General features: G+C 40.7%; 1 protein-coding gene across 2 annotated transcripts; it reads right to left on the bottom strand.

The window, feature by feature from the left end:
* Nucleotides 1–71,456: 71,456 nt before the first annotated feature.
* SLC26A7 (solute carrier family 26 member 7) lies at nucleotides 71,457–114,656 on the bottom strand. 2 transcript variants are annotated; one of them, XM_081111548.1, is made up of 18 exons: nucleotides 114,038–114,656; nucleotides 105,966–106,076; nucleotides 104,319–104,491; nucleotides 102,965–103,129; nucleotides 101,156–101,308; nucleotides 98,947–99,029; nucleotides 96,158–96,305; nucleotides 93,916–94,029; nucleotides 86,850–86,927; nucleotides 85,642–85,737; nucleotides 84,414–84,520; nucleotides 84,010–84,076; nucleotides 81,092–81,229; nucleotides 78,858–78,906; nucleotides 75,445–75,548; nucleotides 73,548–73,602; nucleotides 73,341–73,453; nucleotides 71,457–71,993 (listed from the first exon to the last, which is right to left on the bottom strand). In XM_081111548.1, exons 1-18 carry the CDS (start codon nucleotides 114,228–114,230, stop codon nucleotides 71,958–71,960), a joined length of 1,983 nt encoding a protein of 660 aa, XP_080967674.1. In that variant the 5' UTR covers nucleotides 114,231–114,656; the 3' UTR covers nucleotides 71,457–71,957. The 2 variants fall into 2 exon arrangements, with proteins under 2 accessions (XP_080967674.1, XP_080967675.1); XM_081111549.1 differs by lacking the exons at nucleotides 93,916–94,029; nucleotides 105,966–106,076; nucleotides 114,038–114,656 and having other exon boundaries at nucleotides 104,319–104,963.
* Between the last annotated feature and the right edge of the window lie 2,601 nt (nucleotides 114,657–117,257).

The raw sequence follows: 117,257 nt of genomic DNA, 5'->3' as shown, positions 1-117,257 counted from the left end.
AATCAGTTGAATTCAGGGCATTATATTTCTTTACCTCAACTGTGAATATTTAGCTTGTATAGAGATAAAAGAGGTTAAGGGAGGTGACCTGGAGTGTTCTCCATATACTCAGTTGTCCAACATTTAAAAAAATATATTAGTGAAATGATGACTTAGACATGGCATCAATAATACATTTCTCAAATTTAGATTCTGTTGCACTGGAATGGGCCATTGTAAATCATAATATCATTTGATTTACAAAATGACAGAAGCCAGTCATGGCTTAATTAATTCAGGGTCCTTTTCATTTTGGTTCTATGGGAAGATCTCTTAATAGAAACAATGTATAAATAAAAAAAGATCAAGAAAATGATGTTACACATTGATGGTGATAAGGGGGAAAGCTGTCAAGAACTAAGGTCTAAAAAATATCATCTTTCCACGAGAGACAAGACTTGGCTGCAGACAGATGCTTATAAGATCCCAGCTTTGTTGAAGAGGACGGCTTTATAAATAGATGCACAATAACAGAAGACAGCTGTTCAAAATAATTGTCAGGTGATATTTGGTGATGACAACCTGAAGAAAGTCATCAATGCAATTATTTCACACCAGATCAGTCCAGCAAAACTGTTGAACCCTCTCGCCTGTTGTGAGTGAAATACTCGTTATTCTTGAAATGCCAGTGTGGCTTGCTCACTTTTTTCTCTAATAAGCAATGACTTCAACGACAATTAGTAACTTAATCAGAGAAAATTAACTCATTGTATTAAAGTTTCAATCATGTGAGGCGAAGGTTCAACAAACTTATGTCTATGGGATATGCTATGTCCCATCATTAATGACTATGTAAATAACACTAGTTATTTACTTCAGAAAAGCATGCCAGTTGATGATAAATCAGGAAAATGTCCTATTAATAATGTCTTGATTACTTTATCAGGACGTACATAGAATTTCCAAATATTTCTCTAGAATCAATCAGTAGTTCCCCAGGTGCATTTATTTTATAACTACTGAGTTTCATCATCATTCACCCATTTCCTCCCATGACCTCTCCAGTGCCCTGGGTTTCTGCTTTATCACTTCTCCAATCCATTCAGTTGAAAGACCCAGTTTAGTTATATAACTGCCAATAGTTTCATGAACTTTTTAGATCGTCATTGGACTTCTGTGTTAGAAGTTATGTCATTTGATTAACCCACCAGGAACACTTTTCCTGAGACCTTTGCAATATAGTGTCTCATGTGAGGTTTAAACAAGTGTTTGTAGCAGATTTATTGACTCCGTGAAAAAAATTAGATTTTCATGACACCACACGATGGGACAGGTATTCAAGGGTAAGTTGTGTTGATTCAACAAATATTAATTCAGTGAGAATTATATGTGGAGTCAAGAGAAGGTATGAGAGTTCAGTGGGGAGCTTTGCTAAGCAAAATAAAGTGTTCTTTCAAACTTTACATTGTGCAAAAACAATGTACCTTTAAACTTGAAAATGAGGCTGGTGGGAGGTAGAGTGCAAACATGTTTAACGTGACTCAGGGTATTAGATAAAACCAAAATAACCGGAGGGACGTGCAATGCTGGTGGCTTAGAAGACAAAATGGTGAAGGTGTCAATTCTACTCAATTTGCCTACAGATTTGAAGAATTTTCATCAAAATGCCAGCAGGCTTTTTGGTAGAAATTGACAAGTTGATTCTAAAATTTATATGGAAGTGCACATGATCTAGGACATACTTATTCTAGATCCTTTGTGTGTGTCTATGTATTTTACATGCAAATGTAAATAATTAAGAGCTATGTCTAGAGTTAAAAATATTAAGAAGTTAAGAGACAATTTTAATTATATTTTAACTGTCAAAAACATTTACTTCTACTCAGCATAGTTGAGAAAATAATTAGATACTTATATTACCTCTCCAACCTCCAAATTTTGTTACTAACACTTTTTACATGGTCAAAACTTATAACATTTTCATTCTGTTCTATAATCCATCATAAGTTCATTTTATTTCTTTAACATTTATTATTCTGTTGCTATTCTGGTTCTTAATTTGACCAGTGAATTTTTGCACAAAAATTTATTGTACAAAGTTTCCCTTTTTAAAAATTTATTTTATTAATTTTTAGCGTTATTTATTTAGTTATTTAAATTGTTATTGTCTGTGTCCATGGGTTATGCATATATGCATACAAGGTCTTTGGTTGTTTACCTCCCACCCACCCACCCTACCTCGCCTTCCCTTCAAGACTCTGCACTCTGTTCCATGCTTCCATGTCTTTGGATCCACTCCGTTCAGAAGTTTTGTTACTTAGGTTCCACATATGAGTGCGATCATGTGATACTTGTCTTTCTCTGACTGAATTATTTCACTTAGCATGATATTCACCAGGTCCCTCCATGCTGTCTCAAAGGGTATGAGATTCTTCTTTTTTACTGCTGCATAGAATTCCATGGTATAAATGTACCACAGCTTTTTTTATCCACTCATCTACTTATGGGTACTTGGGCTGTTTCCAGATCTTAGCTATTGTACATTGTGCTGCTATGAAAATAGGGGTACATATATTCTTTCTGATTGGTGTTTCAGTTTTCTTAGGATATATTCCTAGAAGTGGGAGCACTGGGTCAAATGAAAGTTCTATATTTAATTTTTTCAGGAAACTCTATACTGTTTCCCACGATGACTGCATCAGTCTGCATTCCCACCAGCGGTGCACTAGGGTTCCCTTTTCTCCACATCTAAACGTAGCCAGCACTTGTTTGTTGATTTGTTGATGATAGCCATTCTGACAGGTGTGAGGTGATATCTCATTGTGGTTTTAATTTGCATTTACCTGATGAATAGTGACATTGTGCATTCTTCATATGTCTCTTGGCCCTCTGTATGTGCACTTTGGAGAAGTGTCCATTTAGGTCCTTTGCCCATTTTTAAATTGGATTGTTTGTCTTCCTTTTGTCGAGTTTTATGTTTTCTTTTTATATTTTGGAAATTAATTCCTTAATCAGATGTATCATAGGCAAATATTTTCTCCCATACAGTGGGTCTCTTTTTATTTTGATGATGGTTTCTTTGGCTGTGCAGAAGCTTCTTAGTTTGATGTAGTCCCATTTGTTTACATTTTCCTTTGTTTCTCTTGCCCTAGGAGATGTAGCAGCAGAAATTCCTCTATGTGAGATGTCCCAGATTTTGCTGCCTATGTTTTCTTCTCAGACCTGGAGATTATTATGCTAAGTGAAATAAGCCAGTCAGAGAAAGACAAACGTCACATGATCCTACTTATTTGTGGAATCTGAAGGACAAAATAAGTTGACCAACAAAATAACTCCAGAGGCATGGAGGCATGGGACAGACTGGCATATCTTGGGGGCAGGAGGGGAGATGGGAAGAAATAAACCAAAGAATTTACAGACATATGCATAGCCCATGGACACAGACCATAGTGTGGTAAATTCCTTAAGTGGGGTAGGGGCTGGGTGAAGGGGGGCAAAGTGGGGGAAATTAGGGGACATCTATAATACTGTCAACAATAAAATATACATATATATTTAAAAAAATAAATAAAAATAATAAAAAGAGAACTGGCAACAAGATGATGGTGAGTTTGCTGCAAAACAATTTTATCACACTAATGTCCTAGAGCAGTGATGGCGAACCTATGACACGCGTGTCAGAGGTGACACGCGAACTCATTTTTTTGGTTGATTTTTCTTTGTTAAATGGCACTTAAATATATAAAATAAATATCAAAAGTGTAAGTCTTTGTTTTACTATGGTTGCAAATATCAAAAAATTTCTATATGTGACACGGCACCAGAGTTAAGTTAGGGTTTTTCAAAATGCTGACACGCCGAGCTCAAAAGGTTCACCATCACTGTCCTAGAGGATAAGATTAAATAAAATATATTTCTAGTTTCTAAACAAAACAAACAAATAAATAATATTGGCAGAAAAATTTATTGGGGAGACGTTGGTTTATAAGATTATACAGGTTTCAAGTGTACATTTCTAGGATACATGATCTGTATATTACATTGTGTGCCCAACACCCAGAGTCAATTTTGCCTTTTATTGTCTCAATACATTCTGTAGCTAGACATGCATCTTAAATGCCTTATGTAAAACATGGTCCTTAACTTCATGGCAAAACTTAGATGTTGTGACAAGTGCATGTGCTCATTTTAATAGGGGAAAACCTCTTTCCCCCTAGGTGAGGAATGGAAGCCTTTAAACTCCCAAGGAGCTACTTCCACTGAAGTGATTGCTGTTTCAGAGAAGATGACAACCGACAAATATGTTTCCCTGATATTCATTTAAAAATTTGCATGGGACAAGGTGTCTATCCATAAGAGAATAAATCTGTATGGAAATGTGGTAGATACTGTCATCTGCCCACTTTCTGGAGGTAAGAAAAAAAAAAGTAGCACAGTTTTAGTTAACCTATCAGTGTATTTTACAACAAAGTCATAGTGTTCACTGACTCAAATATTCCTGGTCTGTCCCTGAAAAAGAAACTGCCATACTTCCTTTTCTACATTGTCCTTATTAACATCTATTTAGAGTTGCCTGAGCTTTGCTTCTCTGCTGATAGCTATTATATCTTTTTAATGACTGTGTATAGACAAGCGGTGGGCTTACTTAACTGAGAGTCATTCCAGTTTCTGGAGTTTATGTCAAATTCTGGAATTCTGACTATCGTTTAGTTGTAGAGAATGCTTACTTTCAATGCACTGGTCTGGTATCCTATATAATAAAACCCTAATATGCAAATTGACCGAATGGCAGAACGACTGGTCACTATGACACACACGGATCACCAGGGGGCAGATGCTAAATGCAGGAGCTGCCTCCTGGTGGTCAGTGTGTTCCCACAGGGGGAGTGCCACTTAGCCAGAATCCAGGCTCATGGCTGGCAAGTGCAGTGGCGGTGGCGGGAGCCTCTCCCGCCTCTGCGGCAGCGCTAAGGACCCCTCGGGGGATATCCACCTACTGGCTTAGGCCTGCTCCCTGCCAGCGGGCGGACATCCCCCAAGGGGTCCCAGACTGCGAGAGCGTGCAGGCTGGGCTAAGGGATCCCTCTCCAGTGCACTAATGTCATGCACCGGGCCTCTAGTTTACTTACAATATTAGATATTTTAGAATTCTATCTCAACTTAGTTCAGCATATTAGATTATTATTTTATTAGAGGTCCAGTGCACAAAAAGTTGTGTATGGGAGGGGGTGTCCCTCAGCCCAGCCTGTGTCCTCTCGCAGTCTGGGACCCCTCAGAGGATGACCACCTGCTGGTTTAGGCCCACTCCCTGGGGGATTGGGCCTAAGCTGGCAATCAGACATCCCTCTGGCAGCCCGGGAGCCCTTGGGGGGGGGGGTGTCCATTTGCCAGTGGAGAGCAGGCCTAAGCTGCAGTCTGACATCCCTAGCACTGCTGAGGAGGCAGGAGAGGCTCCCACCACCACCGCTGTACTGGCAGCCGGCAGCCTGACTTGTGGCTGAGCAGAGCTCCCCCTCTGAGAGCGCACTGACCACCAGGGGGCAGCTCCTGCATTGAGCGTCTGCCCCCTGGTGGTCAGTGTGTGTCATAGTGACCAGCCATTCCTAGTCTTTCTGCTGTTACGGTCAGTTTGCATATTACCCTTTTATTATATAGGATAGAGGCCTGGTGCATGGGTGGGGGCCGGCTGGTTTGCCCTTCAGGGTGGGGGTCCCCACTGGGGTGCCACTGGGATGCCTGGCCAGCCTGGGTGAGGAGTTGATGGCTGTTTTCAGGCTGGCCACTCCACTTTTAGGGTGGGGGGTCCCCACTGGAGTGCCTGGCCAGTCTGGGTGAAGGGCTGGTGGCCATTTTCAGGCTAGCCAAGCCTCCCCAGTGACAGAAGCTCCCAGCCTCTCCTTTTATTCTTTCTTCTTTTTTCCGGGATTTATTTACCTTCTATAATTGAAACTTTGTAGCCTGGAGTGGATCTCAGAGCCAGCCAGGGCAGGCGGGAGGGAAAGCCTCCTGCACTCCAGCTCCGTGGCCACAGCTGGCTGAAAGCAGGTATCTGGGGTTTGTTTAGCTTCTATAATTGAAACTTTGTTGCTTTGAGTGTAGCTTAGAGCCGGGCCGTGGCAGGAGGGGAACCTTGGCTTCCTCGATCATTGGAGCAAGCAAGCCTCCTGCTCGTTCCAGCTCCTTGGCTTCCGGCCGCCATCTTTGTTGGCAGTTAATTTGCATATCTCACTGATTAGCCAATGGGAGCCGTAGCGAAGGTATGGTCAATTACCATGTTTGTCTATTATTAGGTAAGATTGCTTCCTTGTGATTTTGGCCACCAACAAACACTAATAAGCTAGTACTACTACTATATCCCTTAAATATTAATAAGTTACAGCATTTTGATAAATATGAAAAGGTCTCTTTTTCATACATTTTGTAGTCTATCTTATAAATATGTTAACATGACATTTAACATGTTTTTGTAATTTGAGCTTTTATTTATAACACTGCTAATATTTCTCTACTCTTGCTCTGGTCATTTGTACAAACCAGTACATCACGGGTGTGAACTGAACCATGTAAGTTCTCTTTCTGTCTCCTTTGTGTGCTTCTTTATCACCCATAGAGTGAAATACTGAGTTAGGCTATGGCTCTGAAAATCTTTCTTTTGCTGCTAATACCTAATTTCTGAAACAAAGTATTTGCATTGCATAAAGCATATTTTTGGAACAACCCACTACACATTAGGACACAGTATTCTTTTTCATCTAAACATAAAAAAATTTGTAAATTTCCTGGATAAAGTAGTCCTGGGTGGGGGGGAATACAAGGGAATTCTGAATGTGCTAGAAAACAAGGAATGTTCAATTTTAATGCAAATGAAAGAAAACATAAGCTATCTCCTAGGGCAGTGGTCAGCAAACTCATTAGTCAACAGAGCCAAATAGCAACAGTACTTCTTCAAAATAGACTTGCCCAGGCCGAAAACTGACCTCTGCGCATGGGCCACGAAGTTTCAATTGCACTGTACGTGCACGCCTGCACGTGGTATTTTGTGGAAGAGCCACACTCAAGGGGCCAAAGAGCCGCATGTGGCTCACGAGCCACAGTTTGCTGACCACGGTCCTAGGGGTTCCACTGGCCAAATTTGGGACAATTTGAACATGAATAAAAATCATAACTTTAACATGCATAAAAAATAGAACAAATAAAATTCAATGAATCTCAAAGAAGACAAAGTGGGAGAGGGGGGAGAGGGCTCATTGCTTTCATTGGAGATGATAATTATAATAATTCTTCACTTTGAAATTGGTAATAAAAGGAAAAGGATGAATATTTGCCCTGTCTTTTTCAGAGGAAAGAAAATTTATCCTAATTGATGAGAAAATGTTGTCCTTTATAGAAGAACTAGAGGCCTGGTGCATGAAATGCATGCACGGGGGTGGGGGGCCTTCAGCCTGGCCTGCACCCTCTCCAATCTGGGACTCCTCGGGGGATGTCTGACTGCCTCTCACAATCCAGGACTGCTGGCTCCTAACCACTCGCCTGCCTGCCTGATCACCTCTAACTGCTCCCCTGCTGGCCCGATCGCCCCTAACTGCCTCTGCCCTGCCCCACACCTGGAACCCAGGATTCCTTCCTCCAGCCAGCCACAGGCACCCAGGATCCAGGCTGGCTTCACCCAGGCCAGCCTCAGCCGCAGGCACTCAGGACCGTGGGGCGGACGGCTTGTTCCTCTCCCAGGCCGCAGGCCCAGTCACTGGCACCCAGGACTGCGGGGTGTGCGGCGTGTCCCTCTCCTGGGCCTCAGGCACAGGTGCAGCTGCTGGCACCTGGGACCATGGGACAGGCGGCTTGTCCCTCTCCTGGGCCGCAGCCTGGCTGGTCCCCATTCCTCTCTCACGAGCTCATTTGTGCCTGGCTGTCCCCATTCCTCTCTCACGAGCTCATTTGTGCCTGGCTGTCCCCATTCCTTTCTCAGTGTTGAGTGTCTGAGCCGTTATAGCGATCGGGCGTGACGGTGTGACCTTGTGACGACCATTTGCATATTAGCTCTTTATTATATAGGATTCCAAGTAATAATTCTATCTCGAAGAAATGACAAAATTAGAAAAATCAACACTTTGTAACTCCCAATACAGTAATTACTTCGGGCACAGATCATAAGTGGATGCTAAAATCATTGTAGGAAATGCAGTTGAGGGGGGAATAGGTCATTTACACTCTCTACCCAAAGGTCAGGGGAGCTACTTGACAATTGCAATGGGGACAAGGCACCTTTACCAGTACAATGTCAAGACATCTGAGTTTTTCCAGCCTAATCAGTGATCAAATATGGGACAAACCTGATATTATATGTGCCAACCAAAGAACATTTTAGAGTGTAATAAAGAGTAGAAAGCATTTATCTGAGCAAGAAAAAAGAGCTGTAGCCCAGGAGACACAGATTCAGGTAGCAATCTAAATTGTGTTCCACCAAGACAGAGCGGAAGTTCCTGCCCAAGTTCTCAATTAGATCTGTTTTATATGAATGAGGCCTCCAAGTTGTGCACTTCTGACTGGATGGGGGCAGGTCTTGGCCCACAGGTAGAAAGCTGAAACTGGAGTTTCCCTGCAGTTTGGCTCATGCTGCATAAGCAAGCAGGCATAGTGGAGGAAGCCTAAGAGTTCAGCCTGGGCCTCTTCTGGATACAGAACCTGAGAAGCCCCATTCAGAAAATGGCCACTAAGCTGTTATTATTTCTGAAATTTGGGCCTTGGTTGACCATGTGGAGTCCATCATAACAGATAAGTAACTTCTTAGGGTCAACATTAAATAAATCTTCCCTCCTGGGGTCCACATCTGCCTCCTGTTGTGAGGTGAAGTACATCATGATCCAAGAGACATTCTTTCAAACATGTTTGACTTGAACCTCATCAGTGATTTAAACATAGCTTATACTTCTATAAATTATAAATAAAAGAATAAGGAAGAAATTAAATGACAGCACAAGAAAATAACTCAGATGAATCCAAAATTTGACACATTCTACATGACAATGAAACTGGTTTTGTCATTCATGAACATACAAAATAGGCAGCAGGACTGTTGTTATAAATGAAAAAAGACTAAAGATACAAAATACCTAAATGTGTGATAGGAAACTTCATTGATCCTGGATTTTTAAAAATATATATATTTTATATTTTATTGATTTTTTACAGAGAGGAAGGAAGAGGGATAGTTATAAACATTGATGAGAGAGAAACATTGATCAGCTGTCTCCTGCACACCCCCAACTGGGGATGTGCCCGCAACCAAGGTACATGCCCCTTGACTGGAATCGAACCTGGGACCCTTCAGTCCACAGGCCGACACTCTATCCACTGAGCCAAACCAGTTAGGGCGATCCTGGATTTTTCTTGAAGCCAGAGAATACATTTTAGGAACACATGGAAAAACCTTGAGTATGGACATCTATTTAGATGACACTATAACAGTTTTTTTTTTTTTAACTCACTCCTTGGGCATTTATTTTTTATTTATTTATTTTTATTTTATTCTTTATTGATTAAAGTATTACATATGTGTCCTTATCCCTCATTGCCCCTCCACTCCCCCACTCATGCCCTCACCCACTAGTGTCTGTGTCCATTGGTTATGCTTATATGCATGCATACAAGTCCTTTTGTTTTTATTCATTTCTTAGGTATGATAATGACATAGCTATAAATAAAAACTTACTCAACCTTTGGAGATACATACCAGATCATCATAATGTCTTTCACTGACTTTCCCATTGTTCCCATTGTGCATATTTTAAAAAAGAAATAAATATACACACATTTATAGCTACATTAACCAAACGTGGCAGAAGTGAACAGTTATCCAATTTAGATGTTGAGTATGTGGATATCCACTTTTCATTTAAATATTATAAATTATATAACATGAATTTGGAAACAAAAGAATAGTGCTTCTTGTGTTTTGTATGTGAAATTTTCCTTGTATAGACACATGTCATTTAATCTCTAGAAAGTCAATAAAAACCCTTTGTCTCGGGATTCTCTGTATGTTCATATGAAGCCACTTTGTAGAGGATGGCTTCTCAAATCAGCTTTGTGAAACAGTGTCCGCTCATTTTGGACGGAAGAGTCCTCCCTTCCCCTAAAACCTGTAATGTATGCACAAACTTTATGTGGTGTCAGCAGCGTGATGGATGTCCCTAACACTAGGAAGAAATTACAGGCATATGCTGCAATGTTAAATGTGTAGACTGCCATGAAGTCAGAAAGAAGAGGGCACAGCAGTGAGACCTGGGATGAAAGTGGAGATCAGAAATCTAAGAGCAGAGAAAAATCGTCCAAGTGGAGAGAGGGGGATTAAGGAAATGGTGAGCATAAGGAGGCAGGATGTATGGGAGCCATGTGGCATCAGAATGTGCCAGATGGTGTTGAAAGATGGCAAGGAAGGGGCAAGTGCCCTGAAGAGACAACGGAGTTAAAGTGACGTTTACGAAGACCAGACGGGGGTCAGCATAGCATCAGTGGGTGGCATACCTATCACAGTGCGATGGGAAGCCTAGAAGCAATTCAAAGCAGGGTAGCGAAAATCAGAGGACCAACTTCAGCTGGTGAGTAGGGGATTTTGAGATCACGAAAAGGCAAGTGATTCGAAGCCAAGTCAGCTTAGAAGAGTCAAAACAGTATGAGCTTTGGTATCAGGTAAATCTAATTTTAAATTCAGGCTTTGTTATTTACTACCTGTGTGACCTTCAACAAATCGCCTCTGGAAGTGTTTTAAACACCTAGCCAGGTGGTTTTGAGGTGGGTGAGGAGCAGGTCACTTGGAATCATTGAAAACACCAGGGTGCAGGAAGGCTGGAGTGGGAGGTGGAGGATTAGGGCTAGGGCTAGGGTTAGGGCTAAGGCTAGGGCTAGGGCTAGGGCTAAGACTAGGGCTAGGGCTAGGGTTAGGGTTAGGGCTAGGGTTAGGGATGGGGATGGGGATGGGGATAGGGTTAGGGTTAGGGGTAGGGCTAGGGCTAGGGTTAGGGATAGGGATAGGGTTAGGGTTAGGGTTAGGGTTAGGGATAGGGATAGGGATAGGGTTAGGGTTAGGGTTAGGGTTAGGGCTAGGGCTAGGGCTAAGGCTAGGGCTAGGGTTAGGGTTAGGGTTAGGGCTAGGGCTAGGGCTAGGGCTAAGGCTAGGGCTAGGGCTAGGGCTAGGGCTAGGGCTAGGGCTAAGGCTAGGGATAGGGCTAAGGCTAGGGCTAGGGCTAGGGCTAGGGCTAGGGCTAGGGCTAGGGCTAGCGCTAGGGCTAGGGCTAGGGCTAGGGCTAGGGCTAGGGATAGGGATAGGGCTAGGGCTAGGGCTAGGGCTAAGGCTAGGGATAGGGCTAAGGCTAGGGCTAGGGCTAGGGCTAGGGCTAAGGCTAGCGCTAGGTCTAGGGCTAGGGCTAGGGCTAGGGCTAAGGCTAGGGCTAGGGCTAGGGCTAGGGCTAAGGCTAGGTCTAGGGCTAAGGCTAGGGCTAGGGCTAGGGGTAGGGCTAGGGCTAGGGCTAAGGCTAGGGCTAGGGCTAAGGCTAGGGCCAGGGTTAGGGTTAGGGATAGGGATAGGTTTAGGAATGGGGATAGGGATAGGGTTAGGGATAGGGTTAGCGTTAGGGCTAGGGCCAGGGTTAGGGTTAGGGATAGGGATAGGGATAGGGATAGGGATAGGGATAGGGATAGGGTTAGTGATAGGGATAGTAATGGGGATAGGGATAGGTTTAGGGATAGGGCTAGGGTTAAGGCTAGGGCTAGGGCTAGGGTTAGGGTTAGGGCTAGGGGTAGGGATAGGGATAGGGTTAGGGTTAGGGTTAGGGATAGGGATAGGGTTAGGGTTAGGGTTAGGGCTAGGGCTAGGGCCAGGGTTAGGGTTAGGGATAGGGATAGGGTTAAGGATGGGGATAGGGATAGGGTTAGGGATAGGGTTAGGCATAGGGATAGGGATAGGGATAGGGATAGGGATAGGGATAGGTTTAGGGATATGGCTAGGTTTAGGGCTAGGGCTAGGGCTAGGGCTAGGGCTAGGGCTAGGGATAGGGTTAGGGTTAGGGTTAGGGATAGGGATAGGGATAGGGATAGGGTTAGGGTTAGGGCTAGGGCTAGGGTTAGGGTTAGGGATGGGATAGGGTTAGGGATAGGGATAGGGATAGGGATAGGGTTAGGGTTAGGGTTAGGGATAGGGCTAGGGCCAGGGTTAGGGTTAGGGATAGGGATAGGGATAGGGATAGGGATAGGGATAGGGTTAGTGATAGGGATAGTAATGGGGATAGGGATAGGTTTAGGGATAGGGCTAGGGTTAAGGCTAGGGCTAGGGCTAGGGTTAGGGTTAGGGCTAGGGTTAGGGATAGGGATAGGGTTAGGGTTAGGGTTAGGGATAGGGATAGGGTTAGGGTTAGGGTTAGGGCTAGGGCTAGGGCCAGGGTTAGGGTTAGGGATAGGGATAGGGTTAAGGATGGGGATAGGGATAGGGTTAGGGATAGGGTTAGGCATAGGGATAGGGATAGGGATAGGGATAGGGTTAGGGATAGGTTTAGGGATATGGCTAGGTTTAGGGCTAGGGCTAGGGCTAGGGCTAGGGCTAGGGGTAGGGATAGGGTTAGGGTTAGGGTTAGGGATAGGGATAGGGATAGGGATAGGGTTAGGGTTAGGGCTAGGGCTAGGGTTAGGGTTAGGGATGGGATAGGGTTAGGGATAGGGATAGGGATAGGGATAGGGTTAGGGTTAGGGTTAGGGATAGGGCTAGGGCCAGGGTTAGGGTTAGGGATAGGGATAGGTTTAGGAATGGGGATAGGTATAGGGTTAGGGATAGGGATTGGGATAGGGATAGGTTTAGGGATAGGGCTAGGGTTAGGGCTAGGGCTAGGTCTAGGGATAGGGATAGGGTTAGGGTTAGGGTTAGGGTTAGGGCTAGGGCTAGGGTTAGGGTTAGGGATAGGGTTAGGGACAGGGCTAGGGTTAGGGTTAGATATAGGGATATTGTTTTAAATTACTGTCTGAACAGGGTTGGTGGATTTAGTAAAGAAAAAATATTGTTTATCCAAAATTCAAAGTTATTGGGTATCTGTATTTTATCTGGCCATCCTATGTCTGATCCATTGCCCATCAATGTCTGCAGTGTCTTTGCTGTGGCACAATTATTTGCCACATAAATTATAACTGTAGTTAAAAACACACACAAATATCAGGCTTTAGAGCAGGGCATTAAGTTCAAATTCTAACATCCCGCTAACTTCCCAACACTTAGTGTCTTTTTTTTTTAATTAAAAAATTTTATTGATTTCAGAGAGAAGGGAGAGAAAGAGAGAGAGATAGAAACGTCAATCATGAGAGAGAATCATTGGTGGGCTGCCTCCTGCATGCCCCACACTGGGGATCAAGCCCACAACCTGGGTATATACCCTGAATGGGAATTGAACTGGTAACCCCTGGGTCGATGTTTGGTCACTGAGCCATACCCAGCCCGGCTGTCTTTCTTAATCTGTAAACCATTGGTACATTTCTTGTCAAACCTGACAAAAAATGGGAAGACTTAATCCCATCTATAACAATAAAAGTATAATATGCTAATTAGACCGGACAGCCAAATGATCTTCCAGACGAAGTCGTGCAGCAGGGCCTGAAGCAGAGGTGGTTGGGGCGATCAGACAGGGAGGCGAGCAGTTAGGGGTGATCAGGCAGGCAGGTGAGCAGTTAGGGGTGATCAGGCAGGCAGGTGAGTGGTTAGGGGCTATAAGGCTGGCAGGTGAGAAGTTAGGGGTAATCAGGCAGGCGACCAGTTAGCAGCCAGTGGTCCCAGATTGTGAGAGGGTGCAGGCCAGGCTGAGGAACACACCCCCCTCCCATGCATGAATTTCATGCACTGGGCCTCTAGTCTATACTAACAAAAGGGTAATATGCTACTTAGACTGGATAGACCAGATGTCTTCTAGACGTCCTTCCTGATAAAGCCGGGATGTGGCCAGCCTGCAAACCACCCGCAGCCCCTCACCCAGGCTGGCCTCGCCCCCCAGCAGGGACCCCAACCCCGATCAGGAATGTGGCTGGCCTACAAACCCCCAGCGGCCCCTCACCCAGGCCGGACCCACCTCCAGTGGGGACCCCCACCCCGATGGGGGTGTGGATGGCCTGCAAACTGCCCAAGGCCCCTCGCCCAGGCCAGCCCCGCCCCCTAGCGGGGACCTCAACCCCAATCAGGGGCATGGCTGGCCTGCAAACCCCCCATGGCCCCTCGCCCAGGCCAGCCCCGCCCCCTAGCGGGGACCCCAACACCTATCGGGGGTGTGGCTGACCTGCAAACACCCAGCGGCCTCTCACCCAGGCCGGACCTCCCTCCAGTGGGTACCCCCACCCCGATTGGGGGCATGGCTGGCCTGCAAACCCCCCATGGCCCCTCACCCAGGCCAGCTCTGCCCCCCAGTGGGGACCCCCATCCCCATCAGTGTTGTGGCCAGCCTGCAAACCCCTGGCGGCCCCTCGCCCAGGCTTGCCCTGCCCCCCAGCAGGGACCCATACCCCAATCGGGGGCATGGCCTGCCTGCAAACTGCGAGTGGCCCCTCGCCCCAGCTGGCTCTGCACCCCCAGCAGAGACCCCCCAACCCCGATACAGGGCCCCCTTCTGTGCAGGCCAGCCAGCCTCCATCTGTGCACCAGGCCTCTGTCCTATATAATAAAAGGGTAATACGCAAATTGACCCTAAGGGCAGAATGACCAGAATGACCGCTGGACCAGTCACTATGAGGCACACTGACCACCTCTTGGTCCCTTCTCCCGGCCATGAGGCACCTATCACCAGATGGCGAATGGAGAACTGGGGGTGGGTGGTGGCGGGGGGTGTGGCCAGCTGCGGGCAGCTGGGGAAGATGGCCCTGATCGCAGGCCAGGCCTAGGGACCATACCCAGGCAGGAATTTTGTGTGCAGGGCCTCTAGTTCCATTTATATCTGTCCTGCCAGCTCCTCTAAATTGTTGGTCACTTTATTATTTTTCAAATCCTTCATCATGCTTCCTCCAACCAGAACCAAAGCAATGTCAAAGTTCTGGCTTTGCCACCGTGGCCCTCCCCACCTCTGCCACCCAATGCTAAGAAGCCCTTTTCCCATTCATTCCTTTGGGATCAACCACGGGAAACATGTCCACACGCCATTGACAAACTCCTCCCCAAATGAGTCTTTCGGAAAAAAAGAATTTCAGTTGTGTACCAACTTCATGAAGTTCTTCTGTAAATAAACCAGTTTACGCTTCGCTTGTGATCTGCTTTTGTATTTAAAGAGCAGAATCAATAGTATGTCTTGTTCCTGTGCTTAAAGGAAGACACAGTTAAGACGTTTAACAGAGACCTCATAGGCCATACAGCCATTGCCTTGGGCTCAGTAGATGTCAATTAACTCCTCAATGTTCCCTTTTAGACAGATGTTCTCCAGGAAAGTTGCCAAAACACATGCATATTCTGTTAGCAGCAAAGAAGTGAAATAGAAAGCCACTTCCTCCTTCCCCTGAGTGCGTGCTTGAAAATCAGAAACCATAATTAAAAGCATATGTGACATTTTTCACAATATGTTAGGGTGGTGGTTCTAATCATTATCATACGTACCATATTTGATATGGTAGAACATGTGAAAATGTTTATATACTTTTACATGATGGTTTAACAACATGTATAAACATTTAGGTACAAAGGGATTATAAATTTTGGTAAAGGCATTGCGTTACCATCAAAAAGAGATAAATGTTACCAACGACCCCTGTCTTTTTGGCAAACCTGTTGTCACAGGACAAAGACTGGTTCAAAAGCAAAACGGTAAGGAGAACCCAAATCGTGGAAGGCAGGCTGAAATGGGTCCAATAAACAGCATATATTTTTGCCGGCGCATCTTCGAGGGCTTTGCAAGGACCTGAGACGCTGGCGAGCAGGGCCGGTCCTGAGCTCATCTCTCTCTTCTCGCGCTGCACGTGGAAGGTGAAGACACAGGAACGGAGGTGGTGTGAACCGCCCGGTGTCACAGAGCAGATGTCTCCCTGCAAATGATCATCACCTACTAGGTCTGAGGCACCTCTCCTACACGAATTGCAATCCTTGCAGCAAACCGTTACATGACAAACAAGAAAAGCGAGTCGAAAGTTTTATTGTTATTGAGCTGACTCAAGGCAGAACCTGGAGTGACAGCCATACCCAGGCCTGAGGTTTTGTCAAAGCCTTTATTTTCCAGGTTTGTCCTGGGGGGAGAAGGGTGGGCTTAGTCTGAGCTTCCTTCCAAAGTGTTAGGGGTTTTAAGTTAGTTAAACTGAGGTGGCACTACTGCCAGGGCTGCCCACGTAAGCAAACAAAAATAACCTGTGAAGGTCTCAGGGGACCGAAATGGAAACCCAAGGCAAGCCACTCACCAGCAGCCAACTGGGCCGGAGGCCACAGCCAATCAGTAAGTTTCGGACTTTCTGCCTCTTCTCTGTAAAGGTCCCTCCCCGGGTCCTGTTGGCAGAGGGCTACCCACCGCTTCTGTGTGGCACTGCCCGATCCCAACGATACACCCTCAAAGAAACTCTTAAAATGTCTAATATGCCCCCGTTTAGCTTTTAACGGGATGAAGGGATTTTGTAATTTTTATATCGGTGACTTGTCATAGCTTGGTACGGCTTGCCGGAAAGATGGCAAGTGGTACGCGAGAGATGCTCGAGCACATATGTATGTCAGCAGTTCATAAAATGCCAAAGCTGGGAAGCCTTAGCAGGACATCTGGTCCATCCCCTTCGTTTCAAAGGCGAGGAATCGCAGGTCAGCTAGCTGTGCGTGACACGGGATCGGCAGCCGTGAGAGACGGTGTGGTGTGAACGCCGCCCTCTGACAACCTCCTCGCTCCGATTCTGTTGGTCGCCGCTAAATGCCAATGTGCCTCCTTAGGCTGTGACGTCGGTGGGACTGCTCTGGCGATGCAGCCCAGTGACCGCTGCAGGGATGGAGAAATCGTTCCCGGCGTGGTGAAGCATGTATATCAGCACCAATTAGCAAAGTTCCTCCTAATGTTTCCTTTTGTTTTTTCTTCATGTAGAGGATCCGTTAATCAAACTCAAACTGCTCCAGCTCTTGTAGGCTATCTCCTCCCTAATGGACAGGGCTGGGTGCCCACAGGAGGGAGCCTCTGACATCCCCAGCTGTGGCAGGAACATGAACTTTGTGGCTGAAGGGAAGAGAAGAGGCCTTGAAGTCTAGACACAGAGGCTCATTTTTAAATGTGGAATAAGAAGCCACAGAGCGGGACAGTATGAAAGCACAGCTCAGGGGCCTGCTGGACGAGTAGGGACTAGATGCCCCCACCCTAGTGCTCCCTTCTGACTTAAGTTATTTGTGGGAACCACTTTGATGTATCGAGAGATGGGAGTAGAGTTCAGCTTTCTTCCTTCCGCCCTCCTGCTCCTCTAAATTCTAACTTGGGTTCTCATATACACACAAGAAGTCATCAAATCAAACAAAATTCAGAATCTATACTAATAGAAGGATAATACGCTAACTAGACTGGACATCTTCCAGACGCCTTCCTGACAAAGCCAGGCACTTGGCCGGCCTACAAACTGCCCCTGGCCCCTCGCCCAGGATGGCCCCGCCCCCAGCAGGGACCTCCATCCCAATGGGGACGTGGCCGGTCTGCAAACCACCTCGTCTCAGCGGGACCGCCCCCCCACCCCCCGATCGGGGGTGGGACTGGCCTGCAAACCCCAGCAGCCCCACCCTCCAGTGGGCTCCCCCCACCCTGATCTGGGACTCCTTCAGGGCAGGCCAGCCAGCCTCTCACCCATGCACCAGGCTTCTATCCTATATAATAAAAGGGCAATATGCAAATTGACCCTAACAGCAAAACGACCAGAATGACTACTGGACCAGTCACTATGAGGCTCACTGACCACCTCTTGGTCCCTTTCCCTGGCCAGCAGGCTCCCACCACCTGATGGCCACCTGCTGTGGGGCTGGGGTCAGTGATTGGGCGGGAACAGCCGACCTCTCAGTCCCTTTCCCCAGCCATCAAGCACCGATCACCGGAGGCCAATGGGGAACTAGGGATTGGGGGGTGATGGGAGGCGGGGCTGGCTGCGAATAGCTGGGGAAGATGGCCCTGATTGCATGCCAGGCCTAGGTACCATACCCACGCACGAATTTCGTGCACCAGGCCTCTAGTAAGTTATAAAGAGAAAAGGCTTCTGGATAAGATTTTGTTCAATATGAAAGATATAATTTTGCAATTAAAATTATAGTGTAGTCTTTCCATATGCTGAATACAACAAAAGTGAATTTAGTAAAGAAAAGATTTAATTTTTTAAAAATATATTTTATTGATTTTTTACAGAAAAGAAGGGAGAGAGATAGAGAGTTAGAAACATCGATGAGAGAAACACCGATCAGCTGCCCCCTGCACACCTCCTACTGGGGATGTGCCCGCAACCAAGGTACATGCCCTTGACCAGAATCAAACCTGGGGCCTTTCAGTCCACAGGCCGACGCTCTATCCACTGAGCCAAACCGGTTAGGGCAAGATTTAATATTTTAATATAGACTTAAGAGGAACAAGGTTAAGAGATCCATATTTTGATGAGAGATAAGAACAGTTTTAGTGGTTATGTAGAATATATACTTAGGATTTTCATTTCTATGTACAGACACCTCATATTTGAGACATCCAAAAGGGTTGCAAACTATAACATTTAAGTAGTTCCTGAAAACAATTTAATTATGTGCTCTAAAATATTCTGACACGAATCAAAATAAAAATTTAAACAGTGCCGATGTTTAATAATATTACAATGTAATACACTTAAAGTTTTGTTAAGAGGGAGATCTTAAGTGTTATTAGTAAAAGAAATAAATAAACAGGGTAGTTCACACTTGTTAGACTGTTTATCATCAAAAAAGTAGCAAGCGATAATAAACGCTGTCGATTATGTGGATAAAAGAGAACCCTGAGACACTGCTGGTGGGAATGGAAACTGGCACAGCCGCTATGGGAACCAGTGTGAAGGTTCAAGAAATTATAAAAGGGACAGCATAGGATTCAACACTTCCACCTCAGGATCTCCATCCAAAGGAAAGAAATAATTACCTTGGAAAGATAGCTCTACTTCACTGTTTACCGCAGCATGGTTCACAATAGCCAAGGCACATAGACAACCTAAATGTCTGTCCACAGATGAATAGATAAGGAAAGTGTGGTGTATGTATATTAATAGAATATTATTCAACTCAAAAAAAAAAAGGAAAAAAATTCTGTCATTTGCAATAAAACGGATAAACCTGGAGGGCAGTACACTAAGTGAAATAAGGCAGATGGAGGAAAATAAATATCTCATGGTATCATTTAAATGTGAAATTAAAAAAAAAAAAGTTGAACTCATAGAAACAGAGTAGAAAGTGGTTACCAGTGGTTGTAGGGCAGGATAAATAGGAAGAAGTTGGTAAAGGGTACAAACTTTCAGTTACAAAATGAATAAAACCTGAGAATATCCTATATAATAAAGAGGTAATATACAAATTAACCCTCACGCCCTCACAAGATGGCTGCCTACGACCAGGCCGGCAGGGGGGTTAGTGAGGGACGACCAAACAACCGAACAACAGGCTGCATGGGGCGACCAGGCCAGCAGGGGGCCTAAACCGGCAGTTGGACATCCCCCGAAGGGTCCTGGATTGGAGAGGGTGCAGGCTGGGCTGAGGGGAACACCCCTGTGCACAAATTTCGTGCATTGGGCCTCTAGTATGGTTATAAAATTTAATGCAAATGTGAAAATGATCTTTGAAGACTAGATGCATAATGTAATTAATAGTAGTAATATTTAACTAAAATCTAATTTATGTGTTAGATATACAAGTATGTGTTTTTAGATATGTACATATTTATACACTAAAAAATCTATATCAAACACTTTGAATCTTAGTTTTATCATTTATCATTTAGTTTTGTGGGATCTTGGGTGAGTATCTTTACAGTATCCACATACATATGCTCACACACTTACACACCCATATAACACACATGTAATAGTATATATTTCAACAAAATGTTCAAAACAACTATCTCTAGTTAAAAGAATTATTTGACTTTTTTATTTTCTCAATACATTTTATGTCTTACACAAATTGGTAAAGTAAGCATGTATCACTTTAGTAATCATAAAATATCACTGTAAGAAAAGAGATACTAAAAATAAAGCTATAATTCTAGCTAAGTATCTTTTCCTTCTGCATGCCTGAGTTGAATTTTAGATGAACCTGTATCGGTAAGCTGATTAATCACACATGCCATTCTATCCATCTTGGAATGTCAATATAATATTTTGGTGTAGTTTTATGTTTAACTGTCACCAAACCAATGGTTCAATTAATTTTTAGGTCAACAAACTCCTAGGAACTACCAAACCAGAATAGAACGGAGAAAGACATGTCAATTATTCTGACATCAGGAACTGGAAAATGCTATGATTGATCTTTCTCATTGAAAAAGGGGAACACAGGCCCACATTTCAAAAGCATTGTATATCAGGGGCCTCGCTGATCAATTACCAATATGCTCTCTTCTGAGAAGCATGAAAACCTTAGAACACGACTCACAAAATGTGTTCGTGACATTCTATCAATGCTTCTGAAAAATGGCGAAATTGTCGATCAGCAACTAAAATATCTTCAAAGACACTCTGACAATAGGAGCACCGTATTTTCAAACCTGAACCAGATGTGCGAGTACTGGAGGCTCAGTTCCCTGAGGCCCCTTTGGAACTGGGACGTATTACCCAGATGTTGCTACTTGGAAGGCCTTCAACAACCTGCATACTTTGTCTAACATAATAGGACAGTGACCGGGCTCCTGAGTTCAGAGGTAGAGTACAACGCAGCAAAAAGCACGCAATCGCACAGCATGGCAGCGGCCAATGGCCCCTTCCCTCACCTTGGTAATAAACTGAATCGTCTGACTAAAGATTGAACTTTTGTCTTCCATTTATTTTAGTCATGCTTCAAGGACATATGGTTAGTCAAACGGACAGACGTTAACCTCAACATTTCCAGCCCCCAGAAACATTTAAGTCTGTTTCATCTGATTTAACCTCGGCACATATGTGCCTTCCAAATCTTTGTTAAAGACCACCAGTCTTAATGTTCAGAAAAGGCCACCGCTGAATCTGATGAATTTAAAACATGGAAGGGTGAAAACCAAGAATTTCACAAGATTGCTTGGGTTAAAAAAAAAAATGTTTTACTGGTCAGGACTGCCACATGGGTAATGTATCAAAGATAATGCTACTACAAAGAGGAAAGCGCTGGTCTTTCCTAACACATGGCTTGCAGCTGAGTCCTGCGCTCCGCTCTGAGTCTTGTTTCATGTGGTGCCCTGATTCTCTTCCTTGGCCCAAAGCCCAAGCATCTCTGATGATTCCTTCCCTATCTCCCCAGACTTTAGACTCAGACATTGAAACGTTAAACCGAACAGAGAGTAAAGGATTAACATGCAATCGAATCTCCATTTGAATCAAGAGTTCAAATGACATGTTTGCCCAAAGGAAAAAGTACAACAAAAGTCTTTTTTTTTTTTTTTTTTTTTTGCTATTCGGAAAAGCTGCACGTTTATTTTTCTATAAATATTCCTTCCTGTTAATTTCAAAAAGTGAGTGAGGTGAGGAAGGAAATACAAAAAAAAAAAAAAAAGGAAGAGGACAGACAATTTTTGAAAATTGGCAGGACGAAATGTAAAATTTCAAAAATGGTGTTGATGACTAGAGGAAGGAATGTCACCGCGAAAGGGAGAGTGGGGAGCGCTCACAGACATTGGAAAGGTACATATGCATTAATGCTAATTCCACTGAGAAAGATGTAACTGTTTCTGAAGCATAAAAAGGTGAAGGTTCGCGCCTCTGTGTCCTGCTCGCCATGTGTCCGTGATTTATGGCTGAAATGATTGCTTCAGTGCTTCCTCCTCTCGGAATGAAAGGAACCGGAGAGAGAAACAAAGAGCACATTTGCTTGCAGGAGGCTTTACGATCCCTTAGCAAGCCTGACCCAAGCGTTGATGACTTCAAAGCTCATATTTTTGCTAGTTTCTTCTCAATGTTCCTGACTCCACTCGGTTGCTGAGGAGACTGACCTGACCATTTCAGACCCAAATGTTCTCAGGCCGTATTATGCTTTGAGGAACAAATGAGATCACACAAACATGTGTACGGAAATGTCATGAATTCACCACCCCTATCTCCTTAAAAGACCCTTTCAGCTCCTCCAGATCCTCCCCTGGGCCACCACCACTCTAGTTGTTTATGGGAGGTCTTACAAGTTCATGAACAAGACTGCTCAGGGGGTCCCTGTGGCACTTTATGACTGTCTCCCCCGCTTCATCAAAAACAGCAGGCTCTCCATACTCCTGTGGACACAGGAGACACGCTGCCTGTGAAAACCACTAATCTGCCGGGACATACAGGCGCAAACCTACTCCTCCCACCCCTCTCGCCCCCCTCTCTCTCCCTCCCGCCCTAAGCACAGAAACATTTTGCCTTGGTCTCTCCCTAGTCCCTAATATGTCACGGTGCACATTGAGCCAAGGGTCCTACTCAGCTTCTCTTCACCTCATTGGTGAGGGAGAGAGTCCAACCCCAGGGTGAGGGAGATGGCGGAATAGACAACAGCCAACAATGGTCAAGGAGATTGAAAGCAATCGAATGGTCACATGCACTCACAGCCTGAAGGAAACTCCCCGTGCCACACAAGGCCCCGTGGGGCTTGCGACTGGGAACAGAGTAAACAGCAGGGGCTGGGAGGGGGGGGTTTTGTAGTTTTAAGGCTGCAGAGTGTCCCCTGGCTCTATGGGAGCATGTGATTGGCATGTTGGGGGGAATTCCATAAGCCAACAGGGAACTGGAACCTACTGCTCAGGGATAAGCAGGAAGAACACCTGTTCCCTTTGGTCAGGAGGGCTGTTTGCTAGGGTACGTATTCTCTGGAGCAGAGTGGGGAGGAAACTTGTAGTTAGGCCAGGTGAGGTAGCCAGTTTCACCAGGTGTCCAGGCAGGACATAACGTTGAGTCTTCATTTTAGCTCTTACACCATACCACGTTAAATGCATGAAACACCTCATTTTGTATGTGTATATACCCAGATAAGCGAATCAACAATCCTTTGCAAATTATCTGTTTAGCCTCCCCAGTGCCTTCATGTACAATCACAGTATGTGTCCGTTATATACATTGGAGAGGAAAACACTACAAAATTAATTACCAACAAGTCTTCTGTCAGATGTGCTATATTCTTGGGAAGAAAAGCACTACCCTTAGCATGGTTTTCCATATCATAGATCCCATAGCCAACATAGGGAAGCGAGGTAGGTATTGTGTCTGGCTACTGTGTCTCCACTGGGCAGCCTGGACGCCTCTCTCATCCTATGATCCTATTGCTGGCTTATGCTCCTTCAGGATGAAGCCGTGTCATATTTGTCATGGTGCCTCCAGAGCTGAGTCTGATGTCTCACAGAATACAGGCAATGATACCAACCAGTTAGTGAGAATTTACCACCCACCAATGTCCTAAGCAATATGTACACATCATCCGATTTAATTGTCACAATCATCTCCCGAGGTCAGTCCTATCATTTTAGTTTACTAGATTGGGGGACGGCCAAGTTTTCCTGTGAAGAGCCAGACGGTAAATATTTGGGGCTTTGTGGGCTGTGTCGTGTGTGTTGAGAGAGTTACTTTGCTATTGTGGTATAAAAGCCGCCAGAAAAAAATATGTAAATAAGTGGGCATGGCCCCATTCCAATAAAAGTTCATTAACATAAGCAGGGAGTAGGCTGAATTTGGCCCAGGGGCTGTCGATTGCCAACACCTGTTTTTGATGACACTAATGGTTGGCTTAATTGAGCAATTAAGCCCCCGTCACAGAGTTCACAAGAGGCAGAGCAAGATTTTTAAACCCAAATGTGTCTGATACCCAAACTCCTATTCTGTACCACACCTCACTACTGTACTAGGCCATGGGGCTCCGTACATATGTGTTGAATAAATTAAAATGTCTATTTTTATATTCATTTTACAAGAGCAAAAATGGAGTCAGATTACATAGTCAGGGCTTCTGACTCCTCACTGAGTTTAAAATATAATGGGAATCAGCCCTGGCCGGTGTGGCTTTAGTTGGTTGAATGTCGTCCCATACACTGAAAGGCTGGGGGTTTAATTGCCGGTAGAAGCACATGGCTAGGCTGAGGGTCCCATCCCAGGTCAAAGCGTGGGTGGGAAGCAGCCCATCGATGTTTCTCTCTCACATCATGTTTTTCTCTCTATCTCTCTGTCCGATCCCCTATGTCTAAAGTCAATGGACATGTTCGCAGCTGAGGATGAGAAAAAAATTAAAAACTTATTATACAATTTTAAAAAAAATATGTAATGAAGAATCAATCAGTCAGGGACCAGTATCCCTCTGTCTACCGGTTGAGTGGTATATTAAGGCCATGTCCAGGAGAAATGACCAGTTGTTAACAGAAGAGAAGCAGACTTCAAATATGGGCTCTATTTTCCATTATTTGGATTTTCATCTATAGCGGCCTCATTTAATTCACTTCCATTTCCCTCAGGCTTTGCCTAAACCTATTCACATTCCCATATGTCAGAAGAAATTCAAATACCCCAGCAACTAGCTCTTTTAATCTCTCACACTAGTTATATAATACTAACAATGTTTTTACACACTTTGTTGAAAAAAATTGCTTCCTAACTGGGAAGCAATTTTTAACCCAAAATAGAAAGGATAAGGAATAAAAAATTGCTGACACCACTTTAATTGACTGTGTCTAGAATAATGAATTTCTAAGAAAGTTCAAGTATTATTTTTCATAATCTGGAGGAATAGTGTTGTTACTTATAACTCAGAGATGGTTGGTATTAAAAAACAAAACAAACATGAGGCATCCAGAAAATGTAATTAATTTAAGGAGATAAGCCTTAAGAAATTCTCAAGTATTCCCAGGAGCAGCTATGAGAAACTTAGAGAGGATATGAGCTGCCTTGAAATTGCTTTCTTTGCTCACAACCAAAATTATTTTAAGGTAGTTGAGCTGCTGTTGGTATTAAAAGATGTCTGAAGTATTATTACCATTCACGGCCGACTCCACCTTTAAATAAGGTCATAGAAATTTGGAGTCAATACACAAGCCAGCATCGGCCTCCGGAGGCTGCCATTTTTCTCGCTAATAAAAAAGCTCACAGTAATGAATTATGGGGGAAAGATTGCTGCTACCCCTACCAGGAATGAAGTATCCAGATTCCAAATCAAGTGTTGCCGAGAGGAAGTACAAGGGCTCCACCTCCAAAAGCTGGGCTCACCGTGTGCTCATTTCGCCAGAAACAAGCAGCATGCTTGGCTGCAGTGGGAGGAGAATGACGAGGGGAGGAGTTGTAATTTCACCATGAGCATAAAAAGCAATCCCAGGAAGACAGAACAATTGGGTGGCCAGAACCATGCCCAGGGCCAGAGTGGTGGGTTTGGGCCAGGGGCTCTGGCTGACCATGAGTGTACCTTTGAATATCTACACGCCAGATTCTGCGGTGGGCTTTCTGGGTTGAATTCCAGTTTTGTCACTTGCTACCTATATACCCTGGGGCAAGTGCTCTACCATTTCTTTTTCTCAGTTTCCTTAACTGTAAAGTAGGGAAGGTAATATCTACCGCATGGAGGTTGTTTTTGTTTTTATTTTGGTTTTTAACCATAAGTAAATGACAGTGCCTGGCACAAGCTAGCACTAAAAAAAAATGTTGGACTTATTATCAAAGAAGAATGGAGTTCGACTGATTCTATAAGTATTGAGCCAGAGGGAGATTAAAGGCAGAGCAGAGTCAGATTTAGTGAGTTCAAAAGGCGTATTATCCACTTGTTTCAGAGCGGGAAGGAACATGCCACGTGCTGAATGCTGATTTTGCCTCAGGTACCAAATATTACTGCCTTTTGTTTTCTTAAAAGCCCAGTGGGATGGTATTGTCATCTCCATGCTATAGGTTAGGAAACCAAAGCACACACGTTAAGTGGGCGGCCAGTGGCCTCATGGGTACAAATATGGCAGATCCAAGATTTGCATTCGACTTGCTTCACTCTAAAACATGCATGCGGCCACGGAGTTTGAGCCCTGTGGTGTGAGAAAGCAGATGTGGGTTAGGCTAAGTAGATATCGTCAAGGCTACCAGGGCCATATCTGGTCACCCTCCTAGTTCCCCACAAGTAATCAGACATTAATGATTGGTCAGCCAACACTTCAAAACCTATGGGACAGATGCAGTTCTCTCACACCCAAAGCAAGTCTTTTTCTGTTCTAGGTGTTAGAGAAGGAAAAATGAATGGAGGCCCTTTCCCCCTAGCACCTCAGGGTTTTTCTTGGCTCGCTCTCTCTCTCTCCTCTCTTTTTATCTTCCGCTAAAGAACTATCACCATCATGTCCCCACATCCCCATATCAGCCTTTGTTCTTGCCTGAGCCTGTGTGGTTACAGGATTTATGCCCTGTCTAGGTCGCCATAAATAACAAGGTTTCTCAAAAGGATTAGCGGACAAATTAGAATTTACCGATGATTTCACAGGGGAGATGAAAGAGAAGATTCATGCTGGAAAAACCTCAGCAAACTGCTTCAAATCGTCCTCCCACAATTTCCCCTCCTACGCTGGAAACGGGGGTCCTCGGCGTCCATTTCTTACCTCATGGTCGCACTCACGGTTGTGGGTCTGCTTCTCCCTGCAAAGGTCCTTAGAGTTCTCCTGCTTCTCGGAAACAATGCCACCCAGAGGCCTCCTTCCTCAGGCTGGCACATTTGCATCCGACCCGAAGCAAACCGCGGCCCTTTGACGACCAGGACCTACGTTTCTTAGAAAGCAGTCAAGTGCCGAAACCGGTTTGGCTCAGTGGATGGAGCGTCGGCCTGCGGACTGAAGGGTCCCAGGTTCGATTCCGGTCAAGGGCATGTACCTGGGTTGCGGGCACATCCCCAGTAGGAGATGTGCAGGAGGCAGCTGATCGTTGTTTCTAACTCTCTATCTCCCTTCCTCTCTGTAAAAAATCAATAAAATATATTAAAAAAAAGAAAAGAAAGCAGTCAAGTCCCGGAAGCAGGACGTGCACTGGCCAGTCACAAAGTTCACAGGTAGCACCCCTGTGTGCCAAAAAGGAATAACACTCAACAGGAGGCTGGTTGTTGGAAAAAACAACCGTTGACCCCCTGACGCCAGGCTGCGGGAGTTAGAAAAAGAAGACGGGCCCTGGTCGGTTTGGTTGAGTGGATGGAGCATCGGCCTGTGGACTGAAGGGTCCCGAGTTCGATTCCAGTGAAGGGCACATGCCCGGGTTGCGGGCTCGGTCCTCTGTAGGGGGCGTGCAGGAGGCAGCCAATCGGTGATTCTCTCTCCTCATTGATATTTCTATCTCTCTCTCCCTCTCTGAAACCAATAAAAATATTTTAGAAAAAAAAAGAAGGCTAAACAGTATTCTAAGGGAGAGTGCTTGTCAGGAAGAACTTCCAGAGGGAGGGATGTATCAGCTGAAAACTAAATAACAGGATTGTAATGCTGTGCCTTAAATTAAAAAAAAAAAATCTCAATTTATAGGCCTTTCTCTTTACGTCTCACATGTTATTAAATAAAAATAGCTGCAGGGCTTTATTCATTTTCACATGTATATATAAATATGCATATAGTCATGTCTACCTGGTACTATAATCACTTTATATCGCACTTGTCTCTCTCCTTTTATTGAATAGAAACTCCTTGAGAGTGGCTATTTCTGATTCACTTCTGATTCATCCTATTACCTAGAACAATGGCTGAAACACCACGGATAACAAATGCTGGTTGAATACTATGTGTGAGAGAACAAAAGTGAGATAGAGTTCAGACCGTCTGTAAACTAGGTTCACCTTTTCTCATTAGGCAGCTAGCACAACCAGCCTAAAACGGGACGGCTGTAAGTTATTCTATATCTCACTCAGGAGCACTCCAGAGCTACGAAAGACTTTCGTTCTGATGGCTCAATAGTAGTCGCTTAGATTCCCAGATGGCAGGAGAGCAAAACGAGAGAAGTGACCTAACTCCCTCTCCACTATTATCTCTCCAGAAGCATGGCGGCTCCCTGGGACGGCAGGTGGCACACACATTCTACTGCTCAGCAAGAGGTGGTGTCTTGATGCTTAAGACCTGTGCGATGCTGGCAGGTGCAGCGGAAGTGGAGCCGGTTTCCCCTGCACAGGCTCGACTGATTACACTCCAGTCCTCATGGTGCCTGGTGCCAGGGGGGCCCTGGGATCGACTGCAGCCGACATTCTCATGTATAGGTTTCTCTTTCTGTGATGCCGGGCATTTTTAAGCCTGAGCTGGAAAGCAACTATAGTGACAGCCTTCAGAGAAGGGACTCATATTATTAAATAACTATAGTAGCTTGTGTTCTGAGCACTTAGCAAGTTCTCTCATTTCATCCTCTCTCTGTTCCTTTCCCATAAAAAAGCAAAAGTGATTTCCATTCATGTTTCGGCTAAAGAAACAAAAGCACATGACGACCAAATGTGCTTCTGACTAAGTAAGATTAAAAACCTAGGTAGCTGCCTCCTTAGCGCAGTAGGCAGCGCATCAGTCTCATAAAAACCTAGGTGTTCTGTTTTCTACTTGGAGATGTTCACTCTAAGACTCAGAAATACAAGGGGACTTTTTGAAAGCACAATGATATCATTTTTTTGAAAGAAATCCATATATATAAAAGCCTAAGTGACCAAATGACCAAACAACTGGTCGACCAATCGCTATGACACACACTGACCACCAGGGGGCAGACGTTCAACACAGGAGCTGCCCCCTGGTGGTCAGTGCACTCCCACAGCCAACCTCCCCCTGGCCAGCTGGCCCTGATCAGCCCCAATCAGGACTGGGTGAGAAACCCCCAATTGCCCCAATTGCAGGCCAGGCCAAGGGACCCCCACCCTATGCATGAATTCGTGCACCAGGCATCTAGTCAAATATAAATGAAAATGCAAAGAATCAATAACCATCCCCTACTTTATTTAAATTTAAAACTCAGACTTCTTATATCTGATATGGCTCTTTCCTGAATTCTTGTTCTTGCCTATTAAACATTTTAATTTAAAAGGTTATGTTCCTATGCCAGGCTATAAAAGGTTTGGGATTGGTCCTAAAGCTATTTGTACTCTCCCAAAAAAGGAACTTAACTATTGGCCTGCAGGGAATTTTTTAAAAATCTAGATGTTATAGAAAAGTCAAAATTACACACACCATTCATTTACAGTGTTTCTTCTTAAATTTATTACAGTATTTTTTAATTTTTAAAAAGTAGTCTCAGTACAAGAAATTGGAATGAAGGGGATAATAATATCCTTATATATAAAAGAAAATTTATCAATGCACTACAACAAAAAACAAACAAAACTAAATAATGGTGGTACCTCTTTGTATTTTTGTATTTTGTTGTTTTACATAGTCAATGCTTTATAAGTATAAATTTAAAAATAGTCAAGTCCTGGCCAGTGTTCTAGTGGTTAGAGCATCAGCCCACACACTGAAGATTCATGTTCCATTGATCTATATGCCTCTTCTTGTGCCAATACCAATCTGTTTTGATTATAGTGGCCTTGTAGTATAGTTTGATATCTGGTATTGTTATTCCTCCAACTTTGTTCTGCTTTCTGAACAGTGCTGCGGCTATTCGGGGTCTCTTTTGGTTCCATATAAATTTTTGGAATGCTTGTTCTAGATCTGTGAAATATACCATCGGTATTTTAATGGGGATTGCATTGAGTCTAAAGATTGTCTTGTCCCTTTGGTTTTTCTTCAAAGCATCTGTCAAACATGAAGCAATTCACTTCCCCTTTTTCTTCTCATTCGTTTTCATTGCCAAGTTATCTTTAGTCATTTATCCATTTTGCCTGATCAAGCCAGCTTCACTAGCATAGCTAAACTTTAGAAGAGAGCAGGAATAGATGTAAAAAAAAAAAAAAAGAAAGAATTTATTTTCTCTTTTTTTGTCACATGGCAGGCAAAGGATGGCACCATTCTGTTTGTCTTCTCCTTTTATTGGTGAGTAGTGTAAAAGGGTTTACACAGCATCTGCTTTTTAAAGACCTGCAGGCATTGCCCAAGTGTGTCCAGGTGTCATTAGCACAGCCGAATAACTGTAGAACTAAAATGAAGCACATTCTCCAGAATTTCCAAATCTAGTGTTGTTTTTGCCTTGGAAAACGACAAACGAACAGTAGCATTCACTGGAAAAGAGATCTAGTCTTCTTCTGATTCTATTTGCAGGAGATTTTTTTCCCCATAAAAATTTACTGCCATCTTAATGACATAGCCATGAATTTTAAAATGCAAATTAAACCACTTAACTATGCCCTTGACATTGAGAAAGTATTACAGTTGTCACCTTTTGGGGCTCACTCAACGTAAATCTATTTTCTCACAGGTCTGGACGCTAGAAGTCCAAGATCAAGTCACCTTTGGGATAGGTTTCTCATGAGACCACTATTCCTGGCTTAGATGGCATCTCTTCCCTGTGCCCTTACGTGTGCACTTACAGAGAGAGAGATCTCTGCCATAACTGCCTCTTTTTCAGTAAAGTACAGTTGGCATACAGTATTGTATTTGTTTCAGTTGTATATAATAGTGATTCAATAGCACTAAGTCTAGTAACCGTCTGTCATAGTGCTAAGATATCGCACTGTTGTTGACTATATTCACCTTTCTCAACCATCCCTCTACCCACTCCCCTCTGGTAACTATCAGTTTGTTCTTTGTTTCTATGAGTCTGGTTTTTGTTGTTTGCTTGTTCATTTATTTTTTTATTTTTTTTAAATTTCACATAGAAGTGAAATCATGTGGTATTTATCTTTCTTTGTCTAATTTATTTCCCTTAGCATAATACCATATATATATATATATATATATATATATATATATATATATATAATCTTTTAATGCAGTCATCTGTTAATGGCCACTTCAGTTGCTTCCATGCATTGGTTATTATAAATTGCTTAGATATACACATGGATGCATATATTTTTTTAAATAAGTGTTATCATTTTCTTTAGATAAATACCCAGAAATAGAATTATTAGGTCATATAGTAGTTCTATTTGTCTGCTTTTGAGACATCTCCATACAGTTTTCCACAGTAGGCGCACCATTTTGCAGTCACACCAACAGTGCACGAGGGTCCCCTTTTCTCCACATCCTCACTAACTCTTGCTTCTTGTTGACTTTTTGATGGTAGAAATTCTGACAGGTGTGCGGTGGTGTCTCACTGTGGTTTTGACTTGCATTTTCCTGGTGATTAGTGATGTTGAGCATCTTTCAACATGACTATTGGCCATCTGTATCTCTCCCTGTTGCTTTAATTGTCTGTTGACTAAGCTGGATCTGTGTGTGCAGGCCATGTCACTCCACTAGTCCTGCACTTTCTCTGGGTGGGGCAGAGCTGTGTGTGGGTATCCCACACAACTGCCTACTAGTTCCACACTTTCTCTGGGCAGCGGAGCCCGTGTGTTTCCACAGCCCAGTAGGTGCGTGCAGTAGCGCCTTATGGTACCTGCTGTATCCATTTCTGGATGGAGGGCCCCTGTGTGTCCTCTGGTGCCCCCTTGTTCTTGTAGAGCTAGCTGTGGAAGGCGTGGTTGAAGACGCATTACCATGGCCCTGCAGGTCATCCACAGCACCTGATAGCACTCCTGCCTTCTAGCCAAGAACAGAGGAAATGCAGACAATGGCCCTTACCAGTTTCTCAGCTCCTGGAGAGTTTTAGCTACACCCCAACTTTCTCTATGTGGTCTCTCTGTTGTTTGTTGTGCAGAAGCTGTTCAATTGGCCCTCAGTTGTCTTTCAAGAAGGAATTTCTCTAAATATAGGGAAACACTCGGTGTGTTCTCGGTGGGGGCAGGCTCCGTGTTCTTTTACACCGCCATCCCGGGCCTGCCTCCCCAGCCCTCTTTCTAAATGAGTGTTTAAAGCAAAGTGCTGGAGCAATGGAAAGAGAACTTCTCAACGCCCCAGCAGAGACACACTTGCAAACTGAAAGAGAATTCATCTAGCGTTAAACCTTAATTTGGGATTGAAAATTCTCTATCACATGTTTTCCCCCCTGTTTTGTAATCCCATAAGAGCTTTTGATTATGCTCTTGTTTTTTACTACAAGTGCATATAGCAAATTACTAGTTGACATGGAAAAAAAATGAAGAAAATGTATAATAAACCACTCTTTTAAAAAATCATTTTCTGAGTGTAATGCTGTTTATGGCCTAATGATATATATCTGACCTGATAGTTCCATTTTTGGGTATTTATCTAAAGAAAACAATAACACTTATTTGAAAAGATCTATGTACCCATGAGCAATCTGGCAGAGGATGAGGGCAGAGTAGGGAGTAGAATTCTTGCTTTTGTAAGTTCTGAGATTCCACCTACCTTTTAGTTTTTCTCTAACGCCAGTAGGAAACACTTCAGTAACACTCCCTAGTCTCCTGAAATAACACCTGAGATAAATAGAGAAGAATGAAGCACAGCTGTAAATGTTCCGCAAGGTCACATTTTTCAATTTGAATAGTATTAGAAAAGAAATCAAATATAAGTGGGATCAGTGTGTATAAGGGTGCTCAGTATTTCCTTCTCTATTGTATTTCCACTGCTTCTTTCTAATAGCAGCCTGGTAAGTGAATCAGGTGTTCAGTCTTTATTTTTTGAATTTGATGTCATAATATACACAAAAATCCTAAGGAACGAGGGCAAAAGAAAATCTAAGCCAGATGAACTTGTGAATGACTTTAAATTCCAAAAGAGAGATTGTTTCAACACCATGGTGATCTGAAAATATTTTATTTATTCTAAAAGCCATGGAAGCATCTTCCTCATGAACATGCACTTTTCCAACAGAGACATGTGTTCAAGATCTGTAGGTGAATCTGAGAGAAAACAGTTATTATTGAAGGCCAACTCTAAATTTCATCAGTTATTTGGGAACTTTTCTTTTTAATATAAAAAGTGGAAAGGTCCAGCTGGGGTGGCTCAGTGGTTGAGCATTGTTCCATGCACCAAAAGGTTGCTGATTCGATTCTCACTCAGGGCACATACCTGGATTTTGGGTTTGATTCCCAGTTGGGTAGCATTCAGAAGACAACCAGTCAATGTTTCTCTCTCACACTGATGTTTCTCTCTCTCTCTCTCTCTTTTCTCTCTCTCTCTCTCTCTCTCTCTCTCTCTCTCTCTCTCTCTCTCTCCATGTCCTCAGGTGAGGATTAAAAGAAAATAGTGGACAGAGGTTGGGGTTACACTTTACAGTTTGCTGGTTCTGTGTCGTTAGTCAAATCCTTTTATCTACTCTGAAATTCTATCACTCAAATACTTGTGTCAGGGATCAACTACTGAGAAACAAATCACCCCAACCATTAATATTGATCAGAAATTGGCCATTTAGATAGGGCCCAACAGAGACAGCTTATTTCTTATCCTTGAAACATAACTGGGGTGAAAGAAAGGTTGGGGGTAACTTGTCAGCTAGAGGGTGAAATCAGCTGGAGGTCAGCCACTCATGTCTGATGGTCACTCACCAATGGCTCAGATATCAGCTTGGAATGTAAAGTGTGCTGTGCTTCTTCTCCACATGAGCACTCCACGTGGTGCTTGAGCTTCCTTGTGTCATGGAGGCTGTGTTCCAAGAGTCAGCTCTCTAGCAAAACGATATTGAATTTGGGAGCCGTATAGTCTTTTACCACTAGTTTTGAAAGTGACATAACTTCTGCCCCAGTAAGTAGTCTACTCAGATACAAGGGGAGGGAATGCAGACCTCAATCTAATTGGGAGGAATGGGACAGTTTTATGGCGAGAAGACATATGCCGCATGGGAGATATTGCGGTGGCCATTTTTGGAGTATCAACCCTCAGCAATAGTAAAATCTACTATTTAACATACATTCCTACTCCACTTATTTATTTTTTTCAGAAAAGCCTTTGCACATATTTTAACAATTTTAGTAATTCCTCAAAATAAGAAAGACATTTAAAACTTAATACTGAATTTCATTTCTTCTCTTAATTTTCTGCCCCTTTGGTAATGGCTACTTGGGTAAAGATTCACAGTAGCTTTAATGTGCTGTAAGACAGGAAGTAGAGGGACAGAGAAAACATCCCTTTTGTTGTTGTTGCCTTGAATTGTGAGATCAAGCTTTCGGTAAACTTTGCTAGTGGGACAAACTACTGCAATGTCTTCAAGACTATGTTTGCTTGATAACAAAATCCTATACATTTAATAACCACTTTTGAAACATATCTCTTTGTTAGGCTCTTTTATTTCTCATGAAGGGCGTCAAGCAAGGGCTAGCAGCGGTTCTCAACCTGTGGGTCGCGAACAATGAAAATACATCCTGCATATCAGATATTTACATTATGATTCATAACAGTAGCAAAATTACAGTTATGAAGTAGCAACGAAAATAATTTTATGGTTTGGGGGTCACCACAACATGAGGAACTGTATTAAAGGGTCACGGCATTAGGAAGGTTGAGAACCACTAAGGTATCTACTGTTTTGGATAAGTATTGCTGTAGACATTACATGTGGAAATGTATATGAGATTTCTAACCACTGGTTGAATAAGCAGCTCTCGTGACAAATAAAATCCAAATCTTATGCAATTATCACAAGAATAAAATTTATTGATTGGAAAATTAGTAGTGTATTATTAACCTTGAGTCCTAGCATCCTCGGCTCTTATCAAGAGAATTTTATTTAGGCCAATTGGAAGAAATGAAAAGCTCTGGAAAAAACATTTCCCCAAATGTCTCTAAATATTTCCTAAATGCTGTAAATAACCCAGCAGGGGAACTCCATCGATGTTTGTCTTTCCATCAGAAAGCTGTGATACTTAATGCCAAATATTCAAATAAAATAAGCCCCCCAAATTATTTATCATTCTCCAAATTCCCAGATATTTAACCTCACAAAGATTCAATTAAAAACTGTTTACTTCCAAGTTTTATTTTGGCAGTGATTGATTAACCAGAAACTGCGAAAGTTGCTGAGAATAATAGCAAACAGAAATGGATTGTTGAACTGTCAGCAAAACTGCCAGGCATATTTTCTAATTTGTGAGAAAAGACAAAAAACAATGTAATAGACAGAGTTTTTACTAGTTGCATCGAACTGTTGTCCTCGTTGCCAAATCCTACTGTCTGGATGCAGCGCCTCCAAGGAGGAGTCCACCCTGAAAATCCACATTAGCAGCCAAGGCGTCACTTCAGGTGTTTTCCGCCCTCTTCTGTTCAGTTACTGCGTCTTTAATAGGCATTTTTCCAGCGGTAAGATCAGTGGTGGATATTCTTTTGCTGTCAACAGGAACAGCCCTGGTTTAGGTAGGACCCTGGACATCAATGTTGGCTTTGAAAAAGTGCATTTTAAACTATGAAGAAAAAGGTTAGTTACATCCTATAAATACGTTGTCTTTGTTCAGTTCACATAGCGGGGTGCCTTTTATCAGTATAAACATAGCCATTGGGTTTCCCTAGCAGATTCTATTGTTTTCTTATCTCACAGACTTCAATGAAGCAAGTTACCATGTGGAGAGGCCCATAGCATGAAAGGAGGATGGCCTCTTTCCAACAGCCAGGGAGGAACTAAGGCCCTCAGTCTGACAGCCGGCAAAGAACTGAGCTCTGCAGTCCAACAGCCTTGAGGACTGAATACGGCCAACGCTCACTGAACTGGGAAACAGGTCCTTCCTCTGTTGAGCCTTCAGATGAAAGCGCAGCCCTGGCTGACACGTTGCTTGCAGCCTTGTGGGAAGCCCTGAAACAGAGGACCCAGAAAAGCTGTGTCCTCGTTAAGGTCATTCGTTAGTTAATCTTTGTGAACAACTTAAATCACTACATTGAAGATCCACTTAAATGAAAAGACCCTTTATGCAGAGAGAAAATGACAAAATGAAGTAGCCTTGCTTGAGAGGTGCAGTAGCTGAACTTTTATGCAATTTCTTTACCCTGTGCCTGAAGCTTTTAAATCTGTGACTGACGCGCTGGTACAAATGAAAGATGCCAGACAGTTGCTTGAGTTAACTCTGAGATGGGAAAGGACAGGTAATGGAAACCCACAGGTAACCCAGAAACACCTTCCGCAGTCCTGCCTCTGGAGAAGAACGGGGTGGGTTTTTATTAAGTCTCAGCTTGAGCTTGAACTTGGCAAATGGGTGAGTGAGGCTGTCAGGACTTGATTCGCCTGCAGAACAGGGATTTTGGAAGCACCCTCTTGGGAGGTGTGCTCGTTACCTATTGCTGTAACAACCCATCACAAATGGAGTGGCTTAAAAAGATAAATATTTATTATCTCACCGTTTCTGTAGGTCAGACATTGGGCACAGCTTTTCTGGGTCCTCTGTTTCAGGGCTTCCCACAAGGCTGCAAGCAACGTGTCAGCCAGGGCTGCGCTTTCATCTGAAGGCTCAACAGAGGAAGGACCTGTTTCCCAGTTCAGTGAGCGTTGGCCGTATTCAGTCCTCAAGGCTGTTGGACTGCGGAGCTCAGTTCTTTGCCGGCTGTCAGACTGAGGGCCTTAGTTCCTCCCTGGCTGTTGGAAAGAGGCCATCCTCCTTTCATGCTATGGGCCTCTCCACATGGTAACTTGCTTCATTGAAGTCTGTGAGATAAGAAAACAATAGAATCTGCTAGCAAGACAGAAATCACATTAGTAGCCTCATCATGGGACATTTCATTACCCTTATTTTATTATATGGTGATAGGGAACATATATGGGGATGGGCCATATATGATCCTAGAAATCATTTAGTTTGGTTCTGCCAAGGCATTAAGGGTGATTTCATTAAATGCTTGACCAAATATAGTGGGCTAGTTTTTTTTTTTAAAAAACAAACAAACTATATTTTTATTGATTTCAGAGAGGAAGGGAGAGGGAGAGGAAGATAGAAACATCAATGATGAGAGAGAATCATTGATTGACTGCCTCCTGCATACCCCCTACTAGGGATTGAGCCTGCAACCCAGACATGTGCCCTTGACCGGAATCGAACCTGGGACCCTTCAGTCCACTGAGCTGACGCTCTATCCACTGAGCAAAACCGGCTAGGGCAAGCAGGCTAGTTTTTAAGTTGATAATTTTGTATGGCCCACAAATGATGTTATAAATATCCAAATGGCCCTTGGCAGAGAAAAGGTTCCCACCCTTGATTATGCCTAGCCCTCACACAGGTGGGGAGGGGCCAGTGAATATTGTTACACTTGGGCATGGTCAGCAGGAGGCAGGAATGATTGGGGGCCATCTTAGTATCTACCTGCTCAGGAGAGTTGAGCAGAGAAGAACTGGGATGGGAGAAGAGCTGGGTATCTGCCCAGGAGAGTGATTGCTGGACCTGACCCCAAGTTCCATGGTGAGAGGCCTTCAGCAGGCTGAAGTGGAAGGAGCTGATGTGGCTTTCTCTGCTCTGAGACCATGTGACCCTGGGTGGGGATAAAGGAAGGGCTCTTTCTTTCTTCATACGACGCAGCATTGCTCCGTTCTCACAAAACCTGTGTTCTTTGCAAAATGGCCTGAGATAGTGGAGCTCTGCTGTTTCAAGAGTTGAATTGTGAGGAATGCTGGGAGGTTGTAACCTTGGGTTTTTATGGAACTATAAAAGAGAATAATAAATGCTATAGAAATGGATGGCTCTTGTCTGTTTGAGCAGGTGTGCATACTGGATACATAGATGAACACAATTACTGTAAGAAATGCATAGGCTCTGTTTAGCAGTTCTATTTCTGGTGCCCGAACAGGGACCCCTAGGTAAGCGCCCTGCACTCGGGACGGATAGGACTCCACCGTAGGAAGAGGGTGGATAGTCTTCGCCGACTCCGTCCACACCTTTGGGAACCCCTGGAACAGGATTCCCCTAGGTAAGGCGCCCCCCCCCCCCCATTGAGAACTCCACACTCAGGACGGATAGGACTCCACCAGGGTACTGCAGACCCCCCTATAGAAGATAAGTAGGGTAAGAAGGTGGATTGTACAGAACTTAGATTGAGAAGATGTGCCATACTGAGTCCAAAAAGAAGACTCTGTATTGATCTTTAGATTAAGAAGATGTGCCATAGTGAGTCTAAAGAAATAAGACTCTGTATTGATCTTTTAACACATATGCTTGCTAGCAGAGGAATTAAGGTTACTCCCAGTCAGATGGAACATTTTATACAAGAAGTATGTCCATGCTTTTCTGAGGAAGGAAAGGTAAATGTAAAGGCATGGGAGGAGGTAGGCCCAAGGAGCCTTATCCTTAACCCCACTGCAACCTTTCCACCCCAGGAAAGTGCAGGATTGGCAAGCTCTCCCTGGGGTGATAGATCAGGACTCAGGTAATAGCAGAAAGTGCCAATCCTACTCTTAAAATGGATACAAGAGAGCATTTCAGATTTTTCTTTTTAATGCCTCCTTTTGAAAAATAAAAAGGGGGGAATTTGCCGGGAGCCGGTCCATCCTTGCTGTTTCAAAGGACCTGGCATATATGGCATACTGTTCTTAATATGTTTGCTCACCTTCTTGGCACTATGTGTTTTAACCAAGGTCTCTGAGAAAGGTTGTTTCCCCAGGTAGGGATTTTCCCCTGAAGTTAGGTAGGGAATAAAACCTCTTAACTAAGTGCCAGGTGGGTAATTAATCACTTTAACTACGAACAATCATGCTTAAGCTACATAATCTTTACTCCCTGGAATGGGGATAAGAAACGCCCTAACCTTTATAATAGAGATTGATAGGATTGAATCAACTGGTATAAATACGGATGTAACAAGAGAGACAGAGAGAGACAGAACCTAGGCACAGAACCTACACAGAACGTTCTCTAGGGACAGAAGAACTTCGCTGGAGAGAACATGGCAAAAGATCCTGGACAGAAACTGGCCTCAGAACCTAGAGACAGAACCTAGCGAGAGAACATGGCAAAAGATCCTGGACTGAACCTGACTACAGAAATTGGCAAGAGAACCTGACTAGAACCTGGACAGAACCTGACTGGAGAACCTAGCGAGGGAACATGGCTACAGAGCCTGGCTGGAGAACCTGGAGAACCTAACAAGAGAACATGGACACAGAACCTGGCTAGAGATCCTAACCAGAACTTCGCTGGAGATCCTGACCAGAACTTGGCTAGAGATCCTGGTTAGGCTGCTGATCAACTGAACGCTGCCTCCGTGTCATTCCTTCTTTGCCGACTCCGTCCACACCTTTGGGGACCCCTGGACCCGCTGGGGTTGGACCCCGGCATATTTCCTTAACTTCCATTCTTTGACTCAGTGGCCAAGTTGATGGAGGGCTTAAGCATTCTAGTTTCTATGTAAAAACAATAAGGAAGCCAAATAAAATTAATTCTCTTAAGTTTCACAGAAGTCTGGGGAAGCAGTAGTAGGTGGCTGCTACTCTGACCTCTAACATATCTCCAGAGATATATTTTGAATAATGTTCATCATATTCTTCTAGTACTTTGGATGGATACGTGGATATCAGCACATCAATAGCAAATTTTGTGAGCAATTTTCTGTCCATGAAAGTGTGTCTAGTTATTCACACATACTAGATGCACAAAGAGGATGTGTCAATGTCATCAAGCAATAATAGACTAAGGAAGAAGAATATATTAAAGAAAAAGGAAGAGGGAGAAGCAAAGGAAGTGAAATGTCAAGGTAGTATTTTTTTCTTTGATAACCCTTATTGGATCTTTTCTGAAAGATCTCTAGGGACCATGGTAAATGGTCATACCTTTTTTTTTTTTTTTTTTTTTTTTTTTTTAACAAAGCCCCTCAGACATCATGGAACAAAGGAAAGGGCAATAGGAGATCCAAATGTCAGATTTGTCTATTGAATTGGCACAACAATTTTTAAATATAAATAGTTTTATAATGAGCTTATGGTGGGCTATTTTCTTTGAAAACAGAGATTTCAGGATGATATTTCAGTACCACCTTATGTCTAATATTTTTCAAAACAGTAGAGAATGAAAGATTAAAGTGTCTAAACTTAATCACACATTTGTTTCTGCTGGCAAGACTAACAATTGTTAATATTGAAAATGAGATGAAAGATGTTCTAAATTTATCTTATCAGCACTGTCTTTCAATGTAATAATAGTAACCTGACACTATCCCATTGTTTTCCAGCCAGTGGAAACCAGGCCTGTAAAGACACAAATTCATTCAAAGTCATGGCTCAGAAATAGAGTGGTGTCAAAGGAAACAGGTACGTTTTCATTCACCTGGGAACCATATTTTGACTGCATTATGATGCACGGTGGAAAAAAAATCAATGTTCACATCAATTTAAAAACTCATACTTGAAAGCCCTCAGATGGAAACCATATAGTTTTCCAAAATCCATTTATAAACTGTTATGTACCATCTGGGTTACATCTGGTGACATAACAATGCTGTCTTATGGACAACAAAGGTGTTAGAACCATCACACGGCTCCATCGTGGATTTGGCACATTTGTTCAAAACGGAGGCAGTTTGGTATGTGGTAAGATTTAACCTAGAAAGTCACTGCGAGGTTAAGAGCTCATTCCAGCACACAGTTTAATCAAATATATGGAGATGGATCACATTAATATTGATGAGATAAGCAGAGTGCAGTCTGTATTAGATGATAAAGAAGAGTGGGGTTTGGAAAATGAGGCTGCATTCGGACCTTTTCATCGGTGCTGTTTTGCACCCATTTCAGAAATGTAGTATTGTGTGCAGCAATGGTGATGCAACTAAATAGGGAGCCCGAGAATTAGCCTGCAGCCTCTCCGCCTGCAGGTCTGTGCTCAACGCTGTGTAAAAGTTCCATGTGTGGCATATGCTGGCCATAACACAGAAAGCCTCCGATTCAACTCTTATCTGTATATTCTAATGTCAACATGAAGGAAAGTGTTTAGCAGGCTGCCTACTCTTTATTGTTGCTTGGAAACATCACTTACAAAGAGGTTACAAAAATGAAACCCAATTATTTCCAAATTAGCACACTGTTCCCATCTATCAGGAGTTATCCAGGCTCAAATCTAGTGTGCATAAAAAAGAGCTTTTATTCAATATGAACATAAAATCAGGGACATGCAGGTCTATTCTTTGGTATTCAAAAGATGGTATTAAGTAGTCCTGATTATTTCATAGATGCTGAAATGATGAATGGGAATATACTAGATTTCAGGCGAAAAAATAACAACTGTGATCATATTTATAACTGGAAAAATGTATCCCATAGAATTGGCAAAGTTGTGAGAAAAGCAACACAATCAAGTCATAGAATATGCTCATGTTCCTCAGTCTTTAGGCGGGAAGACTCTCTACCTGTCAGTACATGCCTTAGTCTCTGCCCTGAAACATAACCCTCTGGATGACTAAATGTAACCGTTGTCTGGGGGTAGGGCGGTAAAGGGAGGGGTGGAGAGAGCCAGAAGCGAAAGGCTGCTGGGAAGGGCTGAGAACACAGCCTCCAGGTGTCCCTGAACTGGGTCTGGCTACATTTCTGGGACCCCCAGAGGACGCTCACGCTGAGCCAGGCTTTAGGATGAGCTCACAAATCATCCCAAGTCCTCCCTGTATCTTCCAGTATATTCATGCGGGTTCAATAGGAATCAAGGGAAACACCGAAGGGAAAAGAAGTGTGGACGGAAAAAAAGGCCACCTGCTAACCTGACCAGCTCAGGGGAGGCCTGCATGGCGGTTCTGCAAACTCAAAGACCTAAGGTAACCACAGAGGGTGGTCTGAAAGTAAAACTTCAGCTAAAAACAGTTTTTACTGGGTGGTCTTGTCCTGGGCCAGTCTCTTCCCTGACAAAGGTCAATCTTGGCCTTAACTGAGCCTATTGTCTTTTTGCATCTAAGATAACATCCTTGTGAAATGTCAGGGTCACTTGTAACTTCCCTTTTTCCGGACCCCTCGGGGCGCAACCAAATGCACCTGGGCGCCAGGACAGAGACATTAAGTCCTTCATTGTTACTGTTACCTTGTTAACTGTTGCCGGTTAACTCTCCTGCCCCCACCTGAGTAAAAGAAGTGTGCGTCCATCATTTTACTTCTTATCCAATCCCAGAGGTTTCCCCGGCTTTGTTTTCTCCCGCCTCCCTAATCTATCACCAATGGAGTTCAGGTAAACCACTTACGGCTCCTCCTTTGATTGTAGTGAGGAAAACAAGGTGAAGAACTGCTTCCCGGCAATTGTCGACAGTTTGTTCGGCTCAAATAAACTCACAAACAAATTCTTTACAGGTTTGAATGTTTTTACCTTAACAGAAGTATGAAAAGGTCTGACGGGACTATCACAAGGTCACGGACACTGGGCCCCCTCCAGAGGGGTGAGCTGGCTGGCCCTTGGGGAGGCCTGCGCTGGGCAGAGTGCTCCTGCAGGAGGAGGAGCCAGTAATGGATTTCCTTGGCAACGCAGCAGCCAGAAGGCTCCCAGGCCCTCACCAGATGGTAGCATCGGGCAACCATCACCAGGATAAAACACCTGCCACTGCCGCACAGACTTAGAAACCCAATTTGGGCGGCACCTGGAGAAGGTGGTCTTCTGAGGCCAGTGTGCATCCGCTAAATGTATGAGCCGGAGGCCTGCAATACCAAGGCCATTTCATTCTCTTCAACCGTCAGCAAGGTTTTGCCTCTCTGCCCTCCTTCACACAGCTCTCCTGAGCTCATCCACTGCCCTATGCCTTCCTGACAGTGCCAGGCTGCCCTGCCCGCCGGGGTCTTCCCCACACAGGCTCCCTTCTCCCAGGACCCTTTCCTCACGTTGCTTCCCAACTTGTTACCTCGGGTCCTCGCAGTCATTTTGCTGTGGACACCCCGGACTTTTGCAGGCTCTCGGGATAGAAATCAAGAGATCACCAGAAACCAGATACAAACGAAGGCTTATTTAGCTTGTGCACAAAGAAGCCAGCATCACAGAGGGAAAGGAAACGGGTTGCTCCCAGAACAGAGGCTAGGGGGAAGTTTCCAGAGGCTTGAGCAGGAAAGGTGTAGAGGCCAGGGCTTTTAGGGCGCTTGCATCATGTGACTACATGTTTCTTCATGTGTCACGTGTCTCATTAGCATGTGACATCTCCACCTAGGGGTGTGCTTTCTAGTATTTAATGAAGAAAGTTCACCCACAGGACAGTCTCTCTTGCTAGCATCGTGCATGAAGGGGAAGACCATAAACCCCTGAAGTAAGTCCTGTAGTTAGTGATGTCCTTTATGTCAGAGAGACCCCCAGGAGAAGACGCGGCCTGAGAGCAGCTGTGCCTGACAGTCGTCCATAAGGACGATAAAAAGTCTGCCGCCACAATGTCCTCGCTGACCCCAAAGAGCCATGGCGTGCAAAGGGGCAGCCATCAGGCAAATACAGTGGGAACCTGAAAAGTACCTTTGGAAACACAGGCGATCCGCTCCTGCTTTCTTTCGTTAGTGGGATATGCTCAGCTCGGTGAATGGTGACGGGCTCCAGGGCAGGGCTCAGAGGAAAAGCTGGCTGAGCAGAACAAAGGCTTCCCGACCTTGCTTTTGTTACCGGGAAACCCCTGGTTGGGCTCGGGCTGCCTGTCGCTGTGTCCAAGAACGAAGGCAGGGTTGATCATCGAAGGCAGGGGTTCTCAACCTTCTGGCCCTTTAAATACAGTTCCTCATGTTGTGACCCAACCATGAAATTATTTTCGTTGCTACTTCATAACTGTAATGTTGCTACTGTTATGAATCGTCATGTAAATATCTGAAATGCAGGATGGTCTTAGGCGACCCCTGTGAAAGGGTCGTTCGACCGCCAAAGGGGTCGAGACCCACAGGTTGTGAACCGCTGATAAGGCATTTACTGAGAAGGCCAGCCAACCAAGAAGACAGAGCGCTGATGAGCATTCAAATCCTGTCTTACAGCAAGGAGCGGGGGGCAGGGTTATACAGGGGAAAGGGTTTAGGGGGGCCTTGGAAAGGAAACTTAAGAAATAGTTAAACCCCTATTCACATATAAGAAACTTAACCCCCTCCTCATAAGTATACGTGTTCTAAGATTTAAAATAACATGATTATTTTTCAGATTAATTCAGATGCTCTATCAGGTTATAAGCCCCCCTATCACTTCCATACAATCATCTTTAGAGTCCTTCTCAGCTAATGTCTTTCATTCTCAATCAGCATCTTGTTTTCTCGATGGTGGTCAGTGAAGATGAAAAAAACTAGAAAATACCACCGTTTCATTCCGATGTGCGGTGTGTGTAGGTAGAGTACGGGTCGGGCGCCAGGCCCAGAACCAAGTCCCGGAACACAAAGAAGAACCAGGTGAGGCTGCCGCACTCATGGAGCAGAGCTTCCTGTTTGGTGGTATTTTGTGCTCTTTTTCTTATCTGCATCCCGTTAACTGAGGATTATCAAACTAATTCTATTCATAAACCTGGGTAGCTAATTCTGTGAAAGCAATAGCAGCTTTGGGATTCCAAATCAGACACAGAGGACACCCGAACTTATCAAAATAAATGTCCTAGCTCTACCACATTCACATAGCAAGGGTCACAAACTAGCCCTGGCTGGATTTGGTCAATGGTTAGAGTGTCAGCCCGAGCACCCAAGGTTCGATTCCTGGTTAAGAGCTTGTACCTCGGTTGCAAGTTTGATCCCCAGCCATGGTCAGAACACCGGGGGGTGGAGGGTGGGAGCAGGGAGGCAACCAATAGATGTGTCTCTCTCACATAAATGTTTCTCTCTCTCCCCCTCCCTTCCTTCCACTCTCTCTCTCTCTCTTTCTCTCTCTCTCTCTCTCTCAAAAAAAAAAAAATCAATAGAAAAAATATCCTCTGGTGAGGATTAACACACTAACAAACAAAAAGAACCACAAACTAATAACCAAGAACACATTTCTCCACACACAATAAACGTCTGCATGGTGTGGAATATAGTTCCAAAGACAAAAGACAGACCTTTATCATGATTACACATGTGTCCAGAGACTATTTCAGACAAGTAAACACTCCCAGTTTAATTTGGTTTCTCGACTCATCATCAGCTTTAATGATACCTATGGACAAAGTGGATAGTGTCCTCATTAAAATATCTTTGTTAGAAAACAAGGCATCCCTTCAAGATCGACCCAGCTTCCTTCTCTGCCTGAGCCCTGTAGCTTTTGACTCCAGCCCACATCCGACTTCCCTGTCACCACGAAATAGAGTCTCGGCGTGTACGACTGTCACAACAACGTGCTCATGTGGAATCCAGCCACCCGACTTCGCTCTGAGCACGGCTACTGCAGCATCCAATCTACTTTAGCACTCTGTCTGCGTGCTGGGTTTAGCAGCTCCATAATTTTCACCTCTGTCAATGAGAGCCTCATTATGCGAGATTCTAAACATTTTAACGTGGGGGAAAGAATAAACAACACACTTAGTCCTAATGAGGTGAGATATTGCCTTTTTATTTGCGTTGCTGTTTAATGATTGTGCTATCTCCAGCGCGTTGCTCTCTGGCTGCTGTATTGATTGATGCAGTTTCCCTGCACGCAGCCCTTGCCGACAGCCAGCCCCTGGCACAGTGCGGTTTGTCACATGTTCCGGGTGTGTGGCTTCGGAATGACAGCAAGACGGAGCCCCCATCTCCCACTCCCCATGCTTGCTGGACAGGTAATTTGGTTTTCGTTTCAGCATAAACATTTGAAATGAGTGTTCACCAGCCAAAGAAAATGAATCATCACATTTCTCTGGATGTTTCCACTCCCTCCCTTCGCTATACAATGGTTGTGACAATGCCAACAATTTAAAATATTTCTCCGATCTTCACTCATCCTAATTCTTTCCGCCTCCATGTGACTTGACAGATCATTTACTTAAACAAATATTCAGTGCCATCTTGTAACATACAGGGAAATAATCCGTCCTCCAAAGTAGGCATGACTGGCAGCAGCAAGTAGTTGGTCTCTGAAGGGGGAGAGTTGGAGGAATGGAATAATTACAGAACCACCTTCAGGACCGGCCAGCTGCAAAGGCACCTGGAAATAACCTTCATGGCCAAGCAGTGCTGGGTTTGAACCCCAGCTGTGCTATTTCGGAGCTCTGCGAACTTGTGCTAGTTATTCCAGTGACTTCATACATTTCTGGCTCAGGTACTTTATCAATAAATGGAGATTTTAAAATGTCAACATCCTTTATTCCTAAGAATCTGTGAGATAATGTATGTAAAATGCCATTGCATAGAGGCCTGGTACATAGCAGGCCTTCGATACATGTGTGCTTAGATTATTATAGTGGAAATAAACCAGGTACATAGATAACCCAGAACCAAACAGAGGAAAGTAGAAGTGGGGCTAGAGCTGAGAGGTCACGGGAGACTCAGTAGAGCAGCTTTTCTTTCTGTGTTTAATCCCTGAACTTTGACAGCAAAGGCTTCCACTCACACACACTCACCCTTGAGTTTGCCTAAGCCCTAAGGGATATTGTTACCGGGAAGCACCCGGTTGGGCTGGGCTGCCTGTCGCTGTGTCCAATACGAAGGCAGGGTTGATCATACAGGGCATTTATTGAGAAGGCCAGCCAACCAAGAAGACAGGGTGCTTACAAGCATTCAAATCCTGTCTTACAGCGAGGTGCAGGGGACAGGGTTTTACAGGGGAAGGAGCTAGGGTGAGGCGGGGGACGGAATGCAGCTACGAGCAGACGTCAGCTGTTGCCCTTAGTCACCAGGCGATGAGATGGTATTGATGAGATGACATTTTGACTCCTGGTGGGTCAGTCTGACCATGCTTAACGGTTCTGTTTGCTGAGTTCACAGATGAGTTACCTCCTCAATCACTTCTCACAGGCCTTAGAAAGGAAACTTAAGAAAAACTTAGCCCCCTATTCACGTAAGTATATGCGTTCTAAGATTTAAAATAATACGATTATTTTTCAGGTTAATTCAGGTGCTCTATCAATCAGGTTATAGGTCCCCCTATCAATATTAGAGCTTCCAGATGATTCCTCACCAGAAGGAAAAGGAGAGACAACCCTCAGCAAACTAGACAGTTGGTGCCTTGCAACCTGTGAGGTCAGATCATAACTTCAAATGTGTCTACGGAAACACATGGAGCAATAATGTACCGAGAAACATAGTGGGATTTCATGTTAAATTTGGCATTGGAAACCATTATTCTGCAGTGCAATGCAGATTCTTTAAAAAAAATAGTTTCTTGATTGGGGGCTGATTTTGAAAAAATCCCAAGTATAGTTTAGGTTCTGTCTCTGTTTAATGGTGGCCTCATTTAGTCCCACATGTTAAATAAATTCTGTGTTTCAGCCACTGTGCTAGGGCTGCTATGACATGAGCCACACACAGTGCTGCTTTTGGACACAGCGTGGCCTGGTTAGCACTGCCATCATCCCAGAATGTGGCGTAAAGGGGAAGCAGAAAGTGTAAGCTTAAAGCTTTGAGAACAGGTAGGAGGGAGTGTGATAGAAAGAGTGGGACTGATGCCCTAACCGGTTTGGCTCAGTGGATAGAGCGTCGGCCTGCAGACTGAAAGGTCCCAGGTTTGATTCTGGTCAGGGGCATGTACCTCAGTTGCGGGCACATCCCCAGTAGGGGGTGTGCAGGAGGCAGCTGATCGATGTTCCTAACTCTCTATCCCTCTCCCTTCCTCTCTGTAAAAAATCAATAAAATATATATTTTTTTAAAAAAGAGTGGGACTGAGTAAGGGAGGAGAAACAGGAGAGTTTTGAGATTTTTAGCCGCCGCATTCCATAAATAACTGTTTATGAGTGAGTTTTAAATTTTTATAGTTCCAAAGAAATGCCAAGTTTAATATTTCGTATTATTGAATACATATTGAACTGCTGAATTAAAATAAGAATTGGTCAGAGATTTGAAATAGTTAGGAGTGGTTTTTTTCCTCCCATGTGAAATAACAGGTTTGTTTTTTTTATTTAATCTTATTTTTAAATTAAATTTATTGGAGTGACATTGGTTAATAAGATTACAACAGGTGTGAGGTGCTATCTTATTTTAGTGTTGTTATTTTTAGAGAGAGAGAGATTGATCAATTTGTTGTTTCACTTACTGTGCATTCACTGGTTGATTACTGTAGGTTCCCTAACCAGGGATTGAACCCCACAAACTTGGTGTATTGGGGCCATGCTCTAACCAACTGAGCCACCCAGCCAGTGATACCAGAAGGGACGAGTAGGAATTCTTCCCGGGATCCTGTCTCTCGGAATCAAAGAATGAAGCCACGGGCCAGAGGCGTTCAAACAGGGCAGGAGTTTATTGCAAGCAGCAAACACAGGCTCCCCCTGCTCGGGGAGGGACCCAAATGGGTTGCTGCTCAAGCATTCTACTCTTCCCCTTATACCTTCTAAAGGCCCGCTCTTTGTCTATCTGTGTCGCTCTCTGATTGGTTCCTGGCCTTTTTGCAACATTTTATTTTGCACTTGCAAGAAAAACATCCTTGTTTCAAAACACCCTGTTTTCCAGCAAAACATCTTGTGGTTTCAGCTAGCTCCTTCCTCCTTCTTCCACCCCTTACCCTGTCTCCCTAATTCTGCTTTAACTCCTTTCACCAGGGCTTATTGCAGGTTTGATTTGCATTTCCCTAACAACTAGTGAAGTTGAGCCTCTACTCATATATCTATTGGCAACTTATTAAGTCTTCTTGGGAGAAATGTCTGTCCAGTTCTTCTGCCCATTGTTTGTTTGTTTGGTGTTGAGTTGTATGAGTTCTTTATATATTTTATATATTAAACCCTTGTCAGAGCTGTTGTTTGCAAATGTTTTCTCCCATTAAGTTGGTTTCCTTTTTTGTTTTGTTGGTGATTTATTTTGCTGTGCGGAAGATTTTATTAGAAGTTTATGGTTTCTAATAGTGTGGTGTTGTTTTTCTGGTGGAGTATTTAGGGTTTTTGATGTAAAGAATTGTGTCATCTAATAAAAATGGCACTTATACTTTTTCATTCCCAAATTGAAAGCATTTTACTTATTCCTCTTACCTGATTGCTCCAGCCAGCACTTCTAGTACAATGTTGAATAAGATTTTTTAGTTTGATATAGTCCCATTCATTTATTTTTGCCTCTACTGAGGTGTCAAATTCATAAAATCTTCTCTAAGACCAAGGTCCATAAGTTTAGGATCTATGTCCTCTTTTAAGTAATTTACTGTTTCAGATCTTATATTTAGGTCTTTTATCAAATTCGAATTAATTGTTGTACATGGGAACAAATTGCAGTCTGATTTCTTACTTTCACATGTGGGTTTATAATTTTCCCAGCACCATTTATTGAAGAGACTTTCTTTTCTCTATTGTATGTTTTTGGCTCCTTTGTCAAAAGTTATTTGCCAATACACATGTCGTTTTATTTCTGGGCTCTCAATTCTGTTCCATTGGTCTATGTGTCTGTTTTCCTGCCAGTACCATGCTGTTTTCATTATCATTGCTCTGTAGTATACTTTGAAGTCAGGTAGTGTCGTAGAGAGATGGTGACACTCTCATACTGAGAATAGAGTAACTGCTGTTAGGCGGGATATTTTTCAACTCATACATGAATCTTGGCAAATGTAGCTACTTATTAGTCTAGTGTCTCTTCATTGCCAACCTGCTGCCTATTTTTCTTTGATGTTTACAGTTATCCAATTTATATCCTTTCACCCAGCAACGAATACTGGCATTTACTTCAATATGCCGGAATTTGAAGTTTGCCAAGTGTGAGATGCAAGTTTCCATCAATCCAATGTTCTCTGTGATTCTCTGAATACCTTGGCAGAATGTATTACATTTTGCATTTTGGAGAAAATAAGCAAATGGTAAAAGTCTCATACAGAAATTACAGGCTCTCATAGAAATTAATACAGAGGCTGTTTTCTGTAGACAAGTGGAGCTTCGTACTATAAGTGGCGAGGAAACAGATTTGTCTGAGAGCCAATAGTAATTTTAAAGGCACCGAATGTACCATGAATGTGTTTCTACAAGTCAATGTTGTGAAGGCAAACCCCTATTCTGTAAAACTACTGTTTGGAATTCTCTGCTATTCTTTAGACAGCCTTTTATTCTGAAAAAAATAAGTTTGCTTTCTAGTCCCGTTTAACCTGCTTGAATAATGAGGACGATAAACTTAGCTGTCTGACCTTGTAGGCCAGAGACTAGATACACCCAATGCCATGCCAGGTGCATTTTTTAATTGGATAGAACTGTGTAGTTTTCAAGGCCGCCAGCAAGATAACCACTAAGCACACAAAGAGCTGGCTCTTCCATAAAAAGGGAAGTTCTGCTTGTAGCTTTGCTTAGAATTTGGATTCATTTCCCTAAGCCCACCGCGGTGAACAAAGTGTAACTCCAAGTTCTCAGAGCGTTGCTTGGTTCTTCTTCGGTTTTTCTGTAACAATGTGATGTAATATGATTAAGTGGACAGCGCAATGCACACTATGGTTCAGTTTAAAAAAAAAAAATCATTTTCCCCAGGAACACACAAACCATCACAAGTAAACCATTAAAGAAGAAAAGAAAGGAGGGGAGGATTGGGAAAGGGAAAGGAGGGGGGGGGGAAGGAGAGAGATCCTTTTATTTGTCCTAATTATGATAGACAAGGGTATCAGATAGTTATATCATAAAATTCCATCTTCCTGCCCTAACCGGTTTGGCTCAGTGGATAGAGCGTCAGCCTGCGGACTGAAGGGTCCCAGGTTCGATTCCGGTCAAGGGCATGTACCTGGGTTGCGGGCACATCCCCAGTAGGGGGTGTGCAGGAGGCAGCTGATCGGTGTTTCTCTCTCATCGATGTTTCAAACTCTCTATCCCTCTCCCTTCCTCTCTGTACCAAATCAATAAAATATATATTTAAAAAAAAAATTCAATCTTCCATCTTCTCACAATTTCCCAACTCAGGTGTCAATGCTTATTCACAGATTTCTTCCATTATTAGCCACAGAAGCAAGTATTTAGAGTTGACATTTATTTCCTGCAGATTTGGGGGGTTTAGAAAAGGTGTCTGTACAGCAAATGTTTCTAAAAGTTGAATGTGAATTTTGGTTGTATTTTTTTTATTATTATTAATGTACATCAGTAGATTCAATTCTTTTTTATTTTTAATTTCAAGAATTTACATTCAGCTCAGTAGGCAATAATTATCAGCATTCTATGCTGTTTTCTAGTGGCCTGGCTCATCTCCCATGTTATTCTCATCTTTTCTTGGTGGGTAAGGATGGGGAGATGAGGAGGTTTCCTAGCCCTGGGTCTGTAATCATTACCAGCCAGAGGTGGGACTGAATTAAAATAAAGTATTCTTACTTTAGGCAACATCAATTGCTAAGAGTCAGTCATAAATAAGATCCACTGGGAACTTCCAACATTTAAATATTAACATGACAAAGTCCAAATGCTAGCAGACACAAGAATCATAAAAATTCAGTTGGTTATTACTGAACCAAGAGTTTATTATACCTGGGGAAGCAGGTTCAAATCATGAATAAAACAGGTCTAAATACAAGCTGTTCCCAAGTAATTGGCCCTAACACTTGTGAGTATTAATAATTTATCTTTAAGTATCAGGAGATAAGTGGGCCAGAGATGCAAAAATTATTAAGACCGAGTGAACATCCCTATTGGGCATATGCTGATACATCTGACATCTCTTAGCAGCTTAAACTATGAGTATTTCCCCCTCAACTCATTTTTATTTTGTTTTCAAATATAACCAATATAGCAGTCAAAATTAAAAGAATCATTGAAATAACCTAGCTTTGGTTAGATTGGGATGAAGGCCGATTAGAAAAAAAGAGTTTTAAGAATAACTATGAAAATCTAATTCCCTGTATGCATTACATTCATGTGGAGAGCTGTTTTTGTTTTTGCTTTGTTATTGGTGGTGGTTTGTTTTAGTTTGATTTGGTTTGCCTTTTAAATATTTTAATGACTTGGCTCAATACTAACCAATTTAATAGAATATCTGGAGGTTGGCCTTAGATATTAATATCCACTTTCTAGGTGATTCAAACTCACAGGTAAAGTTGAGAGCAACTAGCCTAATTCTATGAGTCTTGGAAGTCAAGGTCAGCCTTGTAGGAACAGTTACCCTAAGAGACCAAGGAGGGATATGCCAAGTTATTCTTATCAAAATGGAATCTTAGCTTTATTAAGAAGTAGGCAAATTTATCTTCAGAATTTCAGGCTGTTCTTTCTGGATCTTTTTTTTAAAAAATTTTCCCTTATTTGATTAAAATATTACAAATGTGTCCTTATCCCCCCAATGTTCTCTCATCCCCCCAATCCACTCACATTTAACATACTCTTTTCCACCAACTTGCTTCACAACCCTGGAGCTTATCCCTTTGAAATGTACCTTTAGATCCCTCAAATTCACATAAAGAAATAAATAGCTAACACTACATAAATATGCTGTCAGTAATAAAGATAAATTACCAGTGATAGTGAGAATAATTTACCTTTGCTTATATTTTATAGTTTGCAATACATTTTTTCCTTTACTTTATAATTTGCTTCTCACAAAAGTTCTGTGAAGTAGTCATGCAGGTATCACCGTCCACATTGTTCAAGTGGTGAAAGGAGTTTTAAAAAGATGAGTTTTAAGAATAACTATGATTATGTTATTTATCAGCCACACAATGAGCAAGCGCCATTACCATTACTCAAACCCCAAGTCGTCTGACTCTAAATTCATTGCCAAACACACAGACAATGGTGAAAAGTTTGGGCACCCTTTTTGTTCTGCGGCAGATATTTGGAAAGCTTTTCAGTCCTTGAGACATCAGGTCGTAAAGACAGACATTTGTTTTGCTATATTTGACCAGCCCTGGTGATATTACAAAGGACACATAAACTTTCTGATAATTTTCCCTTTCTCCATTAATTTAAGCTTATTGTTTGTCAGAGTGAATTAAACTAGGGAAATAAAAAAAAACACTTCACAGGAAATCAACATTTAAAATTCAAGACTAGAGCATAATTTGGACAAATTAAAGATGTCAAGTGGTCTACTGGTACTATAGCTGTCACTCAATAGCTCTCTTAGGGTTTTCATCCAGCCACAAAATAAAGTGTCTAAGCTTAGCCAAAATAGGACCAATAATCATACAGAATGACAGAGCTTTCATTTCACTGGAGACAGTTCAGCTAGTTGTTGCATTGGGCTCCCGAGAGATGCATATGGAACACTTAGTCTATGAATGAAGCATGTGTGCTCTTCGGGGAGAGCTGGCCAAAGTGCTCAAGTGCATGGATTTTAGATAAGTCAGCGTGAACATGTGGTGTTGTGTGAATAAAACGTGATAGTGCCTATCGGAATGAGCCTGTATCATATTCTTTACTTGACATGTTAAGCAGAGCTTTCAGTTCTGGGCATACCAGTGTTCCAATTTTGTTCACAATTGTTTGTTCTGAGACTTTAAAACCAACGACTCTAACTTTTATCATCAAGAAATACTTAAAGAAGTGTCATACACTTAGCCCTAGCTGGTTTGGCTCAGTGAATAGAGTGTTGGCCTACAGACTGAAAGGTCTCAGGTTCGATTCCAGTCGCTGGCACATGCCAGGGTTGCGGATCCCCAGTGAGGGGCATGTGGGAGGCAGCCAATCAATGATTCTCTCTCATCAATGTTTCTCTCTCTCCCTCTCCCTTCCTCTCTTAAATCTATAAAATATATATATATATATATATATATATATATATATATATATATACACACATATATATAGATAGATATAGATATAGATATATAGCTGTATAGCTATATATATCACACTTAAATAGTATATTCTGTACCTCCAGGGTTGAGAACTCGTTTGTTCTCATCTTCATCCCCAAAAGCTCAGCCTGTTGAAAACTCCAGCCAATATTATACTTTTCATAGAGCATTCTACTGAGAATTACATATGTGAATTGAAATACCGCATTCTTGAATTATAATTCTCTTATCAGATAAAAAATATAGGGGAGAAGTGTGTGTGTGTGTGTGTGTATGTGTGTGTGTGTGTGTTCTCTAGTACATTTGTTCACATATAATGAACTAAATAAATGGGAATAATATCTATGTTCTTGTTTGTTTGTTGGCACCTTATTTTAAAACCTCTAATTGACACCAATATAATTCCTTGCTATATTATTCATGGATCATTTTAAGGTATCTTGGACTGGGTTCCCCAGAAATCAGGACCTATAATAAAGTAGAAGTGCTTTATTTGGAAATGAGATTCACAAAGTAGAAATGAGAGCTGACAAAAAGGGAAGACGGGAGGACCAATTCAAAGAGGCCTCCCCGAGCTGACTGTTGTTACGGTGCACATGGTTGCTCAATCCCATGAGACCTCTTGAAGAGCTTTGTGAGCACATTTAAGGGTGTTCTCTAGAGTAAGAAAGGAGGAAACCTCCATCCATGGGCTCCTGCTTTCCTTCCGTCAAAGGTCTGTTTTTCAGAGCACATCCAGATTCCACTCGAGTGAGTGTTCAGAGATTTAGCTCACTCCAGCAGCTGTATCAACAGAGGCCTTCTGGGAGGGCCATAAATGCTGTCGGGAAATGCAGGCATGAAAGCGGCTTGAGCCAAAGCAGAGCTGGTTGTTCCTGCGGCTACAATAAGGAAGAATAGGTTGTGGTACCTAAGAGGTGTCTGATGTATGAGGGGTCCCTGATTAATGAATAGGCTGGATTCCAAAAGTGTACACATAATCTGTCATATGAATGGTTAATTCTTCACATGAACTATCTAAAGCTCTAGATCCATCTCTTTCTATAAACATATATGAAGAAAATCTCCAGGTAATCCACAGAGACCCACTTAACCCATACGGATAAAAATATTAACTTTTTTCCCCAATGAAAATTGTGTTGACCGATACTATTCCAACTGTGTCATGCACTGTGTCAGCTGAACATGCTATTTGTCGTTTAGTAGCTCTTGGACCAGGGGTCCTCAAACTTTTTAAACAGGGGGCCAGTTCACTGTCCCTCAGACTGCTGGAGGGCCGGACTATAGTTTAAAAAAAACTATGAACAAATTCCTATGCACACCGCACATATCTTATTTTGAAGTAAAAAAACAAAATGGGAACAAATACAATATTTGTATTTGCATGTGGCCCGCGGGCCGTAGTTTGAGGACCCCTGTCTTGGACAATGGCTGCCACAGCCTCAGTCAAACCAGGCTTACCTCTGAGATCTCTGTTCTGTCCCATGGATCCCTGTGCCTGCTCTTGTGCTACCAGGCTCTTTTGACTTCAATGGCTCTGTGGTATACTTTGACATCCAATATTCTGATCCCTCCAATTTTGTTTTTCTTTCTCAAGATTGCTTCCACTCTTCAGGGTCTTTTTTGGTTCCATATACATTTGGGGAATATTTGTTCTAGAGCCGTGAAATATCCATTGGTTTTTTAATAGGAATTGCATTGAATATATAGATTGCTTTTGGTAATATGGACATTTTAATGAGGTTAATTCTTCCATGAGCACGGTACATGCTTCGTTTGTTTCTCTTTTCAATGCCATGTAGTTTTCTGAGAACAGGTCTTGTACCTCCTTGGTTAAGTTTATGTCAAGGTACCTTACTTTTTTGGATGCAATGACACATGGAATTTTTTTTCAGTTTTTCTTTCTGAGAGTTCATTATTAGAGTATAAATATGCCATCAATTCCTAGATGTTGTTTCTGCATCCTGCTACTTTGATGAATTCATTTATCAAACCTATTAGTGTTTTCGTGGAGTCTTTAGGTTTTTCTATGTACAATAATGACAAATTCACTTCCTCCTTTCCAATTTTGATGTCTTTGATTTTTTTTCTTCTTGTCTGATCACTGTGGCTAGGACTTCCAGTACTGTGTTGAGTAAGAGTGGTGAAAGTGGACCTCCCTGTCTTGCCCCTGATATTAAGGGAAACACTTTTAGTTTTTCCCACTCAGTATGATGGCGGTGCCCCATGGCCCTGGCCGGGGGCAATGGGTCTCGGCCACTGCCCACCGTCTCCTCCCAACGAGGACACTGCAGATCCTCCAATATGGCCCGCTCTCCCATCCCAAGTGGCTAGAAGCTCTGCTGAGCAGAGAGTGCTGGCTACAGGTGGCTCCCATGCCAGGAGAGCCAGACCCGCCCGCCTCAAGTCCCTGCACCCACAGACACCCACCCCCATGCACAGGCATGCACGCTCTCCCTCACCAATGCTCACCCACCCCACTCACCCACCACACTCTCACCCTCACTCGGTCCTGCCCTCTGCCATGGTGGAATCCCCTCACTCAAATCTTCTGATAAATCATCCTCTACCAGATTATTCTGTTTTACTTTTTCTAAAATTATAAAACCTTGAATGCCTATAATATCATCTGATTGCAAAAAAATTATTTCTTGGCATATCTCATATATCCAGCGTACACATGCATGGGTTATCAGTGCCCCGTTAGTTGTGAAAAAAAGAAAAGAAAAAGTTTTGTCTCAGACAAAGTGCTGAGCATTCTCTAGCACAGAAAGACTGCTTGTCATCGTTTACCTCCAAACAGCCCTCCACCCTCTTTTTCCCAGGCCTCTCCATGTTATTTGTTTACTACTATTTAAGTGGTAAGTAATGGATTTGGAGAACTGCGTTTAAGAATGTTTGACCTATGTTCCTATGGAAGGCTATAATTGCAGATTAGATAAATATTGTGACAAGTAGGTTACTGAGATGCCATTTTTAAATTTTCTAATAAACATTACTACTACTACTACTCTTGACAAGTCAGCAATGAGGGGTCGACAAAATATGCCAGGAGATGGAAATTCAAGACATTTTCCAAAACCACCTCGAAACCATTGAGTCTGAGGCATTCCATCATGTGTCTCCACAAATGAAAATGCAGACCTCGCTTGCTTTCACCCTTAGGATTTCCTTCACGTTGCCTTTCTCATTGGGAATGTCTTCCTTCTTCCCCTCTGTCCATTTAAACGCAACCTTTACTTTAAGGCTCAGCTGGAAAAGCACCCCCACTAATAGAGCCTTCATCAATCTTTTATTGCTGGGACTATTTAAAGTAATTATAGAATTCACAGTGTAGCATGTGTATTTTGTTATGTATTTTTCAGCATTGTGTAATAAATATTTTTTCCCTCAACCAAAGAGAGAATGGTGTCCCTCACAGCCTCAACTGTGCTACGTATTTTCCCAGTAATTCATCTTTGATTGTTTATATATTCTAGTGACACTTAAACAAACATCTAATCATATTTCTTTTCCTGTTATTTAAATTCATTTCTTATTTTACTCATAAATAAAAATCGTCTGAGCCAAAATTCTATTAACTAAATATGTGAATATACACACACACACTAGTATATATATATATATATATATATATATATATATATAGAGAGAGAGAGAGAGAGAGAGAGAGAGAGAGAGAGAGAGTTCATTTATGTGTATATTTTATCTATTATCTACTTAATACTTCTTATTTAATTCATTTTGGTCAATACAACATAATTTTGTAGAGACTGGTCATTTTTAACTCAAAGAGTTTTTCGTGTTTTTTTTTTTTTTAAATATATTTTATTGATTTTTTTACAGAGAGGAAGGGAGAGGGATAGAGAGTTAGAAACATCAATGAGAGAGAAACATTGATCAGCTGCCTCCTGCACACTCCCCACTGGGGAGCCCGCAACCAAGGTACATGCCCTTGCCCGGAATCGAACCTGGGACCCTTCAGTCCGCAGGCCGATGCTCTATCCACTGAGCCAAACCGGTTAGGGCTTTTGGCTGGAATTGAACCCGGGAACTTTCAGTCCGCAGGCTGACACTCTATCCACTGAGCCAAACCGGTCAGGGCTCAAAGTTTTTAACACAGAGTCTTATGTTTAGAATGGTGGCCTAAACAAACAAATAGGCCCTTAGTAATAATTCTGACTACTTTAAAAATAATTAAAAATATCCCTAATTTTGTGTCCATAAGAGATTCTAATGAATGATGTTTTTGCTGCTTAAAAAAATACAGGAAAAATAAGTTTTGGCTAAAACATCATACAACTAGTTTATTGGCATTTTTCTTTTGTTAACAAGCTGTTGGCATCGTGTATACAATGTTAATGTCTTCTTGATGCCAAAATATTTACCATAACAGGAAGCTGACATATGGGGAGGAACCCACTTGATTTCTTCCATATACTTAATGCTAAACAACTGATTGACTTAGTTATTTAAATGGAAACAGCCACATTAACAATTATTGTGGAAGTTTATATCCTAGTCCCTCAAATTTAGACTAACAAATGATGGAGGAAAATGTGAATAGATATTTTTCTCTTCCAGGAGGACTCTTGCCTCTCTAAAACCTCCTGAGGGCACTTGGCTTAAAAAAACAGGTTTACCGCTAGTGGTTCTACTGGCAGTCTGCTGAAGAGGCTAGTGAAATGCTTTGCTTTATTGATCACAAACAGAAATTGTTTCAAGCAGCTTCCACCTTTACAAATAAAAGCTCATCTGAAAACTGTTGTGATACTGAAAGCATGGTGAACTGGTCAGAGGAGGAAACAGACCACGTTTTTGATCAGAAAAAAATCCACTGTTTTCCATCTCTCCTTTACCTAATGGCACGGGAAATCGCATTAATCTAAGCAATCTCTAAGTGCGCCCTGCAGTATTCTAATGACACCATAATTGTTCCTTGAGTTTTAGAAGAACTTGGATTCTGACAGGTTCTACTGAGGTGTAAAAACATTAAATTATAAACGCTAAGACATCTTTTCCAGAAGAGGTCCTGAGCGAAAAAGCAGTATCTATCACTGAAGGGAAATAAGTTTGGGAGCCAGAAGACTTGGATGAAAGTCTCAGCCTCCTCACTAGCCAGTTCTGCTTTACCATTAACCAGTGATGCCACTTGGCCCTGGCTACTCGAACTGCCTGACTCTCATCATCTCCTCCGTAAAAGTGATGACTAATACCTGCTTAAGAAAAGACCCGCGTTACCTGTCTGTGGTGACATTAAATAACATAGAGATAGGAGTACTCCTTGTAACCCCAAAAAGAAAACACTGTCAGCCCAGGTCACTGACTTCTCTGTTGTTGTCAGTGATATTATCAGACAGCACATGGGCTGTAGGGCCATCAGGCCCTTTGACCTAGAGAGCAGGGCTGCAACTCCATCAGCGTCCCCTAAAAATATGGGTGATTAACGTCCTACCCTCTTGTGACTCTTTAGTGTCAAGTTGGCTACAGCCCCTGCATGGTTGATTTTATTACGTATTTTCTTTTGAATGTTAGTGATGTGTGGGCAGAATCTATACCCATGTATTTGCATTTGGTCAATAAAAAAAAAGCTTTAAAAACTACACAAGATATCACAACTAAACAAACTTAGCCTGGGGTACTTCAGCATGCAACAGTGGGCAAGATGGTCAAATTTATAAAATCTGAAGACTTAGAAGAGAGCTTAGAAACCTAATCCTCCACCTGCCAGCTCATGAGAGAATCCCCTCTACATGTTTATGACCAGACAGATCCTATTTATTACTTCCCTGCATTCAAACAGTTTCCTCTTCACTCTATGCTAGATGGGTCAGCTTGTCTCACAGTGTAACCATACAGAGGTTCGGCTGTTTGCAGCAAAAAAAGCCAAACTCGTGAGGCAGGTGCTGATGAAGAAGAAAGTGGTTTATTCACCCTAGCTGGTGCGTCTCAGTGGATAGAGTGCTGGCCTGCGGACTGAAGGGTCCCAGGTTTGATTCCAGTCAAGGGCAAGTACCTGGGTTGCAGGCTCGATCCCCAGTGGGGGCGGTGTGCAGGAGACAGCTGATCAGTGATTCTCTCTCATTATTGATGTTTCTCTCTCTCTCTCTCTCTCTCTCTCTCTCTCTCTCTCTCTCTCTCTCTCTCTCCCCCCCCCCTTTCTCTCTAAAATCAATAAAAATGTCTTGGGGGAAAAAAACACAAAAGTGGTTTATTCAAGTGTTGGCAATCTGAAAAGATGGGAGACTCTCCCCCAAAGCCATCTTCACATCTCAGTGCAGGCAGCGGGTTTTATCAGGAGAGAGAGGGAGCCCAGAACAAAGAAATCAGAAGGAAGGCGATTGAGCGTTCGCTATATGTAAGTCATCACAGTCCATTCCAATGATCATCTTGAAACTGGTCAAGCAGAGGTCCTGTTTTTACGGTTGAGAGTCTGCAAGTCTTCTGGAGACAGACTGTCCAGTTGCTGGAGTCAGCCTCCTTTTCCAAAGCTAGTTCCTATAATATGGTAAGAGGCTGTTAGCTATTTATGGGAGGCATGACAGACCCTGCCTTTGCCTTAACCGATCCATCCTCTTCCCTGATTTGGGGAGAAGCTTTGTTCATTATATGTTACTAGAGGCCCAGTGCATGGATTCATGTATTGGTGGGGTCCCTCGGCCTGGCCTGCATGTTTTCAAACTATATTTGTTTATTAAATTTCTGATTGGAATTCATAACTAGAGTTGAGTTTGTTTTACACATAAAGTTAATGCACACACACACATATTAACATGTTAACTTCTATTCAGAAATTAATTTATAAAAATAATATATTTTCAATTTTATGTTTTCAAGTGCTCTAACATCACTGTTTATCCTCTTGTCCTAAATTCATTTTCTCTAATGTAATCAAGAACTTTACCGGAAAGCTAAAAGTATTTTTCCACTTACCTGTGGAAAATTTAAGGCATTTGTTTTGTCAGAAACTGGAAAAAGCTTGCTGGACACCAGGAATCAGCCCATATAAGAAACTGAAACTGTCCTACAGACACCTGATAGAACATGTGCCTTCCAAGCCCACCAACTCAGCCCCCAGACCCACCGACAGACAAGAGCTTCCCACCAGGGACTGCGTATAAGGATGAAACTCCAGCTCTTTGGTGCTGCCATCATCCACTCAATGACCACTTGGTTCTGGGCTGTGCAGCCCTTTCTTTGGATATCCCATCCCCCTTTCATTAAATACATTCTGCTTTTCTTTCATCACCATCTGAGATGGCTATTTAGCCAGTCCACATACCACCCACTTTAACCTTTCAGGGTTATCCTTGTCAGGTTTTGGTATCAAAGGATTAATATCCAAAATATATAAATAACTCATACAACTCAACATCAAACAGATAATGCAATTAAAAAAAATGAGCAGAGGACCTGAACAGACATTTCTCTCAAGGAGACATACAAATGGCCAACAAATATATGAAAATATGCTCAAATTCACTAGCTGTTAGGGAAATGCTAATCAAAACTACAATGAAATCCACCTCACACTTTTAAATGGTTCATCTTGATTGGGATTCTCTGTGCTTCCTGAACTTGTGTGGCATTTTTCTTCAGCAGGTTGGGGAAGTTTTCTGACATTATTTCTTTAAACAGGTTCTCTGTTCTTTGCTCATCCTCTGTCTCTTCTGGTATTCCTGTAATGTGGATGTTGTTACGTTTTATGTTGTCCCAGAGCTCCCTTAAGCTATCTTCCTGCTTTTTAATTCTTTTTTCCATTTGCTGCTCTAGTTGGGTATTTATTTCTACCTTGTCTTCCAAATTGCTGATTCGGTCCTCTGCTTCATCCAATCTACTTTTAATACCTTCCAGTGTGTTCTTCATGTCAGATATATCGTTCTTCATTTCTGTCTGGTTCCTGTTAATGGCATCAATTTCTGTTCTCATGCTGTTGTAATTTGCACTAAGTTCCTTAAGCAGCTTTTTAACCATTGCTTTGAACTCTATTTCAGATAGGTTGCTTGCCTCCATCTCATTTAGTTCTTTTTCTGGAGAGTTCTTCTTTTCTAATTTGGGTTTTTTTTCTTTGTCTCCCCATTTTAGCTGTCTCTTTATATTTGATTCTATGTGTTAAATAGAACTGCTATTCCTCCCAGTTTTTGTGGGATGACCTTATGTAGAAAGTGTCTTGAGAGGTTCAGTGGTGTAGTGTCTTTGTTCACCTGAGGTGGATGCTCTAAGAATGCCCCTTGTGTGTGTTGTTTGGGCTTTCCTGTTGTAAATGGGACTTGATTGTTGATGTCCCATTTGTGGGAGGGGTCTCCCCTCTGACTTGCTGCCAGTGAGGTTCAACCCCAATGTCTTTGTGCCAGCTGTCCAGTGGTTAGGGATTCCTTAGCTCAGAGACTGGGTCTGCCATGAGTCTCACACCTTGATTGATTCTGTTCTGGGCTGTACTGCAGAGCTGGTCCTGCAGGTGTCAGTTGCAGGTGTTTGGGGTCCTGCTTGCTTTTGCCTCACTGAGCAGTCTGGGATGGTGTCAATAGCAGGGACCCAAACTGCTGTTTTTGATTAATTAGATCAGGCAAAGACTCAAAGCCTTCAGAGAACCATCTCTGCCTGCAAACTAATTGTTTTCAGTCTTGAGTGTCCTCAGGCAATCATCCACCAGTGGGGTGAGAGGTTTTCCAACAGGGTGGGGCAATTGCTTCTGCCTGGAGGAAGATGGTGAAGAAATTAAAAATGGCAGCATAGTAAATGGAAGCCCATACTGGAATTACAACTAAAATACAGAATAAACACCCTGAAAAATGAACTGAGGACTAGCTAGAGAGAACCCTGATAATCAAGGACAGAAAGTGGGGACAGCATAGAGTCTGCTAGGAGGGGCAGAGGAGCAAAAGGGCTGGCCAGGCTCCCGCAGACAGCATCTGAAGTACTAGACCAGGGGTGGGCAAACTTTTTGACCTGAGGGCCACAGTGGGTTCTTAAACTGGACCGGAGGGCCGGAACAAAAGCATGGATGGAGTGTTTGTGTGAACTAATATAAATTCAAAGTAAACATCATTACATAAAAGGGTACGGTCTTTTTTTTCAATAGTTTTATTCATTTCAAATGGGCCGGATTCAGCCCGCAGGCTGTAGTTTGCCCACGGCTGTACCAGACAGATATCTCAGCTGTAGAGGGTTGCCACTGAAAACTCTAGGGTTTAATCCCCAAGTTGGGCCTCCCAGCGGAGAGTACCAGAACTGAAAAAGGAGCCCACATAACATCTGTCTGTAAAAACAGCAGGGTTGCTGTCTGTCGGAGAGACACAGCCTCTTGCACCTCCACACTTTCTACCAATCTTGATGTGGCTTCCTCTTTACGTCCTTGGATATAAAGGATCTCTCCAGTTGGTTATTCAGGATGATTTTTGTATATTTTAGTTGTATTCTTTTTGGTCCTGGGAGAATGTCAGTGTAGCTTCCATTTAATCTGCTGCCATTTTTGAATTTTTAGGGGAGGATTGTTAAAATCATTCCATATAGAATTCCAAAGTGAGAAAAAAGTTATATGTACTGAGATTTCAGGTGAGGAAATGGAGAGAGGTGATACCACTGACTAAAACAGGGAAGTTGGGTGAGACCATCAGTTCTACAGAAATATCATATATTCTATTTTAAACATACACATTTAAAGCATGTTGAATTTCAAAATATAGCATACCACCCAGGGAATCTTTCTGAAAGAACTAGTTCTAGAACATATATTATGGGTTAAGAACTATGATACATGATTTACAGATATTATCAAATTTGATCTTCACAACACAGGCCCCAAAAAAAGGAAGCCCAGAAAACGAGAAGATTTAGAAATGGCAGATTTGAAAGTCCATAGTACCTTAGAAACCAAGAAAGAAGACTTTCAAAAAGATGGATTTGATTACTCAGGTCAAGTGCAATATAAACATAAAGCTAGAATTGTGTGTGTGTGTGGGGGGGGGGGGAACAGATTTGGCCATTACAATATCATAGTGACTTTAGAGGGTGCAGTTCCACTAGTTACATGGAACCAGTTTGTGGTGGTTAAATGGGAAATTAGAGGTATGGACATAAGAAGAGTGGGTCTCATACTGCCTTTCACATGGTTTTTCTTCATCCGCTTCTATATCATATAACCATAGCTGTACATAGTCAATATTCCTACATTTGAGACTTTCATCAGAATGTCAATTACATTTAGACTTGGAGCCTCTGCTGTCTGGTTACCTCAGCCATTTCAGGTCACCCTTTTAGTTCACAGGCATCTTCATGCTCTAAAAAGAGCAGAAAATCCTGTCGAGATTCTAAATCACATTGACTTACAACAGGCAGAAATCCTTTACAAGGGAAAACAGTGGGAAAGGGCTGTGTGGTGATCAAGGAAAGAGGACAGACTTGATAAAGCTTTCTAAGAATTTCTTCCTTTTCCCATTGTACCTGTCTGGCCACAGATTACTCATGGCCAGACGGTGTCTACACTTTCATGAGCTTTCTGGCCGAGGCCAGCCTTGTGTGACTTCTCCAAGGAGAAGTAGCTGGTTCTACTGCAGAAGCAGCTCTCCTTCTAGATTTCAACATGGAATTTTTGTGCAGTTGGGCTTGCTTCTCTTTGGAGTTATAAACCAGACAAGAAGATACACATGGCTGATAATTTACACTAAAAAAACCCTTACATTGAATTATACATGGGTGACTTATTAAATGAAGGACATTATCAACATTACATTTGTCATAAATGAAAAACTTCCAATTTGAATGGATATAATCCATTCACTGTTTTATGAGCAGACTAGCTTCCAGAGAGAATCACAAATCCAAATAATGTCTCTGAGTGATGAATTTTATGTTCTCTTCACAGGGATGGCAAAAAAAAATTGTAAAATCTTTATGCATAATGACGGTTCCTCTTTGGCCAAACATAAAAAAAAAAATCATTTAAAGAAAAATTTCCTGAGACTATTTGGAAATGTTTCTGTCCAGCTGCAAACATTATAATAGGCAAGCTGGCAAATATTAGCTTAGATGAGAGAACTGCATGAAGCCTTTTATTTCTTTACTAGTTCTCATCAAATCTCCAGGTCCATCCATGCTGTTGCAAAAGGTAAGACTTCGTTCTTTCTTTATGGCCGCATAGTATTTCATTGTGTAAATGCACCACAGCTTTTATATTCATTCATCTACTGATGGGTGTTTGAGCTGTTTCCAGACTCTGCTTATTGTAAATAATGCTGATATGGTCATATGGGTGCACATATTCTTTCAAATTGGTGTTTTGGGATTCTTAAGATATATTCTCAGAAGTGGGGTTGCTGGGTCAAAAGGCAGTTCCATTTTTAATTTTTTTGAAAAATACTACATAATCTTTTTTACAGTGTCTGCACCAGTCTGCATTCCCACCAACAATGCACTAGGGTTCCCTTTCTCCACCTTCAAAAAAAAAATTTTTTTTTTTTTAATTTAGCTAGTCAGACCATTGAACATACTTGAATTCCTCTCTTTAAAATATGTAGCAACACTATAGACATCAGGTTCTTTGCTCAGAAGGCTACTGTGCCAGCATCAAAGTTGACATGCAGGATTAGGTTAAATATTAAAATGTGTCTCTTTGTAGACAACATGTTGTGCTGTTTGATTCATCTATTAAATAAAAACTACTTAGATCATTCCATTTATTTTAAGTATCTTATTTGACAGCAAACCATTTTCACTGAAAGAGAAATAGTGACATCTACTGGAACAATCTAGTTTTATCTAAAGTCTAGTAATTAACATTTCCTCTCAAAATAAATGTTCAAGATACACATGCTCTACCTGGTAGAAATAAAAATGTACCTTTATGATGGAAGTGGCACCTGCTACATACCATGATATTGCTTTATGGTGCCAATATTAGTAACTAATTCCCTTCCTAAAATAAAAACATGGAAATTCTTCAGTAAATTCCTAGAGCAAAAACAAAACAAAACAAAAAACACACACAACAAAACTTATTACTAGGATTTGAGTTTTCCATGATTCTAACCATTTGAACAATGCAATCTGAGTGTGGCAAGCACTGTGTTCTGTACAAAGGTATGAAAACATATGGATTTCAATCTGTATATTTTTAGGTGGCAAGATCAGTAGAAATTGAGGGAGAAAAAATGCATAATGGCCTTCATGTAGAGTGTGGGGTTAGGCAAGGTTACCTGTAGAAGATCCTTAGAAATGGGATTTAGAAATGGGCTTAACAATATGATGATGGTTTAAAATACTGAAAAACAGAAATGGCGAAATTACTGAGCACAGGGAAGTGAAAGCATTGACCGACAGCACTAGAGGCCCAGCCTAGAGGCTAGGAATTTTCAAGGACACACACCTACAGAAATCGGATCACCCTCCAGCACCTCATTTGTTTACCAAAACACCTGGTCGTCTGTGAAATGCACCAAAGTTGGGATCCAGGATCTCAGGATCACACATAGTAGATATTGTTCCATTTTAACTTAGATTGCACGGAATTTTTCTAACAAGTATCACATCCGGTTTCACGCTACCCTCCCTCTCCCTCACATCGCATTAACCCGATGGTTTGCCCTGGGAAGACCCACAGTGAGTCCCCCTCACAGTTGCTCTGGGACTTGGGTTACAGAACAGTGCTCCATGAATTCCCTTTAGAACAATTTCTTGCTTCCTTTTTTGGATTATGAGAGAAAGTCCAAATACATATTTTCTTTTTAAATTTGTATTGAATTTATTTTGGTGACATTGGTTAATAAAATAATATAGGTTTCAGGTGTTCGATTCTATAACACATCACCTGTATATCGCATTGTGTGTTCATCACCCCAAGTCAAGTTTCCTTCCATCACTATCCATACCCCTTTTATCCCTTCTACCCCCCCGCCTCCCCTTTTCCCTCTGGTAATTACCATACAGTTGTCTGTCTATGAGTTAGGAGCACTGGTCCTCAAACTACGGCCCATGGGTCACAAGCAAATACAACTATTGTATTTGTTCCCGTTTTGTTTTTTTTCACTTCAAAATAAGATATGTGCAGTGTGCATAGGAATTTGTTCATAGTTTTTTTAAAACTATAGTCCGGTCCTCCAACAGTCTGAGGGGTAGTGAACTGGCCCCCTGTTTAAAAAGTTTGAGGACCCCTGGTTAGGAGGCTGGGTGAAAAAGGTGAAGGGATTAAGCAGACACAGCAACCATAGTTTCTTAATTTGGGGATCTTCTGAACATTTAATGCCATTAAATTCATTACCCATAGAAAGAGACTCACAAAGTAGACAAAGAATATACTACAGTAAGCATATTTCAGAAAAATGAAACCTGAAGACATGAATTCACACATCTGGCAGTGATTCATAATTGAATATTATTTTCTCTCTAGTTATGATGGTTTGCATCAGCCTCAATCCTCGAACTGAAAGTAGCTGAGCGATATTGCTGAAACCTTCCCTTTATCCCAGCTCCATCTGTGCACAATAAAAGGTTTAACTAGAATTCACTCTGCTAGCATCACACGAGCAATTTCAAGGAAGGCATTGAAAGAAAATGATTACCTGAGGAGCCTCGGGCTGGCAGGGAAATCTCTCCCTTGTAGGGTGTGCTTCTAACAGATGTCCGTGAGGGCGGGGCCATTTCCTATGTGACTGCATTGCCATCAGTCAGCGACAGTAAACATTTGTAACCTAAGAAGGAGGCTGACATGTTCCATGATGAGAGATAATCAACACAAACTTCCAGTCTGGGGAAGTTCACTCAGGAATATATGAATACGAACAGTATGTTTCTGAAACATGCTATTTTCTGATTCCGACCAACTCATGTTCACTAAAAGCTATGGGTGAATTTTACATAGTCCTTTGCCATGTGATATGATTATACACCTAGTTCTGGTACTTAAGATTAGCATCATAGATCTACTATGGAGCCATAATGCCTTGTGACTGCTGCACAAGCCAAATAAAACTGGTGGTGAGCACATATGTGCCTGAGAATGAGAGGGCGGGGGCTTTCTTCGTATAGCAGACTAAAAAGCCTCTGTGACTGTGATTCCGAACTTTAGGGTGTAAAATTAAAGTGGAGCGGTGTTTTAAATTCCCTATTCCTCAATCCACCCCAAAGAGGTTTTGACCCACTAACTCCTGCATTGGGCGCTTGAATCTGCGTATTTCACAAATACACCTGGTGATTGTGGTGCAGATTATTATATGGAACGTTTTACTGTGACTTAGGAGAAAGCTGTATCACAATGTGATTGGTTTTCATTGATGAAGCCTCTAACAGTGGTTCTCAACCTTCCTAATGCCGCGACCCTTTAATACAGTTCCTCATGTGGTGGTGACCCTCAATTTCATTGTTACAAATTGAACATAATTAAAGCACAGTGATTAATCACAAAAACAATATGTAATTATATATGTGTTTTCCGATGGTCTTAGGCGACCCCTGTGAAAGGGTCGTTCGACCGCCAAAGCGGTCGCGACCCACAGGTTGAGAACCGCTGATCTACTGTGTTAAGTGAGACCTTGACTACCTCAATATTTTCATTAGCAGTGCGGAGAAGGGCAAGGGAAAAAAAAAAAAAGGTTTACACAAGATAGAAGTGACATGTCAATCCCGATTTTTTTGGCAGTCACACTGCTATTCTCAAATTGTAATTCTAGAGCCACAACAAAGGGCATGGTCTGAGCCCCAGAAAAAGGAAAAGCCGCTGTGTGAGAAAACTGGGTTCAGCTTCACAAACCCCACTTCCACCGTGCCTGTGTCTTCAGGGTGGGGAAAGGAGAACACTGGATAGGCAGGGAACGCCTGAGGCCTAGCTGTCAGCCTGCATCCCAAACATCACCCCTGCCCTCCCTAGGATGCCGGCCTGAGCCCGCCTCCCAGTACCACATTCCCATTCTTCCATTTTTTAAAAATATATTTTTATTGATTTCAGAGAGGAAGGGAGAAGGAGAGAGAGATGAAAACATCAATAATGAGAGACAATCATTGATCGACTGCCTCCTGCACGCCCCACACTGGGGATGGAGCCCAAAACCCAGGCATGTGCCCTGACCAGGAATCAAACTGTGAACTCCTGATTCATAGGTTGACACTCAACCACTGAGCCACACCAGCTGGGCCCACACCCCCGTTCTCATCCTTACCCTCGGCAGCGCCCTGAGCTCCCAAAGACATTTCTAACCAGCCTTCCTCATTCAAATGTCTTCTGTGCTTTGGTGTGTTGGGTCCTTGATGCCAGTGTTCTATAAGCTGTCCGGATGAACCAGTGCTTCCTATGGCTAACACAATGCATGGTACCAGCTTGCATGTGTGTTTTCCTTTCTTATACTATTTACTCCTGCCCGAGTGACTAAGGATAACTTCAGGCCCCTAGAAAGACTGGTCAGGTAAACATTTGGACTCAGGAGACATCTAGAGACTCCGGAAATCATACCATCAGAGGGTTCATCGTGCCAACCTCCTCCTCAGACTCTCAGTGGCCTCTGCAAACCTGCCTTTATCCTCAGCTTTCTTTCCTCACCCCAGCCTTTGTTCACTGCACTCTCTCAGGCTTCGTTAGCCTAAGGAAAGGTATCTTTACTTAAATATAGGGCCATTACCTAAAATTTAAGAAAATAGAGAGCATGAGCACTTGGAACACCCGAGAGATATGAATCAAGGTGCAAGGCAGTGTAGCAATGGGAGTTAAGTAGGGAAGCTGATTTGGAAAACATGACAGACTAAATGAGGCTCTGACTTGCCTAACTTCTCTAGCTTCACAAAGGCCAGCAATTGCTTCAAACCAAGATGGGTCAAAAAAGGCAGCTCTAAAAGCACAGGAAATAAGGATAAACTTCTGGTTTTATTTTTTATTTATTTTATTCTTGAAGCATTTTTTTAATGTAACAATTGTTCTTAAGTAGAGATGCTTAATAGACTTGTTAATTAGTCAATTTCTAAATGTGGCCATAACGAGGCCCCAAATAGGAAAAAAAAAATACTAAACAGCTTTCTATGCTTACTAGAGAGATTGGTCTTGCTTATTAGGACAGAAAGGACATCAGTTTGACCGAAATAACCTTTTTCCTGTTGCTGAATCAATAGAAAATTACTGAGGACTTTTATATAATGAGTACTCTGGAAGAGATCATTACAGAGCATTTAGCTAATTTGGAGTAACCTCGTATTCTCTTCTTCTAAAAAAAAAAAAAGAAAGAAAGAAAGAAAAGAAAAAGAAATCAAAACAAACGGAACCACAACACCAAACAAAGTGGGAAATTCTCACTGTAGTTAGTATCCTGACTCTGTTTGGCACTGACTCTTTGAAAGTGAGACTCTTTTTTTTTAATTGATGTCAGAGAAGGAAGGGAGGTGGAGAGATAGAAACATCACTGATGAGAGAGAATCATTGATTGGCTGCCTCCTGCAGGTCCACTACTGGGGATCAAGCCCTGCCTGGGAATTGAACTGTGACCTACCGGTTCATAGGTCAACACTCAACCACTGAGCCACACTGGTCAGGCGAAAGTGAGACTTCTTAATAGGTAAATCAAATTGCTGGATAAAAATATGCACCAATGTAATTACCTGTGAATAAAACTATATGAATAAAAATGAAACAATAACACATACAGATCAGCCTGGCCTCTGGGGCTTGTCAATTACTCTGCTGGTTGGTGGGTTTACAGATAATTACATATCCAAGCTCTCCTACAACAAAAGTAAAAGAAAAGAAAAACATACATATATAGCTATATAGAGATAAGTGTATTATGTTATACTAGAGGCCCGGTGCACAAAATTTGTGCACTGGAGGGGGGGGTGGTGTCCCTCAGGCCAGCCTGCACCCTCTCCAATCTGGGACCCCTCGGGAGATGTCCGATTGCCAGTTTAGGGGATGTCCAACTGCCTGTGGGATCGGGTATAAACCGACAGTCGGACATTCCTCTCACAATCTGGGACTGCTGGCTCCCAACGGTGTGCCTGCCTGCCTGCTTGATTGTCCCTAACCGCTTCTGCCTGCCAGCCTGATCACCACCTAACCACTCCCCTGCCAGTCTGATCAACGCCTAACCGCTCCCCTGCCAGCCTGATCGCCCCCAACTGCCCTCCCCTGCCAGCCTGGTCCCCCCCAACTGCCCTCCCCTGCTGACCTGATTGCCCACAACTGCCCTCCCCTGTCAGCCATCTTGTGCCTGTGGGTGCTGCCATCTTTGAGGGTGGGGCAGACAATTAGCATATTCCCTCCTTATTGGCTGTGGGTGCTGCCATCTTTGAGGGTGGGGCAATTAGCATATTCCCTCCTTATTGGCTGTGGGCTCTGCCATCTTTGTTATGGTGTGAGGGTCAATTAGCATATTCCCTCTTTATTAGATAGGATTGACTGTGTCTGAAATAAGAAAGTCTCAAACTACTGTAATCTTATATCAGAAAAGCACAAAGCTATAAATACTTACCCATGGTATTTTCTCATCTAAAAATCATATTTGTGAAAAAATATAGAATGTGCAACTTCCACATTCTTGAGCTCCAATAAAAATTAAGCTGAAAACAGATTTTTTATGCAGTGGGGATTTGGAAATTAGGAGTATCAGGTCTTACAATCTCCTAATCACTTCCAATATTCAGAGCAAAAGTGAGTCACATGAAGAACTTGGTTCCATTGGGGTATCGGTTATCTTGACAATATTCTTGAAGACCACCATGCATGCAAAGGTATGGAGAACAATGGTTGCTAGGGTGTCATTTGTTTTTGTTTGACTTATTTTCTGTGAATTGCATATAACATCACATAAAATTGCATATCCCATCACATAAAATAGATATTTAATTGTGTGTGCTTTTTGTAAGGGAAAACAGCAATGTGCTACGTTGTTTTTGTATATTAGTTATAGAAGATCCTGGGTTTTTACAAATGGTTTGCAAATGTTCTAAGTCTCTGACGACAAGATGCTTCTCAGTTTTACAAATTAACTGACAACAAAAGAGAAATAAAATAACACAAAATACCAGGAAAAAAGGAAATACATTCATGTTTACCTTTCAGTATACCAAAACTAAATGCATGCCCATTTTATAAAATAACTATAAAATAACCTACTCAGTGAATCTGCTTACTAACAAAAATTAGGAAAAAAGTGATAGCAGATCTTGACCAGGACTCTGTGGCTAACAAGTCACACTGTATGGATCATAGCAGAGGTCCTCTGCAGGATCTGAACGACGGAACAGGTTGTGCAAAACGCTGGCGTACGCTCTCCGCAGGCCCGTTGCTGAAGCAACATCTGTGCTGCAGCACATGGGGCTTCAGACTTCACTCTGCTCACTGAGTTTGCTCAGATTCTGAAATTGAAAAGGAAAAAGTAAGCACATGCTGCTGACCAGTTAAAAAACAACAACAACAGCCGGAATGGAAGCAAGCTCCCAGCCAAGCCAAGAAAAGCCTGTGAGGCATCAGAGTTAGCAGCTTAAAGCCCCAAGGCCAGGACCAGAGTGCTGACTTTGAAACCGGCTCCATCACTTACAAATGGGAGAATTCCCTGGGCCGCAGTTTCCTCGTTTGTCTGTTTTGTAAACATGTTATTTCTTTATTTCTTTTGGGAGGACATCATGATAAAACAATTTTATTCTTTCTCACCACATGTCCCAGATGGAGCATTTCTGTTTTGTTTTGTTTTCCCTTTATATTGAATTTATTGGGGTGACACTGGTTAACAAAATTATACAGGTTTCAGGTGCACAATTCCACAGCACATCATCTGTACCCTGTACTGTGTGTTCACCACCCCAAGTTAAGTCTCCATCCATCACCATTTATCCTCCCTAAACCCTCCTCCACCTCCCCACCTCCTTTCCCCCATTAATCACCATACTGTTACTATTGTTCCCTTCACCCCCACCCACCCAGTTTCCTCATTTCTAAAAAAAGCAGGTTAAATAATGGTATCTTCCTCATAAGTTCGTAGCCAATTTATTGGATTAATATGGGTGAATTTCTTAGCATATTCCTCAATCGATGAATGTTAGGAGGTCATTATAATAATAATAGTAGTAGTCATGTTATTATTTTGTAAATACATACAGCTCTGATAGAATAGAATAGGAATGACTCTGGGAGGCATCAAATTCTAGTCTAGGGATGAGAAAAGGCAACATGATTTAAAATCAAGGAAAAATTACAGGAAATCAGAGCTCTAGGAACAGTCCTAAGACTAATCATAAAGCCCAGTATTTGGAGGATAACTTGGACAATTCAGCGTGAGTGCCGGGCTTTCTAGATACTGTTTCCAAAGATGGCAATATTTGTAGAGTCAAGGGCATCAGAGCAGGAAAAAAGCTATAATGCTATGTTTAGAGTTTTGGTATTTGACAGAGGTAGATTCAAATTCCAAGGATAGTGGATCCTGCAAGAAAGAAGCATTTATTCTGCAAGCTAGCAGTCTGTACTGAACAGGTGCTCACCAAATCCTCTATGCCATGATACTGTTAGAAAATTTAAATTATTGGATAATGTTCATAACTGGTACAGAAAAGGAATGGAAACATTTCTTTACTTGAGATAGAGGCCTCTGAGGGGCCACATTTTAATGGAGTTTTAGATGCCAATGGAATAATGAGCTAATATTTAAACATACAAAGCCCTTGATTTTACATTCTAATTTTTCTTATAACTGTAGCAGGACGACTTACTTGTCTCATTTTATTCGAATGGATGGCACTTATTGCAGCAGATACTGATTTAAAAAAAATTGGTTCCTCTGAGTCTAGGTTTCCAAAGTACTGCATGGCTTTTACCAAGGAAGCTACAAGAAAGCACAAGCGACGTAAGGTATAGCAGCTGGGATCATGTTCAGTTGTTCGAGGAGTCATGTTAGCCAAGGACTTTCCGTTTCTCACCTGTGCAATGGGCTAATGATACATCCACACTCCTGCTCTGACAGTCCCTGTAAACCTGGAAGAATTAAAATAGGATACCACAATCAATGCAGGGTAGCTGGCAAGAGGGGACAACAAAAGCTTCAGGAGCGAGGACAATTTCCAGCAAAAAGAAGCAATTTTTATGTCAGACCACCAGAGGGCGGTATTGCTGCACAGTCGGGCATACCCTGGCAAGCTTCTGCAAGAGACTGTCTTAGCAAAGAGGAATGCATCAGGGCATTTTACCTTTAATGCAAATACATTTGTCTGCTGACATTTTCCACTTGGTTTAATGAAAACTTTTTAAAAAGTTACCTTTTCTTCCCTATAAGATTTATATAAAATTGTTCTCAACCTTCTTTTATTGGAAGTTAAGGACCCATTTATAAAAGTGATGAAAACAGCTGACTAATATTTGTACAATTGTGCATATTCATGGACTCTCAAAATCCCACCCCTGAATGGTAAGTTGAGAACCCCACTATACTTGAAACCAAGTTCGATTGCCCTACTTCCATTTTCAGGATCCATCAAGATGAGAGATCCTAAATGATGTGCTTGCCACACTGTAAGGTCTTGCTTCATTTAAGTCCAAGAAAAGCTCAAATGAAAAAAAATAAAATAAATAAAAATAAAAAGCTCAAATAGGAACAAGATATTGAAGACCCTGATCTTAAACTCACCCAGACAAAAATCAGCCCAGCAGTTCCAGTAAATCCAGAAGTTTTAGTAACTATAGGATGGATTTTGTAACATAATAGTGACGTATCATACATACAAAATAGAAAGCAGCAATTAAACACATTCTAAGATTATGCGTGATACATCCAAAAATTTCCCTTGTGTTCTTGTAGCAGTAGCCAGGTCTGTGTTAGAACTGCAGACTACGAGATATATTGCTCTGAGCATGAACACACACACAAACAATGAAACAAATAAGGAATACATGAACTGAGACTTGGCCATGGAATACATAGTTCCTGCTTTTATAAGGAAAAATGATTAAGTCAAGGTGACCTGACAGTGTTTGACTTTTTCTGAAGCTCAGTAAAGCACAAACACAGTGCCATGGGTGGTGTGTGGATGCTGATAGACATAATCTGTAGTTTGTTGACCTCTCCGGTGTCCTAAGTATAAAAATAAATAGAAGTCTTTCCATTTCCTTCAACCTCTAACTCCTAGGAGAATGTTTCTTATGCTAAAGCAGCTAAGAAAGCAATCCAAGAAATGTTATTAAAAAGCAGAAGAGCATGGATGAACCCAGAGAGCATTATGCTAAGCGAAATAAGCCAGTCAGAGAAAGATAAATATCACATGCTCTCACTCATTTGTGGAATATAATGAACAACATAAACTGATGAACAAAAACAGATCCAGAGACAGAGAAGCATCAATCAGACCGTCAAACCTCAGAGGGAAGGTAGGGTAGGGAGGGGGGAAGGGGGAGAGATCAACCAAAGGACTTGTATGCATGCATATGAGCCTAACCAATGGACATAGACACTTGGGTGGGTGGGGCAAGAGCGGAGGGTTGGGGGGGGGAATGGGGGGATAAGGACACATGTAATACCTTAATGAATAAAGAATTAAAATAAATAAATAAATAGCGGAAGAAATTCACGCTGAAGAGACTCTGTGGCCCTTTACGGTGACCTCCTTTCAGGATGGCTGCAATGGAGACATATCCTAGTTGCAATGATATTATTTCCATTTTAAGAAATAACGATTGCCTCAAGGTCTATGTCCTTTGGAGAGAGTGGGTGAGGTGAGAATTGAAACAAGCAGAGTCAAGACCACAGAGCTGAGAGTCGAAGGTGGAAACCCTGTTACTGAAGGGAAAGGAAGGGCTCAGTCCACACACACCCTGTGTCCATACCTCAACCAGCACAGAGACGCCAGAAGAGTCAAAAAAGGCCAACCCGCTGCAGTCCAGGACTACGGAGCACGCCCTCTCCTCTGGGCAGGGCTGTGGCGCTTCTTCTGTGGGAGGAACATAGTAGGACTTGGGTTAGGACGATTCTTCGAGATTTCTGCTGCTGATTTTGTTGAAAAGTGACCCAATAACAGCAGCCTCGTGTTTCATGAGACTAATTCCAAACCCTTTTTAATCTTCACATTTTCAATTGATTGCTCATTATTTCCAAAATCTTTGCTTTTGTGTTATTCAGAGGCTATTTCAGGTAGTTACTGTGTAACTCAGAGAGGAAGATGGGGGAGAGGTTAACTACCAGTGTCATTCCGCAGATAGATGGACTGAAGCTCACGAGTTTAACAATCTTTTTGATAAAAGATCTGGCCAGTTAGTGCCAACGGACTAGAACCGAAGCCTGAAGCCATTCTGCATAGGACTCCTTTCCACAACCTCACAGTTTCCTTCCTGGGTGTGGCCAGAGGGAGAGCCTGTTTTGTTGTGCCTGGAGCTTACACAATTTTGGAGTCAGACTTTTAAGGAAAATATTCATCCTGGAAGCTTGTCTGCTGGCCTTGGGAAGGCTCTGAAGGAGGGGCCCTGAAAATTAGGTTTCAGTGGGTTCCTGGGAAATCTGCCTCTGAAAGCACCTGTTGGGAAAAATAAACATTTCTGCATAGGAGTTCGTGACGTTTTGTCACTGATGTCCTAAGGGCCACACTTTCTTCGTGGGAAATGACATACTTCCAAAACAATGACAGGCCCCATCTGAGGTCCCTCTAAGGCAGTGGTTCTCAACCTGTGGGTCGCGACCCCTTTGTTGGTCGAACGACCCTTTCACAGGGGTCGCCTAAGACCATCCTGCATATCAGATATTTACATTACAATTCATAACAACTGTAGCAACATTACAGTTATGAAGTAGCAACGAAAATGATTTTATGGTTGGGTCACAACATGAGGAACTGTATTTAAAGGGCCAGAAGGTTGAGAAGCACTGCTCTAAAGAGTGATGAGGCTCTCCAAGCAGACCTAGGAAGCTAAGGTTTTCTCGCCATAAGAGGACAAAGTCGGTCAAGTATGTCCCAATGGACTAATTATTATGAAGTTCTCTTAAAAATGAATTCTTCATTGGAATCACTTGCCACTTAAAATGCCCATGGTTTTTCTCCTTATGGTAGCTACAGCAAAGTGGGAATATGGTAGAATCTCAATGAGCATTGAAAGGAAGTATAAAGGAAATTGTGTGTTTTTAAAAATTGCTGCTTAAAAAAAAATTTGCTGCTTAGAGGAAAATACAGGCAAGGGGAAAATATAAAATAAATACTGAACACTTGTGTATAATAGTAACTGATAGGAAAAGGATAAATGCTACAAAGTGGTTTTAATATATTGAAAATTACTATTCAGGCAGAGAATTTGTTTCCAAGTTTCACCTTTACATCTACATTAATAGTTATGAATTGAAAATAACAGCATACACTATGTTCAAAAAAATTTTTTTTCAAATGTAATGAATGGTACAAATGTAAGGAAGGTCCTATTCCTTCTAGGAGTGTACCCATGAGTGGCAAAGATAAATAAAATGATTTAAAATGAAAAAAAAAAAAAAAGGACGGGAATTTACAAGAAAGGAGGTCTCTTTGGAGTGACTAAGAAGACTGCATGCAAAAGTAGTCTTGAAGGATATATATACTTTCAAAAAGTAGAAATGATATGGAGATTTAAGCATTCCAATCATATGGATAGCTTTAATTGAACACTGATGACAGACTGAGATCTAAAACTCCTCCTGCTATCATTCAACCAACATTTATTGAGCATCTACTGCATGCCATGCTTCTCCCTTCCTCTCTGAAATCAATAAGAATATATTTTAAAAAAATAAATAAAATGGCAAATTAGAACTTTAAACAAAATGGGAAGTGATCACAATATAGTTCATCCACTGACCTCTCACCAGCAATCACTAACATGCACTATTTGCCGAATTAAACAGAGGGCCTACCTCTATTATTCAAGGGCTTTTATTTATATTCTCAAATATTACCTGTCCCTGCTCATTAGCAGAGATAACAGTGAATCCAGATCACAGGAAAAAGAAAAATACGTATCCCAAGCAAAGATAAACATTTGTATTTATCCATTTTATCTCCTAGTCTCATAATACACACACACACACACACACACACACATACACACATACATATACACACATCGATGCTATATTAATTAGTTTATAGATACTATATTCCACTTTGTTTAGAGTTATAGTAAAAGAATTATTCGATCAATATTAAATAAGTTGCACATTACTTAATCTGGGACATGTGTTTCCTTGCATATTTTTATGATTCATAAGTATATTTTTACTTAATTTGGATGAATTTTCAGAGCTTAAAAATACCTAAAAATTAAACATTAGTTAAACTTCCTTAGAAAAGTTTAATATTTATATGATATATATAAAATATATATAATAGATATTTTCTTACCAAGTTAAATATAAAAATAGTTTTAGTAAGACTAATCATATTTGCAATTTTCCATGGAGTTCAATATTTGAAGGGTTCCTATGCACATACTTTTCAACACATCTGTTTTAGAAATAAAATGTATAGGATCTATTTAAAGGCAGTAGTGAATTGAAGTCAACTCACACCAGCTGTTTTGACATCTTTTTAATATTTCAATTGTGTCCATATTTCCTCAGCTACATGTTTAATAATAGTATGTTGTTAACTTGAAACTAGCCATAGTAGAATTATTTATACCATGGATACTGGCAAATGCTACAGATCAGTTCTTCTTCACCACCCCATATTATATCCTCTGCCCCAAGAGTTGTTTGTTAAAGATTTACCAGCACATTACTGCTTAAAGTGGATACTATAGTTAAACATAAAGAAAATAATTAGTAATGTTAAAAAACAAATGGCTTTGATTATATAAATGACTTATTCTATTGACATCTTTAGCAACGGTTCTTAAAATGACAGTGATGACATAATTTGTTACCAAAATCAGTCAAGTTCTTTTTATTCGTGTACTTATAGAGCTCTGTTCTTAACAAAAGGCGTGTCTTTTACAACACAGTACGTATTTCAAAATAAACTACAACCTAAAATTCATAGTCCAAAAATTTATGTAGAAAAGTTATTAGAGAAGGACTGAGCAGGGAAAGGCGGAGAAGAACAGAAGGAGAAAGTGGGAGGAAGGAGGAAGAGGAGATACAGAATGGAGGGAAAGGAAGATGGGGAGGAGAGAAAAAGGAGTAGGTCAGAGGAGGGAGGCAGAGAGAGAGGAGAAGGGGAAGAAGATATCATTCTATGGTCTATATTCAAGTCAGAACACTTTATTTAAAAAGAAAACTGACTCACCAATGCAATTGCCATTGGACAGAGAATTGAGCAATGAGTTTTGTTCACACTGAAATGAAAACAAATATAAAGAATAAGAACATTTCAAAAATTTATTTCTTTCCCTGAAAAAAAGTATATCATTCTTTTCTCCATAAGTAACAAAACACTAGTCTTCAATATGTATTTTCCATAGTCTGTTTATTTCAGAATGATAAATACAACAAACTGAAATAATAAAATGATAATTAGCTCTAAGTATAAGTTTGTCCAGTAGATAATTTATGTTATCAACTCAGACTATCTTGTTTACAATATTTTATGCAAGACTAAGTTTGTTTTGATTTTGACCAGGAATTAAATATTTTTGTGTGCTTTCATATAGCATATCCAATCAGAAGTAACCTCATTAACACAGCATTCTTTGAGAGAGTCACTAACCATATATTTCATATTATACAAAAGTTAACTGTTCATCATAAGATCCATGGACATGTCTGAGAAACATTCCTGATTTATGGAAATTCTAAAGAAATAAAATGACTCTATTTTACAATTAAACTTAACATTGATTATAAATGATGCCCTAAAGGGATAGCATGCTAGCCACTTCTCAAAAAAATGTATTACTAATTATTGCTATTACCGTTAATGGTGACAATGGATATTTCTTGAGTATTTACTATATTCCAAGGACTTTACATTAATCATTTAAACTTACTAATCTCATTTTTATAAAAAATTGAAAATGTTCTAAATTTTGGAAAGTTTAAGAATAACTTGACCAAAGTGACAAAGCTAAACCTGAGCTCATGCCTTTACACCCTGAACCCCATGCTACAAACTGCTGAATTATGCTCTCTCCCATGAAATCAGTTTTCATCTTACAGTCTGACTACAGAAGATCACATGATTTCCCTTCTAGAAACTCAGTGGTGTAGCTTATATATTTTAAGTCTGGTTCAGACAGGTATGAAATAATTTCCACCAGGTTATTTTACGTTGTGGGGCTGGTGATGATTAAGTTAGCCCAGTGGTCAACAGAGCCAAATATCAACAGTACTTCTTCAAAATAGACTCGCCCAGGCTGAAAACTGACTTCTGCGCATGGGCCACGAAGTTTCAATCGCACTGTATGTACACCCAGCACGTGGTATTTTGTGGAAGAGCCACACTCAAGGGGCCAAAGAGCTGCATGTGGCTCACGAGCCGCAGTTTGCCGACCACTGAGTTAGCCCAATAAAAGACATTTATGAATGTACGTTTCCTTTTATAGGTCTTAACAGTACCCTGTCTGAAATCTTCCATGTCAAAATATTCTGAATAATTTATGTAAATACTCCAACCACCAAGAGGCAAATAGTGACTCCACACTCCTGAAGGATGGACTGCACTTAGACTTGGTTCCAAAGGGGACAGTATGGCAACAGCGGAAATAGAGTATAGCTTTAGCGCGGAGAAGCCTGACAACTACTACCTCACCCAGGTGTCAAGGTCATCACCATCAATATTATAACTCATGTTGGTAGTTGTACCCTTGATATAATGTAATAAAAATGGCACTTCACCGCCATAGTTTTCCTTCCCAAACTTATATTCCCAGTCTTACAGTCAGAAGAATACCAGATAAATCCAATAGAGGGAAATTCTACAAAACACCTGACCAGTACTACTCAAAACCATCAAAGTCATCAAAAAAAAAAAAAAAAGAGTCTATGGCACTGTCACATTCAAGAGGAACCAAAGGAGACAGGACAACTAAATGTAATGTGATATTCTGGATGGAATCCCGGAACAGAAAAAAAGTACATTAGGTAAAACTAATAAAACCTGAATAAAGCATGGACTTTAATAATAATAATGTATCCATATTGGTTCCTTGGTTGCAACAAATATGCCACACTAATGAAAGATAGAGGAAATTGTGTGGTGTAGGGTACATAGAAACTATACTAATTTAAGTGATTTTTTTTAATGATTCTTCTCAAGATTATAGTACCTAGTACGCATGTCCATTAGATATATTCTGAATGAAAGTACATATGTTAATAAGTGAATGAATAAACAAATAACAAGTGAGAGATTACCCTAGAGCTAACTGTAAAAACCAAATAAAAATCATAATACAATATAATGTTTTGCTGAAGTAGAGGTCTCTGTACACTTTTATAATGTATTATATTGATGTGATACATTTTTTAGTATGGTCATATAAGGTTATCATGACATTATCATAATGAAACAGTTGATCCTACCTTGTTGGTATCATCAAATGGCTGGTTGCTGGCATGTTCTTTTTGGATTATATTCATTAGATCAGCATGAAACTTCTTTGCATTCAGAAAAACCAGTGGGTTGTTTATTGAGATAATTTTCACCTGCTGCCGGGTTTCCTTTTTGGAGAAGAAATGGATGAGATTCAGAGTCCTGAGTACTATAAAAAAGGATAACTCTATCCAATGAATCTCAATCTTACAAGGCCAAATGTCACTCAGCCATGGAAGTAATCCCTTAGCTAACATTTCCATTATTAAAATGTATTTGGAGAACTTAATAGATTATCATGTTTCTTAGGGAGAATATGTGCATTCTCTTTACCAACAAACACGAAGAACCATGAGATGAGTCTGAAGCGTTTTAGAAAATGACTCTTATCCTTACCTACTGGGTTTGGGGGATGCAACAGCCTAGAATATCCAAAGAGTGCCAGGAAGAGTTATCCTTCCAAAGGGTCTTCTCTACTCAGGCTCAAAATCAAAACTTCAGTTACTTAACCATGAGTATTTTAAAAACAAAAGTGGGTCCTAAAGGCTCAAACTGGCAGTCATCTACCTCATCATGACATAGCTTTCCTTTGGCTGGCATATTACCCTGCGAGTGCCTGGCAGTCCTAGTTGAGAGAAGGAAACCTAGAGGTGACATCAGGAATCTAGGCCCTGGATTGCCAGGCTGTAGGCAAGGCACACAGAAAAAGAGAAGGACAAGGTTCAATATGAAAAGTATCTGCTGTGGCATTTGCCCAGGTCTCCCTGGCAGCAAGTGATGGGTATGCAGCTAAAACTGTCTTCTCCATGACCTTTGGGTCAGGGGTCAGACCTAGAAATTGAGAGGATGGTATTTTCTATGAAATGGTAACTCCTTACCAATTAAATAAAGCATTACTCCTCCCTGCTTTAGTGTTTACATAGAAGAGACACAGAAAATAGTGAAGAATCCGTGCAGAGAAAGACAAGTAAGAGAAAATATTAAGTATGTGAAGTTGGATAATTCACTTAACCTTTCTCAGTTTCCTCATATTAATAATTGGGTAAATATTTAAACTAGATTACCTCAGAAAGTTCCTTTAACTGTACAACTAATTATACTCTAGAAAGTGAAGAGATTTGCTACAAATAACTCAATAAAAATAAAAAGCCTTAAGTTACCAAACCAACTTCTAATCAAGGGTAAATTTCTTACAAACCAAAAATAAAACAATTCTTGAGTCTGTCATATTTAGTTATCACAAACCTCCACATGGTGTGATTAGATCTACCCACTAATCATACCACATGATTGTACTAACGTGTTGTTTTACATTAACATTTTTAAAAGATAGATATTTGTTAAAGAATAAAGATTCAAGTTGTACCAGAAAATAGATTCTCAATGTGATTGAATTTATTGAGTGGGAAGAGATATCCCAAATTGAGAATGAGTGTTTCATATAAAACAGTATGGAAGAACACATGAATGAATGGAAGGAATGACTAACTGCCTCCAAGCTAACGTTGTTAGCTTAATCCTGGCCTGGTAGCTCAGTTAGTAAGAGCAACATCCTGATATATCAAGGCTGCAGGACCAATCCTGATCAGGGCACATACAAGAATCAACCAATGAATCTACAATTAAGTGGGACAACAAATCTGTTCCTCTCCCTCACCCCTTCCCTCTCCCCCTCTTTCTCTCTCCTTTTCCCTCCTTCTCTCTCCCCTTCCTCACTTCCCCTCTCTTCAAAATCAATCAATAAAAAAATATGTATATTTGTTAAAAACTTAAAATTCTACTCAAGAATTTTAAGTTTCGAATTTCAATTCTGTTTCAAAGTTAAGAATGCCAAGGCTTATATATATAACTATGTGTGGGGTAGATACATAGAGGATCTTGGAGGCCCAAGAGTCCATCTGTACAAATTCCTATTGTAAAAGGAAAAAATAATAAAGAGATAGGAAAGAAAAGAAAGGCAGCATTGGTGGGAAAGTTGATACTGGGACACTCTCGAAGGCTGTGAACTCCAGTAGTTCTCTGAGAAGCAAATCTCTTCGTTGTTATTGAAAACAGGCCATTTCCCCGGGTGCCCCAGAAGGACTCCTGGTGCTACTTCTCACCCCCAGTCTACTGAGAAATACCCTGACAGTGACCCTGCTGGAGGAAGGCCAGTTCTCTCTGTTCTGAGGGTAACCATGAGGTACTGGAACAAGAAAATGTAAAAAATAAAGAAGAAAAGGTTAACCAAACATTTACAAAACAGGTTCAAAGGGAGGCCAATTTGCAAAAAGTTCAAGGCAACATTTCTTTTTTCTCACTTTACAACTTGTTTTGGCCATCCCTCAGAATAAAAAAACTAAAACAAAAACACAATTGACCTGACGGTGCAAAACAAATAAGTTGTTTTTTAAGTGTGCACTGTGCAAGATACTAATTCTATTGGCATTCCATAATCATTAGAATAAATTACTACCTGCTAATAATACAATCTCATTGTGTGTGTGTTAAAAAAACAGTAACAAGATCTGACTTCACCTTATTTCCTTTCCTATTCCCTATCTTCCCTCATCATTTAATTTGGAATGGCCTATTGGTTTAGTTGGACTGTTTCATGGAACTGAGCAATGGAAAGAGGTTTCCAAAATGCCTGAATTAATCTGAACTATGATTCTGCTGTGGGCTGTAGTTCTATTGTCTTATATGAATGCTAATATAAATTTTTTGTTGCAGTTGTTCTATTAATGTGCTGCTTGTCGACTGCCATATATATAGTAATCACATATATACAATTTAAAGTTTAAACTAATTAAAATAAAGTTATAATGTTTTCAATGACATAATTTATCTGTTTTAATGATATTTTAAAGCTATCTTAATCACAAAAAATTGTTAATAATTGCACAAAGTAGAAAAAAACTAAACTTACACCATCCATTTCTGTTTTCATTTTAAATTCCATTTCATTCATGTTTTTTATATTCAGTGTCTTTGCTCTAGAATTAAGGCAGATGGAAAACAAAATGTCATTTCCTAATTACTGCATTAACCATGAAGAAGTAAAAATGATGTTTTAACAATAGGAATATACCTAAAATAGTTTAGATCCTCTAACTCATTTGTTAATAAGACACTGGTAAATCTGTAGTTTTCTAAAGTCCTCAGGAATAACAACATTATTCATATGTAGATAAAACCTTTTTCTTTTTGTCTCCAATAGAAAATAAGACATGAATTGTAGCACTATATAGCCCACAGAAATAAAAGTAACTGGTAACACCATATACTTCGCTGCTGTGTCATAATAAACAGAACATTTAAATAAGATCTTACCTTGGGAAGCGACCAATCACCATAGCGATGGTACAAACAACACCAAACAGTAGCCCCACATTGGCAGCAAAACATATTGTAAATACATATGTACTGACCCATATGCCCTGAAAGAGAAGCAAAGAGAAAAGATGTGGGTTCTTTGACATTCTCATAATTGATAAACTCCTCACAATTTTATTCTACAATATTCCAGTAACCACATCCCTTAAGAAGAATATATTATTTAGTAAGATGTCATAAACAGAAGCCCAGGAATACAGAAACAAATCCTGGCCCCATCACACTCTCAGGAGCAGTGGTGGGTAAAAGGCACATGCTTTTACTTCTACCCACCGCCAATACTTAATTCAATCGCCAAAAAACGCTTTATTTAAGATCTGTAAATTATTGGTTGATGTGTGCGGTTTAAAAGCATGCCATATTGTTTGGTCATTCCCAACACTATTCTGCTTTCTAGGATTGCTATAAAAAGAACTAATTTATTTTTCCACATGATTCAAACCCTAATGTTAAAATGACTGAATCTAACATCATGATCAAAGGCACTTTTAGATCAACTACTCCAATGATCGTTATAATTTTATTTGCAAGGGGCCACTTTTTGTGAAATTGTGAAAGCTAAAGCATCAGGGCCAATTTGGCTCTTGAATAAGCATGTTAAACATTTATGTTAGTAAAAGCCACACTTTTCCACTGTTTAGTATAATTTAATCTCTTCCTGGCAATATCCTATTAAAATAATGATCCTCTCAATGTAACCCATTTAAAACCCAACTCATGAGACTTTTTGTATTTAGAATGAATATGGTCACTACTAAGATTTTCACCTAATATTAATGTGGTATACATAACTTAGCAATTAATGATTTCTCATACATGTTAAACTTGTCATATTTTTATTAGTGTGTACTTCATAAACTTCATTGGCAAAATTAATCCATAACAGAAATTAAGAATCCTCAATCCACTCAAGTTAGTTAGCATGTCTTTAAAAGTTCTCAAACAACCCATCAATCAAAATTTGACAAAATCCCAGGCCTATTTCTTATAAAGACATTTCACATTTAAATGCATTTATTGGGATTTTAAAAGAAATTACTGGTAGTTTGTAAAGTGTACAAGTCTCAAATGACTAAAACTACTTTCTGCAAATGAAACTATTAAAATTTATTTTTTTACATGTGTTTAAGTCAAAGATGAAAATGTAGGTTAAAGTTCTACTAACCCAATCGATTTTATCCACATTCCAATATTTTTTTAAATCCCGAAACTGTATGAGCATTCCTTTCAGTCCCACGACAATAATACTTGCAAGAACACACTACAAATAAGAAATAGGTTAATGAAACGGCAAGATAAATATTTTAATCAAAATTTAAAAGAACCAAAGTATTTTAATTTCTTTCTTTGTTAGAGTACTTACTAGAAAAAAAAAGCAATCATCATTTAGAAGACTAATGTAGCATTCATTTTGTTTAGAACTAACCAATTATTGCACCTCAGGAATATAATATCAATTCTAGAAAACAACAGGGTAAAACATGCCATTCTAAAAAATTAGAAAGAACGAAAAAGAAAAGTAATGAATGATAAGGGTAAATGTTATCATGCTGGTTGTCCTCAACTTTATAATAATTATTCACCACCATGAGTTTGAAAATTGTTTGTTGCAAAATTAAATACATCACGTATTTCTTAAACTTTTTATTTATTGATTTGAGAAAGAGAAACATAGATTTATTGTTTCATTTATTTATGCATTGATTGATTGATTCTGGTATGAGACCTGACTGGGGATTAAACCCGCAAACCTTGGCATATTGGGATGATGCTCTAACCAACTGAGTTCCCCAGGTAGCTATGTATTTCTTTATAATTGCTTTGGGTCTCAGTTTACCTGGTTTCACTGAAAGACATAAGTCTGTTGAAGTGTGAACTTGATTATTGAAAGATCCTCCAGTGGAAACTATATAATCTCACTATCCGAATGAGGACAAGGGATGGCTAACATGCCTCTGGTTCTCTGAAGACCAGAATCTTATTGCATAACTTTGGTACCTCAGGCTTATGAAAGGCAAGATGAACCACTGGGACTAGGATTCTGAGTCCCTTTGTTTTTTTCTGTTTGTTTTGTTTCTAGATATATTTTTATTGATTTCGGAGAGGGAGAGAGAGGGAGAGAGAGATAGAGACATCATTGATGAGAGAGAATCATTGATCGGCTACCTCCTGCACGCCCCACACTGGAGATCGAGCCTGTAACCCGGGCATGTGCCCTTGACTGGAATTGAACCTGAGACCCTTCAGTCAGCAGGCTGACGCTCTATCCACTGAGCCAAACCAGCTAGGGTAGTCATTTAAGAAATTTTAATATGCAATGCTTCTCATTAAAAGTAAACTTAAAAAGCAGATTATGGGAGAGTACTACTGTACCATTGGCAGCCAGTAAAGCAAAGGTCCTATTGCATAAATGACTGTCAGGACGAAAATGCAAGATATGAGACAAGCCACCTGTAAAATACAAGACAGATAAAAAAGAAAACCTTGAACTTTCTAATAATTCCAAAGTAATAAAATTCTTAGTTCATCTTGATTAGGAGAAACAATATGCTGGCACATGATTATTAAATTATGTAGACTATTATCTCTATTTTGCAGCTGAAGGAACCCGAATGTGACATCTGACAAACTGGTGCAATCTAATTAAGTCAGTGATGACAGAAAAGCAATTCTATGAAAAAAAAAAAAAAAGACTTTTAGTACACATTACAACAATGGCTTTTTTGTTTAATAGTGAAAACATTTCAATTAAAGGTCCTTTAGCCTGTTTGGTTTAACTCCCCTCCTCACTTCCCAGGGAGTTATCTGGGTAATATTTGAACATGCAGCTGAAGGTTTTTCTGTGCTGCTGATAAATTTTCACTGAAGCATTTACTCTCTTCTCTGGAGTTCTTTGTTAGAAAGGGCTCCAGTATGAAGCAGTTATATAGGATTATGGTAGAAGTCTCTGCAATAAAACTGATGCATTTTATTAATTTTGAAAAGCTCCGTTTCATCTTCCAATCAATTCAACCTGCTGACAAAAGGAAGTTCAAATAACTTGACTCTTAGCTATGCTCCACCTAATGGAGAACCTGATTTCACATAAGCAAATGTTCATGACTTAATAGAAACTTTTGGCCTAACTGGCAGCCTAACAGAAAAAAGGGAGCTCTCACAGGACCACAGAGATGCCCAAAATACCATTATGGAAAAATCACAGGGAATCAGGTTCTATTAGAATGGCTAACATTAAAAATAAATATATAAATAGTCAATCAATATTAAGGGCTGGTGAGGATTCAGAACAACTGGTGTTCTCAGACATTGCTGAAAAAACAGTTTGGCAGTTGCTTATGAAGTTACACATACACTTACCGTATATCCCAGAACTGTTTAACAGAGGTAAAAATACACACTCATGCAAATACCTATATGTAAATACTTATAAAATCTTTATTAACAAACACCAAAAACTGTAAATAACTGAAATGTCCAACAACTGGTGACTAGATAAACAAGTTGTGGTATATCCGTATAATAAAATACTACTCAGCAATAGAAAAGAACAGACTATTGATATATGCAACATCCTAGATAAAACTCAAAATAATTAAACTAGGAGAACCAAGATGGCGGCATAGGTTAACGCCGGAGTTTGCTGCTTTGAACAACTACTTCAAAAGTGAAACTAAAAGACGGAAGGGACATCACCCAGAACCACAGGAACGCTGGCTGAGTGGAAGTCCTACAACTAGGAGGAAAGAGAAACGCATACGGACACTCAGAGGAGGCGCAGTGCTGAAGTCAAATTCTGAGGTACGGAGTGCGCGGAGCGGGCTGGCGGCGGAGGGCGCGGTTGGCATTTTCAATCGGGAGGGAGTCGCAGACTCTGGAGATCTCCGAGCTTTGCAGCGGGTGCTGGGACTCAGAGAGGCAGAGCCCCTGGGGACAGGACTGAGAGCCGCCATAACTGCTCTCTCCGGCCCACCCTGTTGATCCTGTGTGACCCGCCCCGCCCAAGCCCTGCACACAGGCATTTGCCGGATAGCCTCAGGCAAAGGCTAGATTAGCACCTCCCTAGAGGACAGAAGTTCTCTCACTGCTGACACAGCTGATTCTCACAGCCACTTGGCCTGGAGGTCAAACCCTCCCTGGTATTAGCTACAACAATCAAGGCTTAACTATAAGACTGCACACAAAGACCACTAGGGGGTGCACCAAGAAAGCATAACAAAATGCGGAGACAAAGAAACAGGACAAAATTGTCAGTGGAAGATATAGAGTTCAGAACCACACTTTTAAGGTCTCTCAAGAACTGTTTAGAAGCCGCCGATAAACTTAATGAGATCTACAAGAAAACTAATGAGACCCTCGATGTTATATTGGGGAACCACCTAGAAATTAAGCATACACGGACTGAAATAACGAATATTATACAGACTCCCGACAGCAGACCAGTGGAGCGCAAGAATCAAGTCAATGATTTGAAATGCAAGGAAGCAAAAAACACCCAACCGGAAAAGCAAAATGAAAAAAGAATCCAAAAATGCGAGGATAGTGTAAGGAGCCTCTGGGACAGCTTCAAGCGTACCAACATCAGAATTATAGGGGTGCCAAAAGATGAGAGAGAGCAAGATATTGAAAACCTATTTGAAGAAATAATGACAGAAAACTTCCCTCACCTGGTGAAAGAAATGGACTTACAGGTCCAAGAAGCGCGGAGAACCCCAAACAAAAGGAATCCAAAGAGGACCATACCAAGACACATCATAATTAAAATGCCAAGAGCAAAAGATAAAGAGAGAATCTTAAAAACAGCAAGAGAAAGAAACTCAGTTACCTACAAGGGAATACCCATACGACTGTCAGCGGATTTCTCAACAGAAACTTTGCAGGCCAGAAGGGAGTGGCAAGAAATATTCAAAGTGATGAATACCAAGAACCTACAACCAAGATTACTTTATCCAGCAAAGCTATCATTCAGAATTGAAGGTCAGATAAAGAGCTTCACAGATAAGGAAAAGCTAAAGGAGTTCATCACCACCAAACCAGGATTATATGAAATGCTGAAAGGTATCCTTTAAGAAGAGGAAGAGGAAGAAAAAGGTAAAGATACAAATTATGAACAACAAACATGCATCTATCAACAAGTGAATCTAAGAATCAAGTGAATAAATAATCCGATGAACAGAATGAACTGGTGATTATAATAGAATCAGGGACATAGAAAGGGAATGGACTGACTATTCTTGGGGGGGAAAGGGGTGTGGGAGATGCGGGAAGAGACTGGACAAAAAACGTGCACCTATGGATGAGGACAGTGGGTGGGGAGTGAGGGCGGAGGGTGGGGCGGGAACTGGGAGGAGGGGAGTTATGGGGGGGAAAAAAAAGGAACAAATGTAATAATCTGAACAATAAAGATTTAATTAAAAAATAAAAAAAATTAAAAAAAATAATTAAACTAAGGAAAAGAAGCTAGTCACAAGTTCCTTCCTTATTAGCAGAACTTATCTCCAGTACTCCCCAGCATAGAAAGAGGAAAGAAATCTTTCTGTGGGAAATAAGTCATTAGGTAATAAAAAATTGCCCATAAAAAAAGTTATAACAAATTGTCACTAAACTAATCATTTAGGAGTAATCACTGATTTTACATTACAAAAATTCTTTAAAGATATATATATATTTAAACCTATTTTTATTGATTTCAGAGAGGGAGAGGGAGCGAGAGATGGAAACATCAATGATGAGAGAGAATCATCAATCTGCTGCTTCCTGCACACCCCCTCCCTCCTAGGGATTGAGCCCAAAACTCAGGCATGTGCCCTGACTGGGAATCAAACCGTGATCTTCTGCTTCATAGGTCAATGCTCAACCATTGAGCTACACAGGCTGGGCTTTGATAAAAATGTTAAACACAAATCTATGCTGTCATTGCACTAAATCAGAGAGAGCTAGGTGTCAAGAGCAAATCACAGAAATTATTCAGATACCTTAATAAGTGACTCATTATATCACTGCTTATATGGAAAAAAAAAAAAAAAAAGGACAACTGCCAAGGTTTATTTCACGATAAAAGACAATGGCATGCACCCCTTTGATGGGATCTTCACTCATACACTTATAATGTATCTGAAAATAAAACCCTTATTCTTAATTGCAGATATCAACTTAGGGAAGGTAGTCTACACTCTGTGAAAGGCTCTGAGGCCCAGGGAAACAACGAGATTTGACTAAAGTCATAAAACTAAGGAGTCAGAAGGTATATGGACCATGAACTAAATTGGGATCCATCAAGCTAAATATATTTTAAGGTTCCAAAAATATCTGATAGTATAGTAAAGATGATATAGAAAATACAACTTAACTAAATAATCCTATTTCAAAACAGTGAACTATAACTACCTTTGGGCTTTTCTCTAAATAATATTTAACTTATCTTTTATTGACATGATGCTTTGTATGTACATCAACAATAACATTCTTACTAAACTGCAATTCCAGTCCTATTGTTAAAATAACTCAAGAGTTAAAAGGGTCTTAATTACAAAAGTGACACATGATGGGTGAAACACACGATTTGTTTCCCTTACATGGGAAGTCATAAAATAAAATAGGTCAGACAAACAAATGGCGAATGTCAGCCTCTCTGCTGCACTCGCCTCATCACTGTGGGTGCCCGAGGACAAAAGACAAGTGCATCTAATTGGACAAGAAATTTTTATCAGTTCTGCCTCATGTGTTTCCTCCTCAGGCATGAAAATCAATAATATAATAGTTTCTGCCCTCAATGGTCTCAAAATACTGCATTCGTTGTCTCCATACGTAAGAGATCCAGATGCTAAACTTTAGATTTTTTTTAAAAAATTTGTGAGATCATGCAGTCCAAGCCATCACTTCAGAAATGGACAACTCAGTAAATGCAAAAAAAAAAAAAAAAAAAGTTAGGTTAAGATGAGATATTTTCAGTGCTAGAATAGACTTCTCTAACTTCAAGATTCTGTAATAATCCCATTGAGTTATATTTTCAAGTTTTAGCACCTTTTTGAGTACCCTTTAATTTGAACATAAAGTGCTGTTACCTTATACATCTCTGATCAACTAAAAAAAAAAAATTAAAAGCAAGTTGCAGCCAGAACAAGAAAGATAAACTCGTATTTTTTTTTTTAAGCTCAGGAAAAAAACCAAACACCTAAGTACCCCCTTACTTATATGTTTTAACTAGTAAAATGTTCACACCCTTAATTACCCATAGGACAAACATCTTTTAGGTATTTTACTTTTCTTCAACTCTTTACCATTTTATACTTAGGAATAGAGTGAAGAAATGTAAATGAAATCATGATAGTCAAGCTGCTAAATTACTAAAATCAAGCAGGTTGACGGATGAGAAAATGATTCTATTATTTTTTTAAAACAAAATTCACATTTTATTTACATTGAAATAAACTATACAAAATTGACTTTCTGCACCAAAAGTAGCAGGAATATTTTCTGTGTTATTCCTAGATGACTACAAAACACATTTTTGTAGGTCTTCCAGGTTTTAATTATAAATCAAGATGAGGCAGTAGGTATAGTCATGGAAAAGGACAGAATGAAACAGGCAAATCTGTTGTCAGTATCCACGGCCTCGGATCCTGTCTTGACTGTGAAACAGTGTTTGCCATAAACCTGCTAAAAAACTTATGAAGATACAGGTTAAACAAAGGAATGTAAACAGCAACATCTAGATGTGGAACAATAACAGGTTCTTCCATTCAATCTTTAACTGTAACTTGTTTCTTTAAGGTCACTAACTAAAGACAAAATCTACACTGAAATCCTTGTTTGGAAAGCTCACCTGTTTCTTTTACTGTCTGGTAAAGCCCTTAACTGTCCATTATAGATTTTTAATAGCATACTTAAAACTCCTGCTGGTCTTCACCCATCTTTCTCCTGCCACTTGCTCCCCAAGGTAAAAAACCACACCCTTTCAAATGTATTCTTCTGATCACCCCCCAGAAAAGACTTATTGTAAGGGCAGGCTCCTAAAAATGTTCAACCTGTCACATGAAATATTTTATAAATCCTTATTCAATTCCAATGTGAATTGTTTTAATAATGGTGAGCAGATAATATGAGTTTCTATATTAACACATACATGCATTTTCTTACATACATGCATTTTCTTGTATAGTACTAGAGTAAATCTATCTGGGTTAAAATCCCAGCTCTGCCAACTCATTAGCTCTGTGACCTGGGTAATTTACTTTAAACTTCTTTTCTTCAATTTTAGCATGTGGAAATTGAGAATAATAATTATACTTCCTTCAAAGTTGCCTATAAAGGGTTAAATGCATTCATTTACATAGAAAGTATGATATGCAATGCCTGGCACATAAATCAATATATGTTTCCACCAACACTGCTGCTCTGAATAATCATCACAGATTATCTTCATTGTCATCACTGTCATCTTACCAGTATCTAGCATAATACTCGGTATAGAGGAAGCACTCAAGTGTTGAGTTGACTTGAGTTCCTAAAAATATATGATAATTATTTCTTTAACCTCAAATGTGCACAAACATCTTATTACTTATTTAAACACTCGCACATCTATTCATACAAGAATCTCAATGTTAATGACTAATCCTATATAATAAAACCCTAATATGCAAATTGACTGAACAGAGGAACGACCAGTTGCTATGATGCACACTGACCACCAGGGGGCAGATGCTCAATAAAGGAGCTGGGCTCAGCCGTGGTGGTGGGAGCCTCTTCCGCCTTTGCTGCAGGCAGGCGGTAAGGCGTGAGGGGTCCTGGACTGAGAGAGGGATCCTGGACTGCGAGAAGACGCAGGCTGGGTTGGAAATTTCATGCACAGGGCCTCTAGTTTTTTATATAATTGATTTAAATAAATTATAATTCATCTCATTTAAAGAAAGTGAACAAAAATGGAAATTTTTCAAATTGATTAGCTTAGCAAAAACAGAAAAACAGTCGTGAGAGCTCTGGCTCAAAGGCTGCCAACAGTAAAGCTGCTATTGGTACAGTATTTTTTTAGTCAGCTCCCTGAGTCAATGGCTTTTGGAAGGAACATTTACAAGAAAGAGAGGAGAAATAGACTTTCCTGAAAGTAGTTAGGAAAAAATGAAGAAGTAAAACTATTTCCTACACTTTTTTAAAAATATATTTTTATTTTTGTTGATTTCAGAGAGGAAGAGACAGGGAGAGAGAGATAGAAACATCAATGATGAGAGAGAATCATTTATCGGCTGCCTCCTGCATGCCCTGGTGAGCCCACAACAACCAAGAATCGAACCATGATCTTCTGATTCATAGGTCGATGCTCAACCACTGAGCCACGCCAGCCAGGCTATCTTCTGTGCTTTGGATAGAAGCCCGCTCTTCAGCACTCTTGCCCAGAGGGAGAGTAAAGGCCAGGGAGTTTCCTGCCAGACAATGAAGTTACCTGTGTCTTTGCTCCTGTGCTGTACAGGCCAGTGGTCCTTCCCATGGCGGCAGCACTTGGTATGCAGAAGAAAAATGAAGAAACCACATTGCTGAGGCCATGAGCCAAAAATTCCTAGAAGATTGATAATATGGGAATACATCACTTCTTAATAACAATCAACTTTTAGAGACCACAGGCACAACCTATCAAACAATAAGTCTTGTTTATATCCCATTTCTGTTCTCTCCAATGGTTGCATTTAACCATTGCAAAAAAAAAAAAAAGTGGACATTTACTGAGTGATTAAATGAGCAAGAAACCATTGCAAGTACTTTAATCATTTAATCCTCATAACAACCTTATGGGAAAATACAAGTTATTTATTGTTTCTGTTGCCAGTTTCTCCCCCATCTTTTAAATCGCTATAATCAAGGCTGTAACACTGACAGCAGCCTCATATATCTAATGTTTACTGTGTTTCTTGATTATATTTTTTTATTTGGCTTGGTTAAAGCTCATGTTGTTTTGTACAGTAACATGCTGCACAGGTTTGTAATCTAGGAGCAATAGGCTATACCATATATGTAGGTGTGTAGTAGGTGATACCATCTAGGTTTGCATAAGAGAATTCTGATGTTTAAAAAAAAGACAAAATACTCTAATGACACATTTTTCAATATGTATCCCCATCAATCAGCATCACGTGACAATATTCTGACTCCTTCCCTTTTTCCCAGATGGTATCTACAACCTAGAATCGGTCCATTTCTCATCTCCTCCATTGCTACATCCTGGTACACACTGTCTAATTTTACCTGGATTCTTGTACAAACCTCCTGATGTTTTCTTTCTGCCTTTCCTGTTACCAGTAACCTACAGAGACCAGTATCCCTGCCCTTACAGAACTGACATCCTTGTGAGGGAATGCGGACAACAAACAAGATGAATATGTCAAGTACAGCACAGGAGGGAGTGGAAAGTCTGGAGTTTAGGATTTTATCTTACCCGGGAAGGCTTCTCTGAGAAGTGAGCATTTAAATAAGGGAGGCATGCAAATATGCAGGGGAACAGCTTCTGGAAAAGGGAGGAGCAAGTGCAAATGTCCTGAGCCAGAATCATCAGCGGTGGGTTCAATGAAAAGCAGGTAACAAACAGAGTAAAAGAAGAAAAAAGAAAAAAGGAATGTATAGAGAAACAAAGGGATGTAGAGCTTTGTAAACCTTGGTGAAGAGATTTTTAATCTGAATACAAGGGTAAAGCCCTGGTAGGCTCTGAGTTGAGAAAAGATAGGGTCTGTGTTGTACACTACTGTGTCCCTTATTCTTAGTGCCTGGTACAGTAGGATTTGATACACATCAGTTGAATGAATAAATCTTCTTTTATACAGATGACAAAACTGGGGCACAAAAATAATGAAGGGCACCGGTGTCAGAGTGAGATTAGACATAGGTGATTTGACATTTGTAACCAGTTTTCCACAGCTATCTCTGCTGACCTGTAGGAATGGGGGGCCACAGGGCTTAAACCAAGACGCTGGGAGAAATCAATTTTGAAATGTGATCAACATGATCTTCATTGTTTGGCCTTCCAAAAGTAGATGCTCACGTCCTTTAGGTTTCTACTAAGAAGAGTAATACTAGTGTTTTCTGTACTTTAAAAACCATCATTTTTGAAAGATAAATATCACATGATCTTACTCATTTGTGGAATACAATGAACAACATAAACTGATGAACAAAAACAGATCCAGAGACAGAGAAGCATCAATCAGACTGTCAAACCTCAGAGGGAAGGTAGGGGACAGGGTGGGGTATGGGGGAGAGATCAACCAAAGGACTTGTATGCATGCATGTAAGCATAACCAATGGTCACATACACCAGGGGGGTGAGGGCATGAGGGGGGGGGGCGGTAAAGGGGGGATAAGGACACATATGTAATATCTTAATCAATAAAGAAAAAAATTAAAAATTAAAAAAGTAAGTACTCAATGGTAATATATTTAGATTCTCACCTAAAAGCAAATTAAAAAGAAAATCAAGATGCCCCTCTCTCTCAAAATAAGATAAAATTATAAACCAACCCATAAAGGACAAATATTCAGCTATAACTGATTTAGAGATTTTCTTTTGTTTTTGGCCAATCTATTCTTTCTGTACAGGTAGGAAAGTTATATTTTTTATAGGGTCAACATTTTCAGGATCTGGGAGTTCCAAGCATGATGATACGATAGCTACGGAGAGGGGCTGGGGCATACGCCACCTGGTTGTCATCCACTGAATATTTGAATTTTTTGGCAGATTCTTGAGCAAGAGCCAGGGAGGCCGCATAGCCCACAAGTGCTACTCCAAAAGCTTCTTTGATTACTGCAGAAAGGACATTCATGGAGGGAGGTCTAGGTGAAGGAATTCTGTGGAAAGAAATACATAATGAAGTCATCAACTTTCAGGTAACTTCTGTAACAACTTGCAATGAATTCCACTATGGTGGTGACTCTGAAGTTTACATAGAATAAGTAAGATGCCCATGAGAAAGCCAGGCAGCCTTGCCCTTAGAAACCCTTTGTTTTCAACATTATTTAACAGAAAAGCAAAATCGCAAGGAACACCACAGGGTCAACACCACACCACTGCCATCTGCACCCAAGTTCACCACGGGAACTGACTTGACAAAAATGTTCTATATCAGAACAAAAGCATATTTGGAGCATTCTTTCATTTGAACTTTCTCAAATATTTATTTGGCTGGCATTAGAGACTGCATTACCTGCCTTGAACACTATAAATCTGTATGAGGACACTAGTTTACTGTGAGCTATAATTTCCTGAGCTAATCCTTAAATTTGCCATTGAGTTCATCAGCTTAATTATGTTTCTAACTCAGTCTTTTCACAGCACACTTAACTATGCATCACATGTGTCAAGGAAAATATGCATAACGGCTACATCTATCGTCTGTTGCAAAATATGGGACCACAGTTAACTGTATCTCAGATTTAAAGAATTATTTAAAATATTTATTTCAATGAATACCTGACCATTGTCTTATTTTCTTTTGAAAATCACTTGCACCAAATAAAGTCTCATCATTTATTTATGCCTGATGATGCTTTGGGATGGATAGACTATATATTCATCCATCCCTCTGGGGAAAAAGAAGAAACAGGGAAGGCAATACATGTTCATTTAATATCTAGTAAGTAAGTAGATTGCTCAGCCCTTTCATATTAACTGTATGGAGACGGCGGCTAGGGAATGTATCTAAATCACAGAGTGAATGGTAGAGCTGATCTCAGCTCTGTCTAATTTCAATGCCCCACTCTTGTTGATTCCTTAAGAGGCTAGGTCTGGAAAGTTCACCCAAAATAAGGGAGAATTAGTGTGGATGGAGGAGAGGCATACCTTTTTTTACCTACTTGCTAAAGTTTACCCCCAAAACAAATGTACTTGTATCACTATAGGCTCTAAAATATATGCTATACAAAAGTACTACCACTTGAAAGTATTAGAACTTCTGTTTCATGGAAATTGAGCTTGCCTAATTATTAATACCAATAAACTGACCCAGAAAGAAACAATAAACTGACTTTTAAAAAATATATACATTTTTATTGATTTCAGAGAGGAAGGGAGAGGGAGAGAGAGATAGAAACATCAATGATGGGAGAGAATCACTGATCAGCTGCCTCCTGCACACCCCCTATTGGGGATCAAGCCTGCAACCCAGGCATGTGCCCTTGACTGAAATCAAACCCAGGACCTTTCGGTCCACAGGTTGATGCTCTATCCCCTGAGACCAACCAGCTAGGGCTAAACTGACTTTTGAAGGTGGAAAAGTGGATAACTTTTTATAAAAACCAAATTGACCCAGATAATCACCATTAACCTTTAACTGCATAAAGGCTAAACACAGAATTTTTAAAATTATCTTTTTAATCTCTAAATGTTTTCTATTCTCCCTCCATTTTAATGTAGTTAGAAACCACAATTTGGGAGTGAAAGGTAAAATTAGAGAGAACTCAATAACTAACTTTGCCCCAAATTTATAAATATTGGTATGTATACAGCTCCTTACAAGGAAATGAGCCCTAAGATACATTGTCTTCCTGAAGATGCCTTTGTTTCTTCCAGGCTATACTTGGAACAACCTTTTGCCTTTCAGGGGGAACAGCTCTTCTTGTTAACCTTCCTCTTAGTGTTCAGAGAAAAGCTTTCAGACAGAAAGGAAGCCACGCCCTCTTTTCCACTCCACTCTCTCCCTTGCCATTATACAATACCCTGGCCTATGGGTTTGCTATTTCAGGTAATGCTTGTGTACTTTTACTGTGTTTTAAGTGAAATGAAAGTAGTCATAAGAATATGTAAGTGAAATGGGGAAGACTAAATCCCAGAACATGACTCTATTTTAGAAATGCAATGCCCTCATTTAAAAAATAGCAACTGCCCAACTGGCATGGCTCAGTAGTTGAGCGCTAACCTATGAACCAGAAGATCCTGGTTCGATTCCCGGTTAGGGCACATGCCTGGGTGGTGGGCTTGATCCCCAGTGTGGGGCCCTCTCTTATCGTTGATGTTTCTATCTCTCTCTCACTCACCCTTCCTCTCTGAAATCAATAAAAATATATATTTAATAAAAGAACAAAACAACAATAGATCTCAGAGGGAAGGAGTTGGGAGGCAGGAAGAGATTAACCAAAGAACTAATATGCATATATGCATAACTCATGGACACAGAAAATAGTGTGGGGAAGGCCTGGGATCGGGCTGCATAAAGAGGGAGGGCCGGGGATAGGAAATTGGGGACAACTGTAATACTGTCAACAATAAATTTGAAAAAACAGTTATCAACTTTCCTGGTTACATGCAAACAGTCTAAGACGTTAGTCTTTCTCTACATGTGTATTATTTGTTTTTAACACTTAAAAATAGTAAGTAATTAGAATATTATTCTTTGAAAGAAATAAAATCCATACCACCTACCTCCAGTCTAGTCTCTTCTTCCATAAAAAACAAAGAAACATACAAACAAAAAAGTAAGAGAAAAGACATTACCCTTTTGGAATATGACCAAGTACGTCTAATCCATATGTATTTTCCATATCGGTATAATAACAAGCAAATGATGCAGCAATAACCTGTGTGGTTACATTTGGAAAAAAAAAAATTACTAGTAGCCTTTCAAACACCTTTTTAAAAATTAACGTTGAAAGTAAACATTGTTCATGGGTCCCAGGATTGTCATGAATGATGTAGCAGTTATACAGATTTTTAAAAATTAGGAAATTTTAAAATTCAAAGAATACTTCTGATATTTGAGAGCACTTAATTTACAGTCTCGAAAATTAAATGGCATTATAATAATACTAGAGGCCTGGTGCATGAACTTTGTGCACTTGGGGGGGGGCAGTCCCTCAGCCCGGCCTGAGCCCACTCGCAGTCTGGGATCCCTCACTCCTTACTGCCCCCCTGCTTACTGCTCCTTAATGCTCAGCTGGCTCACTGCTCCTTAGCGCTGCTGCAGAGGGAGGAGAGGCTCCCGCCACCACCACTGCACTAGCCAGCTGTGAGCCTGGCTTCTGGCTGAGTGACGCTCCCCCTGTGGGAGCACACTGAACATCTGCATTGAGCATCTGCCCCCTGGTGGTCAGTGCGCATCATAGTGACCAGTCGTTCTGGTGGTTCTGGCTTTTATTATATAGACTAGGGGCCCAGTGCACAAATTTGCGCACCTTGAAAGGAACTGTGGGCCTTGAGGCTGCAGTAGGCACAGGGGTGGGTCTTGGCCCATCCTCCACAGCCCCGCCTGGCCCCTCCTGCCACAGCCCCCAGTCCCCTGTCTGCCAGCAGCCCCACTCTCGCTGCTGCCGCTCCCACGCGCTGACGCCCCCTGGTGGTCAACACACGTCATAGCAACCAGTTGTTCGTTTGTTCCACCCTTTGGTATTAGCTTTTTATTATGTAGGATTTTTTTTTTAATGTTTTACTCTACTTAAACCCAATTATGTCTAATTTTGAAGAGGAGAAAAACAGACTATAGGAGTGTGTGTGTGTGTGTGTGTGTGTGTGTGTGTGAAGTTACCACAATCCAACCTTAACACTTGTCTCTTGTGACATGAAGGGATGCTTTAGAAAATAGCATGTTTTGAGAAATTGCATTGATATTCCTAATAGAGATTAGTAATCAATAATGTGGACAAAAAGGGGCCACATGCTAACCTGACTAGCTCAGAGAAAGCCTGCGAGGTGGCCTTGCAAACTCAGAAAGCTGAGGTAACCACAAAGGATGGTCTGAAATTTAAACTTTTTTTTTTTTTAACTAAAAGCAGTTTATGGTAGGTAGTCATGTCCTAGGCTGGTATCTTCCTTGACAAAGGTCAATATTTACCTTAACTGTACCTCTCAATACTGCCTTTTTGCATCTATGATAACATATCGTTGGAATGTCAAAGTAATTTTCCTTTTATCTGGACCCCTCAAAGAACAGGCATGCTCTGCGGAAATCACAGATCCCTCATTGTCACTGAGTTCATTGTTGACTGTGAACTATCCTATACCCACCTATGTAAAAAAGTAAGTATGTCTATCCTTTTACTTTTTATCCAATCCCAGAGGTTTCCCCACTTTGCCTTCTCCCGCCTCCCTACTCTATCACCAGTGGACTCCATGTGACCCACGGACATCTCCTCTTTTGGCTGTAATGTAAAAAGCAAGGTGAAAACTTTGCAGCCAGTGTCACTCAGGCCTCTCAGCCGAGCACCAGCTCCCAGGAAGCTCCCCCTTTCCATACTCCCCCATCTCCAGTCTCTAGGTTTCTCTTCAGTGCTCCTTAGATAAAATATGTCCAATCAGCTACGCTTCTCTTGTTTTTCTTCAGGCTGATTGCGCAGTATCTTAGCTATAAATCCCGTCCCTGGCATGAGCAAGGGCACACAGCCTCCTGTTATGCCACAGCCTCTGGCCCCCTCTAGAAATGTCTCCATATTCAAAGCCTTAGGATACATGTTGTTGTACTTTAGTAAAAACAACCAGAATATGAGAAATGCTGTAATAACTGAAAACATGTGTGTGTGTCCTTTTTAAAATCAGTGACTTCAAATGTTTCCTGGTCTTACATGAATGGATAGCCACACAAATGAGACATCTTTATGACAGGTAGGAGCAGCTGTGAGTTACTGTAGGCAACATGGTGAACCTCAGCAGGTCACCCCAACAGCTGGCAAACATTGTAGGGCAGAATGCTAACTGCAGATGTCACACTTACCAAAACCAAATCGACAGGAAGGACGGCTTTAATTTTCCTTTTAAACTGCTCATTTAACTCTTTCACCACCACAAGCACCACAATGCTCAGCAAGGATAAGAGCAGGGCTTCCAGGCGAACAGACTTGATGTTCTCAAAGACATATGTGTAGATCTACAATGAGGAGAAGAAATACAAAGAAAATATAGGGTCACCTACACTATAACCACCTCTGACTCCAAATGAACTCAGTGATGTTTACCAAGAAATCTTAATGGCTGTAGGACGGGAAGGTGAGGTATAGATGGGTGGTCAGTGCAAAGCTCTAATTCGCTGCTTTGCCCTTGATGCTTGTAGCGAACTCACGGGTTGCTTCTTTCTGCATAAGAACACTATGTATGACTTCGCCTTCCCAGTCACTTCAATGAAGAGAGATGCTCAAACTCATCAGTTACATGGAGACTTACTGTTAAGTGCAGTGACAGGATTTCATAGGCTCTGTGGGACCCCCCACTCTTCCTCAAACCCGAGAATCAAATACAAAGGAGTTAAGCACTGGTATTTAAATGATATCAGATATTTGGTTTAGTGTAAAATATTAACATGTTCTCAGTCATTCAATATTTTATTTACCTTTTTATTGCCACATGCTTTATGCCAACCACCGTGCTCAATTCTAGGTCTGCAAAGGTGAACAATTTAGATGAGCCTCAGCATTTATAGAGCTAAATAATCTAGTGAGTACATTACCAATTAAAACAACAAATTAGTTCATTATGGTGCTATAAACATAGAAGGTGCACCTGAAGCATATGTGTCTTAGAGGAGTGAGTTAGTGGTCAGCAGAGCTGTCCCTAAAGAAGATAAACAGGAATCGGCCAGGTGATGGATCAGAGAAGTAATGAGGGGTGTCTCTTTTGCCTAAAATACATAGAATGTGAGAAGACTGTATGCCTTCCATATATTTATATGTGTGTGTGTGTGTGTGTATTCTTTGTTTTTATTTGAGTGTACTTTCCATTTTTATTTATTTTTTTCTTACAGTTTACTTTCAATTTTATTTTGTATTGTCTCAGTGTACAGGTTAAAGTCAAAGAAAGAATCTTAAAAGCAGCAAGAGGAATACAGGATTGGCATGAAATATGCAAAGGGATGAAAAGCAAGGTCCTATAACCTGCTACAGTTTCTATCCCAAGCCACGATTGAACCAAGCTACAGATGAGCTTTCTGTTTCTCTCCCATTCAATTTACGCTGTCCATTTTTCAGGGCATATTAAACATTCCTAAAATTCACAATAGAAATATCAAAATAACTGGGGAGGAGATGTGGGCTTTCAACAAACCACTATGTATTCTTGACTCAGAAATCCCAGATTCACTCTCCACATCTAAATCTCATTCGTACATATTTAATTGTGACCTCATCCTCTAAAAAAGAAAAAGTTTCATGGGCTCTGCTTTCCTTCTGACTTTCTAATCCCCTTTTATTAACATTCTTGGTTCCTGCTTTGCAGCCTGCAGGAGTGTTTAAGTGAGAAAAGTGCTTTGCTTGTACTGCAGAGATGGGGTTGAGAATGAAACTGTTTTCCAGTTCTGAAACTCCTTGTTTTTAAGGAAGGAGATAAAACTTCCAACAAGGGCAGTCAAATAGGTTTCCAAGCTTGCCTTGTGCTCTTGGTGGTCCGGTCTAATTAGCCTATTATGCTTTTATTATTATAGATAGCCCAAGTTTCTTTAAGATGGAAATATCTCAGTATTGTAATGAACCAAATCCTACTTCATGAAATACACACCAAAATATATATGAACAAAGACATATGGAAAACTCACGTAAAATAATCCAAGTGGCCTGGATATGTAAGGTATTTTCATTCCCAAGAGATACTTGACTTGTGAAGTCACAACATTTGTGGCAGCCCCAGTTGTCATTGCGCTGATCACAGGCTCCGTGAACAGGAACGTAGCACTGCCCAGCTGTAGGGCAAACATGGCCACCTAAGGGGGCAGAGCACAGGAACTTTCCCACGGTTGCGAGACAGTTTAATATCCAACACGTGTTCGCTTCACACAGACAGAGAGAACTAATGGAAAATTGGTTCTACAATTTTAGGTGCTCAGTCCCTTGAGTTTTCTTGACAGCATAACCAGGTTCCAGGACTCTCAATGTTATTGGGAACAATCGAAGTGTTTCGATTAAAATGAACATGTTATTTTTTCCTGAATATTTACTTCACTGTGTTTCTCTTTTCTTAATCATACATGTTACCAAGAAACTCTAGAAAATCGGTTGATCTATGGGGCTCTGTGGGGAAAAATCAAATTTGCATGATCATACTTGTAATTATTTTAAAAATCTAAAATGGCACCATGACTGGTGCCTTAATATGGTTGAATCTGGACTGGCAAGACAAAAAAAAAAAAAAAGAACTATTTTTTTCTTCAATGAAATAGCAGGAAACTCCTTGGGAGCATGTGTTTTGAGTAACCATAGGGGATGCTAGGAGTAAAAAGGATTAACTACTTTAATTCTTAGAGTAGGACTGAAAGCAAGGGCAGGGACTTAGGCTAAGGTAGGAATCCAGTCAGGAAGACTGAGTTGGTTTTAATGTACAGAACTGTACATCATTGTTTAGAATGGCACTTATGTGACGCCATGCCAGTGCAACTAGCTTTGTCAAATTTATCATCGGCTGAGACACTGGTGCCATTTCAATTCAATCCATTTGTTAAGATGAACCAGGAATTTTTGTAATTTTTATTTTGTCTTTTTGGGGAAAAAACTCTTTCCAATATTTTTTTTTCTAGAGAGGAATTAAGCTTTCCCCTCTTATCTGTGTAGGAAACCAACTATCACTCAAATATTTGAATCCTAAGAACAACCGAAGTGAAAACAACTCAGTTGGTGAGCCAGGGTCCCAAGCCAGAAATGAAAAATACTTTTTAGAAAGTTTGTTCTTAAAAAGTCAAAAACTACTTCTCTGTAACTTCAATATATTAATTCTAACTCATTTACTCAACCAGTACTTATAGAGTAACTATTCTCTATACCAGATCGTATTTCCATAAAGACAGAGCACATCTGTCCCTTATCCATCTAAACAGACACACCCATGAACATGAATAAAAATAAAGCTCCAATTGCCTTTCCTTTGCCACTTCATCCCCACATCTCAGTACCACTTACCTGAATCACACCTCCCAAGAAGGAAACAGATGCAGCGATACCAATCCTTTCCATCTCAAAGTCAGATAAGCCCAGGATGCTTGTGTTACTTTGTTTGGTGAGGTTCTGGCTACTCGAAGGGACAAGCCGTTCCACTGCATTGGCTGATATTAAGGATGTCAAGGCACAAGTGCCTAAAAAGGGGAGGTGGGGAGGGGAATCTCCTATTAGTAACAGACTCAATAAATATTGTTGAAGTCCACCACTGAAGTTGAATCCACACTGTAAAACCAAGTTAATCTATTAGAAACACTCTCCTCTGCACCCCCATTACTCCAACCTTTGTTCCACTCCATGGAATAAATAGAAAATCACCTACTTATACACATATTCCTTCAACATACAACCACACCCATCTACCTGCTATTCCCTTCTAGACCATATACATCCCCATCTCTCGGTAGACCTGCACAGAGAATATCCTCAGTGTAGGGATTAAGATCATGGACTAGACATAAATCTAGCTCTTCCATTTTTTCTCTAATGTGACAAAGCATATTACTGTGAGTCTACATTGCCTCGTCTGTAAAATGGGAGTCATATAGCTACACTTCAGAGTTGGGGCAATATAAATAAGATGATAAATATAAAGACCCCAGTACACCCATTGGCTAAATATGAGTTCTTTGTATGAACCTGAAGCTCTTTACCTACTATGCTTGCTCTTCTATCTACTTGTGCAAACCCTGTAGTCTTTCAAAGTCTGGCTCCAATCCCATATCCATAAGGATCCATTTCAGAACCTGCAAGCCAGGTTTAATCATTCTTTCTGTGCTTTCATAGGAGAGTAGACCTTTATTACAGTATAACAACATGCTGAGCTCATGAAATGATTAAGTATACCGTTTCTGTGTAATGTAATTAAAGTTCAATGGTATTTCCCCAAAATTGTCCTGGTCTCACACAAATGTGGGACCATTTTCAATGTCTTATTGGGTAGCAAGTACTAAGCCAGACACTGGACATCAATCATCTCATCTAGTTCTTACTATAATCAAGTGAATTTTTTTGCATTTCAATATTAAGAAAGCAGCAGATAAACCTTTAAAACTTTGCCTGAGCTCATGCAGATAACAAACAAAATATAAGACATACACCCAGGACTAACTCTAAAGCCCATGTTTTTAAGCATCTCGTTCTATTACCAGACCTCTATACTTGTGACAGTTCACATTATACTTGGTAATGCAGAGCTAAGTAAGCTAAAAGATATATTAATTAAAGAGCATTAGAGATTATAGCTTAGAAGAAACCTACAAGATCAATTATGTGGAAAACACTTTTCAATATTTAAGTCACTAAATTTTAGAAATTCCTACCTTTATCCCTCAAAGTGCTTATTTTCTACATTTCATTGTAAAATCAGAACATTTGCCTCCCTTTTATGGGCTTTTTACAGCTAACACTGCAAAGAATCTTTAACAATAAACTGGTAATTTAGCAGTAGTTCACAACATGTATCGAGTGGCTAGGCACAGAAAGTGAAATGTCTTAGCTAATATTTGCTGAGATTTTCCATAGTAAAGGTAGAAATGTAATCAACAACTAATGATCACTTCTGAGGTCCTTTTCTTCACAAACACGAGAGGCATCATCAGAAAGTATTACCTGTGACAACGTGACGTCCCATTCCAAAGATGGCATAAATGATGGCAGGAAAAAAAGACCCATATAAACCGAACACTGGGTGCACAGATGAGAGAATGGCAAAGGCCAACCCTGTGAATGAAGACCATTTTATAACTCAGAATGTAGCCCATTAAAAAGCAAAATGAATATTGGCTTACTTAGTAACAAGATAAGCCATAATTTTATTATTCTGTTTGCTCAATGAGAGACTAGCATCATGGTTCCAAACAACAGAGAATTCACTCATTAGTTTATATTTCATTTCATGTCAAATGTTTGGAGTACTGCTCTTTGTCCTTGGCTACAAAGATAACTACATGAAAATATTTGTGCAGAGTGTCTTCCTGTAGAAGTGTTAACATCACACCAAAATATCTTCGCACACTTAGCAAAGCATCTTCACGTATTTTTTTTTTAAGTTTTTGTTTTGTTAATCCTCACCTGAGGATATTTTCCCATTGATTTTTTAGGGAGAACAGAAGAGAGAGGGAAAGACAGGGAGAAATGGATATAAGAGAAACACATCGATTGGTTGCCTCCTGCATCCTGCACGAGCCCCCACCAGGGCCTGGGCCCAGACGGAACTTACAACCAAGGTACGTGCCCTTGACCAGAATTGAACCTGGGGCCCTTTGGTCCTCAGGCCAATGCTCTATCCACTGAGCAAAACTGGCTAGGGCTCACATGTACAATTTTATTTGCCTAATAACATCTGTGAGAGAGGCAGGATTTATAGCTTTACCACTGACAGATGAGAAGCCTGACATGAAAGATTACTAAGGCTGGGGCACAAGAGCACACATTCAAAGTGGCCTCATTGTCTGGTGACTGGCTGGCCTAAGATTGTGTATCTCAGAGGCTGGGCCAGTGTGTGCATGCATGCAGTTCCCATACCTGGACCACATGAATATAGTCATTTAGGTACAATTTCTTAGAGTGAAAAAAGAATCAACTTTGATTATTCAAAAAGTAAGAAGTAATTCATAACTACTCATTTTTATTCCTAATAGATTCTACTGTCTACATACTTTGTATGTCGCATGCACATCAAAAAAATGTCCTAGTGTGTCAAAATGACTACTAGTATTTAAAGGTGACCAAAATAAACGTGATCTTGTTTGTGGCTGGTCCTTGGCATTAAACAGCTAGTTAAGGTCCTGATAAATCCATTCAAGTCTATATACACTCTTCTCCATGTTTAATAAATAGCTGTTCAATTCAATAAGAGCAGAATTACAACTCTACCTTTCTTAATTTGGGGTAAAATTGCTGCAAGTGCTGATGGATATTTGTATTACCTCATCAAACTTAGATAAGAGCAAAAGCAACACAATAAACAAAAGTATAAAGGAATGACACAAAAAATGAGTATTAGGTTAAAGGATGTCCAAAAAGGAGAGGAGAGATTGGAGGGAGAAATACAAAACTTAAGATCTTTAATGGCTCATTATTTTTAAAGACAAAAAATCATGTATTGGTAATGCAAGCTTGTTATGACTACTGGAAGACTTTAAAAGATGCAATATTTGGGAAAAAATATTTTGTAGGTGCAATAATGGTTAATATAGTAGAGGAATAGAAGAGACTCTATATTCCCACATAAATCTCATCAGTAGTTCCAGGGCCTGTGAACACTGCCAAATTCCCAAGGGGCTCTGAGTGTGAAGTTGGACATTAACCGCAAACACCCCTTACTCCTCAGACCCAGGCTGCAGTGAGAATGGCTTCCGTCGACATAGGATCTGACCCCTGACCAAGAAGGAGCGTGAAAGCAGGTAGGTAGCTCAGACTCTGCCTCTGCTGCTGCTATAATCTCTTGGCTGAGATAGCTAGAGTGACACTGTCGCTACTGATGAGAAAGAGAATTGTTTATCACACAGAAGATGATGTTTCATATTTAAGATACAAATATTTTACTTTCAGGACAGTATTGTCTACATTTACACAATAGCAATTTATTCTGAAAATCAAAGGACATTGGAGCTGCAAGATTGTTTCTAGAACTTGAGAATCGTGCAGAATTATAGAGAGAGAGCCACTGCGCTGAAGACTTTATACTTTCTTGTCTTAGTGACCTCACTATAAAGAGGGGAGGCAGACTTAGAGGCAGGCAGTGGTTTCACTTCCCTCAGGCATAAATACAAGAACAGTATTATTTTATAGACTGTAGTCTATGGTTATGGAGCTTCAGTTACTACCCAGAAAACGACAGCTCACACAACTCAATGGAAAATCTATCCCGTAGAATTCACTGCCCTCACTTGTCAATCCTGTTTGTGAAACAGCCTTGAGGAATAGCTTCTGGTCAAGATGGCGAAATAGGTAACCTCTATGCTCACCTCCTCCAACGTCCATATCAAAATTATAACTAAATTATAGAACAATTCTCATTGAGAACTAGCTGAAGACTAGCGGAAAGGAATTCCTATAATTAAGGATATAAAAAAAGCAACATCAGGACCTCAAGACTGGGGGAGAGGCAGAGCAGGCAGGTCCCACATCCCTCGTGTGGAAAATAAGGACTGAGAGTGTATCACAGATGCAGAGGTCCTCCCTGAGAAATGTAGGGTCCCCGTTCCACATCAGGCTCCCCGATCTGGGGCATCAATGCCAGGAAGAGGAGTCCCCGTAACCCCTGGCTGTAAAAACCAGGAGACGTCAGTCAAATACAAAGGGCTCCCATAAATGAAGAAACTGCAGGTCTTAAAGGGACCATGCACATACTGACTTGCTCAAAAACTCAATCACTCTAAACCAGCGGTTCTCAACCTGTGGGTCGCGACCCCTTTGGCGGTCGAACAACCCTTTCACAGGGGTCGCCTAAGACCATCCTGCATATCAGATATTTACATGACGATTCATAACAGTAGCAACATGACAGTTATGAAGTAGTAACGAAAATAATTTTAGGGTTGGGTCACAACATGAGGAACTGTATTTAAAGGGCCAGAAGGTTGAGAACCACTGCTCTAAACTTTAGCATAGTGGTAGCAGTGCAAATGGCTCCAGGAACAGACAGAAAGAAACTAAAATGACTAACTTCAGGGCAAGAGCTAGAGGGTCATGGGTTAGGAAAACTCTATCGAGGGTGCTGGAAGGCACTGTAGTTTCTTTGAGGAAAGTATCAGAAAGAGAAATTAAGTAAATAATCCCATTTACAATTAAATCACAGGTATTATGAATAAATGGGTGTGTGTTCATAGGTATTTATTATGTATTTTATTATTTATTCCAAGGTGGTGAAAGACCTGCACTTGGAAAACTATACAACATTGAAGAAAGAAATTAAAGAAGATACAAATAAAAGGAAGCATATACCATGCTCGTGGATACGAAGAATAAACATTGTTAAAATATTTATATTACCCAAAGCAATCTAGATTCAGTGCAACTGCTATTAAAGTACCAATGCATTTTTCACAGAATTAGAATAAATAGTCCTAAAAATTATATGGAATCACAAAAGACCCCCAATAGCCAAAGCAATCATGAGAAAGAAGAACAAAGTTGGAGGTATTATGCTACTTGATATCAAACTATACTACAAGGCAATAGTATTGAAAACAGCATAATACTGACATAAAAACAGACACATACGCCAATGAAATAGAGTAGAAAGCCCAGAAAAACCCCATGCCTAAATGATCAACCAATCTATAACAGAGGAGATAAGTATATACAATGTGGTAAAGATAGTCTCTTCAATAAATGGTTCTGTGAAAACTACACAGTTACATACAAAAATGAAACTAGACCACTGTCTTAAATCATATACAAAAATACATTCAAAATAAATCAAAAATGTAAATGTAAGACTTGAAACCATAAAACTCCTAGAAAAAAATAGGCAGTAAATTTCTTGACATTGCTTTTACTGATATATTTTTTTATGTGTCTCCCTAGGCAAGGAAAACAGAAGAAAAAAAAATAAACCTATGGGACCACATCAATCTAAAGTTTGCACAGTGAAGGAAACCATCAACAAAACAAAAACACATCCTACCAAATGAGAGAAGATATTTGCCAATGACAGATCTGAGAAAGGGTTAATATCCAAAATGTATAAAGAAAACCCTTTAACTTTTACAATCTAATATGCTTCAGGAGTTCCCACTTATTGTTCACCATGTCATTAAGCTGCCCTCAGGAGTGCAATGAAGCTCCGCTTCCACACATATGTTTCTGTGCCAGTAATGCCACACATTCGGCAGAATTATAAGAACATCCATCTTTTCCCTTCTACGGCAGCATAAAATTTTCATGGTGTAGGAACAGAATTCTAGTGATCCCTTAGAATTACAAGCTTAAACATCCTCATATTGCTCCTCAGTGGATTAGGTTCTTTTTTCTTTTTTGTAAATATATATTTTATTGATTTTTTTACAGAGAGGAAGGGAGAGGGATAGAGAGTTAGAAACATCGATGAGAGAGAAACGTCGATCAGCTGCCTCCTGCACATCTCCCACTGGGGATGTGCCTGCAACGCAGGTACATGCCCTTGACCGGAATCAAACCTGGGACTCTTCAGTCCGCAGGCCGACGCTCTATCCACTGAGCCAAACCAGTCTCGGCAGATTAGGTTCTTATATGGCAAGTCATGCATTGTAGGCCTCCACTCTGTCTCAATGCTTGAGTTTTCAGTTAGAAACACAGAAACTATTTCCCCCCAAGTGGTCACGCTGGCTAGAATGTGAACTAAATACTCTCTAGACCAGAGTCTTATACTGCTTAGCTTGCCATCCATGTTGGTGGCATGTTTTAAGTCAAGGACCTTCTCTAGAATGTTTGCTCATCTTCAAAATACATTCAGTAGAGTGAAAATAGGTATTCGTTTCTATTGTTTGTTATGAGGCAAGAACAAAAAATTACCCCTTCTTTCTTCTAAGTTCTTGAAGAAAAGGAGCTTATGATTGCCAATATTGTATTCACACAAATGAAAGGTAATAATATATAAATGCCTTCTTTACTTTATATTTTGTTGTAGTATTTTCCTTGTATCTTCACCTTTTGAGTCTAAAAGGTGCAGGGATGATAGCTAAATGGAAAAGTAATTTGAAGAGGAGAATATTTGAACCTTCCTAAAGAAATGTCTTCTATTATTAATAACACTAGAGGCCCGATGCATGAAATTCGTGCAAGAATAGGCCTTCCTTCCCCTGGCTGCCGGCACCAGCTTCCCTCTGGCACCTGGGACCTGGGCTTCCCTTGGGCCACCAGCAGGCACCCAGGACCCAGACTTTCCTCATAGCCCTGGCTTCGTACAGAAGGATGTCCGGTCTAATTAGGATATTATGCTTTTATTATTATAGATTGGTATTGTAAATGTCTAGTTATTTTGGAATTATAGAGTATAAAATATAAACTATAAAGTGTTGACTTTGTAATTTAGTCCTGACTCTATCACTTATTAGGCATGAGGACCAGGAAAAATTATTTAATTTTCTAAGCCTCCATTTTCATATGTGGAAAATGGAGGAGACTGCTGTCTCTTGGGATTTTGTTAGGGTAGGGGAAGATAATGTATATATGGAGCTTAGTACAATACTCCTTACAGCAATGTCATGATATTTCACTTTTCTTATCTCCATAGTGGGTAAGCTTGAGCAACTTTGAAAAGATTGTTTTTAAAAGAGGAGGTAATTTTAGAAGAATGTGTCTTTCGTTGCACCAACAAAAACATTTAAGTTCTTTCTAGTGGTGTAGACTTGTCCAATCACTGGTAGACTTCCAAGAGAAACAGTAGCCAGATCCATAACTTTAGGAGACACAAGGACTGAATAAACTTTGTGCTTTTAATCAGTTGGGAGCTGGCCAGTTTTTCCTCATAACTAATTAAATACATAAATCATAAACAAAATTTCTCAAACTCTATAGAAGCCATACAATTAACTACTAATGACTTACACGTAAATGCTATCACTAATGACATACCACAGGTATTTTATTATATCCCCAAATTTCTTTATTAACCTTATATTTTACAAAAGTGAAAAAACAAACTGGTTTTAAATATGTCTTTCATTTCACATTAAGTTAAAGCAAAATAAATTTATAACATATACTAAAACTATGAAAAAGCCCTTGTAAATTAATCACCTAAGTTTCAAAGTACGTGATAGTGTCTCCTTTGAATAAAACTGACTAAAATGAAGACTGGAAATAATCTAACTTTATTTTGCATTTTTTTGAAATATTACTATGTTTTGCTGTTGACAAAATTGTCATTAAAAATGTAATATAAGACTATTCAGAAAAATGTAATCCCATAAAATATGGTATTATGGATCTTAAAGCACCAGTTTCTAATCACATTAAAAACACAAATACACAAACAAGTTTGTTTCAACTACTAAATAATTCAATTAAACGAGTGCATATAATGTAATGGTAGGGATAATAGTTCAAGGCAGGGAGGTAGAGAAACTGCAAGGAAATATAAATCTACAAAGTCTGTGCTGAGGAGTGTTCCAGATTCTCAAGGCTGAAAAGTTAGTTCCTTTCCTTGCTACAGTTAGTAAATTATTACCTGAATTAAAGAAATACAATGAGTATATCTTTAAGGAACACACACACACACACACACACACATACACACACACGTGTGTGCACACTAGCTAACTAAAAACTTTCACCAAGAGAAACACCTATCTAAATCCAGGTCATTTAGAATCTGCCTTGGGAAAATTAAAATAAGACTTCTCACCAGTTTAAATTTCTTATTGAGAAGTAAATACAGTGCATAATGTTGTGACAGGATAGTAAGAAGCAAGGAAAATTCTTGGGCAAGTGGAATAGGGAAACTGAGATGAGAAAATTAAACAAGGCCAGTTTGGGCAGCTTGCAGCTAGCTTGTGAATCACAAGACCTTATCTTCCCCAACCAAGGACACTTGAGAGCAAATAGCTAATCCCTCTCCTCCCTAACCATATAATACATAGCTTAAATCACCCTGGAACTGCTAAGGCAGAGGTGGGGGGGGGGGAGGGAGAGAAGGAAAAAAGGGGGCATTTTATCTCACTCACTGAACAAAGAGGTAAGCAGTCTTGGGACTTACCAGGTAATCTCATGAATTCTGGGAAGGCTACCACAAAGTAAAAGGGGGACCTTGAAATCCAGTCTGTGCCCAAGATATCTAGCTGAGGAACCCTGAAATCTGTAGACTGAAGGTTATAAAAATCCCTTGAAACCCCACCAGGCATGCACTTAGATTAGCTGGGTGCCCAGTTATGTTTCATGCCAAGTATAATTTTAACAAATTTGCTTGCTTTGCTTCCTTAATAAATTTGCTTGTTACAACATTGCTGTCCAGTGTCACTCATTTGAAATCTTTCCTGCAAGATTGACAAGAGTCCCGTCTGACCCAGGGGGCTGTCTGATAACATCTTTCTGGTGTTCTATAACAATGTGATACAGAACTAAATTGGCATGTACAATCAATATTGTGGGGGAGCACGGGAGACTTAGTTGGAAAGTTTGTAAGGAGAAAATTACAACCTAGGTGAGTTGGCTGAAGGCAGCCACCCCTAATTGTTCCTTAACCTTTCCAAACAAGTCTGTGTGTGTACGGACCCTTGGGTGTTTACCGGAATCTTTATGCTTAATCTTTAGACATCCTTGCTTAAAGGCCACTGCAGACGCATGTGTCCTCCCAAGAATGCTTATCCTTATTTTATCTAAAAGTTAAACTTTAGCTCAAAGTGCTGTTACCATAAAAGCCTGAAGAGGCAGGCAAACGAGGCTGTCTGGTTCCTATAGCCAGACAGTCCCTTAGCCATCTCTTTCACAGCAATCATGTGTCAGCGTAATCATTCATCCATTGCTCAGAGTCTGCTGGTCAGCCCCAGCACAAAATAAGCTCTAAGGGCATACAGGATTCTCTATATATTTATACAGATATTCAGTATTAAGTATTCAATGTGTTTATTTTCCTCAAATTAATTAAAAATTCATTGCATTAGCTAAATTGTAAAACTGAGGTCATAATACTCTTCCACTAAAACAAAGTGACCACTATTCTGCGTAAAACAGGAAAATCAAATGTAACACATTACCTTGTGTCACCTGTTGAACTGCCAACATGATCCCAGACACAGTATCTGGAAGCAAGTTTTCTTTCAGATTGTAATGTAATGCCCATTCCAAAATCGGTAGCCGCCTTCTACACCACTGTTTAAAGCCTTCACAATGGGGAGCCTTCACCTTGCTCCAGAGCACACTTTTCTTTTTCCTCTTTGCCCCTGTCATTTTTCAGATGTTCTCTTGCAGAAGTAAACTTTAGACAAGAAAAAAAACTGCTGCAGAACAATGCCTTTCAATGCAAGGCTCCAATTCTTCCGTGGTTTTCAATGTCAAAGCTATCCAAAATATAAACCAATAAAAGAGAGAGGCAGGTAGAGAGATTAACAGGTGAACTTAAATATATGTGGCTGGGCTGTTGTATTATTATGGTGCAGCTAATCATTCTAGATAAAAAATAAAGATTAAAACCTTGAAACCTTATCTGAATGAGATGGGGAAATGGTTCCTGTTAGGATAATATTTTTCCAATCTTGGAAAAGAAATGAGTTTAGTGTATAGTTGGTCTAGAGCTCTCTCACCAGTAAATTCTTGTATATGCTCTGCAGTCTTAAATGTTTGGCTCTAATCCCATGACTAATGTAGTTCTGGGCATGTGTTGGAAGTAGGCTGGGTCACGCTAATGAAAACAGAAAGCATTCAGCTAGCTGATCCCTCCCTATAAGCTATGCAAAAAGATAAAACTTCCAGAGGGCTCAGTCCTGCAAAATAAAATCAGAGAATTTTGACTTACCTCTTTGGGAAGTACTAGTATACGTTTTCAGTTCTACAAAATTCAGAAACATAAGAGATAATGTCCTTATCATTTTTAGTTCCTGGGAGACTAAAAATATTCATTCATTCACTAACAGCAATACTTACATTTGTATTATGCTAATTCACTATATAAGCAAATAATTTCAGAAGCTATATTGAATATATATTATTGAGTATATTGAGCATATATTATTTTTATAATCCAAATTCACAATAAAGATTTTTTTCAAAACATATCTAGGTCATAAATTCAAATCGATGCTGACAAAATAAGAAGATTTGAAAGCTTGACTGAAGTCACTGATCAACAGCAACAATTCATTTAAATGTAATAATTTAAATTTAGTTTTTAAACTCTGTGTTCCATGTTAGTAACAAAGAATTCATATAAGCAGGATTATTAGAATTGAAAAGGAATCTGTATTGAAGTACCTAAACAGTGCCAGCAATTGTGCTAAAACGTACTAAGACCAGGAGGGAGCAGAAATTAACTTGATAAAATACTTTTGCAGTTTCTCAATCAAAAGACTCCTAAAAATTTTGAATAAATCTTTCCTTAAAATCTTTTAAGTGTAAATCTGGAATTCCATTTCCAGGGTTTTTTTGTTTTTTGGGGTTTTGTGTTGTGTGTTTTTTTGGGGTTTTCTTTTTTGCAATTTCATGTACTTAACACATTATTTAAGCATGCCAAATTCCTTCTCCAGAGCATGGTATCACTCCTACTTATGATCAGCAATACCAAAAAACCTTTCTGAAGAAATTTATTCACACCCATAAGATGATCAGAGAATCTTTGACCCAGACCATAAAATTCAAAAGACTAAAGAATATGTATGCAAAAGTTTCATTGGCTAAATTTAAAGTTCAATACTATGTATCATCTATATGAGAAATCTGTTCCCAAATGTCTAGGCAACACCGATATATATAATAAAAAAACACAAACTTATCTTTGACCTACCATGTGAAAGTACAGAAAAATTCCTCTTTCTCAAATATTATTTTGATTACAACTCTAACATGTTTGATCATTCAGTGTTCAATGTCAAACTTAAACTCATTAGCACAAGCGTGAGACCTCTCTCCCCTCCCTTATACCCCTCTGATTAGCTTCCCATCAACTCTATTTAACCCAATAATTATTGATTGAAAACCACATACTGTTAGACTCTGTGTGAAGTTATCTGAAAGAGGGGATATATATTGTCTTTATTGTCTAGGAGTTATTTAATTAAGGAAATAGGAAAATGTATAACTCACTCAAGGCAGAATGGGATAAATAAATAATCAAGTCACACAGTAAAGCTATGGAAGCTCAGAGGAGGGACAATTACGGTCCCACTGAGAAAAAGCCTTCGCACACTGCATAGACCCTCTGTTCCAGCAGATAATTAGGCTCACCCTCTGCTGCATACTCGCCCTCCAGCATAACGCTACAGCAATTTCCCTAGCTCCCTGGTATTTCTCCTTGTGCTAAACATTTATCCAATCCTTACCTCTTCCATGAAACTTCTGGTTTCCCCACAGTTTTCTTCTTGCTGCAAACCCAACATCCAGGTAGCCCTTAAGCTATTCGTGGGTGTACAGCTGCGCTCCTTCTCACTGTCTGTTGGTTTTCTTCCTTGAAATCTCCTTCATGTAATTTTAGCCAGTCACGCTGGTGAGATTGTAAATTCCTTTCGAGGAGAGATTATTCACATAACTCGCTTTGCCACTTTCCTAGGACCTAAAAGAAGGTTCTGCAGACGTAGGACCCACTCAATAAGAATTAACACATGAATGTCCCTACTCCTGAAAGTACCCAAGAATTATTTAGTCTATTTCAGCCTGGCTCCAGGCTATGCTGTTAGAGGAACAGGAGACTAGGTGGAGAGAGAAAAACAGTTAGAGATAGTAATGGGGAAAATAAGGACTCCTCCCCATTCAATCACCATGTAGGGAAAGGTCTATCTCTTTTCAACACAATTCCTTTTGCTACTATTAGAGAATGTGGATAATGGAAAGAGGAGAAAGTAGATAGTGAATGCAAGAGAAAGGGAGGAGACACAACAGAGAGAGAAACCTCCTGGGCTGGGGTTTTAGAGAGTTTTAGAGGTTAGCATGTAAGAGCCTCTGGAGCAATTATGAAGTATGAGATAACTGCGCCAGGCTCAAATGAGGAAAGAGTCTTTAAAGAAATATTTTTCAGCCCTGGCCAGTGGGGCTCTGTTGGTTGGGTGTCATCCCATGCACCAAAGTGTTGCTGGTTTGATTCCTGGACAGGGAACATGCCCAGGTTGTGGGACCAATTCCCAGTTGAGGGGGGGGGGGGGGCATGCAGGAGGCAGCTAATGGATGTTTCACTCTCACATGGGTATTACATTTTCCTCTCTCTCTCTCCCCCTTCCTCTTTCTCTAAAATCCATTTTTAAAAATCTTTAAAAAAAGAAATATGATTCC

Source organism: Myotis nattereri (genome assembly GCF_964212035.1).
Source record: "Myotis nattereri genome assembly, chromosome: 17".
Taxonomy (NCBI): domain Eukaryota; kingdom Metazoa; phylum Chordata; class Mammalia; order Chiroptera; family Vespertilionidae; genus Myotis; species Myotis nattereri.
Note: the sequence above shows the minus strand (reverse complement) of the source record. Positions and strands in the feature narration are given on the sequence as shown.

Coding starts and splice junctions, on each gene's coding strand:
- SLC26A7 (XM_081111548.1), bottom strand. CDS start 114,230: ATGACAGGGGCAAAGAGGAAAAAGAAAAGTGTGCTCTGGAGCAAGGTG. Junction 94,030..96,157: donor ATTCAGTGGATGACAACCAG/GTGGCGTATGCC, acceptor TCAATCTTCTAG/GAATTTTTGGCTCATGGCCT. Junction 86,928..93,915: donor GCACAGGAGCAAAGACACAG/GTAACTTCATTG, acceptor TGTATTTTACAG/GTGGCTTGTCTCATATCTTG.